Here is a 144,179-nt window from a genome sequence, read left to right as displayed (position 1 = left end):
GAACAGGAAGACCCACCCAGACTTGTTCGTCTTTCCGATTACTCCAGAAATCAAAGAAGACTTGAGATGGTGGCTTGCAGAAGGACATCTCTTGGAAGGGAAGTCTCTCCTTCCACTGAGCCCCAACCTTTCATTGTACTCAGTCACTTTGGATCTAGGTTGGGGAGTTCTTCTGGAAGACATGGAAGCCTCTAGTGTCTGGTCCCCCAGAAGAGAAGCTCCTACTCATCAACATGAGAGAATTGAACGCAATACACCTGGCCCTTCAATCGCTCGCAGAAGTGACCTTCGACAAGACAATAGCAGTGATGTCGGACAACACCTCAGCTTTGGCCTACATAAAGAACCAAGGAGGCACCCTCTTATTCTCCCTTTACGAGGCCACCAAAGACCTCCTTTTGTGGGCGAAGAAGAACAGCACCATTCTGGTGACAAGATTCATTCAAGGGAGGCTAAACATAATAGCAGACGGACTGAGTCAGCCCAGACAGGTCCTATCCATGGAATGGTCACTAGATCCACAGGTATGCACTGACCTGTGGAAGTTGTGGGGACAGCTGTTGATAGACCTGTTTGCAACATCGAAGAACCATCACCTCCCGTTGTTCTGCTCTCCCGCCCTGGACCCTGTGGCATGGGCAACAGATGCCATGCTCCAGAATTGGTCCTTCCTAGACCTGTACGCCTTCCCCCCATTCAGCATGGTGAGGGAAGTGATCAGCAAGTTCATATCCCATCAGGACATGAAGATGACTTTGGTAGCCCCCTTTTGGCCACGAAGAGAGTGGTTCCTGGATACTGTATCCTCAAGCTGTTAGTCAACTACCCCAGGCTCCTGCCACAGAAGCAAAAGCTTCCCAAACAACTGCACTTCCTCCAGTTTCATCACAACATATCTGCTCTTGCTCTGACAAGGTTCAGACTGTCAGGAGACTCGTCAGAGCGAAAGGGTTTTCAAAACCAACTGTAGAAGCAATTGCTAAATCTTGATGGCAGTCTTCTTCCAGAGTCTACTAAGCAAAATGGGCAGTATTCCGCAGCTGGTGCAGAAGAAATAATGTCTCTTCTTCTGGAACCTCTGTAACAAACATTGCGGACTTCCTTCTTTTCCTGAGGACTAACAGAGGTTTGTCTTCCTCGATGGTCAAGGGGTACTGAGCAGTGTTAGGCTCTGTGTTTCGGCACAGGGGGCCTCGATCTGGGAGCTAATCAGGACATCAGCGACTTGAACAAGTCTTTCAACATGCCCAAGGAGAGCAAGACTAATGCAGTAGCATGGAATTTGGACGTCATTCTCAAATGGTTGTCAGGTCCTCCTTTCAAGCTTCTTCGCACAATTTCCTTAAGAGAATTAACAAGGAAAACTCTTTATGTGGTCCCCTTAGCCACGGCTAAGAGAGTCAGTGAGTTACAAGCCATTTAAAGAAGAGTAGGCTTTTCATAAGGAGACACAGTCTGCTCTTTTATGCTAGACTTCTTGGCCAAGAATGAGATGTCCTCTAAGCCGTGGCCTCGTTCTTTCACCATCAAGAATTTGATGGAAATTCTTAGATCAGAGGAGGAAGAGGGGACTCTTTGTCCCGTCAGGGTACTAAGGTACTACCTTCATAGAACATCGAAGATCTGTGGTCCCTCGAGTAAGCTCTGGTGCTCTGTGTAGGACCCTTCTAGACCCCTTTTCAAGAACGCAATACATGCAGTGCCCAGTTATCGGCAGCCTCGGTTACCGGCGATCCGGTTTTACGGCGCTTGTCTAGCAACGGCGATAACCAGATTTTCGTCGCTGATAACCAGTTATCGGCACTGATCGCTTCTTATCGGCAGCGCTGATCACCAGTTATCGGCGCCGCTAACCAGGGATCAGTGCTATTATCGCCGATTTTTGGTTGTCGTCATGCCGTCGGGAACGGAACCCCGCCGATAACCAGGGACTGCCTGTATCATTCTTTTTGAGAGACGTCATCCTGGAATAGCATTCAAGAATTCACAAGGACCTTCTGCCAGTCTTGAAAGTTAAACCCCATGAGATTAGAGTTGTCGCCACCTAGTTGGGTTTTAAACATAACGTCTTTGTCAGCGATTCTCCAGTGAACTTTTTGGAAATACAAATTTGTGTTTGCGATGCAGTATTTACGTGAAATAGAGACTATTTTTGAAAAATGCAGTATCCTGGGTCCATTGTCTGTGGCTGGCATGGTCTTAGGGGAAGGAGCATAGGAGTCTGCTCCTATTTTACCTCCTTTCGCCTTGATTAGGCTGTTGAGTTCTTGGGAAGCATGGGGGTACTATGTACCTGGAGTACCCACCAGTCCTTTTTTACAGTTGGGTAATGGTTTTTAATGAATATAGTGTATAGGTGACCAAGGTTTCTGGTTGTATGTCTTTATGGTATGGCACCCAGGGCAAGGGCACTCTTGTATGGTTATGTTAGCCATCGGACTACTCCATGAGCTGCATAACCCCCATCGATGCTTTGTGGCATTTGGAATACTCCTTTGCTGCAATGCTTCCCACTAATATAGGGGCACTCCACAGTTTCACTGCTGCACCGCTATAGTTAAGATGAGCTTTAACCAATGCTAGCTAAAATTTTTGACTCAGTTCCCTCTCTTAGTGAAAGTTTTTCGGGTTATTATGTCCATGCATCCCACCTCCTGTCAATATTGGATTCAGCTATGTAATTACTTCTGTAAGTTACACATATAAAAATGACATTTTTATAATAAAATAAAGTTTTATATATACTTATCAAGGAATTACTGAATCAGAGCCCTCCATCCTCCCCTCTCATGGACATTGAGGGCACAAACGAGCTGACGCTATTCAGCAGTTTTGTACCTTTCCTTTCCAAATGGTGGGCGGGGCCTAGTCACCTACGCTAAAACAGTCGAGTGCTACCGCGAATTTCAAATTTTTAGCTGCCGTGCAAGTTAGAAACATAGGCTATGTAACTACTTGTTAAGCAGATATAAAACTTTATTATACAAATGTCATTTTGACATGCACTATATTAGAATATTTTATTTTATATTTCAAAGAAAAGAAATGTTAATCCCTTTACAGTACTGTTTTGTTTCTTATTGTTGATCTTTATGAAAACTGTTGAAGTCTGTGAATGTTCATTTTAGTACACTAATAGTAGGAAAGTTAACATCAATTCTTTAATATATCATAATTTCATTTTTTCATCATCTGTATATGAAGAAATACAGCATTTGTTTGAAGTAATTTATGTTTGGCATTTCGGCATTTTTTCTATCTTATGGGGTTATACCAGAAAGTATTCTTGTAAAGAATATTATGAAAATCATTATTTGGCAGTTTTTTATGTTCGTTACTGTACATGTACAGAAAACCCGCCCCCCCCATTCGCAGACTCACGTATTCGCGGATTTCTCTGTGGAACATACCTACTCATTATTCGCGGTATTCTTCACTGAGAAATATTCACTTAGGTATAAGCATTTTTAGAGGGGGTTTTTTGTGTCTAAACTATCAAAATAGGCAGTTCTAAGTGTTTTTAGAGGGGTTTTAAGTATTCACAGATTTTAGCTATTCGCGGGTGTGTGCGGCACGCATCCCCTGCGAATACTGGGCTTTACTGTAATTGTAGGATATCTTTATGTATGCTGAGAGATTTGATAAAGAAAAATTCAAGATTGAACACTGCATTCATCACAAACACAATAATAATATTGTGGATGGTAGAAAAGTTACTTCCAGTCCATCATATTATGTCATTTTTGTGATCAAACAAGATTATTGTAAAGGTGGTTAACAAGAAAGAAAGTTGAATGGCTTTCTCAGCTGACTTATTTCTTAGATGTAAGGTAAATTGTGGTGTGTAGGAATAATTTTTACACAGGGTTAGTGCACTTCCTGGCAGCAGCCACAAGTTCCTTGTATTTATTTTATTTCATCAGAGATACTAACATAATTTTTGCTGTTTCTGAAGAGATGTATTGTAATTGTTCTTCACAACCTAGCCAAAAACTTTGTTTTTGAAACCTTATAAACTGAAATAGCTTGCAGTGACCCAAAGAATATTATAACTAAGCATATTTCGGGAGAAATTTATTTCACATGAATAGGTATAATATATGACAATTAGTCAATCAATATCTGTTGCACCCTAGGGGATGCATGAGGTCTGGTTAAATTTTTTGTCAGCCGACTGTCCTATGCCGTTTCCCTCAGGTCATCCCAACATTCCTCTCTTGGTTTTCTCTTCATTGTTCTCAGCCCTGTCTCTCTTGATGTACCCTTCTCACATCTTCCTGTACCAGTCCTTTATGTACCTTCTTCACCAGTTTTCTTTCTTTGTTATATATATTCTCCACTCACTGCCATCAGGATAGTCTCACATATTGATTAAAGGATTACTGTGCTTGTTATGTTGATTATTTATCCATCACAACTGAGATGTATGATGGCTCATGTTAATATCTCAATGTTGTTGTAACTCTGAACTTTTAGATTCTTGTTTTGAATACAGTATATACTATGACTTTTTATTATTTTGCGATGTTAATTATAAAATTTTTGAAATTACCCAGGGAAGTACAAGAGGAGCACATTATTACTGTTGGTGTCAAAGACAGAATAACTCCTACAAAAAGTGACTATGCTCGTGTGATAATCAAAGTACGAGATAGTAACGACCATGTTCCTCAGTTCTTGGCCACCCAGTATAATGGCACAGTTACAGAGACTGCAGCTATTGGAACAACAATCGTTAAAATCACAGCCGTCGATAGAGACAAAGGACCAAATGGCCATATAATGTATTCTATAATATCTGGTATGTTTGAACAGTGACTTTTTCTAATGTAAAACACATCAGCATTGTGCACTATATACTGCTCTATTCTATTTAACCTTGCATATGATAAAATCTTGCAAATAGTTTTGCCCATAGCTTATGTGTATGGGGATATTTCTTATCAAATTCACCAATCACTTCATAATGATAAAACAAATACATTTTTTTTTTAGGTAACATTGGTGGAGTTTTCAGCTTGGACCCAGTAACAGGCATGATATCTCTTGCAAGATCAGTTGATAGACAAGAAATGCCCGAATATTGGTTGGCTGTGCGGGGAAGTGATAATGGATCACCTCCACGTCATTCTAATGTCAATGTCAACATTCATGTTAAGATTGCTCATGGTGCTCCTCCAAGGTAACAAATGCCTTATAATGGTTCTGTTTTTAAATTGTTCTTTCGTTGCATATACAGTATTGGTCATTTGAAAGTTACAGTTTATTACATCTTGGATTAGTACCCATGAAATTATTAGTGCTGAGTTATGACACTGAAATAGATGAATTCCTGTTAAAGGTTAACATTTGTAAAATATAAGTACAGTATTAAAAGTACCACTTTAAATAAAGGCTGTAAATTTATAGTACCCATAAGTGTACAGTACAGTATTTTTATAAAATATTTATACCTTTTTTAGGTTTTTGAAGAAAGAATATGTTTTTGAAGTGAGTGAGGCTTCACGTGTTGGAGATTACATCGGTATGCTTGAAGTTGAAAGCCGGTTGGGTGTTACCTTTTCCTTTGTTGGTGAACTGAGAAGAATACCATTTGTGATTAACCCAGCATCAGGAATGGTTTCATTGGATATGCCTGTCGATTTTGAAAAAGTGCAGTCTTATAATTTCACTGTGATTGCATCATCAATGGTAAGCAGTTTTGGTCATATATGTATTATTACAGTAACAATTTAGTAAGAAATGAGATAGTCTGTTCATTGTATTTTTGAATATTGATAGGTCTCAAGTGAAGCTGTTTGATTTTAATCGTTGTACACTTTATTGTTACTACTGTATTATTATTCTTATTTGAAATTAAGTTTTTATTAATTATTAGCTCACAAGAAAAATTATATCATTTACTAAAACTTTACATAGATCAGATTTTATGGTATAGCTCAGAATCTTCCATGTCTCATTTTGCACGAGTTTGAGTAAAATTTTGAAGTTTATTACAGTATAAACTAAGAAATGTCCTTGTATCTCTAAAAGAGGGAAATGTGGATTGTTTGTTGGTTTTCTTTGGGATTATCGCGAGTAAATATTCTAGCATGAAGTATTGTTAATGTTGAAAGATACTGGAATTGATGTTTACCATAACTAAATATTAATTTATCAAAAGACAATTAAAAGTAAAATACTGTATAAAATATATCATTACTTCTTTTAATTTGATATTTATTGTTGATGTTTGTATCAGGGTTATCATCTGCACCCCTTTTTTTTACTACTATATATATATTTTTTTACAGAATGGCAAAGAGTCAACTGCTCAGTTGATTATCAACATCAGAGATGAGAATGACAATGCTCCATTTTTCACTCAAAGCACCTACAGTGGCCATATATCAGAAGCTGCTTCTATCAACTCAGTTGTGTTGATGGAGAATAATGCTCCATTAGTGATTACAGCCAGAGACAAGGATTCAGATCAAAACGCAAACTTAGTTTTCACTATCATAGAGGAAGATGCAAGAATGTATTTTGCCATTGATTCCTCAACAGGTAAAAAGCCTTTTTTGTATGTAAAAAAATGTAGCAAGGTTAAAATGTTTTTATCTTTATAAGAGTAAGTTCATCTTTGTAATTATATGGTATTTTGTATATAAATAAAATATATTGTGCAACTGATTATTTGTAATTTTCTGTAGCCAGTGGCGATCTTTCCAGAATCCTTTATAATAGTAACTAATCCTGGGCATCATTGTAAAATTATTAGTAACTATTATGAAACTTTTTACTTTTTTAGGTGCAATACGGACAACAGGCTCTTTGGACCATGAGGTTATTGCAGAAGTTACGTTCAGTGTTCAGGTTCATGATAATGGACAGCCAAGGTTATCAGCATCGACCACAGCCACAGTTACCATTATAATAACTGACATTAATGATGTTCCACCACGATTCCTATTACAAGAATATAATGCTACCTTATTAACACCTACATATAAGTAAGTAGAACTTCAAGCCATAGCTATTTAGATTTCCTAAAGGCTATTATATAATGTTCATTGTATTGACCTGGGTAAGGTAAATTATGACAAGGGCTGCTTTGAATTGTACTCTTGAGACCTGCAAGACTGTGTTTCACTCCCTCTTTCCCTTCCAAGTAACATGCCTTATATATCAGTAACTTTTGTTTGTTTGTATTTTAAGAAAATTACTATAATTCATTTATAATGATGTATTTAATCCCATTGCTAAATTTGTCAAATATTATGAAGTTTTTATTTGCTAATAAAATTTACAGTTAATGGTGAACTTTTAACTTGGGCACCTGTGAAAAAAAAAAATTCATAAAAAATATTCAAAAGTTGTGGCTTCATTGTATATTTTGAAGTAAAAGCTATTAAACAAAATGTAAAATTCTTCTTTTAAAAGAAAATCCATACTTTCCAGTTTGTGTAAAGAAGTATTGCTTATATATATTAAAGTATATGACTTTTTTCCTTAAACTAAATAACAAAAAAATTTACCCTCAACAACTTTTGTATTTTCAGGGATGTAACTGTTGTACAGTTGAATGCCACAGATCTAGATTTTGGTGGCAAAGCTAATCTGGAGTACGAAGTTGCTGATGGGAACAGAGATGGGAAATTCAAGATCAATTCAAAACTGGTCTTATCACTGTAAATCAATCTGAAAATCTTGTTGGAAGCTATCATCTAAAGGTATGTGCAGCATGTGTATTCTCCTTTTTGTTTATGGAGAGAAACCTAAGCAGTTAACTTTTTATTGTGACAGTGTTGCAGCTTTGATGCTATATAGTACTTAAATAAATTAGTTCTAAATAATAAGTCAACCATAACTTTATTTTAAATGAATAAGTATTTGTAGCATGTTAGAATATACTTTTTCAGTTAGACAATGCAGCAGACTTACAAACTGTTAGATGGTTAAAAGAAAAAAATGCCAAGTTTAGGAAATGTCAGAATCTTTTCTAGAAGTGATATTGAAATTACAGTGTCAAAATTACATTTTAAATCTTAATTGCTTTGCTGTTCAATGCTTGACATAATTTTCTCTTACTTGCTTTGAATTTTGGCCATCTAATTTTATTTTCATACTTGAAATGATAAATGGTGACCCTGTCATTACTTCCTTTTGATACTCTTCTTCTCCAAAATAAGAGTTTATTGACCCTGCCATTACTTCCTTTTGATACTCTTCTTCTCCAAAATAAGTTTTTTGTTCTTATTTTTTACCAAGACTATTTTTTTCTTGAGCTGAGAGGCACTTCAACCCCTCTGTCATCAATGAGACAAATCCTTTTAAGCAACCACATACCCTTAAACCTTATTTTTCTTCTCTATTTTTATTTCTTCTCTCAGAGCTAGGCTAGGTAAAAACAAGTGACTAACAGTCCCTATAAATAAGTAAGTGCTGCCATATGCTTTGAAAAATATTACCATTAATATTTACTGTGGTTTGATGTTTTGCAGGTGACAGTCAGTGATGGCCAGTTTGCTTCAAGTGCTGCTGTGAATGTCATTGTAGAAGGTATACCACGTACTGGCTTAAGATTTAGTGAGGATAAATATTTTGCAGCAGTGGAAGAAAATAGTACAAGTGTGGACAAAGTCTCCATGGTCCATGTACTGGGAAGTGAACTTAATGAACATCTTCGTTTTAGCATTCTCAATCCAACCGACATGTTTATGATTGGGGAAACGTCTGGAGTCATACAGACAATGGGGAAGCCATTTGACCGTGAAACTCAGGACAATTACTTATTGGTCATAGAGGTCCGAAGTTCAGTTACATCATCACCGCCAAGAGTAGCCCATGTACAGATGCATGTTGTTGTGACCGATAAAAATGACAATGCTCCCATATTTGTTAACACGCCTTACTATGGTGTGATATCTGTTGATGCCAAGAAAAATCAAGTTGTATTTAGGGTTCAGGCAACTGATTTTGATGCTGATGAAAATGCTGATGTTCGATATGAGCTACAACGTGGAAATGGGGAACTTTTCAGTGTCAGCCGATCAACCGGAGAGATAACTCTTAAGCAGTCTTTGGAGGGACTGCGAAATGAATATGAACTAATTATAAATGCTTATGACGGAGGTATGTATAAGTTCATTTTTACCATTATAAGTTCAGTTGTATTATTTGGATGTGTTAACTGTCTTATATTTTATCAAATCTGCTGCTCATTAGAAGTGATGTTTTGTTTTTTTATTTTCATTATTTTAGAGCATAAAGAGTTTTGTAAAGTCCAAGAATAAACATTGTACTGTACAGTATTATATTGTGAATAAATTATGCCATTTTTTAATTTTTAGGAACCCCACAACTGTCTTCTCAAGTCCCAGTGAGGTTGAAAGTAGTAGACAGATCACAGCCTATCTTTGATAGGCAGTTCTATAGTGCTACAGTGGCAGAGAATGCAGAGTCCCACACACCCATTGTGACTGTTACAGCCCATAGCCAGCTTAACAGGAAGCTCATCTACACCTTAGTTGGAGGCAATGAACACCAGACCTTTGCCATGGAACACGAAGAAGGTAAGATATCATATTTTGTAATAAAATTGGCTGTTAATCCTTTTGGCATATGAAGTGAGGTGTTGCAGTTTATGTATTAAATGGTCTTTTCTGTCTTTGAGCATTATTTGTATTAAGATTTCAGAAAGGCTCTTGAGATTTGTAAATTTGGATGGGAACTCAAGTTTTTTTCAAGTATTAATGTTTATAAAGTCTGTGAATGATTTTTATGTTCAGGGAAGGATATGTAAAGTCAGCTTTACTATTGTAAGTCCATTTGTTGTAGCCACAAAATTTTTTTATATTTTACTTTTTTAATGTTGGGTTAGTTAATACCATGGACTGTACTACCACCTGCAAAGGTATTGGAGCTGGTGTTAATGAGAATAACTAATATATATTTAGAATCATTAGTAATTTACCTTGCAACAAGCCACTTGCTGAACCTTTCTGATTTACAATTTTTACTTTTAATTTTTATTACAGGCCTAATAAGAGTTTTAGATGACCTAGACTACGAGACACGAAATGCATACCAGTTAACTGTCCGAGCTACTGACAGTTACTCCGGAAAATGGGCAGAAGTAGTAGTGTCAGTGCAAGTCATAGATGTTAATGACAATGCACCAACATTCCATGAACATTTCTACAACATTAGTGTGTCAGAGGCTACAGCTGTGGCAACTCCAATTTTAACTGTGACTACAACAGATGAAGATACCGGACCAAATGCTGGAGTCACATATCGTCTCATGGGCTTAAATGGAAGTCTTCCTGAAAATTTCTACATGGAAGGAGATTCTGGAATCCTTATTTTGAAGCAGGGTCTTGACCGAGAAACCACTCCAGTGCACCACTTTTTAGTTCAGGCCATTGATAAAGGAACACCCCCACTTTCATCCACAGCTCACATTTTCATTACAGGTAAAATTTTTTTATTTTGGCTTTACAGTATGTATTTCTTATGTGTTCATTTGTCACCTTTGATTGACCAGTTTTCTTGGAATGTTTGTAAAGGTTTTTTCATTTTTATAAAGAGAAAGCAGTTTTATTGGATTAAGATACACTTTTGAACAAAGAATACTAGAGCCTGATTTTGGCAATTCTGGAAAATTTGATGGTAGAAGATTAGGTAATTAAAACCTAAAATATGTAAATCATGTTTCAGAATATAATTCTGTTTTTATCTCTTTATTAATAAATTGAACATTTACTGAAAAATTACCATATTTTTGGGAATCAAGACAATAATTTTGACAGACAGGGTTTATGAAATACAGTAATTCAGAACTCAAACAACATTTTCATTTTCATTTATTTACTGATGACCTCTTCCATTTTTCAGTGTTGGACATGAATGATAATCCTCCAGTATTTGAGCAAAAAGCACAGCGTTGTGTTGTTACAGAAGGTGCATCTCGTGGTCATTTTGTAACTCTTGTTTCTGCATCAGACGAAGATGTTAGCGACATTGATAAGCTTACCTATTCTGTTGTTGAAGGGAATGAATTACAAGCATTTGCTATTAACTCTGCAACAGGTAAATACTCATACTGTTTCATATTTCTTAAATATCAATGGCAACTTGAGGTAAAAAAATTTATGATATTTATTTAGGTTAATTTTTTTTTAGTCTAGTTTCACATGGCCTTTAGAATGGATGTTGATTCTTATTTTGAGAATTCTTTACTCATTCATGGAAATATGTTTTCCCTACAGGTGTAGTGACAGTTTGGAATAGTCAGAAGCTTCATGAAACTAATCAGCACATTCTCAACATATCAGTAAGTGATGGTGTATTTACTGCATATGCACGATTGGCAGTTTCAATTACTCCTGTAAATGGTCACTCACCAACCTTCAAGGTTGCCCAGTATGATGCCCATATACCTGAAAATTCAGCAGTAAAAACAATAGTCGCTCAAGTTTCAGCCAGGGATGTGGATTCTGGTCGCTATGGAGATGTCACTTATCATTTTACTGGAGACAATGCCCTCAACTTTTTCAGAATCAATGAAAACACAGGTCAGTATCGAATAATAATAGATAGTTACATTAAAGGTTGTGAAAGACATGTTTACTGCATATTGATTGCTTTATTTACACTTTCAAGTTTTTTTTGTATGATAGGCTAGTTTAAGACTTTAAGTCTAAATAGACTTTTCTTTATATTCGTATTTAGGAGATGTATGGACCAATGAGGTCTTTGATCGTGAAGAAAGGGCAGAGTATTCTTTTACTGTTATGGCTATGGACATTGGAGGCCGTACAGGATTCACTACTCTTCATATTACTGTGGATGACACCAATGATAACAAACCCGTGTTCATGCAGAAAGACTACAAGGCCATCATCAGGGCTAATGCAACAGCAGGATCTAATATTCTCAAGGTTAATTTGCTTTACTCATTTAATTAAAAAGAAAGAGTTGTTTCTTGATATACAATGCCATATGATAGGGATTTATTCAATGGTATTTGAATTTCTGCCATAGGTTGTTACGTTCATGAATTGCACATTTTTCTAGGTATTTGCTCAAGATGCTGATGCTGATGAGAATGGTACTGTTACTTATCATTTCCATGATTCAACCTTGCCTGACATCAGAGCATCGTTTGACATAAATTCAACGACAGGAGAAATCATCTTGAAGAAAAATGCTCAAGACTTAGGTTGGTTAAAGCTCATTTATGTTGTAGATTTTAAATTTGTACTTATTAAATATTTGTTAAATTTATATTGAAAAATATTTCCTCAAAATCCAGTCTTTGCCACAGAGGGATGCTTCTAAAAATAAGCTGGAATAAGAATCATCCTCAGTCTGAAGGATCTCATGTTTTCATTAATTTTTCATGGTTATGGTGAACCTTTTGTAGTCTTAACATTTGACTCACATAACATATGTGTACATTGTATTTATTATTTCCCAGGTAATTCTGTGTTCGAGTTCTTTGTTGAGGGTAGAGATGGTGGCCGGAGAAATCTTCATTCAGATGTAGCTGTGTTACTGAGGGTGGTGGATGTCAGTGTCAAACTTCCAGAATTTTTGTCTCGCAAATATACTCTGACTGTTCCAGAAGATACTCCACCAGGTATGTTCTTTTGTATATTTTGTTAGCTAGAACCTCAGGCTCCTTCTTATTTCGTTATGTTTGGAATAAATTTAATACAGAAAATCTGCATAATGTGTTGAAAATACAACACATTATGTTGGAGAAATTGTAGAAATTGTGCATATCTCTTATAAAGGGTACAGTACTTGGCAGTAGACATATGTTTAGCAATTACTTTTATTTCATTGTTTTCCTTAAAGAAAAAATTACATTACATGTCACCAAAGTTTAAAAACAATAGTAATCAGCCTCTTTTGTTTCAGTGTTACAGTATTTTTATCTCCTAAACACTAAATGGTAGTATTTGTCCTGTGATATTTATTAATTCATTTTCATGATGTTTTCTTTCTTAATGTTACAAATTAATTAAATAATGTGTATAAAAGGTGATATTTTTTGAGTCCTAAAATTTTGATTTATTATCATGATTTTAGGCACTCGAATTGGCTCAGTGGGTGCTCGTTATGATGGAGAACTTGAGTATACAGTTGACTGGGGTGGTCAGGAAGTCACTCCTCCTGTGTCTGTCACTCAGGAAGGAATACTAACACTTACTTCAAGACTGGATAGAGAAGAAATTCAGCGACTTTCTCTAATTGTCACTGCCCTGCCAGTTGATGAACCAGAATTGGCAACAAGTACCAATGTGATTATTGAGGTAAGTTATGTATATTACTTGCATTGAGTTGGATGTGAATCTTAACTTTCTTTCCTTTTTTGTGTAATGACTTAAGAGTACAAATAACAGTTAGTGGAAATTAGAATGTACCACATTTATCAAGGCTGAAACAACCACACATATAGTGTCTCTCACTATTCATGTACTTATTTTTATATGGGTTGATTTAAAAAATCACATTGATAATTTGAATACACTTATCCAAAATCGGAAAGAATTTTGTATTCAATGTTTTGAATGTCTTTTTTTTCTAATATTTTTAGGTACATGATGTCAATGATGAATCACCTGTGTTTGAAAGTGAAAGGTACTATGTTTCAGTTGCTGAAAATACACCTTCTGGGTCAAATGTTGTAAGAGGTTGGTAGTTTAATGTTTTGCATTGAGCTCAAGCAATGACAATATAGTACATGTATTGTACTTTGAATGTCTCCTTTGCAGTAATGTCACTATAAACATTAAATGAAATAGCTTCTTGTAGATGTGCATTACAAGGTAATTATGATATTTATTTAATTTACTTAATGTGATACAGTGTACTGTATGCAGAGGGATTTCTGGATGGGCTGCTATTATGAGTGACCTATTTTTAAGCAATTGAATGCAAGTTTGTAAGACATGTTTTTTAACAGTTTGGGCCAATGACCGTGATGCTGGAAGTAACTCTGAGATTCGGTATATCATCGATGAGCAGTCACCTCTTGTAGAGAAACCCTTATTCACCCTTGATCCATATTCTGGTTGGCTTTCACTAAACCAAGAATTAGACGCTGAGACTAAATCAAAATACGAACTGACGGTAAGAACTCCTTGTTATTAACATGACAACTTTTGTTTGAGGTATAGTTTAAGACTAAATAATGTATACACCCTATTTTTTCTTTATTGTTGAAAAGTGATAGAATTTTCAGTATCTCATTGATATAGCATTCTTGGATTACAGGTCATTGCCAGGGATAATGGAAATCCAAAATTAAGCTCTACTGCAATTATTGTTATTGAAGTCATAGACTACAATGACAATGCCCCAAACTTTGCTAAGGAGAGTTACCAAGCTTCAGGTAAGGTTTAAAGCTTTGATGTGTTTTTGTTATTTTATGAAGTTGAGAGGATGATCATAGAGGGGGAGATTTTTTTTAATCTATTGATTTAAAGACCTTTTACAGTTTCTTCCTTTCACAATGAAAACATGGTTTTCATTCTAGTATGTCATAGAAAAAGGTCCAACAAATTGCATGTGTTGCCAAGGGAGAAACAAAATTTGACAGAATTGTAGTTGATGTAGGAAATGATGACCACAAATCTAGGTTATGATTGTTCATGTCAGTGAAGAATAATGAAAGTTATGAGGGTGATTAATGTTTTTCTATCTCAAGAAATTGCGCACCTCTTTTGGTTTTAGTTAAATAAGATTTAATACTGTAAAACAAATTTTTTTCCACAGTTATGGAAGATGCTATACCTGGAACAGTAGTTGTGCAGCTTGAAGTCCTTGATTATGATCTCGGAGGAGGGGCATTGGATGGTGAAATGGGTCAGAACATTGTTTATTATCTGACCTCAGGAAATGCTCTTCAGCATTTCCATGTTCGGGGTGGTGGACAGATTTATGTTGCTAAGAGCCTGGATCGAGAAGCTGTGGATCAGTATATCTTGGAAGTAACAGCAACAGATGGCGTTTATGTTGCAAAATCTCTGGTCTTTATTGAGATTTTGGATGTCAATGGTAATTATAAATTTTTAGTATCATTCTCTCTTTTCTTAAGGAAGTATGTGGTTAAGTTTCCACAATTCAGTATTTTGTTGTTTACTTATGTAAAGGCATATTGAATTTAAAGGTTCTTATACAGCAAGTGAAGAGGTTACATGAACATTACAGGTATTTAATAGCAATGTTGTTAACATTTTCCACTAACATATCAGTGCTTTGGTTTTAGACTGTGGTTTTGGTCCACTTGACAGATATTTCTGTATTAGCATAATTTTTGCTATCAGCACTAAGTAGTTTAACCATATATAATTATGGGAAAATATATAAACATAAGTTACTCAATTTTTATGAAAACCTCTCGTGGCCTATAATTCTCTGTTACCTGTAATATCATACTGTCCTTTTTTGTTTGATATATATTTTGTTGTATTATAACCCATTTGAGAAAAGAATCTTTGTGCCTTGCAGTAAGTAGTATAGAAGTTGTGACTTAGTGGTTTGGTCAAACTGCTTTAGTATAGTAATAATACTGAAGGAAATAACCTTTGGCCTCCTGTATCAAAACTGTTGGTTAAAAGTGAAGTAAATATATTTAGCACACAAGGAGATCATTTCTGTTTTCATTTCATGGTATAACAATGTTTTCTAAGAGAATTTCCTCTGCATTTAATGTTGCATATTTTTTTAATGTTTTAGAATGCAAATTAATCATTCATATTTTTCTTCTATTCACAGATAATGGTCCCCTTTGCACGACTCCTGTTTACCGTCACACTATAAGTGAAGCAGCCCCTATTGGCACCTTACTTCTTACTGTGTCAGCTACTGACCTTGACCTTTCATCTCATCCACAATTCTTCCTTACGGGCCCAGGAGCTGGCAAATTTGCAATGGACATTGATTCTGGTCAGTTGACTATTGAAAATCCTTTAGACAGAGAAAAGCAGTCTCATTACTCTCTTAAAGCCACTGTCAAAGATGGTGACAATCTTGACTGGGAGTGCTCTTGTCAGCTGGAAATAGATGTCACCGATGTGAATGACAATTCTCCAGTATTCAGTATGCCTAGCTACAGTGTCAACGTTCCAGAAAACTCACCAGAAAATTTGTTGCTTATCAAGGTCCATGCTTCAGATCCAGATAAAGGTATTTCCTTGAGCTGTTGTTTTGCTATCATTGCTGTTGTTTAAATGTTATTTTTGGTCCTTATTTGAAACATTATATGAGAAATGTATTTCTAATTTTATATTGTATTCCTTTTATTTCAGGTGTGAATCGTAAAGTAATGTATGCATTGGAAGGGAATGATATATTCCTGTTGGATCGGCAGACTGGCATACTAAGTGTAACACAAACTTTGGACAGAGAAAAGCACCCTATGTACAACCTTACTGTCATTGCAACAGACCATGGCACCCCTCAGCTGTCTACAAGGACTAATATTCTTGTACTTGTATCAGGTATGTTGTTACTATTTACGTAGGTATACAATACTATCTCCATCAGTTATCCAAGTGTCATTTTTTATTTTAATTCATTATTAGTAAGTTCAGAATGAGTTTGTCACTTGGAATGTGTAAGTACTTAATTTTTGTGAAAGATGAAAAGTAAATATTTGAAGCACCATTGTATGTGTGCAAAAGATATTTGAAGTTTTTCTTAATGAAATTTAAGTAAAACAGTAGCTTCGCTGTTATAATGTATCAAAATTTCTGTAGATTAACTGCATGTTTGAAAAGTATAATTTTGTAATAATGTCATTCGGAACCCTTTCAGATGTCAATGACAATCCTCCAGAATTTGCAAGTCATACATATTACACAACTGTAACAGAAAGTACAAGCATTGGCTCTGCCATTGTCCGTGTATTGGCAACTTCAAGGGACTCTGGTAAAAATGCTGAAATTACCTACTCTATCATTGGAGGTAATGAGCATCGCAAGTTTGCCATACATCCCAGAACAGGTGGGTCAACAAAGTGGTAACATTTTCTTCAGTCATGTACTTATGCAATGGTTGTGTAGTATTTTCTTATGAATAGAATTCTAAAACTGATGTGTAGCTTTAATTTCATAGGGCAAGTTTTACACACACACAAATTTGTGTAATAAAGCAAATTGAGAAACTATCACAATAAAACAAAAGATTAACGATAACTATAATAATGTTCCTAAAACAAACATACTTAAAGAGCCTAGTCTACAGAACAATATGAGTGATGCAACACTTAGTGTAATTCAGGGAAAAGTTGATGTAAAAATGTTTATGATGATATTTTATGTATGATATCATTTCTGTAAATAAGGTAACTTAGTGGTCAACTGCATTTCTTATAACAGGTGATGTATCAGTGTTGGACACGTTGGATTATGAAAGGGCACATGCATATCAACTAACAGTACAAGCTACAGATGGTGGAGAGCCCCCTCTCTCAAATCATGCCACTATCAATGTTACGGTGACTGACATTAATGACAATGCCCCAATATTCCTTCAAAATTCCTACTCGGCTGTTGTCAATGAGGCTGCTATCATTGGAGAAAGATTGATACAGGTACGGTATTTAAGAATTTGTATTGCCAATGCTTCTAACATCAGGTATCTAGCAAAGTACTAGTAATGGATTAGTGACTTCATAAATGGCAGTTATGTTGTTAATGGTAGGACAGGCTTACACAAGGTGACATGTATGACTTATATATGTTCATTGCTAGCTTGAATTCTTGTGTTCAAGTACATAAAAAATTATTTTTCTTCTTGTTGGTATAAGTATGCATTTGCTATTACTGTATACAGAAGTAGTGAAGTGATCTTTTGTTGTACATCGTTCTTCCCATCACAATGAAATTTGGGTAAATTTGTGACTAGTAAAAATGAAAACCATCTTACATTAAGTGTCTTATTTTCAGGTTGTTGCTACAGATTTGGACAGCCTAGGAAATGGCAGAATCACATATGGTATCGCTAATGGTGATCCTGACCACCAGTTTAGAATTGATCAACTGTCAGGGTGGATATCTGTGGCTGGCCCACTTGATAGAGAGAGTGTTCCATCTTATGAGTTGGAAATCATTGCTCTTGATCAGGGTATTCCACAGAGATCTGGTTCTGTTATGCTTAATATTGAAGTCAGTGATGCAAATGATAATCCTCCTGTATTTGTCGAAACTAACCACACATCTTATGTTCAGGTATGATTTCATTGTTGTTTCTTATTTTATGCTGTTTGTTTTTTCTTTATACACTGACTTAAATTTACGTTTGGTAAAATCCTTTTATTTGACCTTTATTGTGTTGTATTAATATTAATGTACATATTGTCAAAAATGGTCTTTCATTACTTTTTTGCAGGAAGACAAGCCTGTCAATCATCTTGTTTTTAAATTTGAAGTCACTGATGGTGATGAAGATGCTGCTCGAAATGGAGGGCCATTTACTTTTGAAATTCGATCAGGGAATGAAGAGGGAGCATTCAGAATAACTCAGGATGGTCATTTACGTACTGCCACAAAATTTAATCACAAAGTTAAATCACATTATCGTCTCCAAATACGTGTGTATGACAATGGAAGACCACCACTGTACTCAGAAACTTGGATTGATGTTAAGGTAAGGGAATACGAGTAACTCTTTGTCGACTTGGCTTACACCTGCCTGGTAATGAGTTTTTTGAGATTTTAAAATGAAATTCAAGAGACACATAGAAAAATTGTAACAAAGTCTCTTGTATGGAGGTTCCCAGCTATGTAAATGATAGTATTCTATACTATATTATGTAATCTTGTTTAAAATACAGTAGTATAGTAATGTGTTCAAGATGTTCATATATTCAAGAAAAATTGCCTACACATGACACAACAGGGAACGGAGCTTCACCCTTGGTTTGGTGGGTGAAGTTTACTATCCCATCCCACCCCCATAAATTCAGAAATTAATAGATGATGATCTACTGATTATATACTGCCCAGTGATACCATTAATGAAATTTTAAAACCCAGATTTTGGTTAGCAAAGCTGGGAGGGATGGTTAAATATTTTTAAATAAATATTTTTAATGTATACTTTGTAGAGAGACAGGAATTTTTTCTTTGACAATGAATTAATTGGAGATGAAAGTTGCATGGTATTAAACTACAGTACTGTATATCAAAAGAACTACAGTACTATTTATCAACTTTTCACTTGTAGAGATGGAGGAACATAATAAAAGATATTCTTGATGTATTATTTTTTTTTTAATTTCATGGAAAATTTTGCTCTTGAAATTTAAAGACTCCATAATTACCCTTATCATTCTTTGCTCATACTTTTTTTGTTGGTTTATTAGAATATGTAAATAGGCATCCGCAAAATATGAAAGGAAAAGTAATCTCTTTGGAGCAGGAGCTTCATTGTACTCAAACATATAAATGGGCATTCTCTGGTTAGCTATATTTATTCTATTAGAGGAAAGGACTCTTAAGAAGTATTAAAACTGCCATAAAGCTAATAGTGAGGTTTTGATATTTTTCATTTGCAGAGAGAGTCATGTTATGTTCCATGCATAGTTTATTCAAACACGAATAGTATGTGAAATTATTTTCTTTTGTCTTTCAGATCATTGAAGAGTCCCGCTTCCATCCAGTAGTGTTTCCTCTCAAAGTTACTGTGTTTGTACATACTGGGGATTATTTTGGAGGGATTTTAGGAACAATTAAAGCTGCAGATGAGGACCCCTATGACACACTTACATATTCAATCATGCCAGATGATCATGGACTCAGCAGAAGATATTTTTCCATTAATTCACATAATGGCACTTTAGCAGCACAGGGAGGCTTAGATGAGGGTACTTATTTGGTAAATATCTCTGTCTCTGATGGAAAATTCACTACATACAGTAAAGCTGAAGCTGAAGTTATTGACATAAGTACAGAAATGATTAATAATTCTGTTATTATTCAGCTCGAGGGAGCAACTCCAGAAGAATTTATTCTATCTTACAAACGAAGATTTCACCGAGGTATCAAAAACCTACTGAATGTTAAATCACGTGATGTTATAATTTTAAGTCTCCAGCCATCTCGCACAAGATTCAGAAGAAATACCAAGAAAAAGATCTATGCAAAACCCATGTATCACACAGCTGATCTCGATGTCCTCTTTGCTGTTCGAAGGACTCCTGATGAATACTATAATAGAACCATTATACGAAAGAAGATTGAAATTGGTCGTGATAATTTGGAGTCAGATTTAGGACTGCAAGTCATTGAAGTTGTCAAGGATAAATGTACAGAAAGTTCATGTGAAAATGGAAATTGTGAAGAAAATATTGTCATTGATAATGACCAAGTTGTTATTGCTACTGACACTGTCAGTTTTGTTTCATTACATCATCATCATGAAGCTCGATGCAGGTGCCACACTGGCTTTTCTGGTGCTCGATGTGACATTGCTGTGAATCAGTGTGCCCACAAGCCTTGTCAGTCATACCAAATCTGTGTACCTGATAGTTCAAGACTGGGATATATTTGCGTTTGTCCTAAAGGATTAGTGGGCGCTACATGTGAACAAAATATAACAAACTGTGTTAATAAAGAAAATAGCCCTGAATGCTATCATCCAAAGTCCCCCATGACTTTCAAGGGCAAGAGTTATGCACAGTACTCTCTGCGTAATCCCATTGAGCGCCACTTTACCTTTTCATTGTGGTTCAGGACTCTACACCCATATGGCAACATAATGTTCACAGCTGGTAGAATTGATTACAGCATTCTAGAGGTAAGATTTTTTGTAGGTTGATTAAGAGTTAAGAAAAAGAGCATTCACATCACTTCTGTTGATCATTAAATTCTTAATCATGATTTAAGTAGATGATGAAGGTTACAAGTGCATTTATTAATGTAAATTTATTGTCCCTGGTAATATATTTTTTCTGATGGTGCTTCAAATTCAAGTTATGAATTGAAAGTATTAGGTACAGTAGTTTTATGAAAAATTAACTTAGATTCACCTTGATCTTTATTCCCTAGATATTTATCCTACTAAAATTTGGATGCTGTATTTAGAAGCGAGTGTTTCGAAAATTAAATTGTATGTTAAACGAAGAAGAATAATAATAAGTTAAGTTATACATTTGTTTACTTTTGGTTTATATTTGTTCTTCCATACACTTTTTATATTGTTGCTTTTGCTTAATTAGGAAATAAGATATGTTTTATGGTGTAATTATGACTATAATCTTTTCGTGTTTTCAGTTACAAAATGGAGAACTTCATTATCGATGGGATTTGGGGAGTGGGGAAGGAGTAGTGGCTGTTTCTTTACGTGTGGATGATGGTCAGTGGCACCATGTTGGACTGGAGAGGTTTGGCAGCACGGCAGAAGTAACTGTTGATGCAATGTATCGGGGACAAGGTGTTTCCCCAGGATCATCGGACTTGCTGAACTTAGATGACCCTTATTTATATCTTGGAGCTGAAGTTCGACCTTGGGCTGGTGCCCAAGACCCTCGCCAGGGCTTTGTTGGTTGCATCGATGATCCTCGTATTGATGGTACATCTTTACCAGTGAGTCACACTGATTCAACAACCGTTGCTTCATTAACTCGGTTAGCCCACATTCTGCCACTGTGTCAAGCTGCATTGCAGCCTCCTGGAGTATGTGGTTCTCTTCCTTGCCTTAATGGTGGCACTTGTGAAGAACAAGGTGCCTCTTTTATTTGTCAGTGCCACCCTCGTTTCCAAGGGTCGCGTTGTGAATTAGATTCAAATCCTTGTGCATCTTCCCCTTGCCTCAACAATGGCCATTGTGTCAACACTGAAAATAATTACATGTGTGAGTGTCCTGCTCGTGTGTCAGGGCCACGGTGCCAATACATGTATTGTAATCCTAACCCTTGCTTAAACAGAGGAATTTGTGAGGAAGGTATATCTGGACCAATCTGCAAATGTCGTGGCTTTACTGGTGCTTACTGTAATATTGACATAAATGAATGTGCAAAGAATCCTTGCCATAATGGAGGTACTTGTATTAATAGCTATGGAAGCTTCCGTTGTATGTGCCCAAGAAATGCATCTGGAACATACTGTGATGAACTAGGTGGAGTTGTTATTCCCATCGGCATGGAAGAAGTAAGTTAAAACACCTTTTGAAGTACACATCATATTGAACATAGATTTAACATTAATTCTACATGAGTATGGTATTTACTTCAAAGTAGATTATCAAAACTGCTGAATACATTAATTGTATTAATACTGAAAGAATATTTGAAAATTTATAATTGCCATATTTCCCTTGCAGATTATTTATATAATCATTGGCATTGTTGCTGTTGTCATCTTGGGGCTCATAATTGTATTGGCAATGCATTGTCGAGAACGAAGGGCTGCCCGCAGACGTCAGTTAATTGAACAGACAAACCATGTTATTCTGAAGCCTAAAAATACAGACAATCATCATAACATATACAAAAGAAATTCAAAGTTGAGCAATTTGGAAGCGTCCCAGGTAAATAACATATTTTGGTTTTAGCATCGTATTGATGAGTTTTATGTGTGCCTATCTGTGTGAGTATTTTTATTTATTTTTTTTTTATTACTGGAGTGTAATTTGCTAATCATTTACCTAAACTTTGTTAACTTATATCTATTGCACTTAAAGTAAGTTTTTAAGCTAGAAATAACTTTAAAATATAAAAGAGTATAAGACTACTCATTTCTGCTGTTTTGTATTTGGTAGTTATGCAAATACAAAAGTAAAGTCACATTTAAATGCCAAAGTAGTTTTCACAGCTAGTTATTGCTTCTTATCACCATATTATTCTAGCCTTATTTAATTGGTTTGATAGAAGCTGTGCATGTGCTATAGGCTTCGAATTATTATTTCACATGCATTTGAATAAGTTTTGAAACATTTTTACACCCAATATGTTTCTCTTTAGTGACCTGACTAACATCAAGGTAACTCATCAAAATGTAGTATTTACAGTATATTGAATTTAGTACAGTATAATTATTTTGAAATTAGGTGATGATTTTCTCCCTGTTTTATATTTGCAGTTTTTTCTTTTTATGATGCTAATATGTGTGTTAATATTTTTCTGATTGCAATTTGTAGCAAATCCTTTGTTTTAGTTTGAGTCTGTATTTTGATGGCTTACCCTTATTCCTGAGCAGCTCAGTCAGGGTTTTTAAGTGTTGTGTTGGCTGTGCCTGACTGTTGTGTTGGCTTGTATGTGTTGCAGAATCCGCACGGTTGCACGCCTCGCCCCGACTCCTACCCCACTAGTCCTAGTGAACCTGCCTACATGCCGCTAAACAACTTTGACACCATCCGTAGTTATGGCTCTGCTGGGGACGAGCTAGAGAACCTTCCACAATATTCTCGGGACTTTGTCCAAAATATATCGAAGCCCAACAGTCTTCTTCACCATACACCTCAAATTAATCCTCTTGGAACCCCTAGAGGTTCCACAATGGGATCAACCAGGGGATCCACCCTGTGCTCCCCAAGTTCTACCAATGCTGCTGACTCTGACAGTTTACACAAGCCTTGGAAGGATGCATTGGCACATAATCTCAAGGATACCTACTATGAAAATAACAAAATTCAAAATGGTTTGTATTGATAGTTGATTTATGAGTTTTGCAGTTTTTATCGTATTCAGGGAGGAAGGGTTATTTAATACGAATAAAGAAAATTTATGGGCCTATAAGATGCTGCAGCTATTATACTGGATAAAATGTACTTCAGTTTCTTTATTATACTGAGGTTAAGTTTAATAATGGTAGCCTTGCCAATGCATTTAATTTATGTAAGAGTATTCTACTGATCCTGTCCATGAGGTTTCTTGGTCGTAAATAAGATAGAATAATTTGAGTTGTCGTTGGACGAGCTTTCTAAGAAATATTTACCTGAAGGTTTACAGGCATGCACATTTTTTATTACCATATAAAGAGCTGTTTTTTTTTATACTACATCTGTTCTTTATACAGTAGTTTACAGCTCTACTGTATGTGCTGGTGAGGTTGTCTGAGTGTTGAGGTCCTCCTATTTCAATACCTTATCACACTTTAGGGCCGCCTTTGGGCAACGCATTGTTTTGGCACAAGTTCAGATTAACCTAAACCAAGCTACTAATTTTGAATTAATACAGGTATGTAAACGTATAAGCTCTTCATTATTATAAGTTATAATTAAATTAGACAATGTGCAAGGTACATTTCCATTTTGTTGGACATGTGCAGTGTTGAATGTCATTTATGAAATCCCTAGGGAAGCCTGCAGGTAAAATATAATACAATCTTTAGGTATTTGATTTACCTAATAGTGTATGAGCGCAGTATTGAGCTTTAGATTTTAGGATGTTTTAGACTGAAGCTAGGGATGTAGTATTTCACTGAAAATTATTTGATGTTTTTGAGGTGACAAAATTTGTATTACAGGCACTGCACAAGCAAAGCCTTAATCTTTCAAAGAGGAAGAAATTTCACTGAAGAGATTTCATGCTCGGTAGGTTGGGAGTGAATATTGTACACAAGAAGCTAAACAAATTAAGTGTAAATGCACATTAAGTATTTGAAGTAATTTGTAAAACTAATACATATTTCCAAATTTTTTGCATACAGTATTTGATTCTTCAGAAACAGTTGATGTTGTAGAAGTACTGTACATTCCTAGTTTCTTGAAAGATGTAAATCCACAGTGATTAATCAGTGGGTCATCACAAGACAAATACTGTATTTTGAAAAAAGATCACAGCAGAATTTGTTCATTACTTGAACAATTAGATAGGAAGGTTGTACGAACAAGGAATGTGTGCTTTGCTAAGTTGGTGGAGGCAAAAAAAATTTTGCCCCTTAATACCATTGTAGTCTCTATCAGTAATATTTTGAAATTGGTAGATTTTATATAATCTTTTTGTTTTTAACCTCCATAGTTTATTTTGAAATTTATGGTAATGTACTTTTGTAATGTAGTAAAGGTTATTTTAGAAAATGTGCATTAAATGTACAGTAATACTGTACTAGGAAATTTTGTAGAATGTTAATTGGTAGGGAATAGGTACTGCAGTGTAGTTTATAGAGCTTACAAGAGTTAGAATACTTGTAATAAAATTTTCCATGCAGTTGTACTAATTTTTAAGGTGCATTGTGGGTTCTGGAAGGTTTTAGACATACTGCTTGAGTACCTACAATATGAGCACAAGTACCTTCTAACTTATTTCCTAGGAATACTGTATCTGTTAATTTACCAAGAACATAGGTTAGAGTGAATAATTTTAGTTGGATGAATTGATTACTTTTACTTGCACAAGGGTAATTGATAAAACTTTCAGGTAGCTTACTTGCACAAGGATAATTTGATAAAACATTCAGGTAGCAAAAATGTCAGCCTCAGAGATTCAGTTGATGCGTTTCCTACCTCATTGTTCAATGAGGCCCATTGAGCCAACAAAGTGAGTATGACAGGGTGTGAAATGGTTTGTTGGAATACTGAAAGCTGATATTTTCATTAATGGTGACTTTTATCAAACCCCCTGGTGCAAGTAAAGAACTCAAAGATTTGTCTAACAAACAGTCTATTATTAACTTTCTTACCGTTTCTGTGGCTTTTTCTTGTCTGGCTATTTAGGTCCTTAAGCATCATCATCTCCAATTTTCATCCCTCATTTTAGAACGAACCGTTCCAGCCAGCCGTATGAGAGGATAATTTGTGGCTCATTTGTCTGGTTAAGCTTTTATTATAGTAACAAGTGTATTACTGTATTGCAGGGAAGTAGTTCACCCAGACCATAGAATTATTTCAAGGGCTAGCCCTCAGGTTTTTTACTTTAAATGTAAGATGAAAATTAGATAAAGTTGAAGAATACGGGAAAGTTAGGTGGAAAGAGACCAATAAATATGAAAAGTAAAATGCAGTAAGCAGTGCATCTTGCAGTGCAGGGATTGGTGCTAAGAACTTTCAGGCACAAGGCTATAACCAAGGAGAACTGGCTAGTATGTACAATGATAGACTGATATAAATTTGGTTTCTACTTTTATGGTTACAAGTGTTTTCCTAGAATAGTTGTAGATGATGGAAGGTGTCAGGGTTTTATCTGATTTACGACCAATTAACTCAACATGGTGAAAACTTTATGAACAGTAGCCATTATGTTTTTTGAAACAATCACACCTACAAGAATTAGATTTAATTATATTCACATAAACACATGCTTATTCTAATTTTTAAAAATTGCTTTAGCTAACTTGAAATGTTGTTTTATTGTTTCACAAGTTGAGATTATGTAGTAAGGATAATTGTATTTAATGATTTTGGTAACTTGTCCCTAAGGAGACTCTATGGGGTCACAAAATCTTGATACAGGTAACATAAACTAACCGTACACAAATACTGTAATGCATGCAGTCACCAGACTGCTAATTTTTTAGTCCGTCATTCCTGTGAGGTTACTGTCTTGTCCTTGGCAGATGTAAAGTTCCGTCAGGGTGAGTACTTAAGCCTCAAGAAGCTAAGTGTAGAAGGGAGCACCAGGGATGATACAAGTGTGCGTTCAGGGGCCTCTATGGATGACCTGCCAGGTTAGATAAACACTTGTATTTTGAACACTTCTATTTTTATGTTGCAGGCCTAGTTTTGGTAAACATTTGCATGGTTTTATTTTTTTAAGTACATGTACTTGATTTGCATCTTACCTTGGTTATTTTGAGCTGCATAATTGATTTAGTAGCATGCTTGTGATTTTGCTTGCTTAGAACATTTTATTTTTATTAATTCAGCACCTTATGAAACAGTCTTACACTCTTAAACTGTAACCAAATATATGGTATTACTCTTGAAAAAAAATATCAGCTCACACTGTTGGTACTTGAATGAAAGAATAACAAGAATTGTGAAAGGCTGAAATAAAAATACAGTAATAAAGTATTTGTAGAATCTCAGAAGTGTTAGTCCTGAAAAATGTAGGGCAATAACATGCAGACAAAAAATGTTAAGCAAAGGTGTAGTACCTAAATTGTGAGGGATTAACTTTACAATGTATTACAGTATTTATCTGATACGTTTCAGTTCCGTAGTATGTTTTAGTTTTGTTAAGCATTGCAGTTTATTCAGACTTAATTGCCTAACCCTTTTTCCAATTTTTCAATGATGCATTAACTTGCGTTAATCCTTATGCTCAGCTTACAGTTGTAGCACTTTTATTCATATGCATTGCAAATTAATATGTTCAGGTAATTGCTGGCTAGCGCTACATTATATTTTTTTCAAAATTTTTTAAATGCTCAGTTCAATTTTTATCCGTATATTTGGTGCTGTGTTCAGGAATGCATATTACTTGTCATTTGGTTCTTAGTTGTGAAAAACCTACAAGGTGTTTTTGCCAGTATCTGTTAAATTGATGTTAATCAAATCATGTAACATCCATATTGTTGCTACTTGTTTCCAGGAAGAGCGAAAGACAATGCTTTTTTTTAGTAAGCATTTATAAAATGCATTGCTGCCAACACTGAAAACTGAATTAAGTGAGACATTTTGCAGCATTCTTATTTCTATATTCGTGACATTTTATGAAAAAATTGCAATGTATGGAAAGGCTCCAGAGCAGTTTTTTTTTTATTCATTCTATCTTCATTTCAATGAATATTACAGCAGTCTTCCTGCTTAGTTGAATTGACATGCATTACTTAATGGTCTCACAACTACATTACATGACCTGTTTTGTATCATTCCAAAAAATAGGAGTTTAGATTTGTGATGACTTAACGATATAGTTTTGTTGCATTGAAAATTTTATTAGTCTTTGGTACAATTTAAAATTGCTTTATCAAGAAAAGAGATACAGTATATTAGAATTTTAATGTGAAGAGAAGTTGTACTTTCAGAGCTTGAGATTATCATTATCATTGTCTTATTATGTATTATAGTGTAAACAGCTTCAGTAAATCTTCAATTCATTAAAAGTCTTCACAAAAGTTAGAAGAGCGAACGTGTCTTCACAAAAGTTAGAAGAGCGAACGTGTCACACTTAGTTTGGAGATTTACCCAGGGGCTCCCAAAAGGGGGAGGATTGGGTTATGGAAGGAACAGGTATTTGGTAATACCAACAATTATTCACTACAGTAACTGCAGTAACACATTAACCAAGCTTTTCATCAGCGTTAATTTTAGCAGAATGAGCTATGGTGCTGAAAATTAACAGTCAACAACAGAAAAACAGTGCATGTTTAAAATACAGGCTGCCAAGGTCACAGTTATGTTGCATGCTAACAACAAAAACATTCCCAAGCTAACTCCAGCTAGGCCAACAGTATTTTTTACTGTATGCAGTTTATTATTGTCCTTTCTTGAAACAGGCAAATTTTTATTGTCCGAGTCTGTTCAGGGAAGAAACAAGACTTCCATGCTGAAGCCAAATATTTTTGTTGATCAGGTCATGTGTATCCAGCTAGGTAATCATCGTAGTAACAATTTATCTATTAAATCAGGGTTGTAGGGAATTTAGAGGACCAAAGGAAATTTTTGCTGGATAAAAAGCAGGGGGATTATCCAAAAAAATCATTATTCATGCTGTAATGTAGCTAGTGAGTTGACTAGAACTGACAGAGTGGCTAATTTTCTTGTAGTTTATTTTACCTGATGATAACTTCATGCAAAGGAGTAAAATGATGCAGAAATTTCTGTCAGTTATGCCCCAAAGTATTGTATTTTGCTTAGTGAATGTGTAATACCATGAAGAAATGAGAGCAGGCCTTTTTTTTTGTTGGAGGTCGGGGAGCAGTGACACTGAGAAGTTAGCAGAAGTATATTAGTATTGACATGATTGTATAGATGATGTATTCCCCAACTTCATAGGAAGTCACTTTTGGTAATTAGGAAAACAAATTTCACACCAAAAATGCTATCACACTAGCCATGTGCATACTCCTACAACATTATCTCTCTCTCTCTCTCTCTCTCTCTCTCTGAGGTACAAGACAACAGTCTTGAGCTCACCCAAGGGTAGTCCTTATCATTTCTCTTTCTCTCACTTGAATCTTCTGTCTCCTGAATCACATTAATTTCAGTAACTTACTAGGCCAAAGTACAAATTTAACTTCCTGAGAAGTCTTATTTTTGGCTTTGCCTAATAATTTAACACTTTATTACAGCATAACATCAGATTACCAATATTTATAATAAAAATATGTGATGTTTAATTTTATAGTTTAAATGGAAGACCACCTAAGAATTTGTGTAACAGTAAAGATCTTGTAACTGGTTGATGACGGCTGTCTTTCAAGGGAGGGGGTTGTATAACCATACTTTTTTTGTGTCTTCACTCAGCTTTTCCTGGGTCGCAACTGACATTACGTCAGTTTTGCACTACATCCCTCATTTTTCCCTTAATTATTTTCCCCCAGTCAGTCTTCTATGATTGGCCAGATTTGACTTCAGCAATACTTTTCATTTGCACTTTAGGCTTTCTTTATTTCACCTGGCTGTTAAGTTCCATAGTGAATGATGGGGGATACCCACATTGTGAGTACAAACAGTGAATGTGCAGTTAATTTACATATGACCAACACAAGTGCTGTCTTTTCTCCCACTAGAGTTTTACAAATTTTGTGTGAGCCGTATAGTAATCATTGTCTTCCAGTCTGCCAGATCATTGATCCACATTCTCGTTTTTGTATGCTGACCCCAGGACATATGACCAAGTTCAAGGACATATATATTTTTTTCTAATCACCTTTGCTTGTATTCTTGGTGTAATGCTCAAATTTGGTATGTTAGTTTCACTATCAACTCGGACATATTTTGACCTTGACCAAGACCATTTGCTGAAGCTCAAGGTCACTTAGACAAACACTGCAGAGTAATATGTATTTCTTGTCCAGACAACTTTGATACAGGCATGTGTTGAAGTGAGGAGCTTCCCGGCTTACTGGTTGGTTTTCTTGTTCAGTTTGTTAAATTTTTAAATCATCTGAAAAGTTTCCTGTTCTGATATTGTCATACTTCAGGGGGCTTTTTAACTTTGATGATCATGAAGTTATTACTGAGGGTAGAGGTAGTTACTGAACAATTTTTATTTGTCATTGCATTTCAGTCTTGGTCTGAAATTGAATAGGTGAAATGTGATTGTGGACAGACTTTTGCCAGCTGGCTTGCTAAGGACAATGCTGTCAGGATGCAAACATGACTTTTTCAATCCTTAATCAGATTTTTCCTGCCTCATGCACCCCTCCACTCTTTTCCCTTTTCACCATTTAGCTCTCATAGTCTTCCATACTTTTACACAGCATCATTGAACCAGGTACAGTAATGTGATACTAGATAAATCACAGTCAGTCAATCCATCCATCCACCCTTTTGCTCCCTGCTTCTTTAAACAATTATATAATCATACCAGTGAAGAAATTAGAAGAAAATATTGGCCCCCCTGGAAGACATCATCATGAATTTAGTTAGATCTTGTCAGGGTCTTCTCCTCCATCTCAGGTCCCTTGGAACAGCTGCATAGATAGCCCTTCATGCAAACATTTCGCACATAACCGGCATTACCATCATCCTTTTTTCAGTCCAAGGAGGTAATCCTCTCTTGCAAACAGTTCCTCAGGTTATCTCTGCGTAGGTAACTTTCTTTTTTGCATCCATACGGAGTTATAATAACATGAACTAAAAGCTGAGTTACAAACCAAGGCTTTAAAAAATTTTTCCTGTGGTCAGCAACTGGCATAAAGCAACTAATGGCACAGAGAGGACTCAAATGTTACTAGTAACAGCACACAGGTCCAGTGTCACCCTGTTTCAGTTATCATATCTAATATGCTTGTTTTTTGACATTTTATAAGGCAGTGAATTCTGTTTTCACATGAAATCCTCATTTTTCTAGAAATCCTAATTTTTTCTTTTAACATACCCCATTGTCTTACACTGAAGTCTTTTCTCCCTTCCCCTACAATTAGTAGTTGATGTATGTTCACTTGAGAACAAAACAGATGTTGTTAGGGACAGTTAAGGAAGTCAGGTACTGAACACTATTCTTTGTGAGGCATTCTTCATTTGCCAGAAATCCCAAATCATTTGTTGTTACTTAAGTTTTTTGTGGTCTTTGTTCAGAGTATTGAATTAGTGTATTAACTTTTAGTAAGACAGCTAAAATTTGTTGTAACTGTTTATGTATTGATTTAATTTCACCAAGGAAACAAGTGCTCTAAATTTAAGATCAGCTTTTTCTATGGCTTTACATTCAAAATTGGACAGACTCCTTTACTATAGTTGATTGCAGGTTTGCATGTATAACTAAGGCAAGGTTATTATTGTTATGAATTAGTTTAAAAAGACCACCAAGTCACATATCTAGACTCTCATAGGGCAAACTTAAAGGAATTGTTTTTGAATGAAAGGGGGAAACATTAAAAATGTAAGTTCAAGAAGTTGGTAAATAGGAAGAAACCAAAGTAAATGTATGAAAAGTAATGCAGCTTGAGCCTTGGTAATGGCTCAAGCTGCAGTGGGACATTCAAGGTACACTGTAAAGGGTATGACTATGAGAGTTAAGAGTGTTATCTCAATGGTCTGGTTAAACTATTTATCAGTAATAATAACTCTTCTGTGGAGTGTGTTGTAAATGAATATAGGGTAACCTGAATTTTACCCCTGGTAAAGCATGAAAAAGGTCATTTAAAATTTTTTACTGAGCTTATGAGTTATTTTATTCGAACCAGATGAGAATAAAAACCTGAGTTTTTAAAGTTTATGAAAAAAATTGAGGAACAGGTGATAGTTGAGTTCTTTGGAATGATTGATTTAGGTATGTTTGGTTAGGTCTTCAATACTCTCAAATTGTTTAACATGTTAAAAGTAGCCCATTGGGAGTACAATTTTTTTTTTCCTAGTGATTCTGATGATTATTTTGGGTGGGTTAACCATGTGTAAGTTGCCTAATTCATCCAGTTTTCAGAGTTTACTTTTGTAAGATATCTTCTAATTTATGTAAAATCTTTGTGGTTAATGCTGAAAGTTGCTAAATTAATCATGTTACTGATCACAAAAAATCTCCCTTTGATTAAAAAAGTGCCTAGGGTTAGGTCAGTTTGTTCGCAGCACTAGTAATTGCAAATATAATGTGTATTAAAAATTTACCACTTAGGTGAAGATTTGTGTAGGGAAACACAATATTTAGATAGTCATATTCTCTGTGTTGTAGATTTAGACTAGTGTTATTGTCAGAAATGTAGATAATATAAAAAATAAAATCACACATCACTTTTTGCTGTATGTCAAGCTGAAAAATATTTCTTGAATCGGAGCAAGAAAGCCACAAGTTGCATATAATTGACAAACAGTTAATAGACATTACATCTCTATAGTATGGCAGATACTGTATTATCCACAAGGAATTGTTGTTACAATGTCTGGAAAGTATGTGCGAATTACACTCTAATTCTTCAGATGTATGATGTTATTGAAGACATGAAATTATTCTAAATAAGTCATTAAGCTCTTGCAAATTTTGAGAGAGAAAACTTTAGTAAGTGCTAGTCATTTAATATGTAGGTTAAAGTGTACTGTAGCACTATGAAAGTTCAGGAGTGAATGTCAGAAGATGAAAGGCAATCAAAAGTTTAGAAGAACATGTTTAGACTATTTTTTCACTTTGGAATTGTTACATTCCTGAAATTATGTAATTTTTGTTACATTCAGGAAATTATGTTATTTAGATTTAAATACTGTCATATTGTCAGAGATGCACCACATTTTATCAAATATTGATGAACACAGACACAATTGGACTAGAAAATGAAAAATATAAACAGCAGGGAGTTTTATATCATTCATTTCCCAATTTCATATAATTTTTGTAGCAGCATTTCAGTGTTAGGTATATCCTAGTGAGAAACATTAGTATTACAGCTTTTAGTCATCCAGTGGGTTTACCGAACAATTCATATGGTACAAGCAGTGCCCAGGCTGCATTATATTGAAAGAAATATTTTTTTATTTCTTGCTGTGTTGTTTAACTATTTATAACAATTTCCCCTTTGTTAAAGTCTAGCTTTATGCATATGCAGTATAAAATTGTGTGGGAGCTGAAAAATTATCTACATAATTATGGATGTACTACATACTTCCAAGCAGCTGCTCTTCCTATAGTAATACATGAACTGCTGTGCTGTATATGCTGTGATAAATTTTTCTGACTTATTTTATTAATTTCTCCCTTCCAATTTTGATTTACTAGATGAGAGGTTATTGAGTTACTTTTTACACATTGAACTGTTTGCCAAATGCTCTTAAGTATGAAGCATATCTAAAACATAGGAGCCAGCACAGTTTTAGGTACCAGTACTTATATTGAGCCAGCACAGTTTTAGGTACCAGTACTTATATTGTTGTAAACATAAAGTTTTTGCTTTTAAAGTTGACTATATACCAGTTAATAATGTAAAGTTTTCAAATGATAATCATTCTTTAATTTACTGAGTTGATATTATGTTATAGGACAAGCTTAGTAAGCAAGCTTTACAGCCTGATCAAGTATACTGTAGCTCCCAGGTTTAAGATAATGGTACAGTGTTCACTTTAACAGTATTTTTTGATTTTAGCTCTTTAAAAAATACTCGCTTGTCAAGTACATTATACTGCACTGTATTAAAGCATAGTATGTAGTTGCAGTATAAGTTATAGCTGTGCAAGGACAGCACATACTCTACCATTACTCATAGATATCACTGCATGCAGGATGTGGCTTGTTTATTTTTTGAATGTTGTTCTCAGGTTTCACATGAGTTGGAATTGCAAGGTGCTACATTTTCAGCCTAGCTTTTTTGTCTGTTATTGTACTTGGAGTAGAGCTAAGCCATTTACAATATGAGCTGGAGTACAGCACTGTAAGTAGCTAGTGTTGTGATATTAGGGCTAAATATGTAAGGAGTTGTTGTGACTAACATGTGTCCTGGTGTCCATGTGGTGGCAGGCTACCACTGGGATTGTTCCGATTGGGCACGACCTTCCCAGAACCCACTTCCCAACATCATGGAGGTCCCTGGGGGAGAAGTGAGAGATTCTTCATCGTACCATTCCAATGAATCAAACGAATCTATAGTAGTGAAGCCGGCACAAAATCAGCCTTTGATGCCGCCAGGTAGGATTTTCTGTAAAAGATGTCTAAAAGGTTGGTTATATGGCTTCAGTTCTTATTGAATGATCACTGAATTTTGAAAGCACAAACAGACTAATTTGCATTTGATTTCTAACAGTGCCTGTAATAAATTTACCAGAGGGGAGAATGTGTGAAGAATCAAATGTACTGCCTTTCATTCTAACACAAAGTCAGGGATTATATAAAAATAATACAGAGTAAACATTTGAATTGAATTAATTCATTGTGCCAGCCTTCTTTTGGAAGTGGATTATTACTGTCAAGTTTTTATCACATGATTAGAATTTCCTTTCATACAAATGTTTACAGTAACACAATACTATCAACATTCAGTACAAATCATGCTAGGGTAAAAAATGTAAATTATAATTAGGTTTATTATAATTACTTTATTTACAGTTGAAGGTCCAGTAGATCCAGGGCGTGACATGGAGACATTACCTGCAGACGAGCTGATTAGTGAATGTGACACTGAATTTGAACTGGAATCCCGACCAGATTTAGACACCTCACAGCTTCTTGATCCAAACTCTGATGTTGGGGCTGAATCAGATACTTCGTTATTTGTCCCACAACCTCAGCGGTAAGTTTATTTACAGAAACAGTACTGTGCACTGTTTTTATACCTCTGTTTTCGTAATTTTTGTTACTGTAGATCTGCCAGCTTCTTAATGTTAAGCACATTTTCATCTGCTGACATGTACTCATAAAATTTTATTTTTACTGTAGAAATCAACACATCTGTGTGCATTCATTTGGATCCGGAATTATGGTTTTGTGGTATATTTTGCCAAATGCATAGGAACCCAAGCTGCCCCATATTTCTATAATCCAATTTTAGTGTTCATTGATGTTTTCATAGGGGAAATGTTGCTGTGGCCAACTCTGTGTAGCTTGATTATTCTCTTTCTTCTTAGGTACATGAAAGCGTTAGATGCAGCTGAGGTAGAAAGCTAAATATGAATATTAGCTACTTATGACTTACCAAACCAGCTGAGGAAATTTCCCAAAAATCTGTTGCTTCCAAGGATTCATAATTCTATTTTTTATACGTTCACTGATTTTGAGGGAAATGAAATTCACCGTAGAATTAGTAGGCTGGAATATATATAAAAAAAAAAAGATAAAAGTTCATCCTAATATGAAAAAAAAAAGTGCAAAAGTAGTCGCAAAAGAGTTAGATATACAAATCCCACATGGTTAAGGTGAAAGAGATCCTGGCAACCATTTTAAACAAATTGATAGCAAGGATTACTGACTTAAAAGAATGCATGGAAGCCATGGACGAGAGGATGCTTTGGGACTGTCCAAGAGGTAGGGGTATCAAGGGCACCTTTCAGATGACCAATGCACCATAAAGATTTGAGGATGCCTTTGCTGCTGTCTGGAAGGCTTTTGAATGCATATTTCCAGATATCATTGAAGGTAGAAACCATCCCACATTGAGATTTGTTAACAAAGTAGACAATTTTTCTTTAGAGGGTTGCCTGAGATAAGGTCATTCTGCAGGAGCGGTACTATGTATGGACCTTGGAATTGTCAGTGGTTGCCTCCATTCTTAGAATGGTTATAAAAGGGCAGAGTTGAGTTGGTCCATACAGTGGCATGGCTTCCCTTGATTTTGTTCAAGAGCATCAGGAATGGAAACAGCTTGATTGGCTCTAGTTCACTGTGCTGATCTGGGTCATGACCTTATCAGAGAGCTTTTATTATCCTGGTAAACCAACTCAGTGTATTGTGAAAAATAAGAGAAAACATTGTCTTGCCAGATGAGATGGTGATTGGCCCATTTGCATACTCAGGTTTAGATTTACAATGAAAATCAATGAGAAAAGTATTGAAAAGCATTGAACTCCTAGGAAACAACAGTAAAAGAAGGATTTCATTTTGTTTATGAACATACTAACACCTATGTGGAAAAGCAAGTGCTCAAAAATAATGTCTGAATAGTAATCAGCTGAAAAAATAGAGAACATGTCTGTACAGTACTGTACTGTTTATAGGTAAATTAACCTAGATAATATTTAATTCAACCCTACTGTATATTAGATCTTTATGGCCCAGTGTTATTCTCCCATGGAAACTATTTCAAGAGTTCCTGGAGCTATTGTTTAAATAACTGTAATGTTCAGACATGCTAATAGTAATTTTTTCCATTCACAGCTATGAGACTCACCCAAATCAATACTTACCAAGGTACCAAGTTGGCAGTGAAACAGAAACTGATGATGAAAGAGGAAAACTTTTGAATACTTATGAAGATTCATACAATGTTCCATATCAACCCCCCCAAATTAACCATTTGCCTGAAGATCGAAATGGTGCCACTTACTCACCTTATCGCGTAAGAAGTAATCGTCGACACGACACCGTCAAGCGATTCAGTGAGTTTGGAGCAGATATTTCTGTAATATCTGGAATGGAGGATGAGGAAGAGGGAGCATCTCTTTGGGGTGGGGAAGCGTCCAACACTTCAGCATCAGACTTAGACAATGTCTGTGATATTGAAGACTCTGAAGTTAATTCGGAATTTGAGAATGACGATAAGCAAAGAAAATGAATTTTTTCTGGAAATACTGTATGTAAAAATTTTATCAAACATGTAATAAACACAGTTTAGACTGTATTAAAATTGAACTGATGAAATACAGTATGGTCAGCTACCACTAATACTTATGAAGGACTCTGAAAAGATTCTTTTTTTAATGAATCTTTTGCAATGTTTGTACTCTCATTATTCTAAAATTTCAGCTGCCATTTCATAGTGCCTATAAGCTGATTAAAATAGTTACTGTAACTTAATGTATATCTTCCAGTGTGCCTGAATTCCCAAGATCATCATTAAATTTAATAAATGCAAAATGATAACTATTTTTGTAGCAGTAAATAATGATATCCTTGGGTAAAGTGCCAATTTATTTTTATCTTTGTCACATACATTTCCCCGCATGAAGAATGATAGTTAATAGCACTTGGAGATAATTAGCTTTGTGAGCCAGGAAGTGAACATGTCTCCTGAATGAATCTGACTACATGTCAATGGTGCTATAGCATTGAGCTGCTACTCATACTGCCAGATGTCACTCTGCTAGTATTGAAGTAAACAGTGTGTAAATATATAAGTGTAAATGAAGCCACTGGTGGTCATTGTATATAATATCCAAAAGTATGTGTTCCACAGAATGTTTATATTTTTGCCGTGTGAGCAGACAGGGTTTGATTCTTCAGGTACGGAGTATGACTGCCTAGGAGAGCCATCAGTTACGTTCAACAGACTGGGCTAGATGTTTGGCTAGTCTACTTTAACAATAGGATTCATGATTTATATGTTTAAAGTAGGATTTGTGATTTATGTACATTTAAGTGTAATGTAACTATTTTTAACATTTGGGATTTAAGTTCAGTGTTGTTTTAATTAATGTATAATTTACAATACCTAATTTTACAGGATTTTTTAGTGCATTACAGTTTTGTACATAAGTGTGCCAAAGGCAGCAGTCATTTCCAATGCCCATAAGTGTCCTTTGGCAGGAAAAAGACTCGGGTCATAAGGAAAAGTTATCAACAGTATGCTCTAGACCCTTGTCTGTCTGCCCAGATAGTAGAAACTAGAATAATTTAGTATGCAGAAAATTTTGAAATTTTTTATTACAGTTTCAATGTATTTTATTACAATTTATAGACAATACATACCAGCACAGACCAGTCTCCACATAGCTTCCCATAACAGGCTTCCTATGTAGTTCCCTTGTGTATTTTGCTTATACAACTACTGTTTGCCACATTCTGAAACTGGAGATGCAGTTTAACGTTAGTGTTTGTGTGTGTGTTGTTGTGATAAGATCAGCATTAATTATTGGGGTATATTTGGTGAACTCATTTTTCCTAATACAGTCTAATGTAATTCTTATTTGTTAATGTATTAACTGCTGCTTACAGTTGCTGATCTTTTCACTAAGTGCTCTGCTACTTTTGAAGTCATAATCCTCTTTATCATTCCGTTCCTGATAGACTATTGTACTAATTGAAGTAATTGTGATAATAGTTGTACTCTGTAAAGGAGGATCCATATTTTTAATGTGAACTAATACTGGAGTAATGGTTATTATTAAATTTCTATGGATGAATGTGTGGTTGCCTTGGCAGCTGTTGTTTTATACAAATTTTGTAAATAAACTTGTAATTTTTTGCTTTATCAATCTTTATCCTCACAACAGGAATATGTAATAGGTTAACACAGCCATTCACATAAAAAGTAAAAACCTGCAGGTTTAATCCTGCAGTTTAACAGGGATTTCATTGTAGTTGGCTATGAATGCAGAATGTGCTGGTGCAGACCATTGAAAACCTCTATCTCAGATCTATTTCTTCAAATTTATGTGGGAATAATATGTGCGTAGATGGTATTACAGTAAAAATGGTTTCAGAGGTGATTAATTTTATCAAATAATGAGTAAAGGCTATGTTGATGCTGATTAATTATTAAATATTGATTTGTATGAAGCACTGAGATTTCTTTATTCTTTTAAATACTGCATTTAACGATGTACTGTAACAAGTGAAAAACAAAACTATATTGTAATGCCCTTGGTTGAAAATTTCAATGAATTTATGCAAATTACCTTGGCATGGGAATGTCATTAATGCATGAACTCCCATTTGTGGGTTAATAATTAATTATAACAACCAAAGTAATTTGTATAGGACATGCCTAATTAATTATAAAATTTTGGTACTGTGTAATTGGTAGCAAATTATTCAGGATAATGTGAAGCCGAAGGGTTCATTGTTTTAAGAATTTCCTTGCCTCAATTGTTTCCTTATTTACCACTGCCCACCATTTTCTTCCCTCAGCACATTTTTTACAGCTCTAATTCCTTGAAGATCAATTAGGTATCATAGCCTTATATTTCTCTCAAAGGAATGTGCTAATTATATGACAATTGTGCTTTGTCTAATTTTCCTAACTCAATTCCTTTACTTATCCTCGGAGGGAACATTTATTTCCCTGTAGGGGGTTAGTGCCATCAGTGTATCTCGCTAGTACACTGAAGGCATTACTGAAGGGTGTTTGCAGCATCCCTTCGGCCCCTAGGTTCACCCTCTTTTTAGCCTATTATTTTCCTTTCTTGCGTCTTGCAGTTCAACCTTCAAACCATTACGTTAGCACAACTGCAGGGTGTTCTCCCAGTCCCAGGTATAGGTCCTGAAGTTTACTTCATCTCAATTTTATGGAGCTGTCCGACCGCTCCAACTCCCCCTTTTCACCGTCTTCAAGCACTGAATAGCTGAAAGTACCCCAGTGCTTGGATTGTCATCATAAGTTTCATAAGATCATATAAGTTGGCATATCTTGCACCCAGTAAGACAAAAGGAAGAGAAACGTACGGTAAGTTAATACAGTAGTTTGCATTTATGAAATAATTAGACCAACACATTTAGTTTTATTATCAGCACACCCAGCGATCTGCAATCACTCATGTTCTACCTTTGGTAAAGTTTGCTGAAGAAGCTGACCTAAAGTCCAGACTGTATAAAGCTGTGCATCCAGCAATAGTGAGAGTTATAAAGGTCAATGAAATATTCTGGACCACTTGGCTTTGTTATACCAACACTTGATAAGTTGGAGGAAAACATCACTTATAATGAATAATGTAATAAAATAGGGGTAGGCTACTCTCTCTCATATGTATCTCATATGTACTGTACATCATTCATGATAAGGGAATGAGGAACATTGTGTATATAGTTATATAAATATGTGTCTGCTTGTATTTGTATATAAACAGAGTATATTGACACTAGGAAAGATGACAAAATCTGTTGCCTTTATTCTAAGGTATTTCAAACAAGCTACTTTGTACATACAAAGGAACATATTACAAAAAACACTTGGTTTTACAAACGCCCAAGATTACAATTAAAAGGCCTCAAGAGAAATATTGATAGAATTACATGTGACATATCCAGTTATTTTTCAAAATTAAACAAGTCCTAACACCTTACAAAAAATTGTAATACAAACACAAGAAAATGGCTCAAGAAATTATATGTATTAATCACTTCCTCTTTTCTTTTGCAAATTCGGAAGCACCTGTTTTGCCTATGTCTTAACTACCACACCTCATTAGTTCTGTTTCTGTGTATATAAGTAATTCATTAGCTTTATTATTTCATGAGACTATCGGTGATCCTTGAGAAAATTTCGGCAAAACTTATACTTTGCTTCACTTCCTTTGAAATTATCCTTGGAAAGTCAACCATCCTCTCCAGCCAATGGGGAAGGCCGTAGCAATAACTTTCAGCCAATGGGGAAGGCCGTAACAAAGCCCTTCAGCCAATGAGAGAAGCTAACAAAAATTAGCCAATCTTCACCTTTGGTGGAGGCCTCTGATTGACTAAGACTTCTTGGCCGCCCCTAGAGGTCGTTTGGCTAAACACTTTCATAATCCTTTGAGCTTTCATGATGTCAACACTGTTAAGAGCCACGGACAAACCCCTTTGTGCTTAAGATACGTTCTGCAGGTAAGGTTTTCTCCCGAACTTTTTAGGTTGTTGAGTTTAGGTCAACAATTAGGTATAATGACAGATGTTAATGTGGCAGATTGCTGGAGTAGTGAAAACGTATCTTGTTGGTTTAGTTTAAACCAGCTCTCCCAGCACGGTCCTTACCTAGAGAATCCTGTTTGTGGTAAGGGTTTGTCTCTGGGCTATAACCATCAACAGCAGATTGTGTGGTAGGTTTCAGGTGTTTACTGTCGCTATTTTAGTTTTTGGATTTGCTGAAGTGTAGTGTCCCATAAATGTTCACATTCAAGTTTTGGACATTTTTCTTTACGAATCTTTAGACCAGTTAGTGTTTCCCGTCGTTCTGCCCGGTCCTGGTCGTTTCGGCCGTAAGTCACTTTAGGCCGTAACATCCAAAACAATGTAAGACGTTATGTTTGATGGTATTTACCGTTATGTTTATGGTATTTAGCATTATTATTTCATGTTTTACGTATATCCCCAAGGAGCTGGTACTAAAAATTTTGCACACGGCGCCCATTTTTTCATGACTTAAGATGCTGACTGAATCATTTTATAGTAAACTGGACGATGAAAATCAAAACTTTGAAAGTTAATGTATTATCTTTCATCTTAATCTGAAACTGAGTTAACCGTTATATTGTTCATCGTTGAGTTGAGCTTTTCGTCAATCTGCATAAGTTTGCGCAAATACCAAAACCGTTCAATTGACATGAATTAAACTAAACGATGAAGTCAAATTTATCGTGCGAAAATTGAGAAATATCCCAACGTCTAGCTCTGGGTAAAACTGAATTGAGTGAAATGTGTAGTTCCTGGATATGCATTTTGAATATTTTATTAAACTGAAACTCCACGACTGAGTTAACCGTTAGCATGTTCAGTCAGCTTCACGGGAGTTCAGACGAATTACCACCGATGGAGTTTTGTTCCTGGATATGCAGTTTTGAATCCGATTGGTAAACTTGGTAAACTTCTCTGATTTCTACATGTAGTTATAGCATATTAGTTTTGCTGATTTTATGAGATATAACTACCAAAATACGTAATTAACATGATTACTGAACATATTCTCTCATTCTGCATGTAAAATGAAAAATCACAGCTCGGTGAATAACATCTTGAAATTCGTTGTAATGAATTTGTAAAGTAATTGTTCGTGTGTGTGTGTGTGTGTGAAGGGATAAAAGTTCTCTCATTTCGCTCGTTATAGCATATTCTAAACATATAAATTAGGATTTTGACTGCCATTCACATCCTTATGACCCAGTCGACTATGCTTTTGCGAGTTGGCTTGGCCTTCTTTGCGAACGGTTAGTGCACACAATTCCCCGATAAGGTTGTCATTGCATTTTCAGTAAAGGCAGTTACAGGATGAGGATCTGTTGCCATATAGAAATCGTAACTGTAATAACACCACCCCGAGTATAGTTGATCTACCATTATAATACTAATATGAGGATTATCATCCACTAACGGACCCCAACGATTATTAAACGCTTTTGCTTACCGAGAGAAATTGATTTGTTTCTAACAAGACACTTATTTCGTGGTGAATCGTTACTTCTAATAACTTTTAGATTATAGAGCACGAAATATTCGAGTGCATAATTATAAAGCACTGTAAATGTGTCCGTTGAGGGAAGAATGTAGGGTAGAATCGCCTGTCTCGCCATTGCTTTGTAAACTATCACGTTCTTTCATTATGGTTGCAGAGATCAGATGTAAAAAGTAAAATGTATCTTTATAGAAGAAAGTGATTTCATAATAAAATTATATCTTCTTTCCAATCATGCTAGATCTTGTTTCTTTATCAAGACTTAAAGGGACAGTTATGTTCTCACGTGAAGTTGTTACCTTTATTCATGCACCCTCTTTCTCTTGTCTTTTATTGGCGATAGACGTTTTGATATTGCATCGTTTTCACATGCTTACAACTTTCATTCTACAGTATGTTGTATTTTGGATTACAAGATCTTTACCAAGATCCCTTCCTAATTCCTAACTTCCTCTTTTTAAGCCCCCCCCCCCTTTTTTTTTTTTTTTAATAACGGTCATATGATTACTGTGCATTAGGATTTCATAATGTTAGATACGGAAATGTCTGATTTATGCTGAGGATAATGCTAACATCTGGAAATATTAGGATTCAAGAAATATATTTTTAATTTTTTAGTGCATAAGATGCTTCGCCATACACCCGTGAAATGTTTTCTGCATATGCAAATGAAGTTTGGACCCCATCAGAATATCACTACCAAATCATGTTATGTGGAAAACAACGTATTGAATTCAAATAATTTTCCAAAAAATTTCTATTTGATTTGTCTCCTGCCATCTCTTGAGCCAGAGATAAACAGTGGCTCTGGAAAGTGCAACCTCTACTGCAATTTACGTCGGGGCGACACCACTTTCGCTCATTCCGACGATCATCCCCCGCAAAGCGATGTTTTCATTGCGTCTTTCCATTCCGTGATCTAGATTCAAATGGCTCAGCTTTGACCCGTGATTACCAGCTCATCTCCGTTATACAACAAGTTCACTCCCTATGAGATTGAACTAATCTGAAGTCATATAATTCATCGATAAGTTATTTGTTATCTAAGTAACAAAAACTTATCTGAATGACATAACATTATCATAAGACACCTAAATAACCTGAACATCATAACACCCAGTAACAAGACCGCTCCTTAATTCCCTAGTTAAACAATAACCCCTCACCAAGACAGGAAACAACAAACATCACAGACAGTTACCATTGGTTATAATCATACACTCGAATATCTTACTCATCCTATTTTGAAATATCACCTTTTAGTATTTCGGTTATGATTTTTCTTAAGCATTCATTCAAAAATATTTTTATTTTTATCGGTAACAGACAAATTGTGTTCTCTGGCGAAAAGCTGTCCGATAATTTTAAGTCGGCTAGTAGTAGTAGTGGTAGTAGTATCATTATTATCAGATACACTAGAGTTTGGCTCATTACGGTTATGTTTCTAGATGATAACCCCTAATAACCTCACCATGATAGCGGACAAACCCTTCGCCAAGACGGTCTATCCAGTTCGCAAACGCGTAGCCGATTTCGCTCTAAGGACGGGAATGGCAGTCAAAATCCCATCACACGTTTAGAATATGCTATAACGAGCGAAATGAAAACTTTTATCCCTACACACAATTACTTTACAAATTCATTACAACGAATTTCACTGTTATTCACCGAGCTGTGATTTTTCATTTTACATGCAGAATGCGAGAATATGTGCAGTATATAATCATGTTAATTGCGTATTTTGGTAGCTATATCATAAAATCAGCGAAACTAATATACTATAACTATATGTAGAAATCAGAGAAGAGTTTACCAATCAGCGCCTTCCTTACAAAACGTCTATGCGCAAGGATTCATAAACTGCATATCCAGGAACCGCTACTACTTCAGAGAGTTACCATATTTCTCCATCGGTGGTAATTCGTCTCAACTCCCGTGAAGCCGACTGTACGTATTGTAGAGTTTTACACGGACTGAATTGAGACGAAGATTAACCGTCATGGATTGGTCTGAATCGTAAAGTGGAACGGAGCGTTCATTTTTGGTTAGACTATTCTGAGCATAATGACAACGAAAACTGGAGGCTACTAATGTGTTCTGCTAATATGAAGAGACATTCTCCATAAAAAGGGTGAAAAGTCGGGCCGAATTATTGGAAACCGGGAACACTTTCTAGGTGTGAAAACACTTGGTATTCTTGAAAGCCTAGATACCCTCTGAGTGCAGGTATTCGCTATCTATAGTCATTTAAAATCTGTGAAATTGTAATATCTCAGAACTAAAGTGGGATAAATGCAGGAAGTTCTAATTGTGCACAATGTTCAGCATAATTTCTTTTATTGAATCGATTTCAAAGCTGATACGCGCTCGTTATGGCCATTTAAAAGGGAATTACAGTACAGTATGAAAATTCCTGTCTGGGAGTTCCAGTAGTTTAAAGATTGTCTAATATTGCCCCAAAACCTTAAACAGGAATGGGTTCCCCTTGTTTTTGTATTAAAGAAATAAGGGTAAATTTTTTCTCTATATCGGCCTCAATCGCATGAACGAGCCAGTGTTGTCCCAAAGGCAAGCATGTAGAAGCATATCTTCATGATAGGAATGTCTTAACGTCTTGATCATATCTTGATAATAATTTGCAATAGATTTTAGTGCGTCTTTCATATTAAGCACAGTAAGAAGATTTTAAGGAAACTTAAAAACTGTCAACTCACTCGAATATCGATAACTGGTATTCAACTTGAGTCCTGTGACCAGAGACTAGATTAATTTAATATAAATTAAAGTACTTTATGCTGAAATTAATGAATTTTAGCATGTTTTGCTGGACATTGGGAATGTCAATACAGCACTGCATTGACTGATATTGATCAGAAAATTTCCATATGTGTTGTAGAGATTGTCAGCCAAATGCTAGCACGGATACCGTGCCCTAAGGTGGCTCGTTAGTGCTGTAAAATGTGGAAGGGAATAGGAAGCCTGATGTGGACCTCTGGGCTCTCCACACTTTAGAGAAAAGGGCTTTAATGAGGCTTACTAGTGACGGTATCACTTCGAATAAGAAAATTCTAAGCGAATAAGTGGCAATTTGTTTTTCTATGTTATTTTACTTGCTTTACAAGAATTTAAAGTCATATTTTGTCAATTCCGTAATTGACCTTTGAAGACTACACGACTTTATCAGGGACCTTGTTAAACACCTCTAGGGTACGTTAGGTTGGTATTTTTAACTGGTTACAATTTTGCCGTAAAGGTGGGGGCTTGCCTGGAATGCCGGCTTAGACCTACCCCACGTTAGGTTTACAAGTCATGTAGTCTTCAAAGGTCAATGACAGCTTAGTTACAGCCGGCCGACAAAATATTACTTTAAATTTCTAATAAAATAACATAGGAAAACGTCAATTGCCAAATCTAGCTCACCATGCAAATAATTTAGAATTACCTCACTTTTGATTTATATACAAAATTTTCAGCATGCAAATAATTTACCAAATTTTAGACCTATTTTAAAGTAAACATTGAGCTATGCTTTGCATGATTAAAATATGATTTACTGTCCAAGAATTTTACTCTCAAGCTGGTAAGCTGAGTAAGAGGTAGTTTTGGTGAGTGGTGAGTATTATTTGTGGGGCAGTTTAAATATACCCTTAACTTTTAATTTTATTCGTTGTCAATCTGGTGGCCGATTTTTCTATTTTTTATTGTAAATGACAGTATTTTGGTTGAAGAATAAAAAACTACGCAAATTTAAAGGTACCAGCTGTCATTTACGATTTTACACTTTCTAGCGATAGTGTAAACCTCAGAAACGAAATGGCTATATTGGAACAAATTTACGATCCATCAGAACATTATAGAAAGGTAGCATGGTGAGTCAACGCTGTGTCAATTCGCCTGAATGGGTCCTTTCTACGTGAATAACAGGAATTAGGAGCAGAAACGGGTCTTTCGTTTTTGTAAACTTTAAATTGAATTTTTCTATAGTTAAATGTACTAGTTTGATAAGGTCCATATTAGCAGGTACAGCAATAGGAGCCGCAATGAAGCCATTTCTTTGTATAATTTGTGCATGTTTTCATGGGTTAACATAGCTAATTTTTATATTTTAGGTTTCCTGAAACAAAGAATTTTTATAGTAAAGTTTCAAGGCCATAACCGCCTGCCTAAAATATTCCCGATAAAATCGCTTATTTTGAAGTGTTGGGATCCTTTACGCAATGAAGGTTTAGTGTAATTTGTAAACCAAAGTTATTGTACTTTTCAAAGGCGATTTGTCTTCACCTGTTAATTTCATTTTATCACCTTTTATGCAACAAACAATGGATGATAGCTGTAAGTTTGAACATGAGAGTTCAAGGCTATTCGGTTTGAATTCTGTATGAATTTATATTGAGCATTAAAGTAATCCGCTTTTATTAATGACACTTGGACAAGGTTGACCTGTGTGTTAAACCGTACGTGCATTTTAGTCCAAGTATTGGCTGGGGTTTTGTTTTTTCTCTAAGTGCAATTATCTTATACGGAATGAATCTTACCTAGTGTTAAAGTTAACTTCATCTTCATGCCGCTTGGTGCAATCGCCATTTTAAAAAAATCAAAATATGCTTGCTAACTCGTTAGGACTGTCTTTGTATTCATCTGCTTCCCACCAGATGGTGCTGGAATGTTTACGTTCTGTCAAAATTATTTCCTCATGCTGTTGTGTTAAACGATCGGCTATTGACTATATTTTGATTTCTGGCAAATTTCTCCTGTACGGTATTGTGATTTTCTGTTTTTGCTTTGCCATCTGCAACAAGCAGAGATGAAAGCATTAGACTTCTATACAGAGTTTGTGAAAATCGATTGTTTGGGTTTTGCCGATAACAACATAGCCTAGGTTGGCAGCCATGTTAGACCCGCTGCCCAGGCTCGGGTGTGTTTTAGTGTAGTAGAGGTATGAAGCGAAAGCATAAATCTTTATCTATGCTAGTAAAGGTTTTATGGTTTATCAACCATAAATACTTTGCATATTTTAGGTTCTTGAATCATCAATGAGAATTTTTAGTCCGTTAGTTAATCGGTTTAGATTAAAACCATCCGCCTTAAATGTTAAAAATAAAATCAAACAGTGTGAAGTGCTAAGTATCCTCGACGCATAAGAGTAATGTAAGTTGTAAATCGAAGTTCATATACATATCAGTGGCTGTTGTATATTCCTAAAGCCAACCATTTACTCACTGTCACGAAGTTATTGCTTCCATTTTCTCTTTCTGTACTGGGTAATTGGAAAAGTAATTTGGTTTTTATAATTTTTCCTAAACATTTGTATATTGTTATAATGTGCGTAACTGTTTGTATATTGAGTAATAGTTGTAAATTTGAACATGACAAATTTGAAGGCTATTTAGTTTGAATTCGTTTTTTTTTTTTGAATATCAAATAACTCTCGTTAATATAGTGAAGTGTGTCCATCTGCTTGGCCAGTTCGATATATTACTTGGTAAACTATATGCACCCTTCAGGCTTTCAGTATTCGTTGCTTTATATCCGTAGCGAATTTTTGAGATCTGGGAAATTCACTGATTTTTTTTTTTTTTTTCTTGTAACTGTAGTAGTTTCCTGGGTATGTGACATGATCGGTCTAGCAGTTTGTGTGAATGATAAATGCATATGAAGTCTCTCTGATAGGACAAGTCTGGAGATCCAAGCCAGGCTCCTTACACATTTTTCTAGACCTTGACCGTTCCAGTTTACATCCGGCCGCTGTTCACTTGTCCATCCTTTTGGTAAAATTTTACGTACCTGCATTTCAGTCAGACGTGGAGAGCTTATGGGTATTCGATTTTTACTTCCACCAATATCATTTTTTGGTTTAGTTTGTTTGCAAGCAGGATAACGCAAGTCTATTTGACAGGTTAAGTTACTAAATTTTGGAAAGATAGGGAAGACTGCCCGTGTATGGAGGCTGTCTAAATGTTTGCGTACGTTAAACAAGTTACTCATTACCGTACATGTTGGTAATCCAAATTACATGACGGCTGCTCAAGAATTTTGACAAGAAGTGGTCTCTTTGACCCGCTTCTGGCAGATAAAACGAAGCGTACTTGAGCGTTTGTAGTGGAAACTTGCGCTTAGTGCTTTTTGTGCGATTTTTTGTGATTGTCAATTACGAATTTTAAATTGGTTGCTTTACAGAAACCTCAAAACTAGATTTAATTACTAAGGCTTAAAATACTCCAAGTTAATAACGCTGACGTTATCATTTGTCAAGTACGGTCGCTCATGGACACTAGCAACAGCTGTGTGTATACTATTTCAGACTTGAACAAATCAAGTTATTCTCGTTATTGAGGCGAGGTATAGGCTGGCACTTTGAGTGCATGATCAACTCCGCTTTCGTGGTATTAATTCTAAGAAATGGCAGTACAGTTTGACTTAAGAATTGAGATACGTTAACATTTCTGTTGTAGAAATGACGAATGCAGAGTGAGATACATGCAATCAGTTTTGAATAGTTTCGCGTTGGTTAAACAAGAGCACGTGTATAAAGTTTCGATTTCGTTATTTATGCTAAACAATATTCTGTATTTTGTGATTTGGTAACTGTTCACAAATATCTAAATAGCAAGTTAATTGTGTTTACGTTATTTTAAAGGATTATAACATATGGTAGGCGGTAGGGTGGATGCACGGTTCTTTCTAGACCGTGGTTCGATGGACAGTTTGTTTTATGCATTATTAAAATGTCTAAAAAATAATCTAATATACAATTGTTACTGTGCAGGTTACTATAGTAATTGTAGTCTCTTTTTTTTCTTTCTTTCTTTTTAGGACCAAATAGAAACGTTGGGCAGAGGTGTCAGGCTTATTTACAGAATGTAGGACTGCGTCATTATAGGAGGTGGTCTGTTCACAATGGACCCAAAATTCCACCAACTTCGCGCAAGATGTCACGGGGCGAGTGGAACAGCCTTTACCTGTCAGGCAGGCCAAGGCAGTATAGCAGAAAGGTGGTGGTGCGACCGTGACTTTATACTGTGTATTCACGTGTACTTCGGTCATCGTCATTGTCGAATATTTGTATGGATGTAACTCCAATTCAGATCGAAATACTGATCTTACGTTTCATAAACTTCTTAAAAATGAACTCCGAAAGAAACAGATTCAACTGTGCAAGAGAAAAGACAAATTCGATGCAGATTCTTCGAGGATTTGTAATTTGCATTTTGAATCAAATGATTACACAAGGAACCTTAAATATGATATACTTGGCATCCCAATACCAAGACATCTTGTACAGTTAGTTTGATGCAATACCAACAATGCATCTACCTGTTTTTATATTCTTTTGAAGTAAATTCGATGGTTCTTAATCATTTTATATTATAATAATCTGGCAAATATATTTGCTACTTAATAGTTACTATGTTTTCTATTACCATTTATTATATTGCAAGTGATTAGATGCCACGATTTCCCTATTTGGATTTTCGGTGGTATACAAGGGTAGAGTAAGTGTAGTGGTATTATATAATTGAACATCTTACATTGACATATGTGTCACGTAATATTCACTATGCTCACTATTGCCATTAGATTTTGGGTAGTGTACAAGGAAAGAGAAGATGTACTGTAGATAATTGTTTTATTTCCTATACGGTTAAACGTCTGAACATTTCAGCTGATTTCCTATAAAGCTAACAATCACCATCAGCGTGGTTTAAGAAATTTTTCTGTATTCAAACTTAAAAGATAATTGCTAGACTAGAACTTTGGGTCGGGAAATTAAAATACCAATATTCCCTTTGGTGAATCAAGTGTTGACCTAGTTAATCTTTTTGCAGTACCTTCGCAAAGTTATTCCTCTGCCCAGTAAATAGCATAATCTAAGTTGACCATATGCCACCAATTATGGACTTTGGCCCAGGTAATTAGAATTCCAAAATTTCCTTTGCCGAATAAATTTTTCACCTTAATCTATTCATAGTACCTGGGCAATATTTCGTCTTTCTTTGCCAGTAAATAATATTGCAGTTGATCGTATGCCACCAGTATAAATGGTTAACAATCTTTTTATAATACCTCGGCAATACTTCCATTCTTCTTTGCCCAGTGAACAATATAATTGCGGTTGACCGTATGCCACCTTTAGGTCAGGTTAAATACCAACGTTCCCTTTCGTGAGTAAATGGTGACCTACTTAATCATTTTATGATACTCGGCAATATTTCCATAGTTCTTTGCCCTAAATAATTGCGGATCATGTCGAGATTAGCGAACCCAACATCTACATGTCAAGAACAGCGAACCCAATGATCCCCATGTAAAGAATGGCCAACCCTTCCTGGTCCGAACTCCAGTTCCACATGAGGCCTAGTACTAAACACGGCGAAACAGTGATTCATCTGTACTGTTTCGCCGTGTTTGGTACTAGCCCCTGGGGATCAAAAGTGTTTATATCTAGAACAGCGAACCCGATTATTCCCATGTAAAGAATAAAGAACCCAACGATCTTCTTGTAAAGAACAGCGAACCCTGCTACAAGTGGGTTCGCTTATCTTGGCATTATCCATAATTTCTGTTGACCGTATGACACCAGTTAAAAGATTGGGGCTAACCATACGGGGTAATGTTAAATTTTCAGTTGAGCGTAAGTCACCAGTTATAACTTTTATTTTTCTTTGGTACTAAATATGTTGTAAATTTTCAACACTACAGGAAATTCTCTACCAGCCAAGCGTTGAGAGCTGTGAAGAGTGGTCGGAAGAGATATATTTATGACATTGTGTTTTCATCTACTGTCAATGGACTGCAAGAAAATGCCCATGAAGAACCACGAGTTACCACCACGGACGAATTGCACCAAGAGCTACTACAAAAGGTAAAATCAGGGAGAGAGGCTCTTCTCAAAGAAAAAAAAAGTGGGAAATAGAACGTCTCCCTTACAAAAACACAAATGCTACGTCTGTTGTAAGAAGAAATTTAAACAAGTATTTTTCCCTCAAGTTAGGTTCCTTTTAACTGGAATCCCTGATAAGCATTGGTGTGAAGATTTTATTCGTGCTTTGGCCCTGCGATACTTAAGTCCCAAATCATATCGATATTTACGTAATAAAATGCAATTTCCCACCCATCTATTTAAACATTGCACCGCTGGGTTTCTAAGATCAGTGTAGAACCAGGAATATTAAGTGTTTGTTTTTACACCATAAAGCAAAGACAACGACAGAAAGGGATCGCTTGCGTGTTGTCATTTGATGAAATGAGCGTTGCCTATGAGTGGATTTATGACAAGGGGAACTGAATCTCTAGTCACCCAAAAGTAAAGTTCAGTGTGGTGTGATAAGGGGATTAGTGGGTTCTTAGAAACAAATCTACTATCATTTTGATCGGAAAATTTAGTTTGATAACGAGTGTAGAGTCCACAGGATTTCATGTTGATGCCATTGTCAGTGATCTGGAAGCAAGTAATGTTAGCTGCATAAGTCCTTGGTGCAGACAGATAATCCGTTTTCACGAATCCAGCCGATTCTGACGAACGAATTCATATCTTTGCAGATGCACCGCATCTGATCAGACTTAGAGGAATCGTTTTCTTGATAAAGGATTTAAAGTAAATATGAATGTTTGTGTGTAAGATTATCAAAAGTCGTAATGATTTAAAAACCACCTATAAACTCTTGCAAAATCATGTTTCAAAAGTAAAAAGGATGAATGTTAAATCAGCAGTTCAGTTACTCTGAAACAACTGACAAATCTTTAAATTTTTTGGAGAAAAGGGGCTACTCCGCAGCAAAGATTGGGCTAGTACAAACAAATTCATTACGTTGATTTCCTTAATTCTAAGACTCATAACGATAAAAAGCACTCAGACTGCTTATGGTTTGCAGTTACAAAAACAAAATTCTGTTTTGAAGAAGTTGATACTGTTGAATCAATGAAAGTTTGTGGATATGATAGGTTATTACCATTTCAGAGAGGACCAATTCTGCCTTCATCATTGCTAAATTTGTATGAAATGTTGAAAATTATTGCATGCCATATATAATGACTTAAGATTAAACTAAGATGTGCTAGAGCATGTCTGCTTGTGTAAGACAAAAGGGAGCATGCTATGAACATCCATCCCCATTTCAAGTAAAAAATCGATTAAGGGCATAAATATTTGTTATAGACGTTGCCTTCGTTGGTAGCAAGTATAATACCCAAAAAGAACATTGATAAGAGTTTAGTACGCAAAATGCTGGTTTAATCAGAAAAGACGACGTACAGAGCTGTCAAATCGGTAGACGCTTGTTGGCAACCTCATTTAACACCCACGTAACTTGGAATACTGTACTTTGTTAATTTGATATTTATTGGTGTGTAATTTGGGCGGGATTTGTTTTGCCTATTGCTGTTAATAATAGAAGTTTTTGCCAGTAAAGTTTTAGATAAAACCTAAATATCTAGGTCTCAAAATAAGAACAGCATTTTAGTAAGGACTAATATTGATGTTCGTGTTATGTATTTGTTTCTTTCAGGGAAACTATGAAGAGAAAGTAAGGCCATTTTTACGTACACGTTCAGCCGCCATGAGCATAAAATGATGCAGCGTCAGGAATGCCCGGTTGTTCACGTTCTTCAGATGTTCGACAGAGATGCGCTAAAAGGAAGTTTGTTGTAGGAACACTCAAGTGGCCTCTGCAGCGTTCTTGGTGTTGCTGTTTCAGAACTCATTGGGTCCGGATATAAGAAATCGAAGGTGAGATATCTCCAGTTGTTTTGGAGGGGGTGGGGTACGAATGTGTACTTGGTGGTTTTAAAAATGTAGCGTTCATGTTGTCCTGAAGTTTAATATTGTTGGTTGTTTCAAAATTTCTTAAACGGATTAGGAAAAGAAGCAAGTACCTAATGTGCGTATTTTTGCAAGTCCATTTTATATGAAGTTGACGGCAAGAGTAGCAAGGAGCATGTGTGTTACGGGGGTAGTTGGACAATGAAAATTTCACCTGTTACTGGGGTAGTTGGATAATGAAAATTTCACCTATGTAAGGGTATAAAATATCATGAATGTTAAGGCAGTCGTTCAGTAGCACAGGATTAGGTGTTATTAAGAATGGACTGATTTAAAAGAGCCATTTGCTGAAGAGTGAAGTTGAAAACTAACATAAGTGGTTGATAGATAAGTGTTTTTGGGTATGGGGTACTAAAAGTAACTGGTTCTGAATGAGAGGTGAAAGTGTTTGGTTGAATAGATAGTTGCAAATGGAATTCTCAAGCGTGGTTTAAGATGAATATAGATAAAAGGAATATGAAAATTCAGTATTTAATGGGACTAATTTTTATTTGCCAAATAAGAATGGGGTTATTTTGCAAAACTTTAGCAAACGAGCAATTTTCAATGGGTGAATATCTGTCCACATTTACGAACAGGTGGGCTTCCTTGTTAAAAATCCAAATTGCTACTTTGTTTTTGAACTGCCGTGGTTCAAATACCTAGTGTTGATATTTTGTTTCATTGTTTTGCTTATATGCATTTACATTACAAACTACAGTTTTGTCGACAGTCAAGAACATTCCATATAAACTTTTTGTGGAGTGTAGGTTTAAGAGTTGTGAAGCAGCCACGTCCTTTCAGGATTTGTTTGAGAATTGACTCTTATTTTTTGTAACCAAATTTCTTGAATTGAAAGAGCTTTAAAATCCTGGTATTTCGGAAGTTTTGCTTGAATTTTAATTGTTTCTAAAGTACAGAAGTATCCCTGTTTATGCAAGTTGTCACTTCTTAAAAGTAAAGAATTTAAAATTTCTTGTAAAATTTAGATTTTTTCACTAATTCACTATAACTAATTGCAGAGTCTTCAGCAGTGGAGCCTCGCCAGATTCAAGTCACTTGAGAACAAGAGGATTTGGACGAGTTACAGAAGAATGGAGAAATGCTACCATTCTTTCTTGTGCGGTTCCATAACCATGCTTCGCCACTCCGGGGGAACTGGTAACATTATCAGCTGGCAGACTGCATTTAAGAATGAACGTTACTTCCTATTCACAGTAAGCCAAGGGGGTTGTCGAGATACCGTTATATGTCTGTTGTAATCTCGCTAAGGATGAAATTTTCAGTGGGCATTTATACAATTTTGAATTAAGATTTGTTATAGCTTTTGATTACGTAAGTGTTAGGATGTTAACTTTTGGTAGGGTGAAAATCGTATCTGACAATAATGAAAACTAGAAAGTCTAATATTGCTTACGAATCCTTATAATTGACTAGAATTCTTTATTCGATACGTAGCGTAACTTAAAATCGTAGCCTACAGAAATTAACTAGAATTCTCCAGTCTCGCTTAGCCCTCAGTTGCATATTTTGGTAATTAAATTTGATCATTAAGAATCTTTGACTACGTGAATTACGCTAGTTCCTGTAAATTTAAGGATAGCTCGGCTAAAGTTTAGGATATTAGGATGTAAATTCTAAATGTTACACAACAGAAGTGAACCAGATTTCATAATTTTCTTGAAAAACATATTTAAGGTGTTTGCTCGTGTGATTTAGACTGAAGGTCATCATCTCCATTTAAAAGTAATTGTCAAACTGGGAATTGCCAAAGAAGTGTTTGTCAAATGTCAAAGGGTGAGCCATTAAACATTACCGTTAAGGTTTTCAGGCGGTCTTACGGTATACAACAAAGTTTGATCATAATTTGCATATTGTAATCAAAATGATTGACAAGACGTGTTTAATTATTCTAATCCCCTTTATACAGGGGTAAGATGTTTTGATAGCGTAGTAAGTTGAAACTAAAGGGCAAGGTAGTTTCAGTGAAGGGTTTGCCAGGGAGAAGTGCATAAAACTTTGTTGCTGGGGAAGTCTAAAGTTTTTTGTAATCCAATTTGTGGACTAAATATGCTGTGAAATCATGGGTTCAATACAAAGTGAATTCGAGTTGTGGTTTCCCCATCCATTTATTTAAATGCAGTATTTTTCTGAAATGTCAAAGGCTGACATGTTTCAACGAGTGAAACCCTATCTTGGTTGATAAGGTTGGTTTTAAAAGTAACTTTCATTGTAAAATGGAACTCCAGAAAGACTGCATATGCGTCTGTTGTTCTGATAGTGTGGTCTGGCGTTTTAGTGGGCTATCGTTTTTAGGGTAGTGGTTTGTAGGGTTGTTTCTTTTTCACCAAGTTCTCGAAAAAAAATTGTAAGGTGTTCATAACACCTATAGACTAGCAAACAAGGAGTCACAACGCCTTGACTTGTAGCATGTGGTCATGATTCATAAAGAAAACAATGGTTTAGGTTAGGTTAATGGTAGGCTCTAAAGAAGTTACTCTTGTTGTCAAATCTCATTCAGAAAATTAGTTTTTTCTTGAGATCTGCACATGGCTCGAGTTTCCAAAGGTGGTGGTGTTTGCTTTCCTTGTCTTCGTCTGCCTGTAGTAGTGTTATCAAATGAATTTTCCAGTCTTCAGTAGTAAGTTATATGTTAAAAAAATCAGCATTTAAAATTTTTCATCTAAGTAAAATGCACGTTTTGATGCACTTTGGAAATTAGTTTTGGCCACCGCTAAATGCTTCAAAGTTTGTAGAAGGCTTAAACTCAAGTTGATGCATGGGTATTTAATTGAAAATCGGGAATGTCTGGTCACAAATCTTTATGGCTCAAATATCACGAAGTTCTTACTGGTTTCAGAACAGTGTAACTGCTGGAATCTACCATGATGGTATACTGCAACACTAGATAATTTGTGGTTGTTTCTTACTATATAGTTTAACTAGTGTGTATTGAGGTCAGGAGAATGTTTCGAGTTCAGAAACTTTACCAGTCAAGATTTATCTTCTGGAAACAAAAGTAGCTGTTTTCAAGGTTTTCAGCTATAGTTGAAAGTAAAAGGTAGTACTCATTAAGAATTAATGTTTTCCACTAAGTTTTCATCACAGAACTTAATTTTCTTAGGTCTAATAATCTGGGTCTGGTTTTAGATTTGGCTTGTGAATCAAACATTCTGGAAACTTAAATTTATGCATTGTGTTTCTGCACGTTTTTACTTGGACGGTTCGTGGAAGTCTTTTTTTTTTTCTGAAATTTCCTTGTAATTTATTTAACTGCTAGTCGAGTGTTTATCATAACTGGCTGAATTATCCTGTCAATATCGTGATTTGAAGTAGGACATGTTTTTTAAGCCAGTTTTTTAGGGTCAGCCAAATCATGAATATGGTATTAGTTTGTTAGGAAATGAATTTGAATGAAGAATGTTGAAAACTGGGGTTTGCATTTTTTTTTTTTTTTTTTTTTTTTTTTTTGCATCCCTTGACTCAAACATCTTAAATCCTTTGTTGGGTCTTCTAAGACGGGAGTAAAATCTCTTGGAATGGCTGTTGGCTGGAATTCAGGTTCCGTGTAGATTTAATTGCGTATTTACTGGGCACTCTGTTTACAGATTTTAAGTTTACTTGGAAAAATTTTTCACATTAAAATGCACTTTTGGAATGAATTCAAAATTTTTCCGAAAAACATTGTAGCTTGTAATGCAGTTAAGATTCGGTTGGCCTACGCAGGTTAGCAGTGTCATTTTGGTTTCAAAAGATTTGTTGTTTCAAATGCTGTTTCAGTTTACAGCAAAAACAAAAAATATTTTGCTTTTCTAGCAAACTGCTCCATTGCAGCATTATAGTCAGGATACAGTCGTGAATGTGGTAAGCATGACACCAGAGTGATGAGGAAAGTAGTTTTTGGGTAGTGATAAATACTAAAATTGAGTTTAACCACCTCAAATAAGATTCTTTGGTCCTTAAAATTAGCAGAAATTATAAAGGAAAGTCAGGTCAAATTACGCACAAGCTGAGAGGTGGTTTCGGCGACACTTGGAACTTTGATAAGTGACTTGGGTGGGGCTAACTGTTGAATCAACTTTGGATAAACTAATGCTTAAGGATTAGAAACTGTTAATGTATGGTATGAAGGCTGCAATAGCTTTTTCTTTAAATGGGAACTCGTAACTGGAGGCCACATAATAGCATGACTTTCCTCATTCCTCAAAATTTACCTTTTTTTTTTTCTAGTTTACAAGTTATTTCTACAACACTGCTTCAGTGGTCTAGAAAGTTGCTTTACCCAAGTATTTCTTAGTAATTTAGCACTCTTCTATTAAGAATAAACTAGTCTTAACAACTGTAGAATAAAAAGCTAAATCCACTAGGTTTTTATGGCTTGCAAAGCTGATGGGTAAATTTCATTTTCTCTAGATATATAGTTTGGTTATAATCAAGTTTTGCAGCATCTAGCAAATATTGTTTGGCCTTAGTCAAATTTGGTTGTGCAACATGTACTTTGGAATATGTATGAAATTGTTCACTTATGATGCCTATTTGTGGTGTTTGTCCTTACTTTAATTTTTTTTTTATAAGATGTTACTGTATCTAGTGTTAAGTTACTCTATTTGAACACAGTGAAGACTTAAGTTTTGAGGTTATACTAGTATGTTTGGTTTGTGAACAATCTATAGTCATTGGCTTATACTGACATTTGACAAATGTGGAATCTAAATTTATTGGCAAGAATCTAAATTTACTAGCAAACCTTTGTAGATGGAGACGGATCTTTATTCTATTTCAGTATGGGCAAAAACTTAATTCATTAATAACCTGTTTTTCTTTGAAATTAGGTAGGTGCAATGAGCTGTTCCGATTTGGTTTGGGTGGGGACTTATATGAACTTTTTTTTCTCTATTCCCATGTAAACAACAGTCTGTGTATTACTTTATACAGGAAGCTTGCAATCACTTTTGCCTCTTCAGCCTGAATGAACATAGAAATAATGTTTACATAACACAATCTTTGAAAATGGAAGTTATAAAACCGCTTGTTTATTCTTTCAGGTTACTCCAGAATTGCTCACTAGTCTGCTAGCAGTTCTCTGGAAACATCGTGGCACAGTAGAGGCTGGCATATTGGTAGTTTGTCTTACTGCTTGAGTCTCCAAAACTGGTGAACTTGATAGTTCTTCGTTTGTTCCAGAAATTGCTCTTCCGTTGTTAATACTTGTGCAGGGCGGAATGAGGAAGCAGAAGCAGGTGGCCAGTCAAAAGAGAATCTTAAATTTACTTTGGCAGCTAAACAAACAGTTTTGTTTAGCTGCCAAAATAAATTTAGAATCCCTTCCGATTTAAAGCCACATGATTCTCCTTCCTCATTATGCTCCGCTCAAGTATTAAACAATGGAGAGCAATTTCTGGAATGACTAAAGAACCACCAAATTCACCAGTTTGGAAGACCCACAAGCAGCCTCTGTGCCACGATGTTTCCAGAGAACTGATGTTTGGACAATCTGGAATCATAAAGAAATGAAATAGCATTGTTTAACTTATGTTTTTATTCAGTCTGAATAAAAACGTTTAGCATATAGGAAGTTCTCGAAAACCAGTCTGGTTTTCGAGAACTTCCTATATGCTAAAATATTTTGCAGATGGTATTTTTTTCCATTAAAATGGATTTTTTTCACTTTTGTAACCCTAAAGGTTTTTCTGTAAATAGGTTCCATTCATCTTGGCAATAAAGTCTAAATTGCACATTTCAACATTTCATTTCCCCCCATTATCAAAAAACTCTAAATTCTCTAAACACAAAAATACAGGTTTTGTTTGTCTAATGGTAGGAAGAAAAAAAAAAAAGCTATTTAGATAGATGGCAAATTACTTTAGTGAAGTGAAAGATGCCTCACCACAGACTGACATACACATTCTGTGGTGAGACTACAGCACTGTGACCTTCATTCACTAAGAGGAACTTAACTACCTCCTTCAAAAGAAAGGTGGTCGGTCATTAGCATTACCAAGAACTTATTTTGGTACAAGAATGATGTTAACAGGAAGACATGATACGAATGAAATAAAGGCTGCCAAATTTTGCCACCAGTCATCCGGTAAACATCCCTACACCACTCTATGGCTCTGCCAATGACCTCCTTTCTTTTGAAGGATGTAGTGAATTTCCTCTTAATGAATGACCTTTACTGCTGTAGTCAGCATACAATGTGCATGTTCAATCTCTGTGGTAAAGCATTTCTTTCACTTTACACAGGGTTCCATCTCCAAATCTGAGAACAGAACCCTCTTCATCTCACTTTTGACAAAAACTTTTCGTTCTCAGGTGAGCTTCTTTCCATATTAACTTCCCTAAAACCTTGACATCTTCTTCACACCTTATCCTGTTCATCTGCCATCATGTATGTCTTCGGCCGAAATATATGGCTGCTAACCAGTAGAAACTTTCCTTTGCACTTCATTTTCCAATTTCCAATTATTTCTCATGTATGCCGAATTCCTGAAAAAAATATTTAAGACATTTACATGGTAACTTTTGTAAATGGTCTTGATAGATTTTTAAAAGACAAAATTGCAATAGCTGTAAAGTTGAAACTTTTTCGTCCTTTAAAAATCATTCAATAACACATTAATGAACAAGGAATCTATACAAATTTCAAACAATCAGCATTTAAGACTACTACTGCTTCTTGAACTTGTGCAGTTCAATGTAGCTTCAAATGTTAAAGTTATGAGCAAAGGGTTTAAAAATACAATATTGAGCCCAAGTTTTTACTACTGTAAACAGTTTCTTTACATTTTGCAGTATAATGGGAATTTAAGTCTTCAGAAGTTAAATTGCTTCAATGTAAAACTAATTTCTTTCTAATTCATACTCCCCTAGGGACCTATCTGCAAGTAAGAAGTTCAAATACAAATGTAACAGCCTGAGAATGTAAAAGGATAAACTTGAACGCTGCAGCTAATTAAAATTTAACATTCATCAGACAAAACATACTATAGGCTACCAAACTGTCATCAGACAAAACATACTATAGGCTACCAAACTGTTTAATTTAAAAGATGTCTCATAATTACCCATGCAATGCCTGTGCATAAAATCATTCAACAAAATTTGTCAAGGTCATAGGCTTTGTAAGAGCATAGTTGTTTCATTCAAATGGGGAGGTGTTACCTTACTATCCAGACTAACCAACACTACCAATTGGCAATAGGGTTAAAGAGGTACGACTGTGCCGACTGGCAATAGGGTTAAAGAGGTACGACTGTGCCGACTAGCAATAGGGTTGAAAAGGTATGACAGTGCCAACTGGCAATAGGGTTGAAAAGGTATGACAAGAGCCAATTGGCAATAGGGTTAAAAAGGTACAAGTAACCCATCATGCATAAACAAGTTATAATAAACTTACCTTAATTCTGAACCCCTTTTTTTAGGGTTCTTCTATTTGCTTACTTTGAGTTGTTTTCCTCCTTTTCCTGGCAACTCAAGTTTTCCATTTCTTCTCTCCCATTTCGATGGCTCAATTTTTGTTAAGCCCTTCCCAATTACCTCCTGTGTTAAGAGTCCTCTTCTGCCCATCATACTCCAAGCTGTTATAATGTCATTAGCAGCCCTTTATCAAGGGCCTCTTCTGTTCCAGAACTTTTCTCTAGTACCGCTCTCTCCAATTTCCACCACTTTACCTCAACTTTATCTCAAGTATAATTTTCCATCCATTCTCCCTCTGGTACAAGCTGCAAAAGAAATTCTTAACCTATTACACATGCTTTCTACTACACAAGATGGCTCAAGCATTGGAACTCTCAATATCTTCAGAACATGAGAGTCTTTTCAAAGAACATCAAATTTATTCTTGTAGGCATTTAAAAATACATTTGGCATAAATACAAACTTGGCCTATTAATCAAACAACTTTCAAGGAGAGACACAGATTTTTTGTACAGGCGTTTCAAAAATGCAACCCAATTGATATTCACAGCTAAGGCATTTGAACCCCGATTACAAACCAATGGGAACATTTGATATTCAATGCTGCTCCTTCTACTGCAGTTTGGTTCAGCTGCATAGCATAACACTAATTAGGGGTTTGTTACTGCCATAGATAACCGAAGATGTTAGTCTATATAAATGCTTAATACATACTACTACAGCCGAACCTCTTAAAACTGGCATTCTGTGGTCTGCAACTCCAGTGGTTTGGCTCAATTTTGAATAAGCCACCATTAGATCATTGAGCGGCCACAAGGACGGCGCCACATATTGTTTAAAACTTTTCTCGATCTGCAGAATATCATTAGTGACTTTCACCTTCTAAATTTAATCTTTATTAATTATCGCTATTAGTTTCTTCGTCATTTATTTTGATTGTAGAGGGTAACAAGACAAAAAAAATGAATTTCGGCGATCACTCGTTGCATTTGAATGTCATCAAAAAAGGAAAGAAAAGCACACTAGCATCTATCGAGGAAAATGAATACTAAACATTCGTTAACTTAAGGGGAAGAATAGAAAACATTTACTAGCATAGATAAAGATTTATGCTTTCGCTTCATACCTCTACTACACTATAATAAAACACACTCGAGCCTGGGCAGCGGGTCTAACATGGCTGCCAACCTAGGCTATGTTGTTATCGGCAAAACCCAAACAATCAATTTTCACAAACTCTTTTCTATAGTCTAATGCTTTTATCTCTGCTTGTTGCAGATGACATAAGGCAAAAACAGAAAACAATCACAATACCGTACAGGAGAAATTTGCCAGAAATCATAAAAATATAAGTCAATAGCCGATCATGAATGTATGTTTAACACGGCATGAGGAAACATGACAGAAAGTAAACATTCCAGCACCATCTGGTGGGAAACAAACGAATACAGAGACAGTCCTAGCGAGTTAGCAAAGCATATTTCGATTTTTTTAAATGTCGATTGCACCAAGCGGCATGAAGATAAAGTTAACTTTAACACTAGGCAAGATTCATTCCGTATAATATAATCACCCTTTCCTACTCGAACCTTTGCTGTCGAACAAAGCTACACCCAAGTGATGTTCTGAAAAGTGAAGGCATGCTCTCTAACCCCTTGAAGCTTAAATATTTATTCTTGAGAACAACAAACCAATACTTTATGGCCCATTATCTACCAAGTGAAAAAATGATTTAACAGAAAACTAGGAGAATAGCTTATCCCTATGGGAATGTGTTATTACCCCTCAGAAGCCCTTCCTTACATGGATTCCATCTTTCGTAATGGTTACTGCAAGCAATTATATCAAACCTGACTCTGGAACTGCATAGGAGGCATCATTTTATATTAAACCTGCTTGCTGAATACGAAGTGCTTAAGTGATATATAGCATTACTATATAGCATTACATCTTCATTTAAACTGGCATGGTAGCCTAGAATGGGTCACTTAAATTTTAGCATCTGCACACTAACTGATTAATGAAGACTTAAGTGCCATGTGGTAGACTATGCTAGAAGTAGGTAGGAGGATGTGAGTTTGGATAACTAAGTACTGTCCCTGTACTAGAAATCTTCAGGAATGTGGTGCAGCATATGACAGCTGGATGGGGAGCGTCAAACACCAGTTCTACGACTGTGGTAGAGTTGAAGAGCAAAAATTACTTGTTTTAATGGATGTCACAATTTGGTACCAGACCTCATTCACTATACAGATGTACAATACCGTAAGGATTTGTGCTGGATGGTACTTAGTTTTGAAAGTCAAGCTCAATTAAGAAAAGTAACAAACTCTGTGAAATCATGTGCATATACTTTTGGCTGTACAATTTGTAAAATGGAGATATCAAACTGGTAAGCAACAGTCTCAGTGCAATAAATAATGCCTAGATTATGCATGGTAGATATTTAATAGTATATCCAAAATAAATATCTGTGAAATTTTACCTTAATTTGTTTAAACAAGTGATCACATATAACAACTAAACTTTTCAACTAGATGATACTAACCTTCCACACAAACGCTGAACACATCTCTTAGCCCTGAAAGTTGAGCGATCAACTTCAATTTACACCCTTCACCTGAAGCTTCCTGGAAAAAAATTATACAATAAAATAACAAAAAAAAATACAGTACACCTTTAATTTCTAAAATTACCTCCATTTATCTCCTTACAAAATTCTACAGTAATATCAACAGACCTGAGAGAGCTTGAGGTGCCTGTAATGTCTTGCAACATTATGTACAGTTCATTGGTTTGTTATGAACAGATTCCAGTAAAAGTGCAGAAGAAGTGCACAACTTGTATGCAACTATTCTGCAGCATTACCAATTTTCCCCATAAAATATAACTACAGGCAGTCCCCGCTTATGGGCGGCATCGGTTAACAGCTCTTCAGTGTTACTGGGCTTGCTATCGATGTCGTTAACCACATTTTCGGCACCGATATCTGGTTAACGGCATCGTTAAAGCGGGGATTTCAGGGCTGATATCCAGTTAATAGCGCCGCGGGGATTTCGGCGCTATTATCGCCGATTTTCAGTTCTTGGCTCTTGGTGGCCAGGGACAGAAGCCCCGCCGTTAACCGGGTTCTGCCTGTTTCCTTGTATTTGGAATCTTAATAAATTAAAACTGGACAATTTAGGAAGTGGAATCTTAACAGTTCCGAACTGGAAGAAAATGGTACATCACTGGAATCCAAAAATGGTTAAGATATAATCCTTAAGACCTGCTGTATGAGATTCTAGCAAAGGCAACTCAGTGGTCATGATGTAAGCTGCTAATTCCTTCCCTCCAGCAATGAAAAGGATTTTATTTTTTGGGGGACATGCGATTAAAACTAAAAAGCCTTTTGGTGCAATGAAGACTGCAATCTATACATAATGTTCCTGCAACTAAAAAAACTAAAGCAGTCGGCAATACCCAATAATGTTTATATCCTTCTCATTTACACTACTGCCTGCTTTGAAAGCTCAAAATTTCTTAAAAATACCAAATACACAGATACAAACTGAATTCAAAACTTGATTGTATGATCACAAACAAGTCCTGCTCCATAATGAGAAAGACCCAAAGGCTATCAAATACAGTCATATATCAAAAACTGACATGGTTTTGACATGTGACAAGAAAGATTAAGTAGCACCATTACAAGGGCCAGTAGGAAGGCACAGATTTAATGCAGACAGTAAAGACAAAGATTGGACCACCTGGGAGTTCATGCTTAAAAGCATAAGTGTGTGATACCATGTATTTCATGTCTACTTGTAGCATAAAAAAAAGACAACATTAACAACCATGACAACCCAATAACCTTTCATCATGAATGTATGTAAAAAAATCAACACTATCACACAGAAGAGTTCAATTTCTCTAAGCAGATGTAAGTCAGCTAGTATCTCTCTCAGATCTTTCAAAGATGTCTACATCCCATCAAAATCAATCTTGAGTTCACGTTAACCAAGAAAATTTAAATAGCAGGAAAACAGCTATTCAGTCACAAAAAATATAAAAAGTCCTATTATATTACTTTCACTTTTGTTGGAATTCTAACTTATAAACTTTAGTTTCCCTATTATTATAATAGTTTAACAAGACCACTGAGCTGGCTATCAGTTCCCCTTTAAATCATACAATCAACCATTTCACTATGGTCATAAAGTTGACATGTAACATGCTGTGAGAGAGAGAGAGAGAGAGTGTGTGTGTGTGTGTGTGTGTGTGTGTGTGTGTGTGTGTGTGTGCGCGCGCCTGACAAATTTAAACTGTAGATTTAAAAATTGTAAATTTTACAAGGAAAATTGAGTCTGCAATAGTTAATGGGTAAACTGCAACGTTCATTGTGCCATGTAATACAGTACTGTACAGTATTACACAATTTCAGAGTGAATCACAGCCTCCATATTCACGAGAATCCACACATCAGAATAGTTAAAACCAAAGATTGCAATGTGACCATCAATAAAAGCAAGTACTTCAGCAAATAACATACCTTCCATCCAGATGAACAACTGTTCTGGCCTGCTAATAGGCTTTAACTACTTGCTCTCATGGCTGATTAGTTCCCTTCACATCCTTCAGGTCACCTCTGAAAATAATATATACTTTTTAATTCGATGAGTTATGAAAATGATATTTTTATGATAAAATAAAGTTTGTTCATACTTACCTGGCAGATATATATATAGCTGTATTCTCCGAAAGGACCGACAGAAATTCAAAACTTACGGCACACGCAGATGGGCCAGGTGGTTAGTACCCATTCCCGCCGCTGGGAGGCGGGCATTAGGAACCATTCCCATTTTCTATTCAGATTTTCTAGAAACTAGATCTACTGTCTCCTGAGGGGAGGAGGGCGGGTACTATGATTATATATATCTGCCAGGTAAGTATGAACAAACTTTATTTTATCATAAAAATATCATTTTGTTCATGCCACTTACCTGACAGATATATATATAGCTGAATCCCACCATTGGAGGTGGGAAGAGACAGAATAGGATTTAGGAAACAAAACTATGTAGGCGATTGACGCCTTGGTTCCTTACCTGTTAGCATTGCTGACTTCGTGATTACTGTCACCCAAGCCTGCTTCTGCTTTACTAGAAAACTCCAGCGAGGTAGAGACCTATAAAGCTGGTGGAATCTAGATGATCTGTCAACGGGGGCGAGACCACAATGTGACTAGACCATATGACCTTACTTTGAGGGTAAGCGACAAACTAACAACCACCTGACCAAGCCTAGTTACGTCAAAAAGATTAACATAAACTAAGGACTGGGGCGACCACCACTGGTGGAGACCCAACGACCATAAAAATCAACACAAGAAATATTTAAAAACACACCAAAACAAAACTAAAGGAGAGGATGAGAGTCGCTTTCTGTTCCCAAGATCGTATTTGCGGAAACGTAAGGTCCCAGCGCACAGCAATTCTCATAGGACGTCTTCACTTCTGTGAGATAATGAGAAGCAAAGACCGAATTGCTTCGCCAAAAAGTGGCACCCAGAATGTCATTGAGAGACTGGTTTTTCTGGAAGGCCACTGAGGTAGCAATGGCTCTCACTTCGTGAGCCTTAACCTTGAAAGTTCTCAAATCTTCGTCTACAACACTGGAATGGGCGTCTATGATGGTGCTTCGTAGAAAGAACGCCAGAGCATTTTTTGAGAGAGGTATATCAGGCCTCTTAACGGAGCACCAAAGATTGCTAGAAGGACCTCTACAATCCTGGGTCCTCTGCAAATAAAATTTTAGAGCCCTGACAGGACACAGGGTTCTCTCAGGTTCTTGTCCAGTGATGTTCAGTCAGACCCTTAATTTGAAGGACCTGGGCCAAGGGGAAGACGGGTTCTCATTCTTAGCAAGAAAATTGGGGCTCAGAGAACAGACAGCATTAGGGCCTCTGAAACCTATAATCTTGCTGAACGCTTGAAGTTCACTAACTCTCTTCGCCGTCGCCAGAGCAGTTAGGAAAATAGCTTTCTTGGTTATATCTTTGAAGGAAGCAGAATTTAAAGGTTCAAACCTCTTTGACATCAGGAACTGTAGAACCACATCTAAGTTCCACGAAGGTAACTTTAGGGAGGCTACCTTAGACGTCTCAAAAGACCTAAGAAGATCATGAAGGTCTTTATTGTCCGATAAGTTCAGGCCTCTATGCCTGAAGACCGTCGACAGCATACTTCTATAGCCTTTGATGGTAGGGACTGCCAGGTTCAAATCCTTTCTCAGATATAAAAGGAAGTCCGCTATCTGGGAAAGAGAGGTCGTGGTGGAGGAAATTCCCTTAAATTTACACCACTTCCTGAAAATGATCCACTTGGACTGGTACACTGCGCTGGAAGAGGCTCTCCTGGCGTTAGCGATCGCCTTAGCCACTGGTCTAGAAAAACCTCTCGCTCTGAGCAACTTCTCGATAGTCTGTATGCAGTTAGACTCAGAGCGGGAAGGTTTTTGTGGTACCTCTCGAAGTGGGGTTGTTTGAGAAGATCTGTTCTCAAAGGAAGCGTTCTTGGAAAGTCCACCACGAGAGACATGACCTCTGGGAACCATTCTGCTGAAGGCCAAAAAGGAGCGATTAAAGTCATTCTCGTCCCTTCTGAGGCTACAAACTTTCTGACGACTTCCCCCAGAATCTTGAATGGGGGAAAGGCGTACAGATCTAGACCCTTCCAGTCCCAGAGAAAGGCATCTATTGCTAGGGCTCCCGGGTCGAGAACTGGAGAGCAGTAAAGGGGGAGCCTTGTGGTCCTTGAAGTCGCGAAAACGTCCACCAGGGGACGACCCCAAAGCTTCCAAAGGTCCTGACACACTTCTGCGTTCAGAGTCCATTCTGTTGGCAGAAGCTGATGTTGTCGACTGAGAAGGTCGGCGCGTACATTCTCGACCCCTGCTACAAAACGAGTGAGAATCGTCACCCGGCGAGATAGTGCCCAAAGCAGGATCTCCTTGGCGATCAAGAACAGGGACCGAGAATGAGTACCTCCCTGTTTCTTGAGGTACGCCAGGGCCGTGGTGTTGTCGGAGTTGACTTGAATCACCCGACCTGCAACTTGATCTTCGAAGAACTGAAGAGCCAGGAAAATCGCTTTCAGTTCTTTTAGATTTATGTGCCAGGACACCTGTTCCCCTTTCAGGTGCCTGACACTTCCTCCCCTAGTGTTGCTCCCCATCCCCGACATGGGACGCGTCCGGAAAACAACACTAGGTCGGGGCTCTGAAGATAGAGAGAGACCCCTTCTGCCAACTTTAAAGGATCGAGCCACCACCGAAGATGGTCCTTGACAGAGAGAGATCCTGAGAGACTCTTCTAAGTCCTCCTTGTTCTTCCAGTTGTCCGCCAGAAAGAACTGTAGGGGTCTGAGATGCAACCTCCCAGGAAACAAACTTCTCCAGTGATGAAATGGTCCCCAGCAGACTCATCCATTCCCTCACCAAGCATGTTTCTTTCCCCAGGAAGGCCGAAACTTTTTCGAAGCAGTGCTGCTGACGTTCCTGGGATGGAAAGGCTCGAAAACCCGCTGAATCCATCCGAATCCCCAGATAAAGAATGGACTGAGAGGGGATCAGATGAGACTTCTCTAAATTTACAAGAAGTCCCAGGGACTTTGTCAGTTTCAAAGTTGAAAGCAAGTCCTCCAGACACCTTTGTTCCGATGAGGCTCGGATGAGCCAGTCGTCTAGATAGAGCGATATCCTTATGCCGGCAAGATGAAGCCACCGGGCAACGTTCCTCATCAGGACTGTGAACACCATCGGAGCTGTACTCAGTCCGAAACAGAGAGCTCTGAACTGGTACACTCTTCCCCCAAGGACAAACCTCAAAAACTTTCTCGACTGAGGATGAATGGGGACATGAAAATACGCGTCCTGTAGGTCGAGAGAGACCATCCAATCGCCTGGTCGCAGTGCATTGATAACCGACTGGGGCGTCTCCATTTTGAACCTCTCTTTGACGACAAAGTTGTTCAGTCTGCTGACGTCCAGGACTGGTCTCCACCCCCCTGACTGTTTTGGAACCAGGAAGAGACGATTGTAAAAACCTGGAGACTCCAGATCCAGGACTCGCTCTATGGCCCTCTTCTGGATCATTTCTTCCAGCAGATCTAAAAGAATCTGTTGCTTCCCCGGACGGTAAGAAGGCGACAGATCTCTGGGAGTAGAGGACAGGGGGTTTTTCGAGGAAGGGATCCTGTAACCTTTTGAGATTACATTGAGGACCAGGAATCCGCCCCTCTCTACTTTCCAGGCTTCCGAATACAGGAGAAGCCTGGCTCCTACTGGTGTCTGGAGGTGATGAAAGTCACTTCTTGCCCCTTTGGGAAGAAGGGGCTCCGCCTCTGGAGAGACCTCTTCCTCGCGAAAAGGGTCTAGAGGAGGAAGATCTCCCACGAAAGGGCTTCTGTCTCTTGGAAGTCCTTTAAGAAGACGTAGAAGGGACCACTAGGACGTCTGGAAGACTGAGCCAGGAGATCCTGAGTAGCCTTCTCCTTAAGGCTGGAGGCGAGATCCTTGACAAGCGGCTGGGAAGAGATGGCTAGAAAGAGGGGCAAAAAGTAACTCAGCCCTCTGAACAGGAGAAACTGACTTGGCAGCAAAATTGCAGTACAAAGCCCTCTTCTTTAGAAGGGTTGTACCAAAATGTGAAGCCAGTTCATCAGCGCCATCCCTGACGGCCTTGTCCATGCACGACAGTACACTGGACAGCTCCCCCAGAGAAATGGAATCCGGACTACGAGTTCTTAAGTCCAAGGCCCCCAAGCACCAGTCCAGAAAGTTAAAAACCTCCATAGACTTGAAAAGTCCTTTCAGATGGTGGTCGGTCTCAGAAAGAGTCCAAGACACCTTCGCTGAAGAAGAAGAGACCTCCTGACGCATCAACGAGGCTCGCAAAATCACCTTGAGAGGAAGAAGGAACTCTTGAGCCAATTTCCTCTCTCCTGTCTCATACCACATTCCAGCTTTCCCACAATCTAGACGGGGGAGAGCGAAGGAAGATTTCCACTGAGACTTCCTATCTTCCATCCACGCATTGACTCTCTTGAGAGCTTTTCTGGTAGCCAGAGAAGTCTTCATTTGAAGGAAGCCGGGCGATTTCCTCGCCTTCGAAGAAGCTAACTGCGAAGGAGGGGAAAGAGGAGCAGAAGGCTGAAATTTATCGGGGAAAAGCTCCTTCAGCATGCTAGCCAAAACCCGGTAGTCGGAGAAAGACGAAAGAGGGGGCTGTTCTTGTTCTGCAGAGTCCGACTCCTGAGACAAATCAGCCTCTACGACAGGAGCGACAGGAGAGTCTTCCGGGGCTAGAGAGAGACAAAGACCTTTGGGTCCAATTCGGCCCAGAGACCTCTTCTCGTGGGAAGAAGCTGCCGAAAAATCGGGAACAACTCGTACAGGAGCGTCCTGTCGAGCGTCCTGACGAGCGTCCTGAGGAGCGTCCTGACGAGCGTCCTGATGAGCGTCCTGACGAGCGTCCTGCTTCATAAGCAGCCGAGCGTCCTGAAGAGCGTCCTGTCTCACAAGCTGCCGAGCGTCCTGACGAGAGTCCTGACGAGCGAGCTGCCGAGCTTCTTGACGAGAGTCCCGAAGAGCGTCATGCAGGGATCGGGAATAACGAGAAGCGTCCTGGGGGGCGTCCTGCCGAACGCCAAAACGAGAGCGAGAAGCAGGGGGAGAGGCAAGAAGAGCGTCTTGGCGCGAACTCTTACTAGCGGCAAGCCTAGCTGCAAGAGGAGCGTCCTGATCAACCAGCGAGTCACGACGGGGCAAGGAGAGCTGATGATCCGCAGAACGATGAGGGCGACTACAGGAAACCGCAGGGGAGAGAACGAACGAAGAGAAGGAGAGGAGAGACCTCTTAGACCTTTTAACTGGCAGCGACAAATCCTTTGCGGCGCCACGGTCTTCCTTCTCCTTAGCAGCGAGAAGGGAAGCTAACTGCCGCTGCATATCTTGGATAAGACGCTTCGAAGGAGAGGAAGCCCTATCAGGAGAAGGGCTGCTCTTATGAGAAGAAGAGGGGGAAGGAGACGTCCTCCTCCTTCTATCAAGAGCGACAGGGGCTCTCTTCTTGGTGCGGCTGGGACGTTCAGCCACGTCCTCCTCCGAAGAAATCCTGGTCCTCTTCTGCGGCGGCAAATCTCGCAGCCAGTCGGGAGAAGATTCAAGGCACGGGAAAGAGGAGAAAAAGCGTCCTTCTTCAACGTGGCTCCTCTTGAAAGGACGAGAGTCCAACCGAGAACGTGACCCCTTAAGTGGAGAGGACGCCTCGGAGGACGAAAAAGCAATCTCTAAGGATGCGTGCGAGCACGATCCTTGGCAGCCTGGGAGACGTCAACAAGGTCTGCGAGAAGGACGCCAGATCGGTGGGGGTCCCGTAACCCTCTTGCGGCTTTCGACATGCCCATTCCCTAAGTCCTGGGAGTTCGGCAGAGGTCTAGGCCTAGAGGCATTATAGGGCCGATCTGACGCCCTCCACAACACTGGGGGATCACTACACTTCACAGCACTTTCGATCGCCAACACTTTAGACTCCAAAACTAAATGAATGGAGTTCAAAATCTCGCGATAAGGCATTACCTTCCGCAGACGCAATCACAGGGTTAGAAGGCGACTCTACAGGGAAAGGAGCATTAGTAGGGTTAACAGGTGATAAATTAATACCTGACTCCCACCTACCGACACACTCCTGGAGGAAGACCTCCTTACACGATCACGCTCTAGCTTGCGAACATAAGAATCGTAAGCCTTCCAATCAGAATCAGGCAACGATTCACACTCCTTGCAGCGATCATCCAACATACAGACATGCCCTCTACATCTCATGCATACTGTGTGAGGGTCTACCAAGCTTTCGGTAGCCTCACCTTACACTCCTTCACAACACACACCTGAAACTAGCAGAACTAGATCCAGACATCTTGTTCAAGGAAAAAGCCAAAACCAAAATCAAAAAGTCCAAAAAAAGCGTATGCCAATCCACAAAGCCAAAGTCAAAACCAAAAGACAATCAGAATACTTAGTGGAAAAGTTTTACGAAATCCAACGGCGGAGGTATTGACAACAGGTGTTGACAATACCGCGACAGAGAAAATCTGAATAGAAAATGGGAATGGTTCCTAATGCCGCCTCCCAGCGGAATGGGTACTAACCACCTGGCCCATCTGCGTGTTGCCGTAAGTTTTTGAATTTCTGTCGGTCCCTTTCGGAGAATACAGCTATATATATATCTGTCAGGTAAGTGGCATGAACAAATTTAGTATTAATAACAGCAGTATAGGTTTAGGAACCACAAATTATTTTACTGATGAATACAGTACTTTCAATTTCAAGGGCTGTTACCTTAAGGTCTTGCAACTACACTTTTTTTAAACTTTTGTAAATTAATTTCTGTGATAAGGTTTAATGTTACAGGTACCAGCATACATTCATCAAACAATGCACCAATAACAGACTACACTAAATTTTTCTAATAATTGCCCCACAATAATATCCATATTTCAGAACTGTCTTACCAGCAGTACTAAGTTTTCCTAAAGTTTTTTTTTTTTATCCTTTCATCTCAGCTGAAGAATGTGTAAAGTCACCTACAGAGCCGTCTGCGATGTCTCCACTGAGTGCGTCATTTGCTAAGTCTCCGCTGAGCAAGTTTTCTGTGGTGGCGTCCCATTTTCTTCACCTATACAACTGGTCACACCTAACGTGCCAGGTCACACGAATGCAATCATTTAAACTATGTATATATTTGTTCACCTGTTGTCAAATGTGCACCTTGTATTTCTTCGTTCACAGGCATCAAGATTATATCCATATTTGAGTTCTGTCTGTTTTTATATTGTAAAGTGTACTCGCTCACTGTATATTACTGTTAATTATTATCGACCTCAGGTCACTCACGATCTCATTGTCTTTTGTGGCACGGCGCCAGTCTGCCACTATATAAACTGCCTGGATCTTGAATAAAGTAGCAGTTCTCTTTTACCTGCTCATATTTTTTGCACCTCTAACAGTGGTGACCCCCGGAGTAGTCCTGGAGCCATTAGCGGACCCATACGGCGGACTCATCTTGGCTCCAGGAACTTACTCGCCTCTTAAGCGGACTAATTACGGTGTGCTGTAACCAGCGTTTGGGCGTGCTGACTCGTTGGCAAAAATCACTTGCTAGCGTCGTAACGGACTCGCATGGCGCTTCCGAAAAAAGTTTTGGCGCGAGTACCCACTCCAGTTAAGAGGGCAAAAGAGCGAGCATGGACGTGGACATCCCACTCCCTCGTGCAATTAACCGCGAACCTCGCGGAATTTTGTCTACTTTCCTCCCATCTCACCCGTGCCTGCTCCGTGACGGGGCTCTCACGCTCCTCCACACCTATGCCCGCACCCGCACACTCCCGGCCCGGCAGCACAGTCACGAGCCTCCCTGTTCATAACTGCCACCGTTCACTCAGGACCCCAACGATGTGGCTGTATAATAAGTATCGAGAGCCAGTTCAGGATAATACGGACCTTACCAACGAGGTGCTGCAGGCTGACACAGTCCTTAACGCCATGCCGGAGGAAATCTATAGGAAACTCATCCAGCGGTGTCCGCCGCCACGCCCCTCACATACCACCTCCTGAAGAAGCCCTCCTCGAGATGTGCTCCCTACCAACTCGCGGCGGGCCGCCTCGCCATCAACCTTGCCGTCAACCCGCAGCAGGATCTAAGCGCGATGGAGTCATGGGGCATGATCAAACCTGCTCTCACTCCCAGACTTCGACGGTATTTTTAGAAAGCAGCAGGCAAGTAATGCCCGTCAGGGAGATCTTCCTTCGCCAGCTCCTCCCAGAGGTCCGCACCCAGATTCCTCAACCTACACCATGCCTAGCTCAACGTCCTCATCCACACGGCGCCCAGCACCCGACGGACTGCGTGAAGGCAACGGCGGTTAACAGCGCACACTACCAGTGAACTCCATCCAGCAGGAAGAAGGCGCGGAGCAGAAAGTCAATGTCGTCTGGGGCGCCACCGCCCCACAACAGAAGTGAGTTCCATGCCTGTGCCACTACCACAAGCGGTTTTGGCAAAGATGCCCGGAACTGCCCCCCCACCCTGTTCATTCGCCCGTTCAAAACGGGGGAGGCGGCCAAATAGGACAGACCGCCATGGCAGCTGAAACCCAGGCCCAAAAATCATTAGGGCTTTAACGTGGCGACACCGTCTCCGGCAGAATGATGCTGGTAACGATTTTATTTCCGTTAGATCGATCTTCCCGGCATCCATAGGACCTCAAATTTGTCTGAACCGGATCCGGCTGCCCCCACGGCCGCCAATGGATCCCCATCCTCTTTGGCACCAGGCCCCCATTCATCTCCATCCTTGGCCGGAGTTATTCTGGACTTAAGTGTGTCGTGGACGGGACCCCGCTCCTGGGTGCTGACTTCCTTGCTCACTTCGGTTGGCAGTCGGCGCCGGGCGAAGCGCCTCCTCGACACCGACTCCTGCAGGTCCCCCCTTTGGCAATGGGACCCAAGGCACCCACCATCTGCTCTGCCGCCCCCACCAGTATGCACAGCTGCTGACGGAGTTCCCGGACGTGTTCAGGCCCGAGCTCCGCCAAACTCCTGAGGCCCCAGCCAAACATGGCATATACCATCATATAAAAATCTAATACCCCCTACACATGCAGAAGTTCGGAGGCTTCCCCACAGCGCCTTCAGGAGGCCAAAATGCATTCACCTGAAATGGAGCAGATGGGAATCTGCAAGAAAGCCTCAGTCCGTGGGCCTCCCCCCTCCACATGGTGCAGAAACCGGATGGCTCCTGGAGACCCTCAACAGGACTACAGACATCTTAACATCAAACGGAGCCCGACCACTACCCTGCCGAACATGCAGGACCTCACAACCTCCTTTTCACGGGGAAAAAATATTCAATAAATTAGATCTTTTAAAATCCTATTTTCAGGTACCAGTCGCATTATAGAGGATATACCAAAGACCACCATCATCACGCCTTTGGGTCCCACGTGTTGCCTTCTCCACCTTTGGCCTGAGGAATGCCGGGCGACTTTCCAGCGGCTCATGGACAGCATCCTGGGGACCTGAAGTTCTGCGTCCTGCTACATGGATGATATCCTCATATTTTCCAGGTCCCAAGTTAGCACCAGAAACACATCCGGCAGTCCTGCAGGGCCTGCAGGAGAACAACCTCTTTGTGTCAACATGCGACAAATGCACTGTTTGGCGTCCAGAAAGCTGACTTCCTGGGTCACGAGATATCCCGGCAGGTGTCCGCCTGCTCACATCCAAGGTAACAGCCATCACCAGGTTCCCCACCCCCACCTCCGTCAAGGCCGTCTAGGAGTTCCTCGGGATGGTGAACTTCTACAGGTGGTTCATCCCAGGGATCGCGCACACCACAGCCCCCTGACGGAAGTTCTGAAAGGCCAACCAAAGTCCTTGTTGTGGGGACCCAGCTAGCAGCAAGCCTTCTCCCTGACGAAGGCCGCCCTCGCCGAGGCAACCGCCTTGGCACACTAGCATCCCAGCGCCCCCTTCCTGTGGTGCTGTCCTGGAGCAGGTCATCAACGGCGTTCCCCAGCTCATCGCCTTCTTCATCAAGTTCAACCCCGCTTAGGCCCACTACAGCACCTTCGACAGGGAACAATGCGTTTATCAGTGTACCGAGCAGTCCGGCACTTCAAGTTCCTCCTGGAGGACACCCTTCACAATCTTCACAGACCACCAGCCGTTGGTTCACGCCTTCACTAAGCAGGGGACGCATGGTCTTCAGGCAGCAGCAACACCTCTCAGCCATAATTAAATTCACCTGCTCCATTTTGGTACCTCCCGGCAAGAAAAATCCTGTGGCAGACGCCCTCTTCAGAGTCGAGCTGAACGCTTTGCATTTAAAATACGATCATGAAACCCCAGGGAACAGGTCGCGGAACCAGAAACCCCAGCCTACTTCACAATTATCATTCCCTGAAGTGGAGGGACGTGTCCCTCACCCTACATGGCCCAAGTCTCCTCTGCAACATCAGTACTGGGTTTTAAACTTGGTTCCAGCCTCCGCGCCACCAGAATGATGTTCGAAAATCATTCATGGCCTCTCACATCCCTCCGGCAGGACATTGGCCAAATATAAAGCTGCTGTTAGGGATTCGTCTGGCACGGGTTTGTTGCAGAAAGACCCAGGACCTGGGCAAAACAGTGCCTGCAGTGCCAAACCAGCAAAGTGGGGACGTCACAAACAGTCGGGGTAGGCGAGTTCCGCAGCCAGGGTGGCGCCAACCACATTCACATCGACGTCGTCAGCCCCTTCCCCATCAGGCGGGTCCAGATATCTCCCTGACGGTGATAGATCGCTTCAACTCAGGTGGCCTGAAGCCACACCAATGCAAGAAAACCACCGCCAGCGCTTTAATGAAGGCCCTGCTCTCCAGTTGGGTCAGCCTAGCCTTTTGTCCGGACCACATCACAACCGACAACAAAATATAAATTTCCTGTCCGATAAATAATACGCCCTGGCTTGGCTGCTGGGGACAACGCATCTCACCACCACGGCCCTAAACCCAGCGGCCAATGGCTTGGTCGAATTACGGTTTCAAAGGTCCCTGAAGGCGTCTCTCATGGCCCGCTGCACCGCCATAAGGACTGGAAATATCAGCTGCCGTGGGTCATCCTCGGCTTGGAGGACCGCCCCAGGGCGGCGGTGCCGTCCGCGGCTGAGAAACCTACGGTGAGTCCTTGTGGTCCCGGGCGAACTTGTGACAGAAGATCGCCACAACCCATCGCTGCAGAGGCTCCGTGACGTAGCAGCAAGTTTGCCCCCTGCAAGCAGACATATACCAACAGGTTGGCCATTTTCACACCGCCAGGGCTGGCATCCACCACTCACGTCTTCGTCAGGGATGACGCCGTCCGCCCGCCACCTACCAAACCCTACAGGGGCCCCTTCCGCGTGCTGGAGCGGAATAACAAGGCGTTCCTACTTGCACTTTCCGGGAGGAACAATTGGGTATCGGTAGACTGGGTCAAGCCCGCCCTCCTGGAGGAGGACACACGCGTCACCGCAGCGCAACCCCTACCCGGTCATCCTTCGCCACAGCCAGGCCCCCGCAAGCAGCGGGCACGCGGACACCCCAAAAAGCCTTTTCCTCACCGCAGTCAGGCAGCCTCACGCACTGAGTGCTCCTTGTCCCTCACGCAGCCGTGTAAAATGCACCCTTCAGCGCCCAGCAGATCGCGCAGACTGATCAGATCGTCCCCATGTCTTGGGGAAAATTTGTAAAGTCACCTACAGAGCCGTCTTCGAAGTCTCCACTGAACGCTTCATTCGCTAAGTCTCCGCTGAGCAAGTTTTTCTGTGGTGGCGTCCCATTTTCTTCGCCTATACAATTGGTCACGCCTAACGTGCCAGGTCACACAAATTCAATCATTTAAACTATGTATATATTTGTTCACCCGTTGTCAATTGTGCACCTTGTATTTCTTCGTTCACAGGCATCAAGATTATATCCATATCTGAGTTCTGTCTGTTTTTATATTGTAAAGTGTACTTGCTCGCTGTATATTATTGTTAATTATTATCGACCTCAGGTCACTCACGATCTCATTGTCTTTCGCGGCACGGCGCCAATCTGCCACTATATAAACTGCCTGGATCTTGAATAAAGTAGCAGTTCTCTTTTACCTGCTTGTTTTTTTTGCATCTCCTACAAATGTTCATCCAGTAGTTAAGCTATCACAATTAACAACTTTTGACAGTATAACAAAAGGAACTAATCTTGTAGAAACTGTGTAAACAGTCATGTGTTCAATTTTACCAAAATGTTATTTTCATGATAAAATTAAGTTTCATATATACTTACAAAGTAATTTCATAGCTATAGTTTCTAACTCGTGAGGCAGCTTTTATTTTCAAATATCGCGGTAGCACTTCGGTAGTTTAGTGTAGGTGACAAGTCCCACCCACCAGCGGGAGTACTGGAAACGACTTAGCAGAAAACCTTACTCTGTTTGTGCCCTTATGCCCATGAGAGGGGAGGGGGGAGGTTCCAACCTGTAATTACATGGCAAGTATATATGAAACTTAAATTTATCATGAAAATAACATTTTCATTTAAGTAACTTACCATGTAATTACATAGGTAAATCCCACATTGACAGGAGATGGGATGCATGGACATATTCTGCTCCAAAACATTTAAGTTATGGTAATGACTTTGAAATAGAAAAGTTGCGGGCACTGAAGACAATGCTTTTCGTTCCCTTATTTGGCAAGAGAGCTACTGCAGGTAAATACTCCCTCTGGTTGGTGCTCATCTTAACCTGTAGTGGTGTGGCGTTATAGATGTGGAGCGCCTCTACTTAGCTGGGAGCTCTGTAGTGAAGGATATGTCCGATGGCTAACAAAGCTTACAAAAGGTGCCCTTGCCCTGGGCGCAGTACCAGAATAAAACAATCAGACAACGCTTTTACCTACACGGAAAACATCACAACACATCCACTGAGACTGGTGGGTACTCCAGGTACACTGTACCCCCTGGATCCTGAAAATTCAACACTCTACTTCAAGGCAAAGAGATAGGAGAAAAGAGAGATTCCTATGCTTCCCCCAACAATACCATACCAGCCACTGATAATGACTGCTGGGTACTGCAATTTTCAAACACTTTCAACTTCTTTAAACAGTGAGACGCGAAGATCAGTTCACACTTCCAGCAAGCCGACTGCAGAATGGAAGCGAGGGACGTAAGTGCCTGAAAGCTAATAAGGTAGGGTCTGTCCAGACATCATGAGCTATCACTTTAAAAGTAGGCAAAATGTCCTCCTGAGCCTGAGAGTGCGCCTCAGAAATTAAATCTCTGGCGAAGAAGGACAATGCATTCTTAGTCAGAGGGTGAGACGGGTTCTTGACATAGTACCAGAGTTACTGGATATTCCTTTGATCTCAGTCCTGCCCAGGTAATACCTTACTAGGAGGACAAAGAACTCTCTTCTTCCTCAGAGCCAAGGTATCCGTTAAAGTCTTAATGGAGGGAGAATGGGGCCAGGGCTTGGAAGGGTCCTCGTTCTTGGCTAAAAATCCAAGGGTAAAGTAGCAAGCTGCATCTCCTTGTGAAAATATCTACCCTTTATCAATGGCTTGGAACTCGCTAATATGTTAGCACCACGAGGAAGAGAGTCTTCCGAGTAAGGTTTCTCCGAGAAGAGGACGAAGGGGTTCAAAAGCAGGACCTGTCAGCCACTTCAACACTATATCCAGATTCCAGGAGACCGGATCTTCCTTTCTTGCTTGGACGTATCAAAAGACTTGACAAGGTCGTTAAGATCTGGGATTGGCACCAGATTCAGGACCCGTGTTTAAACACTGAGCTAAACACAACACAATACCCCCTTAAAGGTGTAGGACGAGAGATTCCCAGATTTACTCAGTTAAAGAAGGAAATCCGCAATTTGGGTCACAGACGTCTCAGAAGAAGAGATGTTAAGTCTTAGACACCAGCTTCAGAAAATTGCCCACTTAGCCAGTAAGACACGGTTAGGAAATCGACGCCTACATCTTGTAATAGCCTCTGCAGCGTGCCTTGAAAACTCTTATGCTCTGAAAAGCTTCCAGATGGTCTGAGGCCTGTCAGGGCAAGAACAGATAGACAACCCTTTGGTATCTCGCATAGTGAGTTTGTCTGAATAGACATGGTTTTTAAAGGGGAGTCTCAAAACTCCACAACTGTACTGGAATGTATTATTTCATGGACCAGAACTGATTTATGAGAATCATCGTAACTTTGCGACAAGCAAAAGAAGTTCAATGTTGAAGCAAATGGCATATCAAGTGGGACCAATCTTGTTGAATGGAAACCCCGGGCTATGAGGAATCAATAAAAACCAGTTTGTTGGTAAAAACAAAAATACCAAAACGTTAATACAAACATAGCCTAACCTACACTATAAAGTATACTCTTATTAGTAATTATTAAAAGCTAATTCGATTCATGCAAAGTGACTTTGATTATTCAATGGAAATCGTTTTAGTGGTGTTTATTTATCACATAAACTGTAATGTATTATACTGTACTCTATTCACTCTATTATACCAGCGTCAACATAATGAATCGTCACCCTCATCAACTAACTGCCTACGTCATTTTTCATTGATTTTTAAATCAAATCTGTAAATGTATGTTTAATTCCCCTATATCCAATAATATTCTCATATAATAATTTTATTCTTAATTGTAGTGTTTATTATATAACCATGCGATCATGTTTTGATCTGAAATCGTTTGACGTGTTTATTTCGCCGTATTTAAACAGTTCAGATGTTATTGTAAATGAGTCTCTAGTTTTATATATATGGGGCAAGTATAAACGTTATACTAAGTGTTTTCAAGTATAAACATAACTAAAATACGTCTCATTGTGAAATTAATCTATTTTCATTAATAGATGACGATGGCTGTTTGGGGGCATTTGTTTTGTGCAAAATAAATTCAAGATTCCTTTCGCTATTTTCACTTGATTTCATCATAATACGAGCTTTACCCATGTTTCTTTTATCGGTGTAAAAATGGCAGTACTGTGTTCTTTTATGCCCAGTAGTTTTGATTAAAATACTTTCTCTCCAATTTTTTTATTACAGTCGAGGTTCATCCATGTTGCCGATGCACAATAATTTACTGTATAGTCAATAGCAGCTTGAAGATTGTTTTCTCAGCTTCAGCTACAACTTGCAGCTTAAATTTAGCAGTACTGTATATTTCCTTGACGATCTTTTATCCATTCCGAATAAGGGTATAATGTAAAAATATATCAGTCCTGTTCTACTTAACGTCATTTGTGCCATAACCTTGTAATTGTTTATTACCATATGATGGTTGAAATACCAGGTAAACAGCTGTTGTTATCCGATTCGGTCATAAGCAAAACAACAGTTTCTCGTTCGGTTGTTTATGGCTGTACACATTTACGCAAGAGTATAACATTACTAACAATACTTTTATCACTCTCTCTTACTTCTTTAACTAGAAGATGGGATACAGAGATGGAAGAAATTTTGTCTATTGTAATTTGGTTTCTCTCACTGCCTGATTACGCTGCTGCCTGCGCCCGCACAAAATTTAAAAATATTTTATAAATATTGCTGTATCGTATTAATTGCTTACCCCACTGCAAAATCGAATTATCGTAAGATGAATTATCGTAACTCGAGCATTACCTGAGTATTTTAATAGTTTTATCACAAAAAGTGCATTTAGTTATGAAAATGTGATGAAAATACAGTAATTAGTGAATATTTCCCAGCGAATAATGCGTATGAATGTTCCATAGATAAATCCGTGAATGAGCGAGTCTGTGAATCGTGAGACCGTGAATACTGGGGGTTTACTGTATCGTGTCTGTTGTCCATGTTAGAGGGTCCGAGGCCTGAGAAAAGCACCAGAGGAAGGCGATGGTTCCTTGAGGTAGCAAACGGGTCCAATGTCGGCCTTGCCCATAGTATCGCAGATTCCAATAGACCAGGGGATCCAAAGTCCACCTATTAATCGACAGCTCAGCTCGTCTGTCAAGAATATTTAGTCTGTCCTGAAAATCACTCGATTTGAACTGTCCACAGTAGAACGTCCCTTGCTGTCTGGCATAGCGAAAAAGAGTGCTGCCTCGCTTTCGTATGTACGTTAGGGCTGTGTTATTATCTTATGGACTGCCACAGTCTTGTTGTGAACCAGAGTCAAGAAGCGCAGAAGCCCTAAGTGAATAGCTTTCAGCTCTCTGATGTTGATGTGAAGGTTCTGTTCTTACAGAGATCCTGTCCTGGAAACTTCCCGGTTCCCCAAAGGACTCCTCAGCCTAGAACCGAGAAGTCTGAATAGAAGCCTAAGTCTGGGCTCTGAGGATGAAGGGCTTTCCATCAGAAAGTCTATGTTTGGACCGCCACCATGCCGGTCCTACTTGATTACCGGGTTTATGGGAAACACATAGGTGTCCAGATGTGTTTCCCTGTCCCAGTGTGCCTGGAGGAACTACAAAACTCTCACTAGAAGTTTGCCTAACTTGATGAACACCTTGATGGACGACAGGGTCCCCAGTAGGGTCATCCACTGATGGGCCAAGCGAGACAAAAGGGCTAGAAACTTGTCAAGACACCTTTCAAGTGGCTGTCTGCCAATACCTGGGAATGAGCAACAGGTTCGACTGAGGGAGCAACTACCCGTGGCCCAACCCCCTTGGCCTCCATTGGACTTATGGTGTGTCTTTTCCCAGGTTTAGGGGAGTATGACAGTGACCTTGGTATATGAGAACTGACAGGACGAGTAGCCACCTCCACTTCACTGTATTCACTACTAAGTTAAATTCTTGTTAACCCTAGCTTCGAGACTGGCAAGGGTTGAAACAGGGGAGCCAGATGCAGGAGTAGGTGGATTAAAAGTAGGACGGCTAGTAGCAGGAGAAAAGCAGGAGGAGGAGAAGAAGGAATAGCAGGGTTATCACCTAACCTAGGCTTAGCTAAGAGAAGCACATTTCTTGGCGCTAGAGGCCGCATTATTCTTCCTGTCACTAACTTCTCTTCCACTTGAACTCACTGGCACCAGGCATTTGAGAGCAGGCGCTCGGGAGCTGGCGCCATGCACTTGGGCAATCATTACATTCAGCACAAGTTCTCTCCTTACTACGTTACTGCGCCCTACGCTTAGTGCAAATTATATGTTTCCTTACTACAAGAGTCATAATATTATGAAGATTGATTAATCTCCTTGCAACCTTCGCTAAAGTAGCAAAAGCTAACTGAACTTGAATCAGAAAGAATAACAACAAAAACTGAAAAGCTGATCCTCAAAACTATCAAAGTTTGAAGGCTACTCAAAATAAGCGATAATACTTCACCGAAATCCAGCCATACAAGGAAATCTGTAAACAAAAGCTGCAGCAAACACCAATGTTATTCGAGAGCCAGCAGAAACAGAATGAGGTTTTCAGGCAAGTCATTTCCAGTACTCCTGCTGGTGGGCGGGGGTTGCACCTACACTAAACTATCGAAGTGCTACTGCGATTTTTTAAATAAAGGCTGCCGCGCGAGTTAGAAAATATGTACAGTAATGCCAATACCATGAATCTCCAGTATGGCAACACTGCTTTCCCAGTCTTTGTAATAAACAAGAAATCTTTCAGTATCGTGTGCCAGCATTATTCAAGATGCGAAATCTATGACATAGTCCACCCATTTTTGCTCCTAATAAATCACCTAACACAACAGTTTAATGAACCAACTTCCATGTCTCCCAACCATTTCCAAGTCAATTTTGTTTACAGTAATCCATCTCAATTTTGCATTTTAGTAGTTAAAACTGCGTCTCCAGCCTCTAAACCACCACTTTTTCTTCATGAATCTCTAGCAACTATTTAAAGGTACTGACAACTGGATAAATAAACTTGATGATGACAGCCTAAAGAATACATTAAGTGCACTACAGAACTTCATGTGAATTTTAAATTAAGACATAAAATCAACTTGGGAGCACTAAATGAATTAAACCAAATAAAATGTATTTCATCATTATAAACTACGTAATTCAGGCTGCATTGCTGTACAACACACTACTGTATGGACAACAGACAATTTCAGTAAATACCCGACCAATTTTTTTTCGAGGGGGAGGGTGAATTTCCACTTCTATTCACTAAGACTTCATGCTATTCACTAGGAGTATTCAAGTAAATTTTCTGCAAATCCAGCTTCGATTAAAAACAACCAAGTACCTCATGAAAAATTATGGCCGAGGTGAATTTTCTACCAGTCTCTACAATAGGAATATATTCTACTCCTTGATACAGTATTTAATTGTACATAGGTACTGTATGTCCATACTGTCTTCACTTAAAACCATGATTGTATTCTGGGGTAGAAAATGTAATTATAATGGTACAATTTTACTTTATACCATTGCCACTTTTCGACTTGATAATATAACTTTCCTACTCTTGAATATGTGCTCTGAATATTTCTTAAGTTCATTTAGTTAGCAAATGACCTACCAACCACACCTAACCTATGGCACTAGATCCTTGCCCTAGTGCAAGATATTGTTTCAAAACAATCCATGAACTTGCCTTCACCTGAATTGAGAAATATCAGTGGATTAAGGTTCACATACTTCACTTGGTGTCAAATGCGTCCCTGCCCTCCATCCCCCACCCCCAAAAAACTTCCCACTGTGATTGCAGGGTATACAGTTGAGGTCCACCATCTCTAAAGTACACATTTGCTAATGAAAATAATACCAGAAACGTTCAAAGCACACTCTGAAACATAGATAATTGATATTTTCGAATACAGAACACATATTGGTTCAAGTAAAACAATACTTTAAGTAAAACAATACTTTTAGTTTTGGTGTACATTTTGAACATTCCCATGGCATTCAATTCATTAGCAAGTCAATGTTTGTACAAATAGTACTGAACTCTCCCTTATAGCCAACAACTGCAGGGAACCACATTGAGAAACCAGGGTACCTGTGTAAGGTTAAAGACAAAATGAGTGAAATTAGAAGGGTGTATTCCAACTTAACCTAACATGGGCACTGGGTCCTTTACCTGGCTGTGGGAAGGGGGCTCTTTACCCCCTGAATCCCTCCTTACCCAACCTAACCTTTGGCACTGTAAATTACCTAAGCTCGCAACCATACCCAGCCTAACCAAGGATGCCAAGTACTTGCCTGGCTGGGTGAGCTTTACTACCTCCCCGGACCCCCAAACCCTGATATAACCTACGTCATCTGGTTCTTACTTACCTATGCTTGGTGTCACTTGGAAGAGCTCAATAAACCTTCATCAGAATCAAAACAAAAAACTGCAAAAGTATCAGTGGGATGTCAATGTATTTCACCCATTCTGTGCTTTCCCACACCCAAAAACCTGGTTTCCCACTGTAGGTTACAAAGGGGTTCAGTATTTTTAAAACTTTTGATATGTTTCCATAATAAACATTAAACATTCAAAATATGCAAAAAAATTTTTCACACAATTTTGCAATACTGTACATCCAAAAATAACCCAAGGGATAAGAGTTGCATGCTGCACCAAAGGAGTCATGACTAAATGAAGCAGGTTTACTGAATTCTTGTGCCACTACAGTATTGCTCTAAATGCAAAATTCCCAACTTTGACTTCTGCATTTATGCCTGTCCTACCCATGAACAGTTTTTTCTAAACTACATATAACCCAGGATAGCAGGGAATTTGAAAAAAATATAAACCATTGATAAATTCTACAATTTGGTCACTAGGCTATTCTCATCTTTTGACCTTATTAGTCCCACTGTATAGCAGGGTCGGCCGCTCGAGTCAACTTTCTCCATCTATTTCTATTCCTAGCATCATCTTCCCCCAGTCCCACCTCACCCATATCCCTCCTCAAAACATCCATCCATCTGATCTGCTTACACCCCACACTCCTCCTCCCCATCACTGGCATGTTCTTAGCTCTCTTGACTGGTTCTACCTCCTCTCTTCTTATTACATGACCAAAGTATCTCAAACGAGCTTCCCTAGCCTTCTCCTTTACATTACATATATCACACATTCTTCTTATATCTTGACTCTCCCTCCTTTCCTGTAGTGATATTCCACAATCCATCTCACCATCCTCATCTCGGTTCTTTCCAACAGTCCCTCCTCTTTCCTCTTAAGTGCCCAGGTTTCTGCCCCATATAATAGTACAGGCTATTCTCAACATAGGTCTCAAACCCCTGAATATGACGACAGACAAAGTTGAATACTGAATTGGTGCCAATCATTCCTCCAAGCTCAGAATAATAGTGGAACCAACCCTCAATTAGGGTAGCAAAACCTAATCAAAAATTCATTTTCCTACTGCAATTTTGTATTCATTGGTTCTAAACTTTATATTTTGAGACTATCAGTAGGCCCCATATGGCCCATTAATTGGGATCTATTTGTTTAGTTTACAGTATTAAATACTTCCTTTTTTCATGACAACTTTATTATAAATAATATATATGGGCTGTTATCAATTGTTACCAGTCAGAACTCTGGGAGTAAGCAGGCTGTCTCTTATTATCCATTCTGATTTCAGCAAGGGATCTAGACAACTGATTCAGCTTCTTTTTGGGCTTAGGTTTTTTTTATTATCCTGTTCCCGTGACCTAAGATTTTTGGTAAGAATCCTATGTCTGCCTGGGCAGACTGGGCAGCCTCTCAATCCTCTAGTTTAAAGGACGAGGAATTTTACATATCACACCTGTTTCCATATCCAGGACACCTGAATTCCTTGTACGAATCACGGATAGCATCTCTATGCTGATCCTCAGTAGCAAGTGAGTCCTCAAAGAGTTACACTCTCTTGGGGTCATCCTTGATACTGTTCATAATTCCTCCCTGAATTCTGAAAGTACTGCAAACAGAATTTTCCCATCAGTGAAGCCTGCATGAACTGATAAGCCAAGGCAGTTGTATCACCACAGCCTGGCAGTATAGAAAGTACAGCAAGCTGAATTCCCTACGTATTAGGGATGCCTGCATGAACTCACGGGCCAAGGCAGTTGTATCATCACTGCATACCAGTGAAGAAAGTACATCAGGCTGGATTTCCTATTAGGAGAACCTTCATGAACTCATGAGCCAAGGCAGTTCTAGCATCACCGCCTGGTAGTACATGAAGTACAGCAAGCGGGACTTTCCTATCAGGGAAGTCTGCATGAACCGATTGAGCCAAGGCAGTTGTACCATCACTGCCTGGCAGTATGACGTACAGCAAGCAGAATTTTCATATTTGGGAAGTCAGCAAGAAATGATTATAGAGGTCAAGGATATATCACTACCCCCTATAAGGTACAGACACTTCAGATGAAGATGAGGTTGGGTGGACCCCATCAGAGTCCCCTCAATACATGATTGCAGCATGGGGAAGGCAAGATTCTCATTTGAGGTACAGTGTCTCTCTCACGTAAAGCAGAAGACGGTAATTCTATGCCGTAGTTCCACAGTGAGCTAGACTATGGCAATTGACGTTAAGTCATTTTACTTGCTTTACAAGAATTTAAAGTAATATTTTGTCGGCCAGCTGTAACCAAACCATCCGACAAAATATTACTGTAAATTCTTGTACAGTAAGTAAAATAGCATAGGAAAACGTCAGTTGCCATAGTCTAGCTCACTGCAGAACTACGGCTTAGAATTACCCAGAGGACTGTCCCCTAGATTTTCTGGATTTGGAAGCAAAATTTCAGTGGCTCTATCCACTTCATGTCAGGTACCAGTGACCTCTCTCCCAAGGAGAGAGTATTCATCTACATTGGAGGAGTTGGAATGGGAGTCTCCCAAGGAGAGACTTCGTCTCCATTGGAGGAGTTGGAGTGGGAGTTCCCAGAATCAACAGCTTTTGCAGCATTGGCCCAAATGTGGATTCTGCTCAGAGAGGGGTGGAACCACACTACCATAGTTCTGCCAGAACATGTACAGTAGTCTCTTCTTCCATACAACTTTTGAAATCTATAGCTAGGATAGATAGAGCTTAAACATGAGCTCTTTCATCATTTAAACTTGCTGCCAAAAAGTATGTGGCATATTTTACACATGTCCAGCCAGCAACCAAATTCTCCTTTATTCCTTCTGGGGCTGGCTCATGGCTGTAATGAGCCATTTCAACAGGCGAAAAGCAGATTGAGCAATTCTACGTAGTAGTAGCCTAGTAATGATAAAGGAAAAAAGTGTTTAATTAAAACTACCCAGTGTTACCTACCTATATCACTGTATAGGCCGCAAACACTTCAAATTAACCAAGAGGACTACATGGCCACAAGTAGGCTACATGTCCATAGTATGAAGTAAGGAAATGTGATCAATGGGTCATATTCATACCAGTAGTAATATATTAAAATACTGATTCACAATTACTACAACGACGTTGCCTTAAAAAATTTACTCAGCAATGCTGAATTTACTCAGCAATGCTTCTCAACTCAACTAAGACAGAAAGCTAAATGGATATCTATACTGCGTATTTCTACACATTTCATAACCTATGATTACCCGGTTTATTCCCAAGCACAAGATAAAAGTAACGTTGTAGAGTACGTCAGTTGGTACATAAATAAAATAAATATCTTCAAGGCTTTAAAACGTTTGGCAAAGCTCACCATTACGGAAAAAAAATTTAGTATTCCCTTAGAACAAATATACCAAGATAAAGGATCAAGGCCTGCGACACTCAGGCAGTGTTGTCAATTTAGCACTTTTCGCCACCCCAAGCCCCAAGAAGTAACAGCAGCGGGTTTTCCATTGTTCCTACCGAAATTCAAATGTAGCCTATCACCTCATTAAGTTATATCTATCTTTCTATCTATCTATCTATCTGTGTACCTGTCTGTATCACAATTTTTGTTTGTCTGCCTATTTTGCTGAAATACCTTGCTCATGTGGCTTCAAAAAGCACATAAAATAGCTCAAAATCAAAAACCCCCAGCTGGTTATGGCAGCGAAATGTTTATTTATATTTACCTTTTAATTTATATATATATATATATATATATATATATATATATATTATATATATATATATATATATATATATATATATATATATATTATATATATATATATATATATATATATATATATATATTGAAGTGTTGAATTTCGTCAGTTAATAGGTTTAAAAAGTTGAGGCCTAGCCTTATATCACGACACTTTCAGACAATGATCTCTAATTACAACGCTATGTGTATCATGCTAAAATATATGTGTATGGATAAATTTGTAACATATATATATATATATATATATATATATATATATATATGAGAGAGTGAATAGGAGCGCACTGTAGGCCTACAGACAAAGAATTGATTCTCATCTATTCTTTGACACCGTTACTATTTCCACTCAAAAGCTGAATGAACAGCAATGAAATTAACAAGGAAATTTCAAAATCGAAAGAGAAGAATCAATTCAAACATAGCGCACTCACTGGGCGACGTATATACCACAGGGAGAGTTCGCAAGGGCGTTCTTAATTTCTAACAACCCCAAAGCAATTTAAGCAACTGATCTAACCAAACAACTCCGAGTCTCCGGCCGGCTCTGGCAGTGTTGCCACAATTCTTCTACTGCTTCATAAATTGGAGCTTCAACAACCGTTCTTTGATGGTTCTTTATTCAGTCATTGTTATATAAACACATATATAAATATGCAAATGACCAAAAGTATACGTAAATGAATCACATAAGAAACTAATATATACGACCACAATAAACTCCTAAAAGGAGTGTGGAAATTCGGTGTGGCAGACCGTAAAATGAAGAAACTACTTTTTGCACCTAATCATGTGTATAAAAAACTTTCACACTAGAGGCCACATTTCCACGTTTCGGCAACACTGTAAATCAAACTAAATTCCCATTTAGACTACTGCAAATGCAATGGAGGGGGAAGGGCAAACTGTGGGAACGTTAAAAAACCATCGTAATTTTCTTTATAAAAATATCAAATGGCAGAGCCATAATATTTAAAGAATTATTTAAAATTTATTTATATAATGATGCCTAAATCACAAATCTCCTACAAAACTAACATCTAAAGATATTTATTGCCTTGATTCTGGTAATAATGAAAAGGGCGGGGCATTTATTGGAACAACCAAAATTTTAATTATTTTTGGGACGTTTCGATTAAAAAATTAATTTATTTTTCGACTTATTCCGCATAATATAGTAAAAATTCTTGATAGTTTTGACAATTATTGTGGACTGAAGGAAAGTAAATCAGAACTGGGCCAAAATAAGCCACGAAAATCCAATTTTAGTAGTATCTCTTACCCCAATGACCTATTACGAAGCAGCATAACCAGACAAATAAATCACAGAAAGCCCATGTGTTAAATCTCGCATATGAGGAGATAACGACAAATAAATGCGTAGCTAAAGGTAACAAGTGTTTTTACATATGAAATTATGCCACTACCCTACTGTTGGGCCATAAATTGAAAATAAGCTCACAAAAATACATAAACTTAAATAGAAAGAATACAGTTTCCATTATAGGAAAATTATCAGGAAATAAATGACAAATGTGAGCTAAATTATTTCTAAACACTCCAGAAATTAGCAGTTGTCATATTTTAAAGGAGAAACTGAAAATCAACCTTGATTAGATAAGATTGATCTACACACCTAACCTCTTCAGATTACCCATCACATCCCATTACCAATTTGAAGGGTTAAAAATAACATGTCGCCGACAATGATAAACTTTTCTCATTACAAAAATCTAGAGGTAACCCAGAAAAAAATATATATATATATATATATATATATATATATATATATATATATATATATATATATATACATATATATATATATCACATATGTGTATGTTACTGTACAATTGCAAGTAATATTAGCCCAAAATGCATCATAGTTACTTTTTACAATTAATCAGAATGAACTGGAACGTGTAACACTTGAAATTCTTGGTCTTAAAGCACAACTTTTTCTCAGGTCAGGGTCGTCTGACGGCGATCAAACGGTAAAAAGAAAAAAAAAGTAAAAAATGTGCAGTTTCTTCGGTTCAATCGAGTTTTCTGTACAGCGTGTAATGCTGTATGAAACTTTCAGCCACGGCCCATGAAACTCAGCCACGGTCCGGTGGTGGCCTAAGCCACGGCCCATTAAACTCTTAGCCGCAGCCTATGAAACTCAGCCTAGTCCGGTGGCGGCCTGTGTTGTTGGTACCTATAGCGGTGCCATTAGTACGGTTATGGCTAACTTTAACCTTAAAGAAAATAAAAACTACTGAGGCTAGAGGGCTGCAATTTCGTATGTTTGATGATCGAGGGTGGATGATCAACATACCAATTTGCAGGCCTCAAGCCTCGGTAGTTTTTAAGGTCTGAGGGCGGCCGGACAGACAAATAGCCGTCTCAATAGTTTTCTTTTACAGAAAACTAAAAACTGTCTTAGCTTTCACCAAGTAACCAACGGAGCAGATCAGGAGTAATAATTGCTGAATTTTTAAGGGAAAACTCTTGTATTTTTTATGAGGACAGCACTTAAAAAGTCCATTTTCCCAGTTTTAACAGAACATATCGGTTTATAACTGCTAAAGGTAACAATCTATGAAATGAGATTCCCTCAGTAATTTAAGATCCTGACTTGCTAATACAGGTGTGAAACAACGTTGCCAATATACTGTGACGATAACTGCACTGTCATGGTGAACCCGTGGAAATATTTTACGCCAAAACTTGGAATGCAACCCGTATTACTTCTATTTCATTTGAATTAATTAGAATCACATTGGCTATGAAACAATCGCTTTCTTTAAAAGATCACGAATTATAGAAAATGGCAATAACTGCAGAAACTACAACCTGCGACTACAGGCACGAAATTTACAACTCTAAAATATAATAATTTCTCAATAGCAGGAGGTTTAAGGAAAGTTTAGTACTGCAATTTGCGCCGTTAAGAAAGTAATTCGGTGGAAAATAACACAAAATTGAGATGTAGTATTACAGGCGTTGTGGATGAGTTATGACTAACATAATTGCCAGTAACATACTCACTACAGTGCATCATTGTTACTCATGGCATTGAACAGCTCAAATACTGTATGTGAAATACTGTATGTGTAATCTTGCGTAAATTCTTTATCTTGCTGTACTTTGTTTTGAAAAATACCAGCTAGTCAAAGACGATATGTCTGCAGGTATACAAAAGGGCACTGGGGCCATCTGTTGGTAGGAACTAGAGTCATCAAGGGACTGGAAAATCCTGTGATAAGCTAAATTTTTAACACAGTCTGTAGTTAAAATTGTGTTATTTTAATATATAGCGGGAATAAATATTGATATCATCATCTAACCCGTAATAATGACTATACGAGATATTCTGATCAAAACTGAGATTCCCAATGAAAAATACGAATCTTACTTTGGCAATAACTTATAAAGCGGAGATTATAGTGACGACGCACTCTTATCGTATAAGTGAACTTGAAGCTCAGTTTAGGTTAGAAGTTCCAATGCTGTATAATGTAATAAGCTAAATCAAATTTCTATTCTATTTCATTAAAATACCCAAGAGGTGTTTCTTTTTTTATTAAATTCTATTTTCTTTAAGGATTAGGCTATTCTGAAACAATAATTTAGCTTAAAAACAGAATAAAAAAATATGAGAAAGATGACCTGGTGCAACTATAATATGATATACCTACCGAGGTATTCGAGGCCTACCGAAAATAGGATGCTATCTACCAAACAACCCAATTAAGGCCTGTGGCAATTACTTCTGGTTCTCTCTGCTATATACAAACCTATTTGATCCCCCAGGGGCTAGTACTACACACGGAAAAATAGTGACCCACCTACCCTGTTTCGCCGTGTTTAGTACTAGCCCCTGAGGGGTCAAACGTGGAAAATGGATGGTAGATATCATACTATAGTAGCACCAATAACCTTAGTGGTTGGGGAATCTACAAACAAATATTGAAAACTTTTTTTTTTCTGTGGAACTAAACTGTTTATGACGATACATGTATTAGACCATTCCAATAATGTTACTCCTGAACATAAGCAATATGTGCTAACTTGGTAGATAATGATATTTTTGGCCACCATATCACCTTTTTCATGGAATTTGCCCCTGATTCTAGAATAATATTATGTATACATTTATGTATACATATTTGTCAGTTTCCTTCTCTGTACAAGTAGTTTGTTAACCATCCTGGGTTGCTTGACAGGAAGTCAATCTGCTTAAAAACGGTGATTAAAATTACCTGTTACTCCGGAGAGTTTATTTCAAGATAAGAACCACGGCCTGCAAAATCTGAACGGATCCATCTGTAACTGATACTGGGAATATTATCTGACGGATTTTATCAAACAACGCTATGCAAAGTCAAGTCTTTTTTTTTTGTTTTGTTTTCGTTATTGCCAAATAAACATTGTTTTTGTCATATTTCGTATAAGGAAGCATGGCAAAGAAAAATGGACAAACTCTGAATGGTAGTGTAATATGTTTTACCAATGGTTGGTTGGAACAAAATGGGATACTGGCTCCTTGGGTAGCATTATTTTGTCGCATAAAAATTTTTCTTAATGGCATAAACATGAAATAAAGTGGATCTTAATCGTGAATGCCAACACAATTTAGACAAAGTAGGGAGAGTAAAGGCATCTGAGGTGTACGTGTCTCGGCTTGAATCAGTTTTCGTTATGAAATATAAAGGAATGGGCGCGTCCCCAAACTTTGTCTTCGGCATGGATCACCGCAGATAAAAGACTAACTACTTCGCCTCGACACTCCTGGCTGAAGCTCAAATGACTTAAATAACAATAGTCAATTCCCTGACAGACAGATTCAACTCTAGGGTTCTTGGTAATGGTTACCGTGTTCTTTAAAATGGGGAGCGTGGTGCCTAAGGGTCTGGAGAGAAATGTGGGTGTAGCCCCGATTTTCTCATTTGACGTAAGGCTATGTGCTGTATGCATATTTCAGCTTACAAGCACCTGAATTCCACTATATTTCTTCTCTCTTGCTCACCTGTGCTGCGTATTTCAGTTAGGTAACAGTTCCTGATTAGAGTACTTTATCAGTAAAGTATATTTACAACACTTACGACCGCAGACTGATTCACCTATGGTATTACCATTACAGCCTACACTATCAGAGATTTACAGAAAATACACGACTCACTCCGTTGTAACTCGAAAGAGCCCTCAGCTTTAAACAAATTTATCAGTTACTTGGTGCCACGATAAAAAAATAAAAAACACACACAAGCCTCTTTCTTACCTTCTCGCCCAGTCAGACTCAGAACAGAGACACTTGTTTCAGAATCTAAAGAGGCGTCGACTGGTTAGGCTTGTCGTTATTAATCTCATAAACTTCCGAATATCGAGGAACACACTACACCATAGACTCACTTCCTAATAGTGTGCCGCAGGAATTTCAGTTTTAACCCTTGTTCGTCCTGCAAGAGTTCACTCACAAGTAAAACAAGTGACGTGGTAGCTTTTCCAACAAGTGACTGAGGAAAAGCGGAAACCTTAACTGAAAGTACTCAACAAGGTCTATAGACCTTGGTACTCAAGAACAAGCATCGATAAAACGTTGTAACGTTCATATATATAATTTTACACAGAAAACCTTTTGACTTGAATCGAATATAATAAGTCGAATACAATCATGATATTTATAATCAACACGAAGACACATTATCATGAAAAATTACCCTCAATTGTTCTCATCCTTATGCGGTGAGAAACACTACCTCTTTAACAAGGAACCTGGTTGTTGTGACGGTAAATAACCAACATAATAAAAAAAATCTGTAGCAAGAGAAATCGTACGTAAACTGTTAATCTTAACCTACTGGCGGACCAGAAGCAGCCACCTGGTGTTATTATTTTACAACTATAGAAATCGGTTACTATTTAACTTTTTTCATGACTTCCTCATGAAGTCAGATGGCGTAGATTAAGAAGCTTTTGTCCAGCTACGTAAGACGGGTTTATGACCAATTCAGCATTAAAGAATAGAGAATGAAAGGAAGTGAATACAGTGGAACAGAAACGAATGGGAGAGGCTCACGTACTACACTTTTGCCTTTTGTTTAGTACCACATTGATTGATAGCAATGATAAAGGCCTCCACATAATAGTAATTCGGTTGCATTACAATAAGCAGATACGCGTGATATAGGTACTTACCACAATTATTGAATAATAATTTGATATCCGTTACAGCCTATTCTTATATTACAGACTCCCACATGACCGAGACCTAACAAAAACAATGGGTAGCCTATCTAGAATGTTTGTCAGCTTTCTCTCTCTCTCTCTCTGTGACTTTGCATTTATCTTTTTCATCCTTGACTTTAAACGGGAAAGGGGAATGAAGTTGGGGGTGGGGGGCGATATTCCTTTCTAAACCGGCCAGACAAGTGACTACAGTATTCAGTTACAATGAGAACCTTGAAACATCTTAAACTTCGTACAAACTTCTCAACATGCATTTTTGACAAGCTAAATAAACCAAGTCCGCATCGTATATTACATTTTGCTAAGGCATACAGGTATACATTTCAAATCAATACCAAGTACAAAGTTCTAAGAAAAGAATGCCATTTGTCAAAAAATAAAATTATATAAACAAAATAAACACCGCATATAAAAGAGTAAGTTACTTTTGACTGCTATGGTCTTTGTAACACTTAAGACTTATTTATCGCAACTTAGCTGAGAAGCCTAATGCCCTGTCTTACAGTTCAAAGAATAAAGTATATCATCGTATGAAATCTGGCCTAATCTCTAAGGCCTACATCAGGATGACGATGAAAACTAAACTCTATAAAGATAACGATAAGAATAGTTGGGTAAAATGATTATGAAAACTTCATATATGTATGTATGTATGTACAGAAAGTATGGAGGAACTTAATTTTACTGGTTTCGATGCCTATTTATTTATTTTACTTTTATATGTCTACAGTTTCACATAAAAAAGCAGTTCATTGACACGAGTGGCCCAATGTTCCAATAGTTTCATTTATTTAAAAAAACAGGTCACTGACACGTGTGGCCCAATGCCCTGATGTTAGTTTCATATATATATATAAAACAGGTCATTGGCACGAGCTGCCCAATGTCCTGAAGAAGAGGTAAAGGGTCCTATACATCAAAAGAAGCAATTCACTTGCCCCTTGAAAGAAATGAAGTTATAAGAGTCTGGAAAAACAGCTGGGGTATAAATTCACAACTGCAGCTTAAAAAAGATCCCCGTGGAAGTTTAGGTTACTTTATATGAAGTGAGTTACGAAGGCACAAAGTCAATTGTATTGCGAATCACAATGAGACCCGGGAAGCCACCAGAGTACTAGTACTATCTGCACGTCATTAAGTACTGTGTGTAACACTACGCAGGCGACGGCTTGGCCAACCCCCTCTCGTATCCGTTGCGTATCTTCGTGAGATGCTGATCGACGCAAGGGAGCACCAGCGGGATCTTCAGGAGTATCGTCAGCAGGCATAAAGCTACGGTGAACTGGGAATGTTAAAAAAGTGAAACGTTTGGAATTACTGAAACAATATTTTAAATTAATCCACATGCACGCATACTTATCGTGGTATGATTATCTATTAATTTCTGTCTACTTATACATATATTTACTTGGTTATTGGTAAATTTACATTTGTTATTCGGATCAGTATTTCAAGGATATATATTCTTTTGTTTTTTTTTTTATTTTGGGAAGGACTTGCTTAATATCGACATAAAAAATATAATTAAATCTATTGGTCATATTCCACCCTAATCTAACATGCGTGGGTTAAAATGCCACTTGTGAAGGTATGTTCCTTCGTACTTTTTTTCGCCATTTCATCGTCACGAGTAAGCCTATCAAAATATCGAGGAAACTGAGAAATAATAATAATAACGGTAATATTGTAGTCTTTCACAACCTCTAAGAGGTTATTGATTTATCACAGATGACTAGACGTTACATCTCAATATATTGTCATAGATGATTTCACTACTGTTATGCATGGACGGCAAAATCTGCCTTCATGTATTTTTCTTTCTCCTATTTCGTTCATGAACAAAATACCCTCCGAATATATGAAGTTATATTCAAAATATATAATAATTGAATCATTCTCACCCGCTACGTACTAGTAATTTAAACAAGCAAAGATTCAAAACATGGATTGAATATAACGAAAAACATCTTCAAACGCTACTATTTAGTATGCACCTTCGCCATACCTGTGCAGTGGTTGGTATGTAAACGCAGGATGGGCTTTCGAGCAAGTAGTTGAAGTTGCTGAAGCCATCGTGTATGGTGACCAGGGCGACGCAGGCCCAGCCCAAATAGCGTTGGATGATTGAAAATTCCCGCCAAGTGAGGCGCGCAGACACCGAAGGCAGAGACGTTACTCCCAGGATTGCCAGTGTTCCCAACAGAGTTGGCCCTGATTGAAAAGGAAAATGTTTTCTGTTAACTGTGAAGAATATCTAAACTCACATACGTAATATGTTTGTATGTACCGACTTATAAACCGTTTTACCTTAAGGGGAAATATTTCCGGAAGGTTCTCAATAAGAATTTCAGGATGAAGTTGCAAATCCAATGCCTCTCCTCTCTTGCAGCTACAGTAAACTAACCACTAGATTAACTGACACGCAATGCGCTTAAGAGGAAAGTGTCCAAACTCAAGGCTTTGTTGTCTAGTGTAACCTCATCTCATTAGCAAGAGGACAGGTGTTTGAATCCCGGTGAGCAGAGAACAAGAAAGGCACATTCTGTTATAACCTACTGTGCTTCTCTTGACTTAGGCAATTAATTAACCTGATAGTTGACTGACTGTGGAGAGGCAGACGAAAGGTGGAGAAGGGGACGGAACAAATGTACAATGAAGACCTCCGATAATCTGAACATTACCTATACTAAGCCTGAAAACAAAATTTAGGAAATCGTTTATGCACAAATTTATAATCCTGGATATGCCACAGTTCCCTCTGTGTTGCCAAGATGTAGCCTGCCAGTACATATGATGCTTTTTTGTTTAAGGGTCCCCTATAAACATGGTTTAAAATTTGTTCTTCAAGAAGGTAAGAGGACTAAAAAGAGGAGTAAAATCTTACCTGCCATACAATAGAGTTGCTCATACCACTTCTCAGGGTAAATCATACCCCAGGTCATTTGAGTGAAGATGGCCGAGCAGCCCTGGAAAATGAATAACGGGTCACCGATTAAGATGAAATAAATAAATTAAATGGTAAGGTACAGTGGCTAAACACGTCAAGTTACTATCAAGTGGTGCCAAAAAGAATGTTTTTTTCAGTTGAAAGTGGAAACTTCATAACGGACCTGCGAGCTGTTGATGGTAGTGATGAGAGAGAGAGAGAGAGAGAGAGAGAGAGAGAGAGGACGAAAACAATTAGTCTCAAAAACTAACCACTGGTTAGGTATGAAGAACGAGATCCCTTTACTGTAAACTAATCTAAGAGAAAGATAAGCATTTCGCGGTGTCATTGCTTAATGGTCAATTTCTTGGATCTGAAACCTTTACAATACTACTACCATAATCAGTTAGAAGGGGGTGACTTTACTTGAAGTTTACAGTAATATGCTGAATGTTACGTCTACAATATCAAATGTCTATTTACTTATTTTTAATTTCCATGACCTGTGATAAACTGAAGGTATTAGCATAAGAATCAAACGTACTGCAGACCAGACTTACATGTATTCCGCCCAATAACAAAGCCAGTAGCCCGAACTGCTTTCGTGACTTCATCCACTTGTCCAGCCAGTCAGGGAACTGGGAGTATTTTGTCCCGCGGTACAGCTGAATGTAGCCAGCGAGGCAGCCTGTTAGGGTAAAAGGACCGTAGTGTCCGATTTTATATCCACACTGTTAGCAAAATTATATTTTTTTTTTTGTACTCTCACGCACAAATATTATATCATCATCCAAAACAGTTCGACTGAAAAGGCATCTGTGAAGTTATGCTATTCATGTCTTTCCTTCTTTTACTTTCACAGATTCTAACTGAAGTGGGTCTAGGTCTTCCAGATGACACAGTGTTGATTTGAGAAAGTGAAGGGAAACTGCATGAACAGTTAAAAGAATTTGAAAGTGTTTGCAAGAATAACGTTATGCGGATAAATTGATGAAGGAAAAATGGAACTGGTTGATAAGTATATGTATTTGGAAGCAATAAAGGATAGTAATTATTATTATTATTAATTTTCATGTGAATAAAATAGTCAAGATCTTACCTGGTATGTAGGTAGCTAAAAGAAGCGTCGCCGCAGTGTAGGCGAGACTGAACTGGATGTTCAATAGAGGCAAATAATTGAACGGCTGAGTATCCCACGAAGTACTGTTATTGTCATTCACGAAGTTGGGGCAAAGCTGTTTCCTTGAGAAACGAAGAAAAAAAAAATTGAGACAAGAAACCTCCAGATGCTCTATTGAAATAAGAAAGATTTAAACTAATAATAAAAAAAAAAAAGGTTTTGAATGCTAAGGAAATATCCTGAACCATAACTACTTTATCGTGAAGAACTTTTTGGCGTTCTCTCTCGCTCTCTGTTCAGTGGTTCCAACTCGCTGCAGATCTCAAAAGACAACTGCAAATTTATAACCAATACTTCGTGCACAAGAACGCTGAGAAAAATGCAAGTGAAAAATACAGCCCTTTTATATGAAGAGCAGATGAACTCAGCATTCACTTACTCAAACAGAACGATGATGAAATAGAAGAGGAAAATACAGGGCGCCAGAATGAAGGCCGTCCTCCACTCCGGGAAAAACGACAGCGGAATATCTTCGATGGCCCTGGCATTCTTCAGGGCACCGTGGTCCACTGGTATTAGGCCTATGTCTCTCACCAGACCCGCGACACGGTTACGGGCTTCCTCAGATTCGCCGCAGATAGGGACCTGTTCGAGAGAGAAAGAGAGAGATTAGATATATCTCAAATCAATTTAAGTGGTTCTTACGATCACTAGTGTTAAAAATGTGCCAATATTTATTTAAGCCAACTCTCTCTCTCTCTCTCTCTCTCTCTCTCTCTCTCTCTCTCTCTCTCTATATATATATATATATATATATATATATATATATATATATATATATATATATGTATATATATATGTATATGTGTGTGTTGCAAAAATCCATTAAAAGATTGAGTTGAATTCGATAACTTATCACCATGTAAATTCTATTGTTGTCAACAAACATCAAACACCGTGAAATTCAAGTATATAAATGTAGCTTAGTAAAATGCACATAATTACTATTATCGTTATTTCAGTAGATGAATACTATTCTCATGGAGCAAGCACACAGGGGCCATTGACTTGAATTTCAAGCCAGTAATTTTTCATCGCCCTGGGGGAGACGCAAACCGGCGACATCTGACTGGCATTCGCAAAACTAACCACTATACCAGGAGGTATCATAAATGAAAAAAAAAATGAAACCTGTATGCATGTACATACCTCTCTGCTGCCTTGTATGTTTCCTTGGGTGAGGGCGTAAGACGACAACGTATTGAAAGCTTTGATCACATGACTCTCGGGCAAAAGCTCTTGCAGTTTTTCAGCATTGCTAGGCCCTCCTGATGGCTCTGACGGAGACCTGTGGAGAAACTCCTTATTATTATTATTATTATTATTAGCACGGAAATGAAGAATGTTAAGAGCTTCTAAGGCTCCAGAGACTCCGCTGAATAGATTTGAACATATCTAGACGGCAAAATTCATCCTGGATTCTATTCTTCAGTATTTATATCATTACTATCAATGGCCCCATTGTTCATGATGACTGATATTTGCCTAATGTACTTTAATCTATTCATACACAGACACACTATATATGTCTTCTGCACGTGTTGGCGGACTTTTAAACCACGAGGGATGACGTCATGCAAACAAATAAGAGCTTTTTGTAATTCAGTATTTCCAATCTGTACATTGGCATAATCAAATGATGCATAATGAGGTTAGAGTGAAAAGTATCATCATAATGCCAAGGTCTCTACTTATTAGCAAAACTATCAAGCAGCTATCACCATTTTTAACTGATATCGTTAATTACGCGTACAATGTTACTCATCTCTGTTCCAGTCTTATATTTTGAATTGTTTCGGAAGAATCTGTGATCATTATGAACATTAATGTCAATAATAATAAAATAAATACACGCATGCTAGCATTTATACATGTAACGCGTGTTACCTGTTACTTATATCAATGAGAATTTTTCCTCTCAAAGCCCTGGCAGGCAAGGAGCCGTGATGTTCGGCTGGAATGGCCACGACCACGACGTCTCCTAGAGAAACTCCAGTATCTATGGTCGCTACGTCCACGTCCAAGTTCCGCATTTTCTTCAGGCGACTCCTGAAATGGTCCGTTATTTACTTATAATCATTTGAATCGTAGACTTACACACACAAAAAAAGTATTAAGTAAGCATACGAAATAACCTTGCTACATCGAGAATTTTTACGTATATATTTTCATATTACGAAGTAAATTTTACGTATATTTTTGCATATTACAACATGATTGTCACTCATATTTTTGCGTATGACGATGCAAATGTAGTGTATACAATATTATTATAAATTATGTCAATTTTGTATTCAAACAATTAGTAAGAATATATCATCACATTTAGAAAGCGATCATACTTTATATTCACTCCAATGAAAAGAACAGACACACGTTATTTAATATTTCTATGCTAGTTTTGTACTCGCACAGTTGCAAATTTTATCCTCACGCAGATATAAAAAAAAAAATGTACCTATATTATTCCCAATTAATTATGAATTTCATACTCACCGACAATAGTATCCCTTCGACAAAATTACTCGAAGTGGAGGCTTCCTCTTTTACCATAACGGTACTCAAGATTTAGACCATCATCGGAGGTTCCTCTGCTCGGCATCCTTCCATAAGCTTTATTTCAATAAGGAACTTACAATAATGCCATCAAGGCGCCTATAGATGCCACTGGAGTCAATGCGTGCTGCTCACTTCACTGAGCATCAACATCTACAGTACATTACCTTGAGGCGCCAAGTTTTGGAGCAGCCTACACACACACACACACACATATATATATAATATATATATATATATATATATATATATATATATATATATATATATATATATATATATATATATATATATATATATATATATATATATATATATATATATATATATATACACCAAAGCTGAATACCCTCGAAGGGGTAGATGTGTTCAGGAGAAGACAAAGCAATGGACATTGCCATATATTCGTACTTTAACTCCCGAAGCCAGGATGAAACTCTTATGTTAGAAAAAGTGTGTCCTTACAGAATTAGCCGCCTTATATACTTACAAAGAATATGCACAATAATGTTTTCCTTTGATTTACCTTGCTCTCTCTGGGTTCCGGCTTGCTACCACGGGGTTCAGTTTGGCTCGCATGAAATTGATGGCAAGCGCCATAGACATGTCTCCGCTGCCCAGCAGAATGATGTTCTCTTTCCCGTTTCCATTTTGAGAGCCTCTGGAGTGAAGATGAAGGCCAAGTCCGTTCGCTGTTTCGTTTTCGTTGACGTAAGCATTGGTGGCCATTTTTCTAACGTTTTGTTTGTAGAAGAAATGTACTTGTTAGAATTTCCTATTATTGCTGTATCTTTTACTGTGGAATCTATAATAAGCGTGGCCTGAAAAGATAAGCATAATTTCATTACTGGGTTATTTTCTGACTTACCATTATGAAGCAGTTATATAAATTTCCAAACTCAGAACGTGCCTCTGGAAGTATAGAAGCCAAAGTTAATTTCTACAGAGTGAGACATATATATTTAGCTTTCTGTACATATTACTACTCATGTTTTACTCACTCTTAAAAGATGCGGCCTGCAGCCTTAGGCCATCTTCAACTATGAGTAACATATACCATTCCTAATGATGGCATTTTATCTTCTTTCAGACCAGAGCGAGTTTGTGCCTTTATGCATGTGTGCGTATATGTATATGTATATATATATATATATATATATATATATATATATATATATATATATATATATGTATATGTATATATATATATATATATATATATATATATATATGCTGCAAATATTAGTATGCCTAGTATCACATATAAAATTTTAATAAAATTAAGAATCACTCACTCCGCGAGCTGAAGAGAAACCGTTGTTGACATGTCGAAGGCCACTGGATCAATGAATATTGACTGGCAAACCGTTAACCATTTTGAATCGAATGCGTCACGTCTGGTGCTCAGATTTATCTGATAAGCCCAGTGACTTCATATATGTTTATTTTTCTATTCTGTTGTTTTTATTTTTTTTTTCTTGCTTCCACCAGAGCAACGTGCCGAGTTAAGCTATGCCCTTATCCCCATGAGAGGCGGTGCGTTCTCAGGGATGGGGTGGATACTGATTTGAGGTCGGTAAACTGGTTTTTCAAGTAAATAATTGTCTGCTCATTTAAGCTGGGTTCAGACGATAGCTTATCAAATTATCAAAGCACATGAACTCGGGATATCCCAGAAATGACGTGTAGGGAAGACTGTGGTGGTATCAGCCTATGTACATCGAATCGTGGTAGTACTAGGCTGGTACCGGGTTTCCCATCACCGTGATGTAACAACTTTTTGCTATGTATTTTTTATACGTAGAAACAAGCATGGTATGACTATCAGTTGTAATCCTTAACGTAAGTCAGTAACAATTTTATCTATTGCCCGGCCTTTGGTTCGATTACTGCGTTACCTTTCGTCTCACAAGGGTAAATTAGATGCTGGAAATTCCCTTTCAGTCGAAAGAGCATTTAGATTAACTTCTATAACTACTGCCTTAGCCACATAATTTTGAACACTTGAAATGTCTACCTTTTTGGTGTGCCCAGAAATAATTATTTGAATTTCTACTTGCCACCAGTGAGGTATACCTATATCATTTTCTTTTCATAATTCTAAGTATAACCACTAAACAAACAATGCTGGATAACTGCTTGAGTACAGCGTTTGCAAACTTTAGTTTATCTACAAGCATGGCAAAGACTTATTATCTCCGTTGCAAGCATGTACACGCTCAAATATACAATATATATAAAATAATGTTAAGACAGATAACATGGGATTATACTTAAAATCGACAATCTCTCTCTCTCTCTCTCTCTCTCTCGGACTATTGTCCCAACACTAATCCCTGAATTGTGTAATGGATGTTGACGGGCAGCTACAGGATAGGCTATACAAGTGTTAAAATTAAGATGTATGAAATGTTATACAAACGGTTTGAAACGTAAAACGATAGAATTGGGTAGGCCTAGCCGTGTATATATAGATGTAGATGGCACAGCAGGGTGATATGCTGTAAGACTTACTTTGTATTGGTGGCCAAGTGGGTGATTTTATACGCAGTGGATCATCGGTTGCGCAAGTCTTAGGCGGCTGGCGTGAAAAAGGGAGAATGAGTACCACTTAGGGATTATTCACCGTGGAAAGAGACAGATTCAACCAAGTCCCTCTCGGGCAGAAGAATGAAATTTAACTAGACTTTAACGGTAACTCTTCAGTCAGACAGGCACTAGTTTTGCACAGCGACATTACATATATAAATTTTCCATATTCAAGGAACTTAATATTTGTAGATTTTACTTAATAATCTTGGATCAACCAAGGATTTCTAATGACACCGCTTTTTAAAAGGTTCAGTCACACAGGCAGTCTCAATAAGGAGTGGCGTCTCCACAAACATAACGATGAATAACAAACATAAGAAATATGCAAAATAAAAATTACAAGATATTAAAAAAGAAGGAAATTAATCAATATTAACTCACGGTAAAAGAGGTTACACGGAACGTTTCAACAACTAGCAACAAAGGTAAAAAGTAATTAACTCTTAAAATCAATATCAGCACATGCACGGAAGGGCAATGACTTGAAATGAGATGTGTTCGGTCCTAGATAATGCCGAGGTCATATAATTTTATTTTAGTTTCCCGTTAAGAGGGGCGTGACGTCAGCTGATAGAAAGAACCTAATTCTGGAGAGAACGGCTCCAAAATAACTTTGGCTTCGTAGTGACAAGCGTTTCCAAAATGAGAAGTTAAGAAGGCGTTGTGGCTAATAAATATACATGCCTATCTGGTAAAACGTGATCATTAGAATCTACACTTACTCAACTATTTATAGTTTCCCTAAATCAAGGCAATATTTCAAATATATTCCGCTCCAGGAATGCATTCCATGGCACGACTACGGTGATTTTACATTAAAAGTACGTACAAAATAAAAACGTATTACGTATAAGTCTTCTACAGCACCAACGAGTTGTTCTAACACAGGCAACTTTACGTCAACTTGTCCAGAGAAACGAACTTTAACTGAAGGCCTTACGATGTTACTTTACTCGTTATAAGTTACCTTTAGTGCAACAACAAATTAGAAGTCTGTTTTGACACAGCCATTGATTTACTTGGAATTTTAATTCCTAGTCACACTCGTCAAATGTGTTCAGATTCAGTCACCTCAAAAACATCCTTTAATCTCAACAGCACGCCAAAATATATCGTCTATTCTAACACAAACATCAAGATAATACTCAACCTTAGCACTTTACACAAATACACATAAATACGTTTTACTGATAGATAATTACTACAACATTATGCTAGAACAAAGAAAATTGCTCTCGTAAACTTCTCTGATATAACAATTCAATACTTAGAAAACTGACACGCGACTCTAAGACAAAATACCAGTTTTAATGGCTTCAGGAAAACTTATAGGCTAATCAGTCTTTATATAATTATGTCAGACAGCCAATAACAATTATTATAATCGGTTTTGGAAAAGTCTACTTTAAAACACACACATTATATATATATATATATATATATATATATATATATATATATATATATATATATATATATATATATATATATATATATATATATGTGTGTGTGTGTGTGTGTGTGTGTGTGTGTGTAAAATCAAAAGCTATAAATACTTATATACATATACATTATATATATATATATATATTATATATATATATATATATATATATATATATATATATATATATATATATATATATATATATAATTAGTTTGGTGTGACAATGGTGTGGGTAATAATGCCGTATAATTCCTTACGCAAACATAAATTATAAAACTGATGATTCCTCAAAAGGCAACTTATTACAATAACTGGATTGTTAATGTACCCAGATATACGACCCACGTATAAATCAAGGAGTTTTATTCATGAATTGTCCTTGAGTGACCAAAATTATATATGTTTATAACCGGTTATCACTGCAGTAATAGTAGTCCAAATAAGATCATAAAAACCATATACTCGGATAAGAAACCTCGATGACAATGTGTAACGTAAATCCAATGTTATGTGACAATATTACCGGTATCAGTACGCCGGTAATAATACATGGTCTTTAAATGTTTCATCAACCTCTCACAATATTCCATACTGTAAAACAATATTCATAATCATGTGTTTAGAGGAATAAGTTTCTTGATATGATTAAACGAGAATCATTAGGCAACGTCTGCAAAGAATAATTATAGACCTAAAATCTTGGCATTTCATAAGATTACGTGAGCACCAAACTGTTTACCGCGAAACTGTGGTAGATTATAAGTTTCTTCTTACTAATCTCATTAACTTTTCGGAATAAGATTACTTGCAGGAAAAAAATAAACATGAAAAATTACTTGTTTTGCAAATTATAAGGAATTATTAGACACTAGCTTTCTTGAACCGTTTATAAAGATTCACGGTGAATTGCTCACGGGACAAAGATTTAAATGATTAATCTCCGGTCGTCAAGTTCATGTCTTATCATTTAGGATGATTCATGTATTTGTTTCTATATAAAACACAATGGCGATTTTTTCCCCTATGTATCACGTCCGTGCACTAAAAATTACGCTGCAGATCAACACTAGAACTTTCGGCTGTCATACCTTTACAAAAAAAAAAAAAAAGTTTGCTTGTCATCGACTTACTATATAAAACATAGGCTATTCATTCTAGAAATCTTATCAACGATAATTAAACGAAATGCGATCCGTACATTAGGGCGAGGTGTTTATCTTTCTTTTTATGTTATTTCTGTTATGGCCGGATAATAGTCTACGATGATCACGCAAAAAAAAAAAAAAATTAATAAATAAGTAAGGTCGTCGACGTTCGGTGTCACAATGAATTGCCGAAGGGCATTTCACGTCGATAAGATAGCTTTGATTAGATTATGGCGTGCTCGAGTAATTTCTGTCGATTAAAACATTTTTGTATTCTTATAATGCGCAGACTACAAAAACATAATACAGGCGTATCTCGACGTGTTATAGGTTCAAAATTTGGCGGTATAATAGAACATTCTTTGGTTAATAGTTTAATGCAGTTTGAGCTCTGAACCGATACAAACACCAGCAGAAATTTGAGAGGGAGAATCTGACTAAATCTAGCAGATTTGTTTACGAAGCTTGACGTTCGTTTTCGATTAAAAATATTCTGGACACTCACGCAAAAAAATTTGAACTGTTAGTGTTATCCTACAATCTACCGGTATGCATTTAGGGGTTTGGTTCATGAGGGCTTTTCATCAAAATTCCATTGGTCAAACGAAAGTCACCGAATCTAAAAGGAGTCAAAATTAATTGTCATTCCTTGTGATATGAGGAATTCACTATTCTAACATTGGGCTTGATGTTTTAATTTGTTGCTGTCATCTTCATTATTCCTTATATTCCACCATTTATTAATCATAATGGGTTTTAGAGATGTTATAAACCACCAATAGGAATACCCGTGTTCTTTATCATAGCAGTTGCAGCTTTGGCTGACTGACTGGCTTTTCCATTTCCTGTAATACCTACATGGGTGGGAATCATCAATTTTATGAAGTGATGTGAATCGAAAATTTAATTTTTGGGATTATAATTTTGAAGCACTTATATAGTAACTAAAAATGACATTAAAAAATTTACATGTTTTAAAGTGATGTTGAATAAGAAAATGATCACATCATTGAAGAAATTATTCCTTAAATTAAATTTATTAAATCTAAATGTTAGCTGGCAGTGAGCAGAAAATGTTGATTCATGACTCACTGAAATATCCTTGAAAACCTTTTGGTTGAATGGTTAATATGAATATTCATCTAACTTACTTTCCTGATATCAGACTTCTATTATAACTAAGCACATTACTTACTAAGCAGAAATGTCTTATTATCTGTTTGTGTACTTACAGTATATTCTTAAATCCCAATCCTACAAATTGATTGCAACCATTGGGTGTAGATCATTTCCTGATAAGATAACGTTTTGGGGTAATTACTTGGTCGTTAAAGATCTAATTTTAGGTACACATAAGTTCTCATACACATTACAATTAACATGTGAACAACTTACACAAACCAATTTTAAAATCGAGCAAAACTAAAATCACTCTGACAAACCTTATAAAATGAAACACGAGGAATTTTGTTGCTCTTTCAGAACTATTTGTAAAATTTGTGCTCTAGCATTTTATTGGTCGTGCAGAGATCAGGCATCCCCTGACAAGCCTCTTATATAAACCTTTTTAACTCCTTGCCACACCTTTGGGTTTAAGATGTCATAAAACCTGCATAATCTAAGCCAACTGGCCAACCGTGGTGTTTTAGGTAAAATGTTCAGACTCAACTCATAAAAGGGACATATTTTGATCAGGGTGAAAGTTGTATTACTAAACTTGATGTATATCTGAAGCCATGCTTGTAACATGACTTAAGTAGCAATTGCCTGATTCTTTCTAGGTATAGTTGGTATTATGCCAACAAGGGCCCTTGCTCATGACAGCCATACTCAAGTGGAGTGAACAACAGGCCTGATATAGACCTCCATTAAGTGGTAAATAACCTTGGGATTTTGATGATTCACAACTCATTTATGGTAACTAGACATTAATCATAAGAACGAATTCTTCTCAAATACAACACAGTGTTTATACAGACATACGTAAACAATTCTTTTCTATCTGCCAAAACCTTCCTCCAATTCAAATATTTTTAGAAAATGTTTGTAACATTTTAATGTCACAAAGGTTGAATTCATTATGTACTTGGAACTTTTTAAAGACAAAAACATATTAATCTAAGATTTTTGTCCCTAAATGATGTGATTGCACATAACTACTTCACTTTTCCTTTGAGCATCCCCTGCCTTCTCCTGGTCTTCTCATTAATACAATGTATTCAATTAGGTCAAGATGAATAAGTTTGCCTCAAAGATAGATGAATATTTTCTATATTCAACTGCTGTGATCTTGCACAGATCATCAAAAAACAAAAACAAAAAGAGAATCATTTCTATCAGACCTGGATGTGTTTGTCAAATCTACAGGTTGGTACTGGCTGGTATGAAACCATAGCCTCGTCCAAATCTCCTGTCCGTTTAAACACCCAGGCACACAGCTGTGTTCCTGGAGTCAAGTTACTGACAAGCATGCCCCTCTTACAGTCACGAGATCCCACCACTGTTCACATTCCTCGTTGTTCTCTACTGCCACGCATGGAGCACCAGCCAATTCCTTGGCCACCTCTACCTCCTTTGTCAGTCATCTCTGTCAGACACTGGATCCAGCTTGTCTGCATCTCAGGTGAGTCTCTGCTGATATGCAAGGAACACCAACCATGCCCACCTCCTCTGTTGGTCATCATCATATCAGGGCACTACACCTCAGCCTTGTCTACAAAATGTTAACTTCTATTCCTAGGTATGGGCTCAGCCTGGTCTATATCTGTTAATCTCTACCACCAGGCATGGGACACCAGCCATGTAAGTCATCTCCATTAGATATTGGACCCTAACCTTCTCCACATATCAATCAGTCTTTATGCCAGGCACAGGGCACCAGCAGTGTCCTGTGTTCATGTCTCCCTTATCTGCCAGTCATGTTGCAAGAAAGGGCATGGGCCATCATCCATGTCCACCTTATCCGCAGGATATTGTGACCTCAGTCGTGTATGCCTCTCCTATTAGATCCTTCCACTGGCCATGGCTGTCTAAATTGAGTGGTAGTTCCAGCAACTTACTCAATTCCAATACCTATGTAATAGTGTGCCTGGTCCTGGGTTCCTGTGCTGATTGGGCAAAATATTTCTTGGATGAAGAAGAGTGACTGAAGCCCAGTGCTCCTGCTGGCAATCACTGAGCAAAGTCAGTGGACTCTGTGAATGCCAAAGACTGAACTTTACCAGCTTTATAAATGGAAGCATGACACCTTAAAGTGCTATATCCTCACTTGAGTAAATGGTACCAGATTATGAAATAAATAATAGAAGTACATAAGCACAGTAAAATATAAACCAGAATTATGAGAACAGGGGAAGATCAGTATACCAGAACAGAGCAACACTACTGTATAAAGTTATCTAACACACACGTGTGCAGATAAACCAGACAAATTTGCTATGAATTCAGAAGGACCAGAAATTAAGACCAGGTAATTTTGGTATATCCTGAAGACCTTTGCTGGAACATATTTTGCAAAGGAAACAACACAACCTGTTTGATGGCCTATTCAGCAGCACAGGCAGGTGAAGTTCAGGGAACCAAATCAGCCCCAATGAATACTGTGCAACTGAAGCAGTTCTCTGAAATCTTACTAGACATACATAATACCTGATCTAAAAAAAAGCCATACAATGCACACAAGCTGTGAAACGTTATGACAAACTTAATAAAAAGGCAGCAAAAACAAAATATTTTGCACCATGATTATGTAATATATTTTTCTGGATACTTTCAATGAAATTATAAAGGTTAAAATATGTGCCTGCAAATAAAGTTGTTTACCAAACGAAAATGTTTCCCGTTTCTGATGGCTTCTCTTATAAGAGAGTAAAAAAAGAGCAAACCTGGCATTAAAAGGAAGCAATGATTAGGTTTCTGTATAAAACTAACAACTGTCTACTGAATCTACAATGCTATTTCATTCTAATTTCACTAAAACTGACCCAACAGTAATGTATACTCACAAAATGGATAAAAAAAGTCAGTTACTTTACATAAAGGAATAAAATACTGCTCTAGTGGCTAAAGAGTACTCAGCTTTTCATTTGGATAGTACTGCAAAAAAAGGCAAAAGGAGAAAGACGCATATAGAAACTTGGTCCTCTGTGCTGAAAGCACTGAAATATATGGCCAAGATTACCATATGAAAACTCTAAACAAAGGATAACTAGCTTGTTACTTTTTAACCACTTATTGTTACTGTCATAGAGCAAGCATAAAATATGTAAAGGGAGTCAAAGCTGGGAAGAAATCTTGTCCTCAAAACAATTATACATATGTAAACATTAAAGTAATGTGCGTTAAGCAAAAAGAAAAAAAATAAGAAAAATTATATTCAAAAACCACCATGAGCCTAAGACGCAGTGGCAAATTTGAGGTACACTGGTAAACTATGAATACATAAAGACTAAGATTTACAGCCAGGTAGCAGCATACAAGTTATATTTTGTGAATATTCAACCTTCCCTTCCACACTTTCATTTTACTTTACTTTATATATAAAGAAAATATGCTATGAAAAAGAAACTTTACATTGGACAAAAGAAAAGCAGTGGTTTCAACTTAAAGCAACCATAAACTATACTTGTATTTTTTCTTAGCAGAATACTATCTTATGTGGCAGAGCAAAGCAACAAAAACTCCAACCACCTAAGATGAGGTCCTTCCTAGGAATAGTCTGTCTTTATCCCAGTGATTTTCATTGATTTTGTTTAATTCAACGAAGCAACATTAGATGTTAAAACAGAAACTTGTGATTAAAAATAAAAGGTCATGTAATAAAATATATAAATAGTACAGGAACACAAAACCTGTCATCAAGAAGCCACATTCACAAAAATAAGGCTCTTGCCTGACTGAAACAAGAATCCATGAGAAACTTTCACTGTCTTGGTAGCAAGGCAGCATGTTTTCTTTTTTGAAATTGGGAAAAAAATATTTATCAAGACCAAAAATGTGGGCTATTGTAAATGGGTTCTTGTGAAGCAAACACCTCTTACATTTATAGCTTATAATGGATTGGAATGGAATGTTGAGTTTAGGCCAAAGGCCAAGCACTGGGACCTATGAGATCATTCAGTGCTGAAAAGGAAATTGAGAGTAGGTAGGTTTGAAAGGTGTACCAGGAGGAAAATCTCGCAGTTGCACTATGAAATAATTGATAGGAGAGTGGATAGCAAGATGGAAGATAGATAATATGAATGGAGGTACAGTAAAAGGCATGAAAGGTGTTATGGTTAGGGGCCAAAGGCACACTGCAAAGAACCTTTAGTAATGCCTACAGTGCACCCCATGAGGTGCACTGATGGCAATACCCCCTATGAGGTTTATAGCTTATAAATATGGTACTTTTCCTCCTATGAAGATATCAAACCATCCTCACTAAGTAAAAAATACCCATTATATTTTTTTAATTATCTACCAAGCAAACAGCAAAATGCACATGGCTAAAATACCTTTGTGTTAACCAAATTAAGTGTCTGTTTTACAGTTTAAACATTCATGTGGCTTGTATTTCATGTTTTGCACTTTCAAATCCCCATTTTGAGAAAAAATTGGCTATTTTTCCATCCTATCTGTGAAACAGTTTACAAAATGTTGATTTCACTTTTGGCTAGAAACACCCTTTTCTTCACTGCAGTATCAACCTCAAACCCTCCTCTCTTGGAAAAGTAAAATTGATTCTTATCAATGTAGTGCAAGCTAAACCAATCAGTTTAGTTGTCTGGTTAAGCCACTTAATAAATATAGAATTTAGGCCAATGACCAAGCACTGAGACATATAAGGTCATTCTGGCTTAAAGGGAAATTGAAAGTAGAAGGGTTTGAAAGGTGTAACAAGAGGAAAATCTCACAGTTGCATTATGAAACAATTGTTAGGAAAGGGTGTATAGCAAGATGGAAGAAAGAGAATATGAATGGAGGCATAGTAAAGGGAGTGAAAGGGGTAGCTACGGGTACAAGCTGCAAAGCACCTTACCTACATTGCACAGCGTGAGGTGCACTGATGGCATTATCCCCTTGTAAGCCACTTAATAATAATGGTAATAATAATAGAATGGATGCATTTTGTGAACTGATTTCATACTGAGATGCAAAATGCAGCCATTTTATTCAACAAAACTTGCCTCAAAGAGTGGTGTTCTTCCTCCTCCTCCTCCTCCTCCTCCTCCTCCTAATAATAATAATAATAATAATAATAATAATAATAATAATAATAATATCTACCTAAACAGTAGACAAAATGGAGTTGATCATATATTTTCTGTACCTAATGTAAAAGATAAACCCCCTTGGGGATACAACTTAAAGCGCCACAGCTTAACTCCCACGCAATATGATTTTACAGCAAAAAATAAACAAATAAATTACAATTACCCTTAACAACTAGATAAGAAAAGACATAGAACATTGGTAATTTTATTTTAAAAGTAATATATGCTGGATTACAACACAAACTGCAATATGTTTTGTACTATAAATTAAACAACTTTCCAAAGTAAAGCGAGGAAACTCAAGTTAACACATACGGATAATTAAACTGTATCGCTTAATCATCTACATGGAGACTAAGTGCATACCTAACTATTGCATGAGATTTACCATAAAAATACATGATGGTTGACTCTGGTGATATTAATGGATAAATGACTTGTTACTGAATTTGAAACAAGCATTCTTAATACTAATACAGTACTTCAATCTTTTTGTTTCAGAAATTGAAGTTCTACGTCTCTGATAATCCCAAGTATTCACATCCTATAATTTACTACTTTATGGGACTGGGAGAGCAAACTGCTCAGCAACTGGACTTTAACAGTGCACATGAAACCTGTAAAGTTTCATCAGTATAACCTACTGTACCAGGAATTCATCTATTGTCTATGATTTCTCTAACATTTGTGTGGGTTATGCTAACAAAGGGAGAGGAAAAAAAAAATCATACCAAGATACCAAAGAAAGGGTGAATGGAATCCTACAAGTTTCTAATTATCTTTCATGATGGTTAACAATATCAGTCACCTTGGGTAAAAATGATCCTGTGGCTTGTAGGTAATTTCTTTACCAATTTACTGCAAGTTAACAAACACAAAAGTTAATATTAACGCACCCTAACGAAATAACAATGGTAAATTACACAAGCCATCCAATCATGACAAGCCCTTCCTTCACTGTATACACTTTTGTTTTTGTCAGTTGCAAGACTACCTTCCCATAGGTACAGATCACCCTTTTCACAGAGACAATCAGTTATGATTGTAACTTATTTACGCTGACCTTCTATTGGATTCAAAATCAATTCATAGTTGAATGAATTTCAACTTAAATCTTTAGCATGTGTAGTTGCTGAGCACCTAAAAAATGACAAAGATGGAAGTCTTCTCCCATACTTCTCCTTACAAAATTATGACAGTATGAATACTTTGGTTTTACCACGTTATTTCAGCAAGTTTGGAATTATCTTAGAAAATAATTTCTTAAATTCTAATGAGGGACTTTCAATGGCTTTTCTAAATAACAATCAGCTACCAATTAAAACGGCCAGCAACCGAGCGCTGCATATCCATTCTGTCAAAGTCTCTTTTGTCCATGTTTAAGGAATATCGTTCACCTCCACCACCCATTCTGCCCTCTTGACTGGAAAGTGGCTGTTGAAAGAGAAAATGTTACATTAAGAAAAACTAGTACTCCAACTAGAAAATGTAGGCTTCAATTCAAATTCCTACACCTTAAACACAAAACAAACCCTAGGAGTTTTAATACTCATATTAACCTAAAAGGAAAGACATGATGAATCCAAATATGTATCAACAATGACAATTATGTGCAATAGAAATACTGTATCCATATCGACACTAGGTGGGCCAATTACTATTTAATGCAAAGTACAGTCCATGTGAAAAACTTTGAAGAATGAAGGAGACAAGGATTTTGAAAATTCTATTGGAGGACCATAACTAATTCTGACATAGTTCCACCAAATCTGGACACACACACCACTATTTCAATGAAACAAACCATAAGAAAAATTTTTTGGTTACTTTTTCAAAGGTGAGGTTTCAAGTCTACGGAATTTAGAAATGCCCTTGGTACTGAGGTAAAATATCCAAATATACCTGTCTTCTTTTATCTACTGAATTTAGAAATGCCCTTGGTACTGAGGTAAAATATCCAAATATACCTGTCTTCTTTTATCTACTATTTGTGAAAATTTTGTAAATTGTTTTATAAATCTAATATTTATTTATAATTAGTGAGCAAAATAACAGGATCTTTCACTAATGCAGAAATTAAAACCTTTAGTCAGCCACATACTACTATAAGAATTCATGAATTTATCTAGGACACAACACAACTCGTGTTGGAGCCATGCATTGTGCAATGAAGTTAGTTACTGCAAGAAGTGTAATAATGTAGATGACAACAATGTCTACAATTTGAAGGCTAATATAAACACCATCAATGTCAAGCTGCAAAAAAGATCAAGATACATGAATGCAATACAAAACTGTTACATTTTACAATGCAGTCATAAGGAAAATAGGATAAAAATGATTTTATTAACTGAAACAGTGAGCAGTAAGTTGGGCACACCTCTATCACCATCAGATTGCAGAGTAAGCTGAAGCTGACTTTATATGTTTAAGGAAATTAATTTGGGGTAAAATGTTATTTTACTTTGTCATTAAGGCTGCATTTCTAGGTTTACGATCCAAAAATTTTAAACTATCTACTTTAAATTGTTTTCCTCTTTTTTTTGGCATTAGTATTTTTCTATAGCCACTATTCCTTGCTTGATATATTCCAGGTTACTTCCTTCAAATCTTGTCTTTTTTTTTTTTAATGCATAAGGGCAATCTGTTCTGTGTAAATCTGCTCATCAAATCAAATGCTTCATTACTTATTACTGTACTTATGTATGCATGCATATCTTGATCTTTGACAATACTTTGTCTGAATGAAACCCAAACTGGGGGATTCTGAATACCCTAGCTTTACATTCTAAAACTCATGACGTTCATACTTTTACGTGTTAAACAAAATTTCTTGTAAAATTTTCTAGTTCAAACATATTTTCTTATAAAAATGAACCTGTAACCGAACAATTACTCTCACAAAATCAAAACATTAAAAGTTAAATACTGTATAAATACTTACTCTATCCACTGGCATTTCACTCCAAGAGCCCGAACTGGAATATTTTTCTACTCTGTAGCCTCTCTTTCTCAGTGTTGCTTGTATCTCTCTTAAGTGATCTCTAAATTCTTGTAAATTTCTTGCATGAGCATTAAGGTCTAGTGCTAATCTTAGAGCTTTACGAAGTTCTTGGTTTTCTGACTCCAAATTCTGTGCAGTTTTTCTCAATTCATCATTATTCTTGTTAGCATTTATGTTCTTTCTTCTAAGTTCATCTAAAAAGTCTTCATTTCCTGTCCCCCGAGAATTATCATTGCCCTGTTTCCTATTTCTTGAATTTTTGTCCCCATCAAAATCCATCCCTCTCATGCGTTTTGCACCTGGCTCAAAATCATTGCCTCCGAAGGTATCCCTAAGTCCCTGGAGCATTCCAAACTGATCACCGCCTCTTTGACGCATTCCAAAATTGTCCTTGTCATCTTGTTGCTGCATACCTCCTCGTTGGCGCATCCCAAACTGATCATTTCCTTGCTTTTGCATGTCAAACCCATCATCCCCTTGCATCATTCCAAACCTCTCCGGCTCTTGTTGGCGCATTCCAAACTGACCACCTCCCTGTTTGTCCCCAGGAAAGCCACTTCCTTTGGTATCTTGAAACATTTCATCATGAGGTATCATGAATTTTTCTCTCAGCGCAGCTAGTACTTCCACAACATACTGATCTGTGTTAAGATGTCGATAATTGCACCCCCTCATGTTACATGCTCCTTGCAAGTACTCCTGCAAAAAGTGGATAATAAACCGAACAGCTACAGTAATTACAGTAAAGATACCATATAACTATAAAAAAATACTCTGTTGTCAGAATAATACTGAAATACAAGATACCAATTTATAAAATTAAAATATCACAAACTTTTTATAAGTAACTTATATTCTTCACAGGTAATAACAAAATGAAGACTTTTCTATAAGATTACTCTTCAGCTGCAAACTGGAATTGGTCACTGAAATTTGGTTACAAAGTAGTTAAGTGGGGTGAAGTCGGTGAATGGGTGATGGCCCCATTCTTCCTCTGTCACTAAGCACCTTTTCCTTTTTATATGGAACTAAGTAGGTTGGCTTAGACAGGATTATGATAGGGGCTCTGGTTTGCATACCTAAGAATATGTATGGAACTCACTCACTAGGTAAGTTGAATATTCACCCATAAATGTCACGTTCCTGATCACGACAGTGAGTAGGTGAGTGCCAACCCCTGTAATCTCCTATTTTATCTGACATAGGGATGCAACAGTGGTAGGCCCCTACACCTGAGTGAGAAGTGTGTCAATTCTCCCTTGCTTACGAAAACCTCAGAGAATCAAGTGAGACCCCTACAAGGGTGGCAAGTGAGAAGGTAGCTAAAATCTGTTCAATATAAATTTACAGGTAAAGATTACAGCTTTAATACACACAAACATACACACAGGTTAAAAGGGACAGCCAAGACAGTCGTATCTTAAAAGCCAAAGCAACCAAGACTGGATACTAAATTGTGTAGCTCATCTCCATCTGTGCTCCTTCTAGCACATACTTGTTCTGAGCTGCTGCCTGACAAAGGAAGGAAGAGAAGGGGTAAGGCAGAGGAGAACTAGTCACTCAGCCATTCAGTCACAGCTTTATGTTCTCTTAGTACCTTAGGCGAGATGCTTTTCTGTCTGAGGGGAGTTTACATGACATTTTTTAAACCTATTTGATTTATAACATGAACCCATAAAGTTTTTCTGAATACTCCATCTTATGCCTGCCAGTGCTAACAAAGAGGTGCAGACACTGACCTAAGAATTCAGGTCCTTCTTGGATAGTACCTCATGGCCTGCACCCAGAATAATAGAATCTTGTCTGGATCACCACTAATTCACTTATCCTTGAAGATGATTTAGATCATTGACTGTGAACGTCTGCATTCCTGAGCAGCAGCCATCATGAACATGCTGCCTTCATGCTTGGTAATTATCCATAAGCTTTTCAAGAGTAACTGCCTTCCTCTTCTCACCAGTGGCAGGAGACACACATGGCCATTTTGTACACATGCCAGATACATAAAAACACAACCCAGATATGACAGGGTGTCCCAGAAAAAAATAGTAGCAACACAAAACATGACAGTCTGTTAGCTGTGCACATTAGCAGCAGGGTGACAGACAGAGAGATGGGGAGCACTGCTTTTTCCTGGATGCCCAGTATTCACTAGTGATTATAATAACCTGTACTGCTTGCTTGGAAAAAAATCTAAAATCAAAATGCAGATAATTTCTTCTCTATTGTTGCTATTACCACTTTAGTCAAAATACTGTAAAACGAATCACTGTGACCCAGGGAGTATTGTGCCCACAGATAAGGCAAGGAAGAAGCACTTGGCAGGAGCACAGAAAGGGATCCTCAATTGACAATGGCCGAAGAAAAAATACGTCGTTACCGAATTTCAGTGACCAATTACAGCGTGCCACTAAGGGATACTTAAATTTACATAACAAGCTCTGGTTTTTATTTCCATAGGTACAAGTCAATTTAAATAGAGTTCACATAGCAAGAAAACAATTAATACTGTAACTACTGACCTTACAATGAGGATGAGTGCCAATATATGCCCATTCCATAACCATTGCTTTTGACATTGCCTGTTCCACCACACCGGCAGGAATATCTCCAGTTGATTGATATTCAGCTTCATCTCGTCTGCTGACATGCAATAGTCTGTCGGCATAAAAAATTCAATCAGAAAAAATTCTTCTCATATGCTTAAAACTTTAAAAACTTTCTTGTATGTTTAACATAAATTTTATAAAATAAATAATTTACAGCCAAACAAGTTCTAAAATTTACTTCAGACTCTAAAACCATAGGCTATTCTCTCTCTCTCTCTCTCTCTCTCTCTCTCTCTCTCTCTCTCTCTCTCTCTCTCTCTCTCTCTCTCTCTCTTTTTGAAGGGTGTTCTCCAATTACAGACAATATTTTAAGAAAGCTATTCCTTGGTTTCAACTACAAGGACTTCTGCATGAACTGAAGGCTTAGAAATGTCCATAACTACATGATTTTACTGAGGCTGTTATCCCAAACACATAACTTTTTAGATGTGTTAAAAAACTCTTCTTTTAACTTCAAAACCTGTAAGTACAAAATGACAAAAAAATCTGGCAATAAAGATGAAATAAGGCAAAATTTCTCCTTAGTATTAATATTCAATATATTGTTTTTGTCCAACAAAATTTCTAGCATAAAAAGTTTGTAAACATGTCAATGACCACAGGTGTAGAACAAATCTTTGGCCAATGCTGGATAATCATTTGAAGCACTGGTTATGACTACCAGTAAGTTGTCAACTTATATTCAACCTGTTTGTGACATACAAGAAGTTGCTGTCAAGTGTTTATGTGTTTTACTGTGGTGTGGACACACCCTAATACATCACATTACACTGTACAACTACATCAAGTTAAGACTGTCTGATTTATGATTTATTAAATTTATGACAGCAATAGTGAGAACATATCTGTAGACCAGAATTTTGAAGTTTGATTTTTTTCCCAGTCAAGCAATGCCAGCTACAATAATCTTGCAACTGCTAGGCAGCCAGGCAGACATCTCTGCCACTCAGTTACTGAGTATACATTCCCTGCACTACAGTTTTTGTTGCTACTACACTATTTTTCTTTACTTTGATACTCTCCTGTATCTACACTGTGTTTTCAAGCATCCAGTCATGTCTATGAAACAGCCATCTGAGTCTCCTGTTACCGATATGAGGAGGAGGAAGGCAACTACTCTTGTGGCGAAACTCAAGACAATCAACATGCTTGAGGGCAGTATGCCTGAAAAGTCTACTGCGAGGGAACTTAAGACCTTCACGAATGATCTTGACCACCTTAAAGTTGATTAATAATCTGCAGATATCCTCCTTATAATCAGCACTCCTCATTTCACAAATATTTCAATATTCTTCATTTAAGAAATTCATGAAAATCTACTATCCAAATAGCATGCTCTTAATAAGAAACACCACAGTGATAGATGGTATACTGCTGTCCAAAATATCATAAAAAAATGTTTCATATCTGATTTTTTCAGTATGAATTATATTACTGTAACACTATAGAATATGAAGCTCCAGTCAGTCTGTCAAGAACTGTAAGACTAAACTAATTTTGTGTCACTTTTTCGTTCTCCCTTTAGATGTATTGTTTATATTCCTGAGTAAATTTTTTTTTACATTTAGTAGCATTTATACTAAGAATTACACTTTACATGTTTCTCCTAAGAAAGATAAAAAATTATTCTAGGAAGCACATGGATGTTTCTTCTCGGGATGCTAGCTAATTACAGTATTCCTTGAAGCATAGCATCTGTAAGTGTATTATCTATTATTAATTAAGAAATATACTATAGTAAGCTGAAAATTCACTTCAAAAGAAAAGAAATTTTTTTTTTTTTTTTTTTTTTTTGCTCTAAAGACTTCGCAGAGACTGGTGATGAAAATTCATCTTTAACTATGTATTTTTAGGAACAAATACCCATGGCTACATAATTATTACACTACAGTATATGCATGTTATTGAATATACAAAGAGTTCAAATACATATATTTTTTGCAGTGTTAGCCTTGCCTATAGCAATCATGTTTGTCAGGGGGAACTGGAGTATGGTCAGAAAGTTCATGTTTTTTATTCAGTTGTGTTCTCATAAATCTATCCAATTGTGTTCTCAAACATATGTGAATGCTTGCTTAACTGTTGCACCATTTTGTTATTCAATGTAAAAATAATGGGGAGAGAAAAAAAAAAAAAAAAAAAAACCTGGTTCCATGTAAACTTGATATTTTCCTGGAGAAACCAACGTCCCAGTCCTTCCGCCAGCTATTCTTGAGTCTCTTACCAAAGGAGAGAGTGAGACAGATAACCTGCCACTGCAGCATCTCCAACATCCAGCCATTAATTTTTCCAATGCAAGAGTTCTAAGCATTTCAAAATAAGGCTAGGCTAGGATGTAATGCAACGCAAGTCTTTTAAGAATATTTAAGTTATGGTACGCTTGGATTTGGTCATGTCGATGTTTTAAGACTGTAAGGTAGGGTTGGTTAGAGCATGCTAGGCTATGATTTTCATTACAAAAGCAAAAGCACAAGTATAACTGCCACAATAGTGACATATTTCAAACTTAGTGCCTTTTGCTAAATATTCACTTCTAAAGGGGTGTGACTGGCTATCAGATCTTCAAGGAAATTCAGCTTGCCAATCAGGTTTTCGTTGTATTCTTCCCAAGAAAGAAGAAATGTTTTCTCACAAGCCTTTGTCATGAATGAAAGCCTCGTACTTGTTATTCACAGGAATGAATTGTTATGAATACATAACTACATTATTATGCTATGCATATACAATATTACCAAATATAAAATTAATAAAATAAGTCCATGTATAATGCATTACTGTTTTGCAATTTCTTCAAGTGCAATTTTATTTTAATGCTAGGCTAGTCGAATATGTTCATCACAAGAAATGGAATGCACTCCATTCACCTAACTAAAGACTTGCATGCATACACTGTGACTAACACAACGTTCTTATGGTAATGTGAATATAACAGAATAAGTATTATTGCACATTGCTGGCACAATCTTTTCATGCAATTTCTTGCAATTCCTCCCTTTATTTAGCAACTGGCTGCCAAAAAACTTTTCTAACTCCTACTTCTATCCCTCACTTAAGATCAAAGAGAACCAGCTCTTTGCACGAAGCTTTCAATTTCAAAAGTTTCTTCCTACCCATGTTTAAATACTGAGACAACCAACCTTACAGAGCAGGCTTTTCAGAGTTTATAATTTTCTTGAACCAGTTATTCAATAACAGAAATGGCCCATTGCATTTGGCTCTAGAGTTCATAAACTTATTACTCTTCATTTAAAACATATCAGAACCATCCTTTTATGAAAGACTTTAATATTTACAACTTTCTTGTTCTTCTTGTTAAGGAACAAACAGAAACCACCTTTTACATTAAGCTTTTGGGTTCAGATTCATATTTATCTATCTTCCAAATAGGCTACTTTAACCAGGAATACCTTGCCAGTTTCAGTTTTATCAGAGGGAGTAATGTGTCAAAATTCCAAATGACAAGGTCTTATTATGCCAAATTCTAAAAATGCCGTATTTAAAGTTTTGGGAATTCTGGAAAATCTTAATACCTATTACTGTATATCTGCATAAGGTAACCAAAGCATACTGCATTATACTACAAACAATCAAGGGTCCAAACAAAACCTTGAATACCTGATGCTGGCTTAGCTTTACAAAGACAAGAACTGAATTCTTTAATTATATATGCAAAATTTAACAATGAAATTACCAACGAAGCTGACTTCTAAAACTACAGATGTTTGTACACTTTTTTTGCATAAACTGAATCATGATTATGCCAAGGGACATACTCAATGAGAAGTGAACCAGGGTCCCACTGGTACTAGAACTTCCCTAAAAATTTTGTATTCTTCAATATGAGGTGTCAAAACCTTATCATCATCATCATCATAAATGTTTCATAAAATGTTCCCTTTAGAGAATTAGACACAATGTTTTCACCATTCTTTTGTCTTGTGCATTTTATGCCAGGGTTCCTGAGTAACCCTCTTCTTCTGGACATTTCAAAGTGTTTCCCTTCATAATGAGTTACATTTTCACACTTGAATGTAGCTTCCTCTCTAACAATCCCTTCCATAATGTAGAAGTCCTAAAAAATAATAAATAAATAAAACAAAAATTATAGAGTATCGAGCACACTTTTTAAAATAGCCAACACTTTCAAAAACAATTCTTTCTCAAACAAACACACTAATAACTCCAATCCTTAATATTCTCTTAACTCTAAATACTGGATGCACCTTACCTGCAAAGTTGTTTTAATCCAAATGAACTTCAAGAGAGTACTAATGCTATACTTTACTACACCCTACTACATTGCCTATCATAAATTACAATAAATCAATATCTAAAAACTGTACTGTTAACTTTAAAAGACACTGATAGACCAAGCACTTCAGCCAAGATAAGAATGTAGCTAAGATAAAACCAACCACTGGGTGAAACACCAATTGCCACCCAATTGCAGCAAAGTAAAAGGCCACAGTAATGACTACTTCCTTGAAATATCAGAAATTGTATGTTAACAAGTAAAATGAAAATTAAGTCACTTCTAGGAGGAGTACAGCCTTGAGAAGATATAGTATAAATAGTGAAGTACAGTACTGTACCAGTTACAGAATAAGTGGTACAGTATAGCAGATAAACTTGACTTCATCCAATCCTTTTCACGAAGCTTTGTAAACCTTCCAGACTAGACTTGGGCTAAGAAAAATCCCAACTTTGTGACCAAGAACTGGTCTTTTACTCAAATTTACAAGTGGTTGATGTGGAAAAAAGATAAGTACAGCATATCAGATCAGTCATACGTATACTGAATGCCATACATCAATCCAGATACCATATTTTCTTGTATTGGAGTCTGTTCAGCTAATTACCAGCATAAAAATAAGATAAGTACCATTTCCTTGTTATAAAGAGCTGTTGTCAGATGTATTGCATTTAGACTCCAAGGACACTCGAGCACTGGTAGATGGGAACTGACAAATGCATCGTTAAATGTTTCCAATAAAAGAATGTGATAAGTCTCAAAGACAAATATATTTCTGATGGGAAGGTAAAGGCAATGAAAAGAAAATCAACTGCCAATGTCTTGAAAACTTGTCCAATGATAACCTCATTATACTGAGAAATGTTTATAGGCTATCAAGTTCCATGGAACTATTACTATCTACTTACCTTCATACAAATGCAAACCACAAGGGTAAAACCCTTAGTCTTAATCCAAATAAATTCTACAACCTAGCTTAGAACATTCAGTCAATTTCAAAGTCTTGGAGCCAAATTAACAAAAACCTATGAAGAAGAGCCTGGGAATCCAAGAACTTTTCCCTTATGGGATACTTACCTTCAAACCAATGTCTTCAACTTTTCATGACATTTGTGATGATGGAATAAGCAACATCCACAGAAGCACATCAAAAAAAATTATTCTGCTCATAATGGATATTGTACTTGACCGACACAGTACATTCAACTATTTACACCCCTCAGGAGCAGTGCTAAGTGAGGGTTTTCAATTGTTCTAAATAAAATGGCCCAATGTTTCTCAGCTGGTAAGCCACAGTAATTGACTTGACCTGAAACAAATCTTAAAATATGAGGATAAATTTCTCCTGGAGAAATATGGAATGTAATACGAAACACTAGACTGTTACCTCTAACATGGTCATTAGTATACTCAGTAGACCTGTAAATTAAGCCTTCTGAATTTTGAGTACTAACCTGCAATCATCTGAGAATGGACACTGCCCTCTTTGGAAATCTATGCAGAAGTTAAGCCAAGGGTTCTGTTGTCTCTTAAGGTTTGAACTTGATGAACCAGATGCATTAGGAGGATGTAGAAACAAGCAATTGTTGCCACGCATACACTTATTTTGTAGAAAATTCTGGCAAACAATTTTTGAAGTATCTGAATCTTCCTGATCTAGGTTTCTTCCAAATCCCTGATGTTGAAAATCATCCTTATTGTCATGAGACTGGTTGCGTCCAAAACTGGAATCATTATCATAACCTCTCCAGTCATTTCCCCAGGATGACTGCCCTCTTCCTCTCCCAGTTCCTGAATCCTTAGCGAACATACTGCTGGAAGCACAGGAATGAACCAACTTAGCAGCAACCAAACATCTCGAAATGTCTGGCAGCAGATATAGGGAAAGAAAATAAAGTTAGTACACAGCAGCTTAAACACGGCCTTATACAAGCATCCAATTCTTAATCCTTCAGAAACGTGGGTCCCTTGTCAAGACATGATAATGTTAAAAACATAATCCTTTTGCTGATGATGTGGAGGACTTAAATTTGAATAATATGTTCTACAAGAGCGTCAGTAATCAAACTTGTACTCAAGAGTATTGTCTCTGTATGCAGTGGATTACAAATACAGAGTACTGTATCTACTAAAGAATACATGGAAAGGAAGGTGATGAGGAGTTTCGAATAAACTGGTGTTGGGATTCCGTTTATCGCTTGAGAAGTGTTTCCTATGAAACATGTTCATGAGCAGTCTTTCCCTAGTTACTGATCAACATGGAAATGCACACTAGCTTGTGATGACATATCCAAAACAATCAGAAAGAGGAATAATTTTGTAATATACAGTTCAATGATTACATTTCGTAACCTAATACAGTATATTGTTTAACGCTGATTCAAATTCCGGACAGGACCTGAATGAAACTTGAAAATGGGTAAAATTTTTTGTAAAATGACAGTCACAAAATTTGAAAGGCAATGAGATACCTTGCAGCAGGTGACACTGCACATAAATCTTCATGCTTGCAATTCAGTAAGGGTTAGTGAACTTTATATATACATCTTGTACCTCTAAAGGGCATTCTGCCCTACACCACTAGTTTATTTTGTTCATAAAAACAACAGCCACCAAAGCTATTACCTCATTATTTCAAAGATCAGACCAAATGAGAACTTATGCAAAATCCAAGCACTGGCAGTACTTATCAGGAAGAAGAAACACTCCCAAAGTACAGAGCAGTTTGCCAATCTTGTTACAACTGTCTATATCATACAGTACTGTACTTTTGTTTTTTCTGTGATGGCATTGTCATTAATCGAGCCAGAAAATGGCTTGACTTACTCTTTTTAAAATTAAAATCTACTATAATTAAAAATTTTCTTATTTCACATGGTTCAGTAAAGAGCATGCAATTTCACCTGAAATGTGAATATTCATGGGATATTCAGAAGGGCGAATCTCAGCACAAACGAAAAAATCTTTACCCTGAAACTTCCTCCTCCCTCTTCAACTGGATCCTGGCCTGTCAACAAGAGAGCAAAGTAGATACCAAGAGGAAGAAACGAGGCAAATGGGTATACTGTATATGGGTTGTTTGAGGTACTCATCATCTACCTTGCTTAAGTATTTATACTATCATTTACTGCAGCTGGGTTATTTCACATCAAACTTAGTTGCATTACACCCAGTGGCTACCATATACTGTAATCAGTCTGGCCTTAGTACCATAATATTCCAAAATTTAGTTGGATTACCTTTCCTGAAGATACACTTAAGCACACTTTTGTATGCTACTTATTTTTGCTCTATTCTTTTTTTTTTTATTTACAAGCAGTTACACATTTAAAGTGTATATCACTTGGTGTTTATTTTATATTCTTTGCTCAGATCTTTACTTCTCTATGTTGCGCATCACATTAAACATAAGTTTCCTGAGCCTGTAATACTGCTTCGAAGGTCATTCCTCGTCCTTCTGGAAATGCAAGTTCTTTCTTCTTACATATATTCTCAGTTGGTCTACTCTTTAAAATAGCAAAGTAATAGGCCCTGTAGGGTATGTTTGTATTCTCTGAAGCATGCAATTTGCCTATAAAATATTTAATCTTTTTAAAATGTCATTTGGTTAATGAGACAGGGAACCATTTTTTGCTTCAAACTATGTAAGATGATCCAGAGTACCAACTGCTTACTTCACTGCAAGGTAACATTATTTTAGTTCCCATGAATTACTTCGCTCAATTATGAGTTTACAATGGTAAACCAAGCATGCAGCTTTTATACATTACTAGCAAAACATATCTACTGAACATCTTTCTGTGCCTTAGTCACACCAGGACCAGTCCAGCATACAGGTAATGTTTAAACAGTTATGTGGTACTCTCAACATACTAGTGATGTGCTCTCAACATATTAATGAGGTAATACCTTCATTATTTTCTTAGGCTTATTAACTGTACTTGATTTTAATAAAAAATTTGTTAAGCTCAAACATCTGGAAGTTAATCTTATGGTCTGACAGACAAATGCATATGTTGCAGAACATTTGAGTGGCCTGTTTTCCAGAAATTTAAAGAAAGAATGGGAAAGGGAACTGCAACACAAATCCAAATATCACACATATTTGGATTTTATGACTGTCTTCCATTGATGATGATACTGTTGCAATGGTTATGAAAATGGTCTCAGCAGTTGTAGTCAAGTGATTCCCAGTACATTTACCAGATTTACCATGCAATTCACTCTACACTAAGGTACAATACTCCCTGTCAGATGCCATTACTGAAAGTAGTAATGACAAGAATTATACAAACATAACTAAGAGAACATACATAACCACAAGGTCACATATACTTATGAGTTAACTCTTTCAATAACCGACATCACAATGCAGTTTTCAAACTGCAATTACTACTGGGTTAAAACTTTTCTGCTGACCTTTTAAAATTTATGAAATGTTTCAGATGATTAACATATCACACCATATAAACCACTATTTTACATAAGCCTTAAATTTCTAGCCCTGACTGTTGGTTGACCATCCAAATAAAAAGTTAGGAGCTATGAAGCTAATGGAAGTGGTTAGAAACACCACACAAATCCTGGCAGTCCACTACAAGGAAAGTATACCAACCTACGTTACTTGCTTCTTTCAGTAAGGTGGCCACTCAGTCTTAAAAAGAAAAACTTCACCTGATTAAATTTGTGACTTGAGCCTACATTGGATCACTGTACACCAATATCTTGGGCAAGTTGATATTTCATCATAAGAAGTTAAAAGTTGTTGGACAGCCAGGTGGTAAGAGACCATAAGAGCATTGAAAATAGGAACCTGTCTGGTTTTCCCCTAAGAACAAATCCTTTGTGGAAGCCCTGTCAGTCTAAAAAATTAAGTTGGTGGACTCATTCACCAACTTTATACATTATATAAGGATATAATAATAAAGTAAACACCAAATAAGGATATGGGTAATTTTAACCAGTAAGCTAGATCTTGTGAAAAGACATGCATGGGAATGACCAATCTGACAAAATAGGTACAGAACCAAGACCTAATGGCCAATACCTTCTGTAATCAAACAGAATCTAGGATTATATGAACCAGGTCAGCAATTGAGTGTTATCATGAGAACCAAGGTACTAGACTCCTTATTTCATGTTTTGACCACTCTGGCTGTGTCTGCAGGTCACCAATGGGTTTACACATTTACTATTTATAGAACAATAAGGTCCCCATCTTCCATGATCAAAACCCCTGCCTTACTGGCTCACCAGTCTGTGCTGTTAAGATGTTAGTAATATGATCCCAGTGCTAACCACATTCATCCTAATAACTGACAGCCTGTCTATATTAGAAACTGATTCCCATGCAGTCTTATTTGTATCATTCCAAAGAACCAACCATTCTAGAACCCTGCTGTCCACTTTAACAGTGAAAGAGTCTGTGTCAACTACACGTATAGTCTAGTATTCAGACTTCTAACCTTGCATAAAACCTCTTCTGCTCAACAAAGTGCTTGAGAAGTAAAAGGACCTCCGAAAGTGACATAAAGCCCTAATCTCATACCATTCTAATCTTTCACCACACTAGTCTTGTATCATTCAAAGCAGACACATACCCAGTAGTGGCTGCCATAACTCATCTACAGAAAAACAACTATTCAACAACTTACTACACTGGAACTCTAATTACCATGGCAATGTTAATCAAATACAAATACCTCTACCTAATATGTCCATCAACTTAGGAAATCAGGTATACAATTGCCAGTGATTCCTGACCATGTGCAAATGAGCTAAGAATAGCACTGGCCACAATAACACTTGTTTTCAGAAAACTGTATATCAACCTCTGTCAATGTAGTACTGTATAATAATTCTTATGGAAAATAAGGTCCAAATTGCAAATATATTGTGGAATTCCACAGAGCCATTTGTCATCAACCACACACAAAACAATGCAATACATACATATGTAGCACAACCTAAGTGAAGATAAGTACTGGTAAGTACCATACCATACCAATAGGCTCATAAGTATATTGGATGTAAAAAATAACAAGCATTTGTTTTTTCTACAAATGCACAAGCAAATAACATCTCTTGTGCAAGCCAAAAAAGAGGTCTTACAAAGAGTACAGGAATATGCTATCATAATTAAAACCAACACTGTATTATACAAATACAGAAAACCTAATTGTGAAAAAGATTAAAGTGTAATCCAATTACCATTTGAATTCAATCCATACACATTAAAAACTCTTATTAAAAACTCTTACAAACTCCAGCTTATGTAACATAGTAAAGGTTTCACATCCATGTGCAGTGATCCACACAATGGGAACTGCATTACAGTATTAGCCTTTATTGTATTGTACATCTATTAGGGTGGTCTACCAACAGCTAGTATTGACCATTCAAAGCTTACATATAATAATTGTCTGCACTGGTGGAGGAACAAAAGTAAGCCATCAATGACAGTAGTAGTTATTGATAACCAACTACCCAATTAGCATATTTTGACAGGTAACTGACAGTGCTATCTGACAAACTGGGGTATGGTAAGGCTCTTCCCTAAATTGGCCTGGGTGAAATGACCAGAAGCAGTGCATATGACAACAAAGTGAGTGGATGCTAATTAGATGTGTGTGAATGAAGACAGGGCTTATTGTTACATATCAGCATGTCCTCCTTCGTGACAGTTCCTTGTCCCTTGTATATTCCTCAGCTGCTATTTACCAAGCACATCCATCACGACTGTTCTATCAGTCAGTTTATTACGCTCCCTGACTAACTCTGCACAGTAGAAAATTTCACCCCGTTCAACATTTCACTGCTTTGTTTATGTCTATCCCTTTTATAAAGTTGAGTACAACTTTTATACAAATATAACATATTATTTGATATCTTTATTGTCTGTGTAATTTCTGCTTACTGGGTTTATCAGGAATTCAGTGCAAGCAAAAATTTACTTGGTCTGGACTTAAGAAACATTTCCATTTAACAATGATTTGTCATAAGATTCTACTGTATTTTATTTTCTAGAAACAAAGAATACTATACTGTATATTGAATTTTTTTAACAAATTACTTTTATCATCCAAAGAAACATCTTTCATGAACACCAAAAGATTTGCATCACTGCACCAGAAATTCCCTATTCTGAGGAACTAAAGAATATAAAGCCTCTTAAAGCAACCAAAACAACCAAATAGCTTTACAGCAAATATCTAACCAAAATTAATTCAAGGTGCTCATAAACAAAGTTTATTACTGGGAAAGTTTTTTTCATAACAAAAAATATCAAGCTTAGCATTATAATATGGGAAAAATAAAAATGTTTCAATACATGTGCCGAACACCAGAAGTATTACAAGTAAATAAAAAAGTAATCTAAACAAACATTACTACTGTACACCCAAATGTAAAGTAAAACATGACTAAACACATGGTGGTCATATAGCCAATTAAGCACAAAATTTTCCATCTACAGTACAGTATTAATGTTAAAGGACAACCAACACAAAAACAAAACTCTTTACCTAAGGAACTTCAACAGAGATTTACCCAGTTTTTTCTTTTTTTTTTTTTAGTATACCTGTCAAGTGTTATCCAATTATGGTACTTTGTTCTTAATATTTAAAATGACAGATGTTGGGTATTACATTAGGATGAGCCTGTACTGAAACTACTGTAGTACAGTATTACACATTTTCTAGGTCCATGACTATATCCTTTAAAGAGTAAAGGCCAACTGAAGAGCAAACTAATGCCATTTTTCTAGCCCAGGCCCAAAGAAAATAAGAAAAAGACAATGAAGGAAGAAGGGTGGGCTTAACCACTAGGAAAGCAACAGACCTGCCTACTAAAGGAATAAGAAGTCCGAAGATACAAAACAGAATAATTCCAAAACTTAGCAGTAGATGGAAAGCCATACAGTCAACTCACTGTTCTGTCTGATGGTTGGTGATCTCAATGTACAAATATCTACCCTTTGCTGTCTAAAATCAGGTCTCCTTAAAACCATCTAGCATCAGACCATTTTTTATCCAATTTTTGCGTATCCTGTATTTAGCACTGTTATAATCACTATCAGCTGCATAATCACTTCTACCACTTTTTCCCACACAATACTCATGGCAGACTGATTGATTATGAGGGTTAGGCCTTCAGGCAAAGTACTGGAACCTATCAGATTCCCTTAGAAACCTCCCTTTTATCATAGCTAGAAAAACTCGCCACCAGTCTCTTCTAAAATTTCTCAAATTAAAACCAATTCAACTCTTACATAATTTAGTGCAGCTACTTTATAAAGTACATTCAAACCCTTCGAAACACTTCCAACCCGGCCCCCTCCCCTGGTGAACTGAACCTCTTTCAAAGGCATCTGAACTGATATATTTTCTGTAAAGAGGTAAAAGAAGTGCAATCCTTTCATAAGGCCAAAAAGGTAGGGAAAAAAAAAAAATCTTGCCAAACAAAAGTAACAAATCTGATGGATTATGAAGCAATGAAATAGGATCAACACACTTTAGAGTGGTCACCAATTGGTAGGGGAGAGATAATACCTAGAAATACCTTCTTCAAAAGGTTAATCAAGTTGTGGGAGCTTCCTTTTGCTGGCAGTGAGTGTTACCTACATAAATAAGTAGAATATATAGTTGAAAAAATGATACAGCATTCATATGTTTACTGTAATGCCTCTGATTTGATATATATACGCCTTTTTATGTCCTATTTCAGGATTCACTAATTCACACATTCTATAATAATCCCAATGGAAACAATTTTTAATACTGTAATGTACTCAGTTCATGGACATTAATGAAACTACCTATGTACAATGAAAGTTTACTTTGGAATGCTATGATTAAACCAGTGACCTAAAAGAAATGTATCAATCCATTAAAAATGGCATCATCAGAATACATCCATAATAGTAATAATTTATTACAATATATTTTATCATGTAATGAAAATCAATAACAGTGCTACATAATTCTTTTGGTTCACTACATTTTCAGTCACCCACGTAATAATACAAACTATAAACTTTGCTCCTTATTACAAAAGTTACTATGAAACTACAAAAAAAATGATGATAGTAGATAGGCGAACCAAGTGTCCTTCAAAGGAGAAACCTACCAAAAATCACTATGTATATACAGTATATCCAATTTACTTTGTTGCCACTACTTCAGAAACACAAATGTGGCGAAAAGCTCTATTTTTAACAGGATTACTATCAGCTAAGTAACCACTTGGAAAGGCACACTTTTCGCTACTTGGACTCTGAATTTGTCCAATTTTTTCTATTGGTAAGAAGACTCTTGGGATGGTAATTTACAAACTACAGAACTCCAACAATTTTTTGGCAAATTTGCCCCAAACAGTTCAAACATGTTCGTTTAGCTTGGCTTCCATCTCGGTCAACAAGAAATCATCCTAGGCACAAATCCTTCACCTAACCCTAAAAATATACTTAGACCTAAACAAATTTTTCACTGGTATTAAGCCTTGTCTACCATAGGCCTATTTCTTGATGATATACTCCATGTACTGGGGTACTGTAGTTTATTGTATTTAAGGGTAAAAGTGCAGAAGACTTCCATATGTTAGGCCTATTTCCACATGGCACAACCTGCTTAAAAGCAGACCAAAGACATATTCACACAGGGAAGCATCCTAACCTAACCTATCCTAGGGCACTGTGTCGTAACCTGGCCAGGGTGAAGCACCCAGGCCACACCCGTGTCACCATGGGGAATGGATGCAGAGTAAAGAGACAGGGGTAGGCGTGACAAATCTGACCGTGAAAACGGGCCAAACCTAACCTTTCCTAGAATTCAGTGTCCTAGCCTAACCAGACTTTACCCACCTAACATGCAAACTACCTGAGGTAAAACTGAAGACCACTACCAGGCCCCTTTGGTTCGGTAACTATCAGCTTTGGTAGAACTAAGTATTATCTCTGCGTCAAGTATTACCTTGGAAGTTGACTTTTTCTACAGTATTTTCGCTGCTTATCATGAATTCACTGTTATTTTTTGTCACTTAACTGTAATTGACCTCAAAACTGATCATATTTTTGCTACTGTGCATGTGCAGTATTATAGAGGAACTTTTGGTAAAAAGTGGAGTTTCCTTCAGCCTACTAGGTTAGGTTAGGTTAGGATACGTTAGGTTGGTATGATTCTTTTATGATAGATTTCCTTGACCAACCCCTTCTTGAACAGCCCACATAGGGTAAACGCTCAGGCCATGAGACACTGCGTAATTCCTCCGTTGTTTGGACACCTCCAGAAAATGCATTTCAACACTACCCCATCAGCATCAGTGAGACTTGAGGCCCCCTCTGCACAACATGCCGAGACCTGTACGTTCCTATCAAAGTAACTGTTTTCTCCTAAATTACAAAATAATGGCATATTTCCAATTAAACAGAGGTTCATTAAGATTTTGCCCTGCGCGGTGCTAACTTACCAGCCATGACGCTCTTGAAGCTTTTACTTAAAACACTTTAAAAATGGACGAGTGATGCTATCTCAATATTTGCAGAGTCTCTTGTGTAAACAAACTGCCCATTTCCTGTGTTAAACCTGCAAAATATTTGTACATATAGACGCTGACACCGTTTCCTTGACATCAGTGGTAAACGCTGGCGCCTATGGGGCTTGGACGGGGAACTCTAGTGAATTTTCAGAATGCCAGGCGGCTAGATAATATATATTTAAATGATTAAGTAGCTAAGCACCAGAATAAGGTTATAAATTGAGTAAATATATTATGTGTTCATTATAATTCATTTGAAAATATTTGTTCTTGGAACAAACCAGATTCCTGAGACAAATTATAACACTTTTGCTGTGACCATTACAGCGTAGCTATTTTTCACGTTTTCCTATAATTTATTTTTTTATCTATTAATATATATATATATATATATATATATATATATATATATATATATATATATATATTCACATACAGTGTAAGTTTTGTCAAATATAATGGTGTTTTAACTAATAATTTTGGACTTAAAACCATTATTTCAGGCCTGTATTTTGACGTCATGGCATCTTGACTCTCATAACAATTGTAGATAAATTGTCATCCTCAACTTTCTTGCGTTTTTTACGTTTTTGCCGTACCAATTGTAGATAAATTGTCATACTCAACTTTCTTGCGTTTTTGCAAGAGTGGTAACATTCATATGTACACATTACATGTCTAAGAAGTATACATTAGTAATATGGACTTAAATAAATGAAACGTCCTAACAACAAAATACTACATTTCTATCGTAAACAATTCACTATTGCATCGTCCACTCTCAGATGTTTGTGGCAGCCAGATGCACAATAACGCTGGAAAATTGTTCCTGCCACAGTTTCGCTACTTTGATGGAGTAGAGTACTGTAAACAACCATTCTCACGTATTTTAAGTGGTATTGTGAGTGAATTAAGAACAAAATGTGTACAGTTACAATCAAATAAGCACTGTGGAGCTTCAGTTGTGATGTCAGTAAGGATAAAACCATGGATTAGAGGTAAAAATGCATTTCAGTTCAACCACATGACAAGACGGGAATTCCATGTCTCATACTTTCACCAGTATAGGCAACAAAATGTTGTTTTATCATGCTGATTACAACTAAAATCTTGAGTAATATCTATAAACATTATATATAAGCACAATTAGTGTTCAGTACACCGTTAAATGAGCGCTGGGAAGGAAGTGGCCAATCGCTATTCATTTTGCATCAGTATTTGGGGCAACGCCATATTAGATTCAAAATTGCCTTCAACACTTATTTTACGAAGACTTCATATGCTTATTTCAGTTCATATGGCAGTTTCCTATAGCTCATTTTGTTAATTAAGCTTCAATCTTTTGAAAGGTTTTCGTAAACGTTTAATTTTTTTGTTATTTCTCCAATTAAATGTCGAGTGAAAAGTGAAAATTCAGCCACTCATGTGTCTCCTGCCCGACTGTTTCCCATATTCGCGGAACCATTCCACACAGTCCATGCGGAACTAATACTTAGAAATACCCGTTTTATTTATATGCAAATGCGCAAAGTGTTCAGTACCAACAACCAGAGGATGAATGTAAAAAACTAAACAAAAGACCATAGGATAGACCGTACATGCCATAGGCATAAACAGAAAATATAAACACACACATTATCATAAATGAAAGGCGGTAAACATTCCGGCAGGCGTCCGACCGGAACCATGCCGCGGTAGTAGTCTTCAGTTTTACCCTACCCAACTGCGATAGCCTACTGCAGACAGGACAACTAGCCTAAACCTATTCTTGCTCGGCAGAGGAACGGGTCCATCCACTTGCCTACGGTATTCCTACGTATTTCAAGCATATCCTACAAAGCTTGGAGAGAATCCCAATTGAAAATACGGTAGAGTCTCCAAGTCTCGAGAAAACGCGAGGGAAATATCTAGAACTGGGCTGCCATCAGCAACGGCCATCGATGGGCGAGCCATGTTCAAGGGCAAACCATTTAGGATAACCCTGGGTTTACCTACTGAACCAACAGCACCATTCATAACTAATGTAATGAATATGGTTAATCTTACCTTAAAAATTAGTTCAGGTACAACAACTTCCTTCTACAACCGGAAGTGACAAATAAAAATTCAAATTACAAGACACTAGACCGTAACACGTTCGTAAACACAAACACGGTAAGATACATGCGCAGTACTCAGAAGTGAGCTGTGTGTTTTAGCAGATAGGTTACAACCAATCGCTTAAAAATAATGTCTGACATTGAAGATTATGAGATTAAAGTTTCCAATAAAAATTTTTTATATATTTAAAAACATTATATTTGTTATGTGGTGAGCTAACATGGATAATACATTCGCCGTTAGACTTACATTAAATGCTTTGGTCACTTTCGTATGGCTTTACTGTTCTACGAAAGTATTCGATTGCTTCACACGGGGCATAATTGGCTGCATAACATCTTAGTTCTTACTTCCTGTCACTGCTCACATGATAAGGCTTGGCGATTGAACGGTTTTGCCGGTGTGAATGAAAAAATACTTTAAAAGATTTTACAAGCTCCCAAGTTTCCAAATTGGATTCTATTTCTTACGGTCATCGTTGTTTATTTAAGGAGACCCTTAACTAAGCTACACGCGTTTACAGCTGATGGTTTTTTGATTACCCAACTATGCTTGATTTTTGTTTATTCATCACTCCCTTAAGCTTCCACATCTTTACAGTTTTTAAGGCAGTTTACCCTTTACACTTGCTTGTGTCTTATTTTCAAAGATCCATTTTCCAATTTCTTTGTTGCATTTTGTCTCCATCAAACACGGTTTATAACCGTTTGTATAATGAACCTTTCGATAGCGTAATTTTCCTGTGGGGGCCTTTCATTCTTTATCGTGATGAACTGTGCGTTAAACACGTATTTGATACTCAGTCTGTAAATAGCCTGGGAGGCGTTATAGGGACAAGTGAAACTGTTTAGTCTTGGGATGACATATCTACCTCTGAGCAAATCTTTTTACTAGATGATGATGCTCTATTTTCATGACATAACGCTGAATATTTGATCTGCCACATTTATATGTCATCATATTAGCACTCCTGAGATCTTCACTGTCTTCACTATTTATTCTTCTACGACTTATTTTGATGACTTTAATGCCTGGTCTGTTTGGGTTACCTGTTACTATCTTAAAGTACAGTAAGTTCGTCACTGAGTTTTGGTCTTTACTTTTTATCCAGTTATCTATGTCCTTCATTATAGTCCATTTTTTGGATCATAATCCTATCCAAACCCCGGAAGAACTGTGGATAATTTACAAGAACCATACACAAACCTCCATTTTTATCGTAGACCATGACAGTTCGGTGTAGAAAATGACACTGCATCATAGTCAGTTCCTATCAGTTTTAAACACTTAATCTTTAGTTCGTTAACTGTTGTTTCAAAACCTGTACTTGGGTCTAGTAATATTAATTTTGCCATTCAGTATTAACATTATCCATATATTTCAGGAAGGTAATTAAACAATGATGCTTCACGGGAATGATTTTATTTAAAAGATAAATGATTTTCTTGTAAAGCATTTTTAGTCTAGAGCCCAGGCGAGCTAGTGGTGCAACCATTGTATCAATAATTTCCGACAGAAATGACTAGTCAAAAATTGGTCTATAGGACTGGAAAAATTGCTTGCCTATTTCCTTTATGCTGAGTGTATGGGTAATGATGCTTCTCTAGGTTCTGATTTATCATTTTGTGTAAGAACATTACATCTAAAAAACTTCTCTGCTGTTTGTATGTTTATTAGGGGAAAAGGGTTAGGATTTAATTAAACAAATTTATGAGAAAATAAATCAGACTTTTCGAAGGCCAACACCACCGAACTAACACCGTGCCTTTAGCATCGCTACTGAAATCTGTTTGGGCACGGGTTCTTGCTCTGGGGTATCCCGTAAAACTGCTGAATTAATGGAGACTAGTACTATTAAAAATAGTACACTCACTGGAATCCGAAAACCAAGCCGAGGAAAACAAAATCTAGATTTTTTTGTCATTCACGCAAACATTAAAAAAATGGGAAATACCATGGGCCGCTGAGAGTGATTTGGTCACTTATATTCACTCCTGGGATCCAAGTCAAAAGAGAGATGATTCAACTAAAGTAAAAGAAACGATTTTCGCAAAAGAGATAATACAAAGTAACGTTACCGTAATTATGCCTACAAGAACTGAATAAATCTTCTACATCCTATGACAAAAGTCCTTAACAAATAGTGTCATTGTATGAACTTTCAAACGCTCTGTTACTTGTCCAACACAAAAGCCCAACAGTAAAGGCTACCTCCCGAATCTTATCGACCTATATCTTTGACATCCCACAATCTTCAGATCTTCGAGAAAACTATACAGAAAGGAATCGTCACACATTTAGTGATCTCTCAACTAACCAGAGCGGTAGATCTATGATATAATTGCTAATTACCCAGAGTTGATAATCAGAATCCTAGAGTCACTTAGTGAAATTCACGCCCTGAATCTAGATTTCGATAATGCTGTCGACGAATTAGATCAGTATAACATGCACTAAGTTCAAACAAAGGCGAATACGTGGCCCTACAGAAGTTTGGTTACGTAATTTCCTTTCTTATCGATCGTTTCAGGTAACAGCTAGTGGAGCGCAATATGCTCACTGTCCCAACCAATTTTATAAAATTGCTTTTGCATCATTATTTGCTTTCACTGCCAATAAAATGTGGAACTCTCTCCGTCGATGCATCTTAACCTTTACAAAGCAGCCAGTACACATATCTGAACATAAATTAGGCAGATATATGGATAATCTGCGTGTAAGGGCAAAGTAGCAATGCCACCGATCATTCCAACGACCCGAAGACAGGTATAAAATGCCAAAGTCTATTGTAACATAAGTGAAACTAAAAAAAAAAAAACACACACACACACACACACACAATTGGAGAGCAAATATATTCGAAACCACATACAGTTTCGGAGCGTCATGCTCCTCTTGACTCTGGAGACATACTGGAGAAGGAGCATGATGCTCCGAAACTACACGGTGCTTTTGAATATATCTTTCCTCCAATTTGTGTGTTTTTTTAAGTTTCAAAGTCCGATACTGATTTGTAATCATTATGTAACATCATTGGTTTCAATAACTGCAACAAAAATGTTTAGGTTCCTTCAGCCGAGGCAAACTGCAAGTGAAATAAAAGAAAAAATATCTCTCTCTCTCTCTCTCTCTCTCTCTCTCTCTCTCTCTCTCTCTCTCTCTCTCTCTCTCTCTCTGAAACACAGGCATTCCTTTCAAAAACTATTACGAATGATGATGAAATGCCTCAACAAGGTAATCCCCTACCCGCCCTAGGGATCATAGCCAATCTACAGGTAATATACCCCACCCAGACTCTTTCTCTCTCTCTCTCTCTCTCTCTCTCTCTCTCTCTCTCTCTCTCTCTCTCTCTCTCTCTCTCTCTCTCTCTCTCTCTCTCTCTCTCCCCTGAATTTTCACACTAAAACGGAGAATCAAGATGTTTAAGACATTTGAATGTTCACCCCATGCGGTTCTTGAAACATTGCCTTGATTATGCTACTTCAAAAGCAAATGCGACCAAAGAAGACAGGAAATAAAACATTAATGATAAACATTTATTAGTTAAAAATGCTTAAACTCACATTTTAAAATATAGACATTAAACATATATCATTGCCATAGTTTTTCCGTACTCGTATTGTTTTATACATACGTGTGCATGTATTGGCTTGTTGGTTTATTTTAACTGTTTTATCTTTATTTTCTCTATATTTTCACTTTTCCAATACAGAAATTCTATTTTGGCTTGATCTTGAAGAATGTGTGCTAAACAACAACTTCAGTAAGAATAGTAACAGAATATCCTCCCAAATAACTTGTACTCACGGCTCTCTTGGCTGAGAGACTAGTGGCATCTCTCTCATTCAATAAAAGTTCCCTGACCTCTGGCAACAGTGACGTATCTTAGATATTGTTATGACAAGAACAAACTGGCGGCAAGTTGAAGATATGTTAAGCTGTCAGTTTCATAGCAAAGAAAATATAATAAAACGTTTCCGCTAAAACATACCAGTTATGTTTTAAGAGGATGCAGAATCACATACTCTTAGACGGATTTCTTAATATTCTGCGCATCTTCTTCCAGGAAAGAGAGGGAAAATGAAAATGAATCAATAACATCATGTGGAGATGCAGTAAAAGTAATTTAATTTGCTTTGTTAAAAACTGAAATTTATTCTTTTTCGTAAGCATCAACGAAACAGCCTTAGTTAATTTGAATTATACTAAAACTCGGGTTTAACTAAGTCAGTGGATTGGTAGCAAGATATACGATCTCATGGCACCGTGAACAACTTGGAGACTTGAAGAAGTGAGCTGTCAACGTGTTAAGAGTAAATGATCAGCAATATACCAAAGTTACAAATAATACAATGAGATACTTACATATATACAATTTTTTCTAGAAATTACCGTTCAAATATATCTTTTAAAAGAAATGGTAATTGAAAAACATTTATTACCTGCAGCAAGTAGTAAGAAGAAGAGTACTAGGGCAAAAATTTGAAAATAATATTGTTACTCCTTCATTCACAAGTGACCGATTCCGTTTTCTTTAACCAGAATGCGTTTTGTATTGCGCCTTTTGACATTTTTATTTGATAATTTGTAAAGATATGATAATTAAAAACACTTACTACCTGCAGTAAGTAGTAAGAAGAAGAGTACTATGGCTAAAATTTTGAAAATAATAATGTTACTCCTGCATTCACAAGCGACTGAATCCGTTTTCTTTAACTGAAATGTGTTTTGTATTGAGTTTTTCTGACATTTTTATTAAATAATTCGTTAGCCATTGGTCGTTCTTCCGTTAGTAATTCACTTAAAATTATAAGAACTCTGATATTATACGGAAACGTTTCCGAAGAAGCCCGAAATTCAGCGTTTGTTAGTGCGAACTCGAATGTTCGAATGTTTTCCTTGTCGGCCATAATTTCGTCCAGTGTTTGTCAATAATCTTTACATAGTTCAGTGAAAGAAAAAGAAATCAGGCGTTGTCAGTCAAAGGTTGTCTTAAAAGACGATTTCTCTCCCAGCGTGTATAAGGTAGGTGTTCATTCTCTTAAAGGCGTATATAGGCCTACGTTAGCCTAACTGCATGTTATGCTTCGCATACCCTATAACCTCGAAGCCCTGTGTATGCTTTGCATGTTATGCCTCGCATACCCCGTTACCTCGAAGCCCTGTATACGTTAGCCTAACTTGGTAGTGCATGTTTTGCTTCGCATACCCTGTAACCTCGAAGCCCTGTGTATGCCTTTGCATGTTATGCCTCGCATACCCCGTAACCTCGAAGCCCTGTGTACGTTAGCCTGACTTGGCAGTGCATGTTATGCTTCGCATACCCTGTAACCTAGAAGCCCTTTATACATTAACCTAAAATGGCAGTGCATGTTATGTTTTGCCTACCCTTTAGGCTATAATCACGATTTTATATCACGCTCATTGTTAGATTAATGCTTAGGACTAATGTTGGTGAAATTCTGGCTGGTTACCTTTAGACCCAAGTAATTATTCATATGCCAATTAGATGCCTTTAGGTTATGACTAAGCGTATGTTTTAGATTGTGAAATGATCTCAAACAGGTTCTTTATCTTATAAAATTTCTTAAGTATACATTTATAAGATTGTGGGAATAGGCTTAGTTCGTTGGAGGCCTCAAATGAAGCCTCAGCTTACCCACAGGTTGTCCTGTTTATGCAGGAACTTAAGCTAATGCATGCAGAGCCTAGTCAACTTTCCTCAGGCTAGAACATGTTTAGGGTAGCTCAGCCCAGTAGGAAGTCCAAGGGAGAGGTCAGCCTAGTGCCAGCAGCCATGTTGGCCCAAAAATGATGTAAGGTTAATTAGGGTTTTGTTTTAAATTAGGGCATTATCTGTTTCCAGTACTGAACTTCCACATTATTTGGTCAGTTTCAGACGACCTTCAATTCCTCACACCGCCATACTGTGGAACAGCCTCCCAGAGGATGTCTTGCAATTGGAACTTTAGAAGTTCAAGCAAAAACACAATGCATTTCCTCCCTAATTCTATTCTTCTGGCATTTTGACACATTATCTATTTATCTATTTATTAATTATTTTTTTCTTTTTTGATAAGTGGTATCTCTTTTTTTCTGTATTTCCCTTTACTTTCTCTTACTTCTTCGTAATGAACACCATAATCTTTGGAAGCTTGAATTTCAAGTCAGTGGCCCTTGTGGGCTTGTACCATATGAATAGGTTTCATTTACTGAATAATAATAATAATAATAATAATAATATTTACTGGCCACATGTCTTCACCTAGGCTAGGCCTATTGTCACAAATAATTGGTAGCTTAGGCTGGGTGCATCATCCAGAAAAATCAGTGGCATTTATAAGGAAGAGCTCTGCATTAAGATATTGTTTATTAATTAAATTTCTTGACTGACCGATGTAGAAATGGGCTTATATGATGCAGTACAGGTGAGATAGCTTGAGAAATTTACCATCCTTTGTTTATGTTTTTAAGTTAAGGCCAGAAGGGCTGGTATTTAACATGGTGTCCTGCAAAACTTTGATTCTTGAAAACAGAAGCAAAAGATGGTATATTTCTCACATTATTTCACTAAAATTTTCAATTATCTCACCTGTACTGTATTATATATACCATTTCCTATATTGTTCCAACATAAAATTTAATTAATAAACAATATCTCTGTGTGGCGCTCTTCCTTAGACTTGCCAAATCAACTTTGTTATACCTATACTTAGTGAGAAAAATAAGTTGGCAGCTCAAGCAATGGCAGCAGCACCAGGGATTTTAAAAACTGATGAAATATGGTTTTTTGATAATTTTTTGGACAACCAGCCTTTCAGAGTCCTCACAGAGTTAAGCCTGATAACCTGATTAGTTATGTATGGGTCATTCAGTTTAACTAGTACTTAGTGAGAGAAATTCAACTAAAGTAATGACAATAATGCCTGGAATTTAAAAACAGGATAAATATGGATTTTCTAATAATTTTTGGACAACCAGCCGTTCAAGGACCTTGCAGAGCTAAGGCTTGATAACTTTGTGATTAGCTGTGTATGGTTCATTCAAGCTATGTGAATGGTTTCCCAAAAATTTCATTAAAACACCATAGTTCAAAATAGAGGGACCCCTATGAAAATACCTTGACAAGGCCACAAAGATCCTCACAGAGATCTTTCTGACTTAAGGGGTTAAATTGTTTTATTGTCACAAGAAAACCCGATATAAAATGCAGGATATAAATAGCAAGCAGTCAGTGAGCCTTTTCAGTGACAAATTCCTCTTGCTATTATTGGGAGCCAAGCTACAACTCTAGTTGGAAAAGCAGGAGGTACTTCTCTACGGAAGAGCTTTGCGTGGGGATCTCATTTATTAATGAAATTTTTTGCCTTAACAATTTAGAAAAGGGTGTATATAATGCAATGCAAGTTAGATAATTTGAAAAATCTACCAAGATAATTTGAGAAACTAACCAACTTTTGTTTATGTTCTTGCATTTATCCCTGAGGGGCTGGTACTTAAACATGATGTCCCGTGGAGCTTTTTTGTATAATTACCAAGAAGTTCATTAGGAAAAGCAGCTTTGTCAGGAAACGAAATACAGGGTAGAGAACATTCTGAGCCTCCTCAATAAAAAGCATTTTGATCCTTTGAGCCACCACGTCCTAATGTTGATTCCCCATCCCCATCCCTCATAGATGATTATACAAGGTTTGGAATCTTAAATGGTATCTTCAAACGATATTAGAATTATATTGCTTCAAAAACTGTAATCGGAATGACGTACAATTGGTCAAGCTGACGGATGAGTCAGTTCCCGGTGGCTCAGAGACAGTAAACCAGTGGTATGAAAAACAGAAATATTAGGACTGAAAATGTAATCTACAGGGCATTATTTAGTTTCTTGTGTACAAGCTTCATAAGCAATACTTTGCTTCTGCAAGGATTCAAACTGCTGTATTGTCTTTTATGTGGATATGCTTTCAGTGAAAGCTTTCCGGCTGTTTAAGCTTGGTAACAAGCTCCTCATCTGGTAATGTTCCTAAGATTCTCAGACACAGAGGGCACTGCTACAGCATTGCCATGACCTCTCCCCATTCTAGTGACCCTTTCTTGTTTCCTGTTACACTTAACTTTCCTCCTTACCAGTAAGCCCTCTTCCCTTCTCCCATTGTAGGGCTGTGGGAGTATGGCAATTGTTGGTTTTGGATGGGCTATAGATGGAGATGGAGCGATCTTGATGTTGCCCTGCATGGTAAAGGCTTTTCCATGACAGTGCTGTCTTGCCAGTCAAGTATCTTTGAGAAGTCGGTGCCAGTTCATATGACTCCATCTAGCCTTCAGGATAATTTACTTCCAGACATAATAATGAAGGGTTTGGAGACATCCAAGCCCGACGGTATTTAGATTATACTTGAGTTATCTTTTGGTAATCTTCCACATGGCTACTGCTGCTCAACTTTAGTGAGATGATTTGTCAAAAGTTCCTTTAGGTTACCCTTCCTATGGTGACATCTACCACTCCCTCAGCCCTTCTTGGTAAGGTATGAGTATGGTTCATTTGCATTTTTCATGGGGAGTGTTCCACCCTGATTTTATTTTTGGAAAAAACACAGAGAACTACTGGGACTTTATGCTGATGCAACTGCCTGTTGCTTCTGTCAGGTCTTAGTGCTTGCCACATCTTTGCTGAGGCACTGGCCTGTTGAAAGGCCAATTTGGCACTTCCATATCTAGCTCTGTTTCCCTTGAGAGGTTTCAATGGGTCTTATTAGTGAAGGAGAATTTGATTCCATTCAGTTGGATCTAACTCTGTTCAGGTAGGACTTAAGTGTAGGTTAAGGTTAGGAACTTTACTTACTGCTTCCTTCCTCATTTTTACTAGAAGACATCTGTAGGTCCCTGGTCTCTGTTTTTGGGACTTGTGGTGTTGCTCAAGCTGTTGTGTAGCTTTCCTTCTCCTTTCAGACAAGTTTGTATTTTGCATAAAGTTCAGAGTTGGGCATAAGTTGGCAGAGACACACATTGGATGCCTGGTCCCTCCATCTTTCATACATTTTCTAAATGTACACAACCCAACCAGTATTTGTGGTAGTCTAGAGGATACAGGTGAGCTACACACCTGAGCACCTGTCCAAAGACTCAGCTTTTATAATGTGTTCTTTGTCCTCTTTTTGACAAGTGGCCCTCAGATGTAGATGTGCACCAGGTGTAAAGTGTTATCATTCATCTCTGGTTGAATACTGACATTGCTTCTCCGTTCTCTTTTTGGGAGAGACAGGATTACCAAGAACATATTAGCCATTTACATCTGATGCTA

The 144,179-nt window shown here is 37.4% G+C and overlaps 3 protein-coding genes and 2 long non-coding RNA genes across 11 annotated transcripts in view; 2 read left to right on the top strand and 3 right to left on the bottom strand.

The window, feature by feature from the left end:
• LOC136826950 (fat-like cadherin-related tumor suppressor homolog) overlaps window positions 1-38,360 on the top strand; it is a 279,927-nt gene extending 241,567 nt beyond the window's left edge. Inside the window, 34 exon segments of the mRNA XM_067084546.1 lie at window positions 4,557-4,801; window positions 4,996-5,182; window positions 5,463-5,691; window positions 6,294-6,546; window positions 6,791-6,992; window positions 7,542-7,648; window positions 7,651-7,712; window positions 8,484-9,114; window positions 9,333-9,554; window positions 10,020-10,457; window positions 10,879-11,073; window positions 11,253-11,558; window positions 11,716-11,924; window positions 12,061-12,205; window positions 12,464-12,625; window positions 13,081-13,304; window positions 13,589-13,685; window positions 13,958-14,124; window positions 14,269-14,386; window positions 14,770-15,051; window positions 15,772-16,182; window positions 16,305-16,496; window positions 16,813-17,001; window positions 17,376-17,590; window positions 17,946-18,227; window positions 18,388-18,645; window positions 19,633-20,796; window positions 21,273-22,148; window positions 22,321-22,527; window positions 23,264-23,636; window positions 26,493-26,603; window positions 33,986-34,153; window positions 34,571-34,754; window positions 36,335-38,360. Of these exon segments, the coding sequence (XP_066940647.1) occupies window positions 4,557-4,801; window positions 4,996-5,182; window positions 5,463-5,691; window positions 6,294-6,546; window positions 6,791-6,992; window positions 7,542-7,648; window positions 7,651-7,712; window positions 8,484-9,114; window positions 9,333-9,554; window positions 10,020-10,457; window positions 10,879-11,073; window positions 11,253-11,558; window positions 11,716-11,924; window positions 12,061-12,205; window positions 12,464-12,625; window positions 13,081-13,304; window positions 13,589-13,685; window positions 13,958-14,124; window positions 14,269-14,386; window positions 14,770-15,051; window positions 15,772-16,182; window positions 16,305-16,496; window positions 16,813-17,001; window positions 17,376-17,590; window positions 17,946-18,227; window positions 18,388-18,645; window positions 19,633-20,796; window positions 21,273-22,148; window positions 22,321-22,527; window positions 23,264-23,636; window positions 26,493-26,603; window positions 33,986-34,153; window positions 34,571-34,754; window positions 36,335-36,731 (9,508 nt within the window). The 3' untranslated portion in view covers window positions 36,732-38,360.
• A 12,352-nt stretch (window positions 38,361-50,712) lies between these two features.
• On the top strand, window positions 50,713-55,963 carry LOC136826949 (uncharacterized). Its single transcript, XR_010849765.1, has 3 exons — window positions 50,713-51,120; window positions 52,763-52,983; window positions 54,078-55,963. It is a non-coding gene; the product is annotated as an uncharacterized lncRNA (long non-coding RNA).
• Window positions 55,964-58,979: 3,016 nt separating this feature from the next.
• Window positions 58,980-88,583, bottom strand: LOC136826948 (uncharacterized). Of its 2 annotated transcripts, none has more exons than XR_010849763.1 (5): window positions 88,484-88,583; window positions 65,006-65,101; window positions 63,023-63,104; window positions 60,455-60,779; window positions 58,980-59,544 (listed from the first exon to the last, which is right to left on the bottom strand). It is a non-coding gene; the product is annotated as an uncharacterized lncRNA (long non-coding RNA). The 2 variants fall into 2 exon arrangements; XR_010849764.1 differs by lacking the exon at window positions 88,484-88,583 and adding an exon at window positions 77,364-78,152.
• A 6,379-nt stretch (window positions 88,584-94,962) lies between these two features.
• LOC136826947 (metalloreductase STEAP4-like) lies at window positions 94,963-102,414 on the bottom strand. 2 transcript variants are annotated; one of them, XM_067084543.1, is made up of 10 exons: window positions 102,241-102,414; window positions 101,472-101,678; window positions 100,277-100,438; window positions 99,539-99,677; window positions 98,769-98,974; window positions 98,309-98,451; window positions 97,770-97,897; window positions 97,168-97,249; window positions 96,289-96,494; window positions 94,963-95,565 (listed from the first exon to the last, which is right to left on the bottom strand). In XM_067084543.1, exons 1-10 carry the CDS (start codon window positions 102,270-102,272, stop codon window positions 95,437-95,439), a joined length of 1,434 nt encoding a protein of 477 aa, XP_066940644.1. In that variant the 5' UTR covers window positions 102,273-102,414; the 3' UTR covers window positions 94,963-95,436. The 2 variants fall into 2 exon arrangements, with proteins under 2 accessions (XP_066940644.1, XP_066940645.1); XM_067084544.1 differs by having other exon boundaries at window positions 101,472-101,766; window positions 102,241-102,406.
• Window positions 102,415-112,575: 10,161 nt separating this feature from the next.
• LOC136826946 (uncharacterized) lies at window positions 112,576-135,302 on the bottom strand. Of its 5 annotated transcripts, none has more exons than XM_067084541.1 (5): window positions 135,131-135,302; window positions 123,703-124,059; window positions 117,910-118,045; window positions 115,328-116,086; window positions 112,576-113,817 (listed from the first exon to the last, which is right to left on the bottom strand). In XM_067084541.1, exons 2-5 carry the CDS (start codon window positions 124,056-124,058, stop codon window positions 113,695-113,697), a joined length of 1,374 nt encoding a protein of 457 aa, XP_066940642.1. In that variant the 5' UTR covers window position 124,059; window positions 135,131-135,302; the 3' UTR covers window positions 112,576-113,694. The 5 variants fall into 5 exon arrangements, with proteins under 5 accessions (XP_066940642.1, XP_066940643.1, XP_066940640.1 ...); XM_067084542.1 differs by having other exon boundaries at window positions 123,703-124,062; window positions 135,131-135,160; XM_067084539.1 differs by lacking the exon at window positions 135,131-135,302 and adding an exon at window positions 134,828-135,037.
• Window positions 135,303-144,179: the final 8,877 nt, after the last annotated feature.

Source organism: Macrobrachium rosenbergii, chromosome 41 (assembly GCF_040412425.1).
Source record: "Macrobrachium rosenbergii isolate ZJJX-2024 chromosome 41, ASM4041242v1, whole genome shotgun sequence".
In the NCBI taxonomy this organism is placed as follows: Eukaryota; Metazoa; Arthropoda; class Malacostraca; order Decapoda; family Palaemonidae; genus Macrobrachium; species Macrobrachium rosenbergii.
This window is presented reverse-complemented; position numbering and strand designations above follow the sequence as displayed.

Bases quoted from the DNA above. Each gene is read 5' to 3' on its own strand.
- LOC136826947 (XM_067084543.1), bottom strand. From the start codon at position 102,272: ATGTCAACAACGGTTTCTCTTCAGCTCGCGGA. The intron at 101,679-102,240 runs GTGAGTGATTCT...ACAAAACGTTAG, and splicing joins GTTTCTCTTCAGCTCGCGGA to AAAAATGGCCACCAATGCTT. The intron at 99,678-100,276 runs GTAACACGCGTT...GTTTCTCCACAG, and splicing joins CTCATTGATATAAGTAACAG to GTCTCCGTCAGAGCCATCAG.
- LOC136826946 (XM_067084541.1), bottom strand. From the start codon at position 124,058: ATGTTCGCTAAGGATTCAGGAACTGGGAGAGGAAGAGGGCAGTCATCC. The intron at 118,046-123,702 runs GTTAGTACTCAA...TTATGCCGACAG, and splicing joins CCATTCTCAGATGATTGCAG to ACTATTGCATGTCAGCAGAC. The intron at 116,087-117,909 runs GTCAGTAGTTAC...CACTTTTTGCAG, and splicing joins GCACTCATCCTCATTGTAAG to GAGTACTTGCAAGGAGCATG.